Below are 144,179 nucleotides of genomic sequence, written 5' to 3'. Positions count from 1 at the left end.
AAACAAAAGTTTTGTTCCTGGAACTGCAGTCAAGAAACTAGGTAAAACAAATTCTATCAAAGCTGTTTATTACAAATCAAACACTTATATTTAAAAAAAATACTTTTGCATTATTAGTTTTAAAGTGAATTAGTAGAGCCTTATAGTGGCAGCTGGTGGGGGAAAGCCTATGGAAGTTAAGACTATCTTGGCATCTTCAAAACAGATCAGAACGTTGACTATGTAACTATCAGACAACTTGCCTTGTACAACAGTAGCATTGCTGGACACAGCAATGTTTATTGTTGCTTATTCCCTATACATATATATATATATATATATTAGTTTCTAGAGTTCAAAATGAACATAGATAAACAAAAAAAATTAGAAGTTTATTTACCTGGGGTTTTTTCTTTAATTTATAGCAATCATACCAAAACAAAAGTAAAATCGCCTAAACAAAAACATTGATTTTAATATCCACAAAGTGAGGAAAGATTAAGAATAGCCAATCTTATAATTATTAAACACAGAAATCACACTGTTTTATCTATTTATTAGAAGACATTCCAGATGGGCTTAAAATAAATGAAACACTAGCTAATAAATATACACCAATGTGCCATTCTAATCTAGCTTTTTCATAATACTTCACAAAATAATGCTGAGGTACTGGGATGCATTTTCACTTTTCTACAACCTGTCAATTCCATCTTAAACATTTTTTGTTTCTGCTGTGAATTTCATCCACAGCTTCAGTTCAATACCATCTGCTATACACCTTAGGACTCCCAAACAATAGCCTTTCCCTTCAAACTAGCAATCATTTGGAGTCATAAAATCCCCTACTCTGTTGGTATAATTTGGGAGGCATCACACAATCACAAATTTCATTTAATGTTTCTCCATCACATTTTACTTCCTTTTTTTTTCTTTCAATTTTTATTAGCATTTTAAACATTCTAGATAGAATTGGTCTTTTTTTCCTGCTGATTTGATAGTGATAAAACTTGCAGGAGAGACAGCATGTTAACTTTGTGCTGTGGTACTCTCTTGCTCAGATGTTTATGAAGAGTTGTCACCTTTCTGGAAACACTTGTCAGCAGTTCTCCAGTTCTTAAAGACAAGAAAAGAGATAAGGGCAAATTCCAGTGTTGAGGTGGCAACTGGTTTGAAGACAATTAAGTGAAGATAAAGATAGGTAATTTTTTCAATGTCCTTTGAACCAATGTTTCAAATGTTTCAAATACTCAGTCTTGATCTGTCTGAAAGGAAATTACCCCTTTTAGAAATTTCTCTTAAGTTTGAAAAAAGCCTTTGACAACCCTGTAGAATCTTCTAAATTGAAAAAGCAAAGTTTAGTTGCATTTTCAAAATGCTTCCAAGAGCATATCATGGCTTAAGGCAGTACTAAACCTTGTGGAGCCAGAGTCTCAGAAGCTGAGAAGTGTGCGTGGTACAGGTACACAAGTTGTATCTAAACTAGTGAGTTTGCACCAGAAGCATCTAGCAGCTCTTGCACAGGCCTTCGTATGATAAGCAGGGTAAAACAGCCTGTACAGTTAAACCAGACTGTGAAAAGACTGATTCCAGAATCCAAGCTAGCTTCACTAGCTCTTATTTTTAATGTGGTCTGCACTGCAATCCATCCACACACAAAGTGCTTGGGAGATTTGCTTAGTTTTCATTAGTACCCAAAGCATATCCTAGCTTTGTGACTGTGTGCATACTGAGTTTTTCCTGTTCCACAGTCCAGCATGACAGAGCACATGTACTCACAGGACTAGACTGCACTGCTGTATAATTAGGAGTGTTGCCATCACAGGCCACTTCAAATATTCCTCATACCCATAACATTTAGTTTTCTTTAGTTTGCTTATATATGCAAGAAATTATTAAACCAAAAAATAAATGAAAATTTACTCCAGCTATGCTAAAAATGTAAGTAGTTTCTCAACTGTTTAGTCAATTCCTGACTGAAAATACACTGTACTTTCTGGTATTGCAAAAAGAGAAGGACATAACAAGATTATGAATTAAGACATTGTTTGAGTAGATATGAATAGCTAGGCTGACCTTGTCTAATTGAAAATAACCAGAACTGTGGTTATGGTCCAAGAAACTTACTTAATAAGAGCCAACAGTAATCAAGAGTGTTTGGATACAACATACAAAAAATTATGATAGCACAATGTACCTCAGGCTGGGGCTTTTTTTTTTTGTTTGTTTGTTTTGTTTTGTTTTGTTTTTTAGCTATCAGAAGAATGCAGCTTGACCGAAAAAGCCAATTAAATATAATTCCAGGAATCACTGAACACATACCGAAACCTACAATAATGTCCAACAGCTAGTACGAGATGAGAAATAAGATTATCTCTGTGTGATATGATTGCTCTAGATTTCCACAGCTGTCATGGCGCAGAAATAGCAATGATATTTTTCTCTGTTCTTCCATATTTATATGGGTGGGGTTTTTTTGTTTGTTTGTTTTGTGGGGGTTTTTGGTTTGGTTTGGTTTTGGTTGGGTTTTTTTTGGTTTTGGTTTGGTTTGGTTTTTTGGTTGGCTGGTTAGTTTCACTGATATATTGGATGGTTGCTTGATTTGTTGTTATACAAGTTTGCTATAACACAGAATTAAGAGTTCTGTAGTTAATCATGAACTATACCATGTTACATACAGGTTCATAGGTCTGCACAAGAATTCTGCTCTTACTGGATTACAGAATGGTTTGGGTTAGAAAGAACTTTAAAGATCATTTGGTTCAAACCTCCCTGCTATGGGCAGGGACACCTTCCACTAGAACAGGTTGCTCAAAGCTCCATCCAATCTGGCCTTGAACACTTCCAGGAATGTAGGATCCACAATTAGGACAGAAGTGCTGAAAAACTAAACAAGGGTTTAGATACCATGACTTTTTAAAGACAGTTTCCCTTCAGCAGTGAGTTTTTTTACCCAGCTTCAGGACTCAACAGTTCACCATTTAATTTGAACATTTTTGAGAAAGCAAGTTACTACCCCATGCTTTTGAAATTAGCTGCAGCCTGGTCCTCTTGGGCAATTTCATAGTCATCTGTAGCCCATAATATCACTTGCTTTTTATCTTTCACTTCTTGTTCCAAGGCATTAATACATAACTTACGTTGTTTCAATAGTTCTTTCTTTTTGCCTCATGAGTTAATTTTTTTCTGAGAATAAATTCTTCTGGTTTAACCTTCTGATATTTCTGTTAAATGAACACTCAGCAGGAGATAGCAGAGAAATAGGAAACTATATGTTAGAATCCATAGCAAAAAAAAAATTCCTCTTGATAACTGCAATCAAAAACATTCAGAATATGAGTTGGGAAGGCAATTACACAGAAGACATTTTCGTCTTCTTTGTCCAAAGAATGAACTTTGTTAAGCCTCTGTGTTACACTGTCCTAACTTGAATTATTTCATAATCCATTCAGATTTGTCTGGTTCAGTAGAAACCTTATAAAAATTCATCTTACTTTCAGACACAGTGCCAGAAAGAAACATGAGATACCTCAGCTCCATGACTTTGTAACTATATATTTAGACCCTATTTTTTTGTACATGCATTAGATCTCCTAAATAGAGCATAAACAGGGACTATACAATGTGTCACTTTAAAGCAATAGACAAACTTAGTACCTGTATATCTTCTCTGGGAGATATAGGGTTCTCATTCTTCACATCTGAAGGCCACTGTTTAAGCAAAGAACATATTAAATTCACTTTTTATTTGCCTGACTTTGAATAGGAGTTAAGTGTTTCAATCTCCATAAATTCAAATGTTATGTTTCAGATGGTGGTTCTCATTGACAACAGAATTCAAAAGCACACTTGCATGGATGCAAAACAAGTAAAAGAGAATCCTGCACACAATGAGGCAAATCACCACACTGATAAAGCCCCAGTGTCATCATCACATTGACAGAGAACATAGGAGCTGGTGACATGCAATAAAGAAAATAGCCTAGAAAGGTTTGAAGAACAGTTGGAAAAAAAGAAGCAAACAAACAAAACACCAACTGAAACCAAAGCAGAACAATCTAACATAAATTGTGATTATATTTAATACTCAAACCCATAAATTTCCTTCTTTTATTTCTTTTTTACCTATTTAAAAATATGGAACTACCCTTTAAAAAGAGGGCCACCTACAGAGTAATTCATATTATGGATGAATTCTACTGAAAAAGTGATAATTAAAGCAGGAAACCTTTTTTTTGTGTCAGCTTCAGAATATATGTAAACTGTTCTCTTGGTCTTTGGTTAGCTTTTTGAAAGCAGAAAAAGTACAGAAAAAATAATCTTTCTAATTGCAAACAAGTCTCTCTCTCTGCTCAATTAAAATTTAAACTAAGTGGAACAATTGTACATATGGCATGCATAAAAACAGCAACAACATCCTGTTCAATTCACTGCAATGGAAATCTTCTCCTGACATTATTGGTATATTTTGTAACCAAATTTAAAAGATTGAATTAAATAAAAGGCAAAAATTCAGTCTCTTAAGAAATCTTATACAATGAAAATATGAGTACCTGAAAGGATCTCAGTAAATATGTTTATGACTGTAATATGGCCAAAGGCTTAGAAAGAATAGCATTCATTGCATAGACCTGTTTCCTGGTACATGCAATAAATTTCTCCCAACAGAGGGCACGTAAAACGCAATTGCAACTACAGATTTTTAAGCTTCATAAACTCAAGACCCCAACACGTGGCAAATTTTGAGTCATGTAGGATTAAATTGAATGTCATGATCTCTATGATTAAAAGATAAATTATTCAAAAGGCTGGTTAGTGAGACTCTGACACCAAACATTTTTGTGATTTTTGCTGACTGGCTAGCAAAAATTCTGTTATTCTGTCAGAGATTAATATAATATTTTGATTATTTGGAACACTGGCACCAGTATCAGAATCCCACTTCTCAACAAAAGGCTTCAGTTCTTTGCCAATTAGAATGTTATGAAATGATACTACAAAATTCATGAACATCATCAACGGACCCCTTATTCCTCAGTATGGTTAGCTGACTACTGTGCCATTTGCCATTAGGCCTGAGCATTACAATATTTTCTTTCTTGATGTCTATTCTTATTAATTTCTTTAAGCTGTAGGTAATACAGGTTCTAGAAACAGCTGATAATTTTTATCTTTTAAACAAGATTTTTGACTGATTTAAAACTTACCCAATTGCATTTTTAATACAAACAAGACGCTATTCCATCTAAAAAAAGAATGACAAAAATTATCAGAAATTGTTTTTAATCAGTGTTAGATGGACAAAAAATGCCTATCAGTTTAACCATACTTTGATAGATTGGAGGAAAAAATAAACCATTCATGTTGTTGTGGTGGTGCATTTTATTCATGTTTGTATTGTATTCACAATTTGCTTGGTATAATTCTGTGTAACAGTTTGTTCTGTGTAACCCCCTATGTTCCTCCCTATATGGTTTTATCCCAGTTTTGGTTATCTGGCAGTCATCTGTTATATAACCCTCTGGTCCTGTCTGTCACTCTGGGGCCTCTCCCTGTGTCCAGAAGGTTCCAGGAAGAGCGTCGAGTGATTGGACAGGATCCAGGCTTCCCCCTCCCACTGTGCCCTGTATGGTTGTTTCACCTGTCTTTTATGTTAAGAGCCACACCCTTACTGTGCCCCATTGGCCCCTGGTTGAACCCTCCCCTGTGTAACACCCCTCTTTAAAAGTTGGTGTACTGAAGCCCTCGGGGGTCTCTCTGAGGCTGGTGTCCCGAGGTGAGGACTCCACGCCTGGAGCCCAAATAAACTCACTTTGGATTCACCCCTCAGGAGTCCCTCCTTTCATTCTTCCTGCCATAGCTACGCTCTGCTCCTGTCAAGCCAAGACCCACTGTATTGCTGTGGTGCTAGGGCTGGCTGGAATTGGCGATGCAGGCACCTCCGCATGAGGTCTTTTTAATTCAGATTTTTCCAGGAGTTTTTACAATGTGAAACACATTTCTAATCACATCCAAATTGAAGATTTCAGCTCCATAAAAAGATTTTATTACAGGTCATAGATAGTTAGCATCCAAACTACAGTTTGTTGGTTTTACAGAATTCTTTTTTTTTATTGATAGTTTAATTCTAATTCTATATATACAAAAACTGTTGCCCTAAACATGACTTGAAACTGATTTCCATTTATTCTATTTTTTTGTTTGATTTGAGATTTTATGCTTGAGACTTTTGATATACAAACCAGCTGCATTCTTCAAATGCACAGTATGATCCTCTAGATCAGAGAGCTGAAGGAGAGAGAAAGGAAAGGAAGGGCTTACAGAAAAGGACACACTAATTTATCACCCAGCCAGTCTTCATTGATTAGGTTACTGTTACGTTTTTATTTCTTCTACCTCTTCTGAAATAGTGATTTCTTCTTGAAGATAAGTTGCATTTAATTTTCTGAGGCAAAGATAGATATACTAGGCATGGAAACAAAAAAGTTATGTCCTTTGGGGGCATAAGAGTACAATGTCTACAGCAACACGAAAATATCTGATAGACACTTCATGGTTATTCAGAAATAGCAGTCTAATAATTATGCAAATCAAACCTTTCTCAGTCAGAGTGCAGGGATTTACATAATTGAGAAATAAACATACAATTATGGGTCAGTGATGGCACAGCAACAGGGTACTTGAGAGAAAATGTCTCAATATCACTGTATTTAAAGCAAAAATATGGTGTAATTGAAGGGCAATAGATGTAGCATATTAAGCTTAAGTCTACAGAAATATGAAACCCATGAAAAAATCTCATTCTATGCACCAGAATAAAGTACAAATCCTCAGCTGCTAAAAGCCTACACAGCCTCACTGATTGAAATGGAGCTACATCAATTTCAATAGCTAGAAACAGAGCACTAGTAGAATAAGTCAGTGTGCTGTGCAATCAAGATAAAGACATGGAACCGAGATAAAAGTTCTTAGAGAATTATAGTCTTTCCCATCTCCAATTCCCCCCAACCCCATTTCCTCAGAAGAATGAATGTTGTTTGGATTACCCCTAATGTTATGGAGACCTGATCAATGCCCTACAGTACCGAAAGTGCAAGTGGAGCAACAGTCCCACAAGACCTCTGCTTATGCTACACTTCAGCATACACAGACTTAGTGGTGGATGCTTGGGCAAAACTTTTTTACCCAAAGATGGGATTAAATAATGTTTTCTAGTGTAATCTTCCTCCAGTTACAACAGGTGAGTGTCTGGCCTGTTTAGTTTGATTTAAAATTTTGCAAATGCATAAAAGAATGTTTGAGAGTTTAATACTGTTTTTACCTTTTTTTAAATTTCATTTAGAGAAAGTATGAGGGGAAAGCCTATTATAGGAAAAATAAACCTGTCACACTTGTCTCAACATTATTAAAAAGACTAAAGACTTTGTTAGAGGTCTCAGAACAGAGTATGAGCTAGTTTTCAGCTAACAAGATTATGTGATTTTCTATGTATCTCTTCAGACTCTGAAAGTTTGGACTTCTATTCCTGTTTGTGATTTTTGGATTTGTCTTTTCTTTAAGCAAGAACTTCACTACGATTTTTCAGCTCAATTACCCCGCTTTCTGAATTATTTAGCTTCCTGCCCAAACATTGCTTCCACCTCTCTTTCTTGCTCATGCTGGAGCCAATGCCATGATTCCCCTGAGTGTCAGTCAAGAGAAGGGAATTACTGAAGTCACACAAACTTGTCAGATGTTACAGACATTTCTTTAACCATGTAACAAAAAAAGAAAGAAAAGAGTGCTAGACTCAAGATAGAAACCAGATTACAAAACACACATACAGTCTGTATTTGTTCGCTGGGACTGGGAGCTGGAGGAACAGGGAAAGTTTTCCCTGAGTGAAAGATGACTATTAACCTTTGGTGACATCTCATACATTATATCACAGAAGATGTAGGGATTCCCAGTTTGAGAAAAAAAGCTTTGTCCATACCTTTAGCATTTGTTACTTTTCTGTCGAAATGTCTTCCATACACTTGCCAAAAGAGCTCTGTCCTTTAATTTATTTGTTTGCTTGTTTGTTTGTTTGTTGTGCAAAAGTCTGAATAAACCCACTGGATTATTTATGTTTAAGCAGCTGCAATATATCTAAATGGAACTGAAATAACATTATCAATAATGAATGTATTGTCAGGTTCATACTGAGATTTTGCTGTGTGTAGTCTGTGTCCAACCTGTTGGGTTACAAGAAATTTTCTTGAAAATCTTTGTTTTCCAGTGTCCAGTTTCCCTTTCAATTGTTAGTTCACAAGCAGTTAGAAAAACACAACACAAAAGCATCACAGAAACAACATTTGCTTAAAAAATTCAGCCAAAATATGTGTGTTCTCATTTGTCAATATGAAACATATACTTTATAATAATAAACTATGGTTTTAATAAAAATCTGATATATCAAAATACTTCTATAAGGCAGACTCAGAAAATATAAGAGATATAAAACAAAGAAATGACTCAAAGTGCCACATTAAAACAGAGAGTGTGTACTATACAACACATGAGTTAGGCTTTATATCAGCATTGATTTTGAAAGGAAGGTATTTTCTCTTTTTAAATTGAAATGGTTTTCTTTTAATAAACAGAAGAATTTAAGTACAAGAAAGATATTTTAATGTCTGTGATATTCAGTGACTTCACACTGGCCTTATACTAGTGGTTTTTTCCTCATTTTATATGACTTAATCTTACTAAATTGAATGTTTCTGCAGGAAATTTAGCAGAAACTATCATTTATTTTAGCAGAAGCTATAAATTAAATATATTTCCACTCTTATCTGAAAATTCATATAAAACACAGGCACTTGTTTTCCTTTCATTCAAGATGATTTGAAAACAAAATATTATCCAGAACTGAGTCCAAAAAAATCCCTCTTCTCCTTAGATGCACAATTTACATGCAGTGAGCCTGGCAACCTGTAGCTCATGTATTCATAAAATCATCGAATTGTTAAGGTTAAGGTTGGAAAAGGCCTCTAAGACCATTAAGTTCAACTGTTTAACTAACCCATTTTATGGACCTTTTTTTTTTCTCCCGGCTCAATAATCCCAGCTCCTTCAACTGCTCCTCATGTTGCCACGAGAAGGACTGCTTTCCCCTAGTGGGCAAATACAATCATAACTTCACAAAATCATTAGGCTATGGAATTAGGCCATCAAAAGTTACGATAAACATTAACTAAGGAGAGGCATAAGAAACTACCCTTCAATGATCTAAGGACTCACAAAATAATGAACTAGACCAGATATGTAAACTTCTCTTTTAATTTTGAGAAATAGCATCAGTTCATCATGTGGTCAGACATAACTGTGAGGTGGCTGACCACCAGAGATCACCAACATCCCCAAGACAGAGGAACCTATATGCTGATGGAAGTGAATATATTATGTTAATGCTTTGTGGAAATTATTGTCATATATAAGTTTCTTCTGGGAAAACCTATGAATATGAATGTAAAATATAGTATGAAAATGGGAGCTTTTTCCACACTCAGCATGTAAAACCAGTGGAGCTATCCCCTGTGTGTCTGCGTGTCACAATGAAGAATGGCCTGCTCCCAAATACAAAAATTATAAACTTAGGAAGTTTGCTTTTTCTGTTTTTTGGCAACACTCATAGAACTGATACTCTTTACCCTCCCCCAGCTTTGATGACCTTCTCCAAACTTGCTCTAGCACTTCAAACTTGCTCCATCACTTTCTTGTAGTGAGGGGTCAAAAACTGAATAGAGGGTTCAAGGTGCACCAGTGCTGAGTAGAGGGAAAGGATCCCTTCCCAGTCATGCTTGACACACTATTTCTGATACTCACACTAAGAATGGCAATATAGAAATATAAGTTATCTTCTACACTAATTAAAAGTTGTAAATAATTTTCTTATCTTGCTTTTCATATTACTGTAGGTTTTGCACATCTCCTTAATAAGTACACAGCATCAGCAGCAGTACAAGGCTGCTGGACAAAAGGAAAAACCTCCACAGCTCTAACAGTAGCAGCAATCAACACCTTGACAGTAACATATGGCAACGACAGTGAAAGTAGTGGAAATTAACACTAAAAGGGGGTTTTGAATTACACCTTGTAAGTTTTTTAATTAAAAGGGCAAGCTAGTTTTTTAATTCCTGGAGGCTCCTCCTGGCTAAATTTTTTAAGATAAGCAAGATGTGTGGCTAAGGTTTACTGTGCTGAAACAAGCTTACATTATTCAAAGAGGTGGAGTTATAAGGTGAATTAGGAACCCACAGTGTAGTAACAAATTTCCATTTCCTGTTTGGTGACAACTCCCAGCAAAATAATAATACTGATCTTAACAAAACACTTGATTCTCTTGCTCCAAAATACATTTCTGTAACAAACTGAGTAATTTCTGAGAAGTGGAAAGCTTCACTATATGTGCTTTTTATTTTTCTGTTCAAAAGGGAAATATCTAATATTCAACTGACTAATCAAATTCACTCTGAAATGTGAACAGTTCATAAAATTAATGTTTCTAACCAATATTTGTATTTATCATTGTACTGGATTTGGCCAGGATGAAATTTACTTTCTACATAGCAGCCCTTTGGGTGCTGTTCTCTGTGCTCATGGCTAGAGCACTCCTGGTAGCACACCTGTATTTTGTTTATTGCTGGACAGTGCATGTTTGCACAGCATTAAGGCTTTCACACAAAATTAAGATTTTAAACAGAATTATAAGACATTTCATTTTCATGGAAACATAGAGCATGCTAAGTTCCAAGAGACCCATCAGAATCAAGCACAAGTCCCTGACACAGGACACCACAAGAGTCACACCATGTGCCTGAGAGTATCGTCCAAATGGTTCTTGAACTCTGTCAGGCTTGGTGCTGTGACCACTTCCCTGTGAGAGTTCACCCCCGTGTGCAAAACCTTGTGGGTGATAAACCTTCTCCTGATATCTGACCTAAACCTCCTCTGGCTCAGCTTCATGCAATTTCTTTGAGTCCTGCCACTGGTCACAATTCTGAGAGTAAGAGAAGGCACATGTTTAAGGTTTGAGAAATATTTAAGAATACCCATATATATATCCTATCACAATCTTATAAACAAGCACAAGGACTTATCTTTGAACCTAATTCAAAATTTAAAAAAATATAATCTGATTTTGAGGTGGAATATTTCATAATGACAACCTAATAAACATGAAGAATATTTTCAGACATTGCAGAGGTATCCCATGGGCTTTTACACTAAAATTTTCCTGATGCAAAGAGACCTCCTTCAAAATGAAGTACATTCATATTTCTTCATTGTAAATAAGTGAATGAAGTACTTCTGGAGAACTGAAATCAGAATTTTAGGAGACCCCTAATTTTTTTTCAGAGACCCCTAAAAGTTCTGTGCAATAAGTAATTGGTTAAAATGTGAACCATGTGACTTCCCCTCGATCACTTCTAATAAGGAGAATCAAGATTTGTCAATAAGTAACATGAAAAATCACTAGTGTGCGTATTCATAGAAAATCAGCACATTTTTTTGTGCATGCTTGAGTATGTGACAAAACTAATGTTGCTCCACACAGCAACGCTGAAACACATACATAGTTCAGCATGCTGAATATGAATAAAGTGAATACCACTTCATTCACTAACATAAAATTAAAAAAAAGAGAAAAAAACAGCAATTTTATTTTTTTTAAAGAGAGTGGTGTCTGTTACTCAAAACATGAAGACAGAGTAGACATCCTAGAATCAGTGTAAATACCATGGAGAGGGAGCTGCACATCTTACAGAGTAGACGAGAATTGTTTAAGAATAAACATTTCTGATGGTACGTATTATAGAATTATGTATAAGGACAGGGAAAAAAACATATTTAAGGACAACCTTGGTACAGAACAAAATACTGACTAAACAAAAATAAAAAGGGAGAAGAAAGTTTCTAATTGTCAGAATATGAGGCTTGACAACAACATTTGAGAACACCAACAGTATGAACTTGGGGAAAAGGAAAGGATGTTATGACGTTTCTCATTCTGCTTGACAAGGAAAACACACATTCATAGATTACGAAAAAAATATGTCTATCAGAAGGTAGGTTGATGAAGTAATTTTTGCAATAACACATATGAGTTTTCCCACAAGAACAACAAATATAATTTTAAAAATTATACTTAGAAATTAGCATAAGATAATTTTGTAATATAAAACTATAAGGCTGGACAATTTTAAAATAATCATGAGTAGCCAACTTATTTAACATTCAGTTAAGACCAGGTAATCAAGTCAAGAAATACAGTGAAGAATGTGGTGAATCCATTACAAACTTCATCAGCAAGTTCTCTTAATGACTTGTAAGTTCGGTGTGACACCTTAGAGATTTTTTGTTAAGTACAAAAATCACTCAGCATGTGGCATTAACACCTATGCTGGTTTACAAGAACAACAAAAACAAAAATACTTCCAATAGCTAGTTGAAGAGGAAAACAGCAACTGCTGACTTTAGATAAATAGAGCACTGGTTCTGCTACTGTCTATCCATCTATATAAATCTAAATTCTGTGGCTGCTTTCTTTTGATATCTTCAGAATTTTTAACCAAATACATTAGTAATATCAAATTATAACTTCTTTTATGAGAAAGAACTGTATTTTCAACATCAAAAATAGCAAGAAAATAGTAGTTTTCTAAAACAGCTAAAAATGCGCTGATGATATCTGTAAACTTATGTCCTGGGTTGTAGTTTAGGATGTATTCTATCACCATCTTCAGTTAATGGCCCATCAATGCCTTCTGCATGACTCAGAGATAACTCCCAGAGGGAGTTATCTCTCTCTTTAATGGGCCATCAAGGCCCACTTCATCCCATTGTGAGATGCTCCGCCCAAGGGGAGGAGCCAAGCATTCTCACCTGGATATAAGCTGGACTTTGGGACAGTAGAAGGAGCCCTCACCCACTGGATTCCCAGAGGACTGGAGCTACCAGACCTTTCTACAAGGTTTCTGTTTCAGGAAAACCACCTTGTCTGGACTGTTTCCATCACCCTGATCAGGTTGTATTCTGACTCTGTCAGTGGATTTTCTTTTTGTATTTATTTTATTTTATTCTATTTTATTTTCCTTTTCTTCTCATTAAATTTTATTTCTGACTTAGAGCTTCTCACTTAGTTTGTTTTCAAAACCACAACATATTTTTGGCGCCCAACGTGGGGCAGAGGCAATAAGAAAAGTCAGAAATTACAATTTTATTGAAGAAGACACCTGTCTGTTATGATGCCCAACATGCTTACATGTGTCTTATACCTATCTCTCTATATTTTTCCGAACATGGGGCACTATCTGCCGGCCTTAATACTCCTGCGTAGACCAGGATATGGTACTAAAATTGCTTTACTGGTCTATTATGTCCATTGCTTGATAAAATCTGAGGCAATGAACATTATTCAGAATATATACCCAGTTTTGTATTCTTGTTCTAGTCTAGGATGCTACGTCTGGAGCCTCAACAATCTCACCCAGCCCCTGTGGGGAGGAGTAAAGAATGATGTTTCCAGCTTTTCAAGAAGGACACAGCAGTTTTTGAAAATATTGAGTACCCTCTAGATGCCAAGGACAGCATGATGTTCTTGTTAGTCTTGCTTGGTTTTCTCTGTACAGCCCGCACCATGCTTAGAATCAAAACACTGCATGGTGTGTTGGAGCATGTTCTTAAAGAAGTAGAAGAGGTAAAAAGAAGCAAAGCAACAGCATCGACGACTACACAGACTGTTACAGAGGAGAAAGGAACCAAAAGTGCTGTCAGCATCTCCTCACAAACCGTCACTGAACCAGAACAGCCTAAACCAGTAGCAGTTGCCACCACTCAGAAGAAGAAATCAAGGAGCAAATCAGTCCGCATAGTGACTGACGAGGATGGAGCAGGACCTTCGCACTCAGCTGAAGAGACAGAGACAGAGATCATCAGCCGCTCTCTATCTCTGGGTGAGCTGCGTGACCTGCGAAGAGAATTCACCCGCCAGACCAACGAGTCCCTCCTCACCTGGCTGCTCCGCATCTGGGACGCTGCAGCCAATGACACCATTCTGGATGGAACTGAGGCCAGGCAACTGGGATCACTGTCCCGGGATGTGGTCATTGACCAGGGAATTGGAAAAACCCAAGAAACTCTCAGCCTCTGGTAGCGACTGCTAACAAGTGTGAAAGACAGATACCTTTGTAAAGAAGACCTCCTAGTGCACCAAGGAAAATGGAACACAATAGAACAAAGTATCCGATGCCTAAGGGAATTGGCTGTGCTGGAGATCATTTTTGCAGAAGATGAGAGATTTCCTAAGAACCCAGATGATGTCCAGTGCACATCACGGATGTAGTTGAGATTTGTACGGCTTGGACCAGAGATGTACTCACGTTACCTGGCAACACTGCAATGGAGAGAAGGTGAGGACAAGGTGGGTGTCCTGGCTAATAAACTAAGGATTTATGAGGACACTGTCACCACCCCAGTTCGTGCCCATGTCTCATCTGTGGAAACAAGACTGGCTGAGCAAGTCAAGAACTTAATTGAAGAAGGCCATCAGAAACTGAAAAAAGAACTTAAGGAAGAAATTTACGATATCTCACCAGAGCCAACGAGAGTCTCTGCGATTAGGAGCAGGCGTCCCCCAGCCAGGGAGAGAGGATACACACCCCGAAGTAACCTTTGGTCTTTTCTTCGGGAGCATGGAGAAAATATGAAGAAATGGGATGGAAAACCCACCTCCTCCTTAGCAGCCCGGGTATGTGAACTGAAAAGAGAAATGCCTACCACAAAAAGCTCATCTAGAATCAGTGTTGCTCCGGTCTCTCGTGCACAGAACTCCAGACGTTACAGGAATGATGATATGACTGATCCTCTTGAAGGAACCTCGGCAGCTCATTTACAAGAAGAGAACAATGTATGCAATGACCAGGAATAGGGGGGCCCTGCCTCTAGCCAGGAAGAAGAAAGGGACAATCGGATCTACTGGACTGTGTGGATCCGATGGCCTGGCACATCTGACCCACAAAAATATACGGCATTGGTTGACACTGGGGCCCAATGTACCATGATGCCATCAAGGTATGTAGGAACAGAATCCATTTCTATTACAAGAGTAACAGGAGGGTCCCAGGAACTGACTGTATTAGAGGCCGAAGTGAGTTTAACTGGGAACGAGTGGCAGAAACACCCTATCGCAACTGGCCCAGAGGCCCCATGCATCCTCAGCATAGACTATCTCAAGAATGGATATTTCAAAGATCCAAAAGGATATCGTTGGGCTTTTGGGATAGCCGCAGTAGTGAAAGAAGACATCAGACAGTTGAATACTTTGTCTGGTGTCTCAGATGACCCCTCTGCTGTGGGACTGCTGAAAGTAGAAGAACAAGTACCAATTGCCACAGCAACAGTACACCGTCGGCAATACCACACAGACAGAGACTCTGTGATTCCCATACATGAGATAATCCGTAAACTGAAAAGCCAAGGGGTGGTCAGTAAGGCCCGTTCACCTTTCAATAGCCCGATTTGGCCGGTGCGTAAGTCCAGTGGAGAATGGAGGCTGACGGTAGATTACTGTAGTCTGAATGAAGTCACGCCACCACTGAGCGCTGCTGTGCCAGACATGTTAGAGCTTCAGTACGAGCTGGAGTCCAAAGCAGCAAAGTGGTATGCAACCATTAATATCGCCAACGCCTTCTTCTCCATTCCTTTGGCAGCGGAGTGCAGACCTCAGTTTGCCTTCACCTGGAGGGGCGTGCAGTACACCTGGAACTGACTGCCCCAGGGGTGGAAACACAGCCCCACCATCTGCCATAAACTGATTCAATCTGCACTGGAAAAGAGTGAGGCTCCAGAACATCTGCAGTACATTAATGACATCATCATATGGGGGAATACACCAGAGGAGGTCTTCAAGAAAGGAGAGGAAATTATCCAAATTCTGCTGAAAGCTGGTTTTGCCATTAAAAGAAGCAAGGTTAAGGGACCAACTCAAGAAATCCAGTTTTTGGGGGTCAAATGGCAAGATGGTCATCGCCAAATCCCCACAGAGATAATCAACAAGATCACTGCCATGTCCGCACCTACCAACAAAAAGGAAACACAAGCTTTCCTAGATGCCATAGGCTTTTGGAGGATGCATATTCCTGAGTACAGTCAGATCGTGAGCCCTCTCTACTTGGTGACCCGCAAGAAGAACGATTTCCACTGGGGGCCTGAACAGCAGCAAGCTTTTGTTCAGATCAAGCAAGAAATTGCTCATGCAGTAGCCCTGGGCCCAGTCAGGACGGGACCAGATGTGAGGAATGTGCTTTACTCCGCAGCTGGAAACAATGGTTTGTCTTGGAGCCTTTGGCAGAAAGTGCCTGGGGAAACTCGAGGCCGACCATTGGGATTCTGGAGCAGAAGTTACAGAGGCTCCGAGGCCAACTACACTCCCACAGAGAAGATCTTGGCTGCCTATGAAGGAGTTCAAGCCGCCTCAGAAGTGATTAGCACTGAAACACAGCTGCTTTTGGCACCCCGACTACCAGTGCTGGGGTGGATGTTTAAAGGAAAAGTTCCTTCCACACACCATGCCACCGATACCACATGGAGCAAATGGATTGCCCTCAATACACAGTGCACCTGCATTGGAAACCCAAATCGCCCTGGGATTCTGGAAGTTATAACGAACTGGCTGGAAGGTGAAACTTTTAAATTATCGTCTGAAGAAGAAGAAGGAGAAAAGCAAGTAACACGCGCTGAGGAAGCCCCACCATATAATGAGCTACCGGAAACTGAAAGACGATATGCTCTGTTCACTGATGGCTCCTGCCGAATTGTAGGAGCTAACCGGAAATGGAAAGCTGCAGCATGGAGCCCCACACGACAAGTTGCACAAGCTACCGAGGGACAAGGTGGATCGAGTCAAGTTGCAGAGCTTAAAGCTGTCCAGCTGGCTTTAGAAATTGCTGAACGAAAAAAGTGGCCGAGGCTTTATCTCTACACTGACTCATAGATAGTAGCTAATGCTCTGTGGGGATGGCTGAATCGCTGGAAAAAGGCCAATTGGCAGCGCAGAGGAAAACCCATCTGGGCCGCTGACATTTGGCAAGACATTGCCGCCCGAGTAGAGAGGCTGACCGTGAAGGTTCGACATGTAGATGCGCATATACCCAAAAGCCGGGCTAATGAGGAGCATCGCAACAACGAGCAGGTAGACAAAGCTGCTAAGGTGAAAGTATCACAAGTGGATCTAGATTGGCAGCACAAGGGAAAATTATTCCTAGCTCGTTGAGCCCATGATGCCTCTGGTCATGAGGGAAGAGATGCAACATATCGATGGGCCCGTAATCGAGGGGTAGACCTCACTATGGACAGCATCTCACAGGTCATCCACAACTGTGAGACCTGCGCTGCAATCAAACAGGCCAAGCGAATGAAGCCTCTGTGGTATGGTGGACGATGGCTGAAGTACAGGTACGGGAAAGCCTGGCAAATTGACTATATCACCCTTCCCCAAACACGCCAAGGAAAGCGATACGTGCTGACCATGGTGGAAGTCACCACTGGATGGCTGGAAACCCACCCTGTGCCTCATGCCACTGCCCGGAACACCATCCTGGGCCTTAAAAAACAAATCCTGTGGAGACACGGCACCCCTGAAAGAATTGAGTCGGACAATGGGACCCATTTCAAGAACAGCCTTATAAACACTTGGGCTAGAGAACACAGTATTAAATGGATATACCACGTTCCTTATCATGCACCAGCTGCTGGGAAAGTTGAACGGTGCAACGGACTATTAAAGACTGCCCTGAAGGCACTTGGTAGGGGAACCTTCAAGAATTGAGAACTAAACTTAGCCAAAGCCACATGGATGGTTAACACCCGAGGGTCTATCAATCGAGGTGGTCCTGCCCAGTCTGAACCCTTACACACAGTGGATGGAGACAAAGTACCTGTGGTACACATGAAGGGCATTTTAGAAAAGAGTGTTTGGATTAATCCCACTTCAGGCAAAGGCAGACCCGTCCATGGGATTGTCTTTGCTCAAGAACCTGGCTACACTTCGTGGGTAATGCAGAAAGATGAAGAAACCCGTTGTGTACCACAGGGAGACTTAATTTTAAGTGAGAGCAGTGTGTAAGGTTTCATTCTGTATGTATATATGCATTCATCTGTAAAAATGTATTGATTTAGGCATGTTGTAGATGGTAATAGAATAAGGGGTGGATTGTCCTGGGTTGTAGTTTAGGATGTATTCTATCACCGTCTTCAGTTAATGGCCTATCAATGCCTTCTGCATGACTCAGAGATAACTCCCTCTGGGAGTTATCTCTCTCTTTAATGGGCCATCAAGGCCCTCTTCCATGACTCATCATCCCATTGTGAGATGCTCCGCCCATGGGGAAGAGCCAAGCATTCTCACCTGGATATAAGCTGGAATTTGGAACAGTAGAAGGGGCCCTCACCCACTGGATTCCCAGAGAACCAGAGCTACCAGACCTTTCTACAAGATTTCTGTTTCAGGAAAACCACCTCGTCTGGACTGTTTCCATCACCCTGATCAGGTTGTATTCTGACTCTGTCAGTGGTTTTTATTTTTGTATTTATTTTATTTTATTTTATTTTATTTTATTTTATTTTCCTTTTCTTCTCATTAAATTTTATTTCTGACTTAGAGCCTCTCACTTAGCTTGTTTTCAAAACCACAACAACTTAGGGGAGAAAAAAGAAAGAAATTAGATATGGTCCAAAAGGTATGGCTGAAACAAAATATTAATGATTTTTTTAATTGTCAAGAAAAACAATAAAATGACCTTGTGAAATTTATGCATCCATTACATAAGTCAGGCTACGTACTATACGACATTAAAGCTGTGGTAATTATCACACAGTTCTCCTCTGTTTTTTCCTATCATATGATAATTTCTGCAACTCTCCATGTAACTGGTGTGGAAGGGAGAGACAGTAGGGAATTGCTCACATTTCTGAAAACATATCTCAGCTTTCAAGCTGAATCAACAAATTTCCAAAACCTCATAGAAGAAAAGTCACTAAGAATGGTGCTTCAGGTATTCTAATGAAAGTTGGCTTCAGTGAGACAGAGTGACACTACACAAATGAGAAAACACAGAGAGGATTCCCATTTGTGGGACAGCGGGGTCTGCAAGATAATTGGGCTAAACATCAGTCACAGAGTAGTTACATTATGAGTTACAGTCACTACAATCAGAAGTAATATACATAGAACTCGTGGCTTATTCACAGCTTATGAATCTAAAGACATTGCCTCATAGAAATGGAAGAGACAGTAGTAAGAAATGTGCAAGCTAGAGACATAAAGTGAAATATTTGTGCAGCTCCAGAACTATTCAAAAAGTTGCATGCAATATAATGACGATGGTACTGTGAATTCACATTTACTTTTTATTTTTGTCATTTTGTATAAGGATTCTGGATGTTGAGGAAAGGTCTACTTTCAGTTCACTTGACAGTCTTTTCCACAGTAATGGAAGTTTCATCTAGATAACTTAAACTTATTTATTATGCCAAATAATCCCTTTAAATCAATTTCATTGTTACAGTGTACTCACTGCTGTAGTCTTCTCCCTTCAACAGTTCTTTTCAAACACCTGATTAAAACAAAAATCATGTGAACATAAAATTCATTCTATTTTCTTTTACTAAACTGATCTGGAGAGACACTAAAATGCAGGCAAGCGTCTAGCCTAAGACTTGATACAGCCAAATGAATTAATGTATTTGAATGCACGTAATTTCCTGAAAAATTCTACTATGACATCAAAAGTAAAAGCAGATCATGGGAATGCTTTTCCCCTCACAAATGCCATGGATTTCCAAAGTATGAATTATGTGGAATCAATCACTCCAATGCCAGATAGCTTCCCTTCTAATAAACCTTTCTTCATCTAATGAATGGCAAGAATTTATATTAAAATACTAGATACTACAGTAATCTTCAGTAGTACTAAAACCAGGGCCAAAATCTTTGTATTCTAAAGTACACTTATGAAAAGTGATTCCTAATAATTTGATCACAGTCTCTCTAAAGTGGGAAATGGGAGTAACAGAAACATGTAATGCATCTATTTGTGCCTCTATGCCATAGCACCAAAGCACAAGGCAAACAATGAAACATTAAACATTTGTGCTGGAAAAGCCACTTTCAGCAGCTCCAGGCCAATCCTGGGCAAGCATCTTTTCTCAAGCCAAGCAAGGAAAGAACATGAAATGCCAATAACCCAAGATATTCTCCTCATCTTGCCCTACTATCTTGCCCTACATTTTGCAAAACCACAATAAGCAGAGTTAAATAAGGGAATTTCAGATTACTGGATGGGTGGGAGCTGTTCTTTGTAAATGTGGAGATACGTGTGGCTAATGCAAAAGTTAGCCAAATTCCCTCAGGATTAAAAGTAAGATCAAGGTATAGAGTAAGAGTGGGGAGAAGGGGCTGGAGGCTGCTACCTGTCTCCCATATTTGACAGTATCTGTCAGCTCCAGCTACTCCCACCTCTTCTTTGTTCATACCACTTGTATTGCCAAAAATATGTCACATTAAGAATCTCAACCAGCCCAGAAAGCAAATCTCCCCTGCACTTAGCTGCCATTTCCCCAGCACTCTGCTGTCAGACAGAAGACATATGAGTAGGTAGCTTGCTTGTCACCACAAAAATCATCCAGATACACCTCCTGTCTCACTATTTGCCTTTACTATCTACCTTTACAGCCTCCATGGTTCCCCATGTCCCCTACAAACCAGGAGGAGCAGTTTGCATCTGGCTGAGTTGGAAATGTGCTTACCTTTAGAATCCTCACTCTGTGTCTATATGTGTGACTTGGCTACTATTTAGTAAATTGTTTATGCACTTTATGAAAGACAGAAGAATACTAAGCCATGGCAATTTCTACCAACAGGTGTAATTGCTATGCTTTCTATGTACAGTGCAGCCTCTCTAAAATGAAAATGAAAATTTCTTTCCCACAAGCAGGGGACCATGGAGATTCAGGAAAAAATTACCTTTCTGCTTCCCACAGTGTAGTACTCCTTAATATACAGATTTTTTGAAAGAGAGTTGGCTAATTTGTATCTTGAAGTGACACGAATAAGGAGCAGGTAAATCTCCTGGGCTAGGAGTCTTTCTGAAGCTTCAGAAAGCCAAGCTCATACAAGTTTGGAGACATATTTGTTTTTTATAGACCACTAGTAAATAATGAGTTAATAAAAGCCTTTCATGTTGAACACAGAGCTGTGAGGATTAGACCAGACAGTGCATGTGGTTTTTTACATGAAAGAGAATATCTCTGTGAATGTGAAATGCTACACTTTGTTTACCATCTCTCTCAAAACCAAAAAAAAAGTACCAAGGCCTCTACTGTTCTTGCAATACAGAATTTCTACTAGCTAATCAGTCTTTGTGTTTTGCCAACAGATACTGGAATTTTACCTACAGGAATAGACAGATAAAGCTAAATTCTAATTAGCTGTCTGTACACTGCTTTTTGCCCACAGTTTTTGCTGTATCTGGATACAGGCTTGCAGAATGCTCCTTTTGATGAGAACGAAGACAAAAAGTAGGTTCTTAAATACAAATGTGATTTAAAGCTGCACAACACATAAGTAATAAAATATTAAGGGTGAAATATAGGGTGAGAAATGATGAAAAGGTAAAACAAGGAAAAATCATACTGGATAGAGGTGTTAAATAAGTAACCTTGACTGTAATAGTGAATACAATTTCAAAATTTACAGTACTAACCTAGTCTTCATTAATCCATTGATTTTGTTCTGTTATTGTTTGATTCAGTTTTCATTAAAACTACCTCTATTTGCAGTTTAGGTAAAAACAGTACTCACATTTCAAAAGACCTACGTAAGACATGAATCTGGAAAGAATCAACTTCTAAACAGCAATTTGACAAGATAGTCAGAGCAATTATAGGGAGGAAGGAGTGCCTAACCAACATACAAATTCCAGTGCCTTTGAAATTAAAAAGCTTCTTGAGGTATTCTAGTACAGTCTGAAAACCCTTCAGATTTGGAAGAACAGACTTGTTTATATACTGCAACATTAACAGAAAGTGAATAGAAGTCACAATACATTTTGAAATTAAAAGGTATTCCTGGCTGACAGTGTACATTTCTGATGCTTTCCAAAACTCCTCTCTCATATATAGTGCAAGTTTTCTCTCTCTAATATTTACAGCCACCTAAAACAACTGGCAAAAAAAAAAAAAAAAAAACCAAGTGAAAATTTTGAAGTTTCAGATCCATGCAGCAATATAAATTCAAATCTTTCCAAAACTCTGTAGTTTACAATCATGTCTCTCAGACAATAGAAGACTACTCATTTAATTCAGAAACCCCTAGAGAAATCTGGTTTGTAATCTTTTTGGACTTTCCCTTTCCTAAAGCCTCAAGCTTTTACCTCCATTCACACCATTTATCCTGAAAATACCTTATATTGCCTCCCAGAAATTTAGAAAATTAAATAGGAGAAAAATGCCACAAAATAGAAAGGCCTTAAAAAATCTGAGCTTTGCACTTTGGATTCCAGTAGCAAATTGAAGTATATTTCGAAGTGCCTATACATCAGTGTTTCCTTCCAATCAGCTGACCCTTGATGTTCTACAAAAAATTAAAGCCTTAATTTTTTTAATGTTGAGAATACAATAATATTCACAAGTTTTGCCTTTAAACAATCTATATTGCTTGGTTAAATTAAAAATTTCAACAGAAAACTTGTCCAGAAATGTTTACCACCCTCCAAATTAAATATGGAATTCTCAGTCAATGGTTAGTTTGCCAGTGGTTAGTTAGTAGTTAGGGGTTAGTTAGTGATTAGTTAGAGGTTAGTTTTCTTCTCACTTTTTTATGCCTATATGGTTTTCAAATAAAAGATAGAAATAGATCATAAAGAATTCATTGGGAACTTTTGAGGAAGGAAATTGAAACCATCAGCCAGATACAAAAGTTGTTGAAATAAGTAACTGCACAGTGCATGAGGAATGGACTACAATTCCCAGAAGATTGCATGTAAAATGCAATACTTAAGTATCAGGAACATGGCTGATATTTTGTTTTCTAGAGTCCATTCCTATTCCAATATTACAGAGATGTGGCTTACAATTGTTATTCTGATAGTTCACAGTAGCATTTCCCGTGTGTATATGCTACATTGATTTTAAAAAGATCAGAAAATGTCATTGAGCCGACAACTGGATAACCTACAACGGAAAACCTACAACTTCCTCACAAACAGGTTGCACGTGAGGGAAGGCTGTAGCTTGGTGAACATTTATTCCAGAGGAAATATTTTACTAAACCCCTTTGTGATAGTCGAAAGAGTTAAACAGACAGAGGATTTATCAGAATTAAAACACTCAAATAACTTAATCCCCATGAGTTCCCTGAGGGGGCCAAAAACTATATGAAAATCTAATTATGCTAACACAACACTGCAAAAAGAAATTGCTCTCAAACTCTGACCAAGATACCTTACTTGTGACTTCAGAGATTTCATCTGAAACTCTTCTCACCTTCGCTTGGTACTGTATATTCAAAATTATTTTACTTATTGACCTGAGCTTCTCAGAGCTACTTGTGTTTCTGATTTGATTTTAAGCACAGAAAAGAAGCTGCTTTTCCTTCACTTTTTTTTTAATTCTTCTCAACATCAAAACAAAACTCTAACAAAGCTGTAGCATCCAAGGACACCAATCCAATTGTCCACTTATTGAAAAAGTTCCTTGTAGTACTTGAAGTACTAAAGACAAAAAAGGGAGTACTATAAAACACAGGTCCTTTACGGTGCCATTTCCACAATTCTAGGTTAATAGCAAATGAGATTTAGTCCCAAGATCATACTTTTAACAGGAAGTCCTACTAACAAGCTGTACAGGTCTACTGTAAGGGCAATTCCTCCTGCACCTGGGGAAGAACAACCCCAAGTGCCACCACAGACTGGGGGTACAGGCAGAGAGAGCAGCTCTGTGGAGAAGGACCTGGGACTCTTGGTGGATCACAAGTTGTCCATAAGCCATCAGTGCCTGAGAAGGTCAAGGGTATCCTGTGTTACATCAGGGTAAGCATGGCCAGAATGTTGAGGGTGGTGATGCTGTCCCTCTGTTTGACTCTTCTGAGGCTACATCTAGGGTGCTGTGTCTAGTTGGGCTCTGCAGTAAAAGAAAGACAAGGAGCTACTGGAGAGGATCTAGCAGAGGGTCACAAAGATGATTGGGGTCTGGAGCATCTCTCTTATGAGGAGAGACTGCAGGAGCTGGGCCTGTTTAGTCTGGAGTTAACAAAACTGAGAGGGGATCTCATTACCACATAGAAATATCTCAAAGGGTGTGTGTTAGGAGAATGGTACCAGACTCTTTTCAGTGATGCCCAGCAACAGGATGAGGATCCATGGCCAGAAATGAAATACACAAGTCCCACATCAAGTCACACATACAACGTGAGGAAGAACTTCGATACGTTGAGGGTGGCAGAGCACTGGAACAGGCTGCACAGGGAGGTCATGGAGTCTCCCTCTCGGAAGACATTCAAAATCCACCTGGATAGGTTCCTGTGTCACCTGCTCTAGGTGACCATTCGTTTGGCAGTGGGATTGGGCTGGATGAACTCCACAGATCCCTTCTAAGCCTAATGATTCTCATTTTCTCATCATATAGCAGGAGGGGATATGCAACAGAGAAAACTTCCCACAAGTGTGCAAAGTGGCATCATTGCAAACACCGGCTGGATATCATTACCATATTCACATCTATTAGTTCAGACATCTGATGCACAGTGCAGCAATACTCATTCCCTGAGACAGTGAAGCAGTTCTAGAGCTGCACCCACCAAGTTTCTCTGTGTACTGAAGTTGTTTGCAATATCCACAAATGCTGATGAATGTCAGGCAGTATTCACCCATGACTTAGGATATTGCTTCATTTTCTGTCTTCTGAACATTACTGCATTACAGAAATATTCAGATTTTATATTACCAGTCTCAGAGTTGATAACACAGCAATAAATAATAAATCTGCCATAATGAACCTGCACATCAGGCCATGCAAATGAACTTTCTGTAGTGCTGAAACATTACAGCTAGAATTAGCCACAAGAAGCAAAACTGTTTTCAAGACACCCATCCTGTCTTTGGGTTACAGAACAGTGGAAGATGAAAGGGATTTCTAGGCATCACTTTGTCTAACACCCCATGCTCAGGAGCAATCATCTAGAGTAGATAGTCCTGGACTACTTCCAGAAAGCCTTGGTTTGGTTTTGGTTTGCATTCTTTGGTTTGGATTGGGTTTTTTTATTCTCAAAGAATGAAGACTATGACCTCCCTGGAAATCTGAGCTAGTGCTCAGTAAAAATCATAGTAAAACTGTGTTTCCTGATTTCCATGAAATGCTTCTTGGGTTTAAATTTATGCCAACTGTGTCTTGTCCTGTCACTGTGCACCACTGAGGACAGCCTAACTCCATATTCTTTGCATCCTCCCTTCAGGTACTTACATACATTGGTAAGGTCCCTCTGAGCATTCTCTTTTCCAGGTGGAACAGTCTCAACTCTCTCAGCCTTTCCTTGAAGGAGAGATGCTCTAGTCCCTTAATAGTTTTCATGACCCTTCACTGGACTTTTTCTAGCATGTCAATACATCACCTGTAGTGGGACGCACGGACCTGGACACAGACATGACCTCGCCAGTGCTGAGATGTGAATGGTCACTTCCATCAGCCTGTTGGCAAGACTCATCTTTAAGTAGCCCAGGACACCATTAGCCCTTGCCTTCTTGCAGCAAGAGCACATTGCTGACTCATGTACAGTGTGGTGTCTACCAGGACCCCCAAAGCAGTTTCTGCAAAGTCATTTTCCAGCTGGGCAGCCCCCAGCATGCACTGATGCCTGGTATTATTCATCTTCAAGTGCAGAACTTTATATTTCTCCTCACTGAACTTCTTGAGTTTCCTGCCAGCCCATTTCTAGATGTTTCTCCAGGATGAGAGCACAAACCCTGAACAGCAGCACAGCCTTCTAATACATCAACTACTCCTGCTAGTTTTATGTCATCACTACACTTGACAAAGCTACACTCTGCCCCATCATCAGATAATAATTACTTACGAATTAGTTGCTAATGAAGATATTAAACAGGCTCAGACTCAGTATTGTCCTTGGGGATCACCAATTGGAACTGGCCTTGAATTAGACTTTGAGCAACTGACCACATCACTCTGGGCCTGGCCACCCCTCCGCCAGGCCGGGTGTTCCAATGAGGAAACTCATCGAGCTGGTCAAGCATGAACTGCTCCTGATGAAGCCATGCAAACAGCTTCCAGGATAATCTTGTCAGGGTGCCTAGAAATAGTTTCCAGGGACGAAAGTGACATTTGCTTTCTGTCAGTAATCAGGCATTTCTCCCAGACACCATGACCAACCAGGGAAGGGAAGGGAAGGGAAGGGAAGGGAAGGGAAAGGAAGGGAAGGGAAGGGAAGGGAAGGGAAGGGAAGGGAAGGGAAGGGAAGGGAAGGGAAGGGAAGGGAAGGGAAGGGAAGGGAAGGGAAGGGAAGGGAAGGGAAGGGAAGGGAAGGGAAGGGAAGGGAAGGGAAGGGAAGGGAAGGGAAGAGTCCTGAAGTCTTTTCTCAATTACTCTGAAACTGAAAGCTCTGAGTATTTTGGCTTAATAAAATACATCCTTAAACTAGTGTAAAGGGGAAAAAGAACCATGGGATGTCTTGTAAGCAGAAATTTTCCTATAGCAAGACTTGCGAACATATCCAAGGCCTACTTATAGCATAAAAGCAGATATATATATTTATCCATATCAAGGTGTCATCAAAGATCACTTCAGTGCAATTAAGTATGATTTTTTTAAAAACTTTCATTCCTGAATCACAAGCTACTTATAATATGCCAGTGTGTTCTTAGACAGCTTCCTTAGCTACAGAGAGTAAACCTGGCATTATGGACCTCTATTAAATGCAAAAAAAAAAAAAAAAAAAAAAAAAAAAAAAAAAAAAAAAGCACCACATTTACCTTTTTTTTTATTCCAAGGCCTAATCTCCTTTTTCCTGGTTGTATGAAGTGTTGCCAGTAGTGGTTCCTGAAGTTGCCAGTATGTGACCACTGAACTCACCTTCTCTGAATGCCGTCAGAGCAAACAGATGGCCTGCCCTATTCTCTGGAGCCAAAGCAACACCACAAGCTTGCGATCAACTTATTTTCAAATATTTATCTTGACAGAAAGTTGTATAGATACCACAGATGACAGATCATTATAGTTTTGAAATCAGCAGACACAGAATAAGAACCAAGCATTGAATAACATTTTATCAACTTAGAACCCTATAGTACAACAAATTGCTTTTTGCAAATGTATTATTTTATGTCATTACATAATACACAGGCTCAAAGGCTGACTGTGTTTCAAATTGTCTGAACCTATGTAACAAATGAAAAAGAAAATGCAATGTTGTATATGTAAATGTGAACTCAAATATTGCTCTTGTATAGACTAAAACTGATTTTCAGTGCTCTAAGCTGATATTCTTGTTTATAAATCTATTCACCTTTATTTGACAGCTAATTTAATTACTTTAAATGTCACTGTTGATTTTAGGAAAAGACTGGAAGCATTAATGAAAAATAGAAACTCTGAACATAGCCAAGGCAATATATCTAAAATTGCATTTTAGATATAAAAAGCATCTTCACTAAGATTTTGCTGAATCTTCAGTGGTTATGTTGCAGCTGGCAACAAGAAAACAGAAAGTTCCAGGGAGGAGTAAGAGATGGTAATGATCTTTTCATATTAATGACAGCCAGCAGATAATGAAAACACCATGCAAATCTCCTATTTAAACTCAGCAATACCATAGCTGTTAATGGACCAGTGAAGGGAAGAAGAGAATAAGCAGAATGTAGTCACAGCTGGAATCAGACCAAGTAGCAGATTCAGCTATTGAAAAGAGAGGAGACTCCTCCTGAACTGCTCAGTGTATCATAGTTACTCTAGAAGTACAGAACCAGAGTTATGCTGAGTTGTAGTTTTATTTATTAGGACCAGTTCAAATGAGGTCTCAAAATCAGAAAGAAAAAGAAAAAAAAAAAAAAAAAAAAAAAAACGACTTTTTTTCCAACCTCCTCCCATCTATTATGAAGCAGGAGCTCATCTGTGCAAAGAGAGTGACACCAAAAAAGCAAGTTGTTGAAAGTTGTTAGTAATTGCTGACTTCTCACTGAGAGTACCTGAAGCACCCACTTGCCATCTGGACCTCTCTGGAGAGGTTAGCTGTGTGTTGGGGCTCACAATGTCACGGAGAGGTTGCCACACCTGAGGACTATCATGGACTCCTACTCCTCCAACAGGGTTGAATTAGGCTGCAACAAGGAGTTTGCAAAGCATCAAAAGGAGCTTCATATCCTTCAGAAAGATGTTGAAGGGATCAGCACCATGAATAGCATTCTCCTCTATAACCCTGGCTGGAAACTGGGCGCGCAGAAAGGAGATTAATGGATCAAGGGAATGGTTGACTGCATGGCTGGAGCCATGCTTAAGGTTTTGGCTTCTATGATCTAGGATGCACCCTGGAGAAACAGCTGACTGACAATGGGGCCCACTGGGTGAGGTGAGCGTGTTCTTGGCAGAGCTTTAAACCATATTAAGTAAGGGGAAAGGATATATTTCCCAGTGTCAGAGAGGAATGAGGAAACAACAGCACTTCCAGGAAACAGCAAGGAAATACCTGTCATCACCAAGGAATTAGGGAAGTATTCTCCCAAGAGGTGAAGTGATCTCCAGCCCAGGAGGAGCTATATGTATGTAGGTCAGAAAATAAATTCCAAGGAGTATGTACTCCCATCTCTGGTAGTTGAGAAGGAATATCTAGTATCAACAGATACAGAGAAGGATGGAACACTCAAAAAGCTCTTTGTCTCAGTCCTCACTCACCACCAGGCATCCCAAGTCTCTCAAGCCCCTGAACATCTGGGTGGGATGAGGAAATGAATTCTCTCCCACTGTCAATGAAAAGGACATCTATCTAGACCTCTGTATGGCCTCTGACTGTTCCACACAACATCCTTGTCTCAAAAAAGAAGACGAGTTATCTTCAAATTGGACATGAATTTGAAGGGTGAATTGTTTGGTAGGTAAGGAATTGGCTGGACAGACACATCCAGGGAATTGAAGTCAATGTCTGGGTGGAGCTGATGACAAGTGATATTCCTCAGGCCTCCATGTTGGGACCAGTGCTCTTCAATATCTCTCAGTTACACGGAGGGTGAGGTCAAGTTCTCCCTCAGCAAATTTGCAGATGAAACAAGGCTGAGTAGTATTGTTGACACATCCAAAGAATAAGATACTGTCCTGGAGGACCTGGAAAATCTTGAGAAATATGCTGATGAGAACCTCATGAGATTCAACTGGGCCAAGGGCAAGGTGATACACCCAGGTCAGGGCAATCCCAGACATGAACATAGATGGAGAAGTCATTGAGAGCAGTCCTGATGAGGACTTGGGGGTTGTTGTGACTGAAATGCTGGACATGAGTAAATAGTGTGAACTCACAGCTTAGAAAAACAAGCCATGTCCTGAGCTGCATCAAAAGCAGTGTGTCCAACAGCTTGAAGGACGCATTTTCTCCCTCTGGCCTGTCCTTGCAAGGCCCCATAAGGAGTGCTGCATCCAACTCTGGGTTCTTCAGTGCAACAAAGATGCAGACCAGTTGGGAGGGCCATCAACACAAGCAGAGGGTTGTCATGTATAAAGACAGGCTGAGACAGCTGGAGTTGTGCAGCCTGGAGAACAGAAGACTTTGGTGAGATCTTATGGCAGACTGGTACTGCCTTAACAAGGCTTAAAAAAAGAGGGAGAGCTATTTTTTTATGCAATCAGATAGTTTTAGATCAAATGGGGAACCATTTTAAAATTTATGTTAGAATTAAATTACATATCGGAAGAATGTCAAGTGGAAGTTGTCCCTGCCCATGGCAAGGAGAGGTGAAACAAGGTGGTCTACAAGGTCTTTTCTACCCCAAGCCATTCTATGATTCTTTGAAGTCTTCCACAAACCATGACCTAGAGCCTACAACAGGCCTCCATCAGGAAAAGGCTATTTTGCTTGTTGCTTCCTTTGCTTCCATTTTTCATTTTGCTTGGTGCTTTCTTTGCAGAAAGTAAACATATTAAATCAGTTCTGATATTTCATAACTGCTCCAGGGGAGAAAAAAATATTATATTGTACAGTGTTAACCCTAAATTAAGCTGATATCTGATGCAAGGCTGTGTTATTCTTAGACATTTGTTAATTGAACATGAGGTTATTTGCTATCCTTATAAGTTTGTCTTCCTGGTTTATGATATGCTATCCTTAGAAACAGGGTCACAATACAGAATAAGGAGAAGGAACAAAATTAATTGTGATTGTCTGATTTACTTTTGCACATCGAGTCCATGAGTACTCTAGAAAACACCTTTCAATTCCTCCCAGTGCTGCTGCTTTGAAATAGCAGCTACATGTAAAGTAGAAAAAAGTATTGAATTTTAGGAGGTGTTGTATTTATTTGGCAGCTGTAATAAATGCAGTGTGGAAGAACAACCACATTATTTTTCTTAAGGTATCTAATAGCTGACATCAGAAGCTTGTAAATAACATCAATTGCCACTGTACACAAAATTCCTGTCATTCAGAAATTGAAAATGTATGTAACATGCCAATAGCAGAATTCTCTTTGGTAGTGTTGTTTTCTAGTGAAAGATAATAGTTTTAATTATAATTGCTAGTAAAACAGCTGAGGTAGAAAAGCAATAAAATTAGATCTAATTCAAAATGAAGTGGCCCTTGATATGCTTTTTTTTTTTTTTTTTTTTTCTACAGCAGAGGACTCTAATAAAGCTATATTTAACATCATATGATAAATATGCAAAGGACATAGAATTATGACTTCCTCTAAAGGACACAGAAGTATAAAATTATGCTGAAATTAGGTATTTCAGTAATAGCTGGCAGATGTGATTACTCACTGCATGGCTTAGGTGTAATGGAGATCATCTTCCCCTTAAGCAAAGGTACTAAACAAATCCTGTTAACAACAGAAAATCTTCTGTTAACAACAAATTCTTACCTATGGATAACATTTGAGGAAGTAATGTTCTACAAGAGCTAGGAATAAGAACTCTCAGCCCTGTGGAGGACTTGGGGATGATAATGAATGTAAAATAGACCATGAGCTGGTTATGTGCTCTTGCAGCCCAGAAAACCAGTCCTGTCCTGCAACAAAAGGAGAAAGCCAGTAGGAGGAGGGAGATCAGTCTCTACTCTGCTCTCCTGTGACTCTACCTGAAGTACTGTATCATTCTTAGCACAAGAAATATGTATCCCTGTTAGAGTAGATCCAGGGGAGGGCACAAAAATCACTGAAATACCTCTCCTTTGAGGAAACGTTGAGAGAGCTGAGGTTGTTCAGCTTGGACAAAATAAGTTATATTGCAGCTATTCAATACAAATAGGCTTATAAGAACACCGGACAGAGACATTTTTAACAGGATTTTTGGTGACAGAACAAAGGGTAAGATTCAGTAAGAAACTGAAATAGTGTAGATTTAGTTTTAGATTGGAAGAAATCCTTTATGATAAAATTGGTGAGTCAATGGATGTTTTGGATACCCCATCATGGAAAATATTCATGGTCAACGTGGACTGGGCTTTCAAAAAACTGATCTAATGAAAAATGTCCCTGTCTATGAGAGAGGGGTTAGGACAGATGATCTTTGAATGTCCCTTCCAATTGAAATCAATCTGTGATTCCATGAAAATTGGATTGACAGATGTCTGAAGTTGAAGAACTCTATTTGGACCTCCCGGCCTTGCATTTTCCATTACTTCATTGTTACAGATTTGTTTCAAGAAAGTGTTAACCTGAACTTAAAGATTGCTGGTGATTGATAAGTTGTGTTTTAGAAGTTATCCCATAGTTACCTTTTTTCAGAAAAACAGACCTTTTGTTACTAATTCAGATATGTGAACTAAAGTTTTAGACTTCTGCCTTATGTTTGCCTGCTGCATTAAAAAATCTTGCTTCTAGACAGTGATCTTGCTTTTATAAATATTGACAAGCAAATGGACTTGTGAACAGTGCTGTTCAATGAATTAAAAATGCATGGGTTTTACTTATGCTAAGTTGTTGTTTCCAATTTGTCCCTAAATTATTTGTAGCACTTTTATCTGTGAACAGCAAAAAAAATCTTACTTTTTGAGTAAGATTAGCAGCAATTCTAAGGACTAATATGACTTCTCCATTCAGGTACTTTTTGTTTATATATCCAATACTACTGAAAGTGGAATTTGCATTGCAACTTTTGTTTTGTTAACTGTGTTTGCATATCTAGATTTTTCTAGTTACAACTCCATTCTATAAACACAGCCTTTGTGATTTCCATTCCTATAATTTTCAGTGCATTTTATTAGACTGTGACAGAATTCTAGAACTAGAATTTCAAGCAATATCAGAACAGATGTCTTACAGAAGGTCATCATCAATATCACTACTTAATCAACTAAATTTATAACTTAAATAAAAGCAAGTTTGGTAAGATAGTTTCACATAGCTTAATTTCTCAAAGCCCACTTTGACACTTTCATCCTATTTCAATTTCTTCATAATAATACAAAAAATTTTCTTCTGTTATTCTGCTCCAGATCAAGGTCAATTTTTCTTATTTTTTTAAACTTCTCCCTTCATCACAACTTGCTTAAAATCTGCATTCACACCTAGAGATCAATTTGGATGAGTTTCATTTTGACAGTAATATGACTGCAGAAGGCTATGAGTAGAACAAATAACACGCCTATTATTTTTTTTTTCTTTTAAAAGATTGAATGCTAGAATGTTAAAAGAGAAAACATTTTAAGTTCTTTTTTATATGGAAGCCTGAGGAGCATAGCCTTTATTTCTCTGTTTTTTAAATATGGCTACTTAAGCGACATTCTACTGCACAAAACTCAAAATAGCTCATCCATAACAAAAACCAAAGATGTAAATATTTTCTCACCTAACTGCACTCATAAGTTTAGGACCCTTGAAATTCTATATTTTTGAGTCTCATTTGAGTCTCAATTTTCAAAGTCTCAAGTCTTTTTGGATTAAAAAGATTGCTTTATTAAACAAAAAAGTACATGTAAAACTAGGTTTCTGAAATGCTACTCTATATACACTTAATAATCGTATATAAACAGATTATTAAATAACAAGCAAAAAGTTTTACCATCAAACTCATTCTTAAACAACTTGGAAAATTCCAACAGATGTCCACAAATCCTGTGATCTGAAGCCATTAATATAAGACCTCTATCATAATTTTGCTGATAGCATTAGCTGACACTGCTTAGGGCCTTATAATCTTACTTGGTACACTACTACACTATAAGATTGCTTAGCACAAGAGTTTCAATCACAATTGTACTTGAATTTGCAAACAGGTAAAAGTTTAAAATATGCTTGGAAAAAAAAGAAAGAGAGAACTGCTACAGTTTCTATATGTAAAGTTGTTGAAACTTATCTAAACTGAAAATTCCAAGGACAATTTTCTTGCAGAACAGAATGTTAATGCAAACTATGGATGTGTTCTCATTTGCATATTGTAAATACTTAAATATGTGTTTGGTCTTAAGAAAACATCACATTCAATTTCTAAATCAATCGATCCCCTTTTATAAAATCAGACCTCTCCCTAAGATCACTTTTTGTGTTTCACTGTTTCAGCTGCAACATACAATGTTTTCATTCTTCAGCTATGCTTGTGTATACTTAGTACAGTGAATATTTACTTTCAGCAGGTCTACATGCAAATTAGTGGCTGTTGCTGTGAACTTGAAAATAAATATGTTGACTTAAAATGTGAAACAGCATCTTATGAAAATTCTACTGCTGCTTGTTTTGTCTGTAGTTACTTGAAAAGACTACAGAAACAAATAAATAATTCAATATGATTTTGATGTCAGGTGGATAAAAGGAGAGTTATTCAGATATTCAGTAGAGGTCTAGAGATTTTTAATCTTCAGAGCTGGAGACTGAGCATTACTTTTGTAGTGTAAGAAGGAGTAGACTCTGCAAAAAAAGAAAAAATAAATAAATCTCAGACTTAAGTTATGTAATCCAGCACAAATAAATGGAGCCCTTAGCTAGGAACAGCTGGGTTTGGTTGGTCTTGTTTCAAAGATACTCTGCAAATTATCTCTGTGCTATCTTTCAGAAATTCTGCTGGTTCATATTTTATAGAAGATATTCCTTCTACAGTCTTTTTTTCAAAAGTATTGGCATTATCTATAGTACAAAAGTTCAGAAGCAGGAAATACAAAAGTGATTCATGATCCAAACTCTTCATAAAAAGCAGGGAGGTAAGTTCTGGCTGTGAAGGAAGAAAACTGTATCCCTGAGCTGCTTTGGCAAAGAAAATCATAAAGCTGGCCTATTCTAAATAAGGTCAAATGTGAGTTTCAGGGAGCTGAAAGACTTCCACAGTTCCTAAGACTGTAGATACAACTCCATCACTGCATATTTTAGGGCTGTCTCTAAATCCAAATAACGACCTTAGTTTTTCTTCCATTGCTTTCCTCTCTCCATTTTAACTGTTGTTGCTACCATTATCAGATTCCAGCACTTTTATAGCAGGCTTCAATTTAGAAATAGGCAGAATGAGTATTCATATGTACAGTTTATAGATGTTGACAAACAGAAGCCCAGAATGAGAACATAAGTATTATGAAATCACACCCTGAGCCATTTCTTTATATTTCTCTTTTAACAGTTTTTGTAGGACCACTATATAGACCATTTAAATGCAACCAATGAAAATCTACTGTAATATTAATTTCAAAAGTCCTTTCTACACACAAAATATTAAAGGAATTAAAATGAGCTATAGGGTATTCTGTCTCACAGGAAAGTTTCCCTTTTTTTCCTAACAAATCTAATTAAAGAACACTAAAGAGAGCGAGGATTTCTCAATGATGGTAAATATAAAACAGAATAGCAACATGAAGTTATATGCAAAGTTCCAGGTGCTATGCAAAAAAGATAAAAGCAGGTATTTTTCTATAATTGTACTGTGGTGAAATTGTTACTACCTTGAAGCAAATAATAGTCAAATAATAGTCAAAGAATATTCTACTAACAAAATGAGGCTTTCATATATATACTGTGCTTCATTTTGAGGAGAAGCAGTTCTTCAGGAATTCAAAATCACTAATACTAAGAGAACTAAGTAAATCTACAGATTAAGAATATTCTTTGTGTACATCATCAATCAATTAAGGTTAAGGCTTACACAAACACAATGAATTTCATATACATTTGTTCAATATCAAGGGTCTTAATTAGGGTCCAAACTTTTAACAAAGCAGATTTGGCATTTCACTAGTAGTTTTATTAATACCATAAAAGACAGCTAGAGTTAAAGGGTATATTTCTTGTCCTTTTAAAAATGAATGTTCACAATTTATTTCTGCATTTACATCAAAGATAGCAAGGAGCTACTGCAAATTTGCACATACCCCTTTCCCTTAGGTCTTCAAGGTATGCTTTCATAAACTCTTTTTCAACTTGCTCACGTTCACGTTCATTTTCTATAATTTCTTCAGTGTCTTCACATACAATTGTTTCAACTGGACTGTCCTTGAGACTTACAAATCTAGAGAGAGATTAACACACAAATATATGTACAGACAGCTGAACATCCCTGGCCATCATGAATGACATTTTAGAAATTGCTACCAGAGCCAGAAGCAGAAATGTGAAAAACATTATTTCAATTTTGCATTATGGTATAGTTAGGATACATCTATTATTAGAAATTCAGGTTTCAAGTGGAACTTTCTCTATAATTCACTTCCCATATAAAAATTATTGTGGGGTTTTTTTTTTTCCCATCTATTTACATAAATTATTCTTTGCAATAACAGGTATAGTTCTTTGTTATGGAACTACTACACTGTAATTTCCCCATCTGTTAATGAGCAATATGAACTTCATTCTAACAATATTGCCTATCAATCTAGAATTTTGCCAGCATCATTCAGCTGACAGTATGTAACTCCATTTTTTGGTTATTTCATTAGTTGTCTTTTACAATACATGACAGGGCATATATTACTTTGTAATTGCAAATTTCATAAAGCTACACTTTGCGAGTGTAAAACCAGATGGTTACATAAACAACTTATACAATGTCCTAATAAGTGCATAGCATTCTGAAATTCTGAGATTTTCACTCCAAGAAAGAAAAAAAAATAACAGTTGTTACTTTCAGAAGAGCAAATGTTCCAACAAACATATGGCTTTCTAAAGATCTGATGAATTGCTATGAGTTTGTGATCGGCTGACTTGTTTGGCCCACGTGCCCACCAAGCACCTCTTTCTGCTCCTCTCCTCAAATAGACAAGGGAGAGCAGCAGATGAAAAAATTGTAAATAAGCTTGAGAAAAGTAAAACCTATGCATAGAAGAAAAGCAAAGCAAAGCAAAAAATTACTCTTTTTCTCAACAGGTAATGTCTAGTCACTTCCTGGGAAGCAGAGACCCAGTATATGTAGTTGGTTTCTTTGGAAGACAAAAGCTTCAATAACACATGGTCTGCTACCCATCTCCTTTCCTTTAGCTTTATATGCTGAGCATGACACCATATGGTATGAAATATCCCTTCGGTCACTTGGGGTCAATTGTTCTGGCTGTGTCCTTTCCCAAACTCCAGCTCTTCCTCAGCCTACAGTGCTTTCTTAGGGGAGGATTAGAGAGACAGCCTTGATGCTACGACACCACTGTTCAGCAACTGCTTAAAACACTGATGTGTTATTAACATCTTTCTAGCTACTAGTGCAAGGAATAGCGCTAAGAGAGGAAAGGAAATTCCCTCCACAGCTAACTCCACTCTCAGCCAAACCTAGTATAAAGTCTGAAATGGTTCCATAATCAAAAACATGAACATTGCCTGCAGAAATGCAGTAACTCTGTAATTGCAGACTAAAAGTTCTTCTAATCTTATCCTGCATGCAGCAACAAGGTGGTTCAAAGCAAAGAACTACTAAACCCTTCCTCTCCCAGCAAGATGCACTGCGCCTGGCAGCAGCTAGCATCCAGGCTGCTGGTCCCACTCTGAATCAGGGTTTTGCAGCTCCAGAGTTAGAGCTACTATGCCACAGCCTACCCAGAAATAGCAGTTTAGACATACAGATGCACACTGTGGGTAACAGGTAGATGAAAATTATGCAACTGCAGATCATCTGTAATTTCCAGCCTTTTTAGTGTCTCCTTTACCACTGTGATATAAATTGGATAAGAATTTGTAGAAACAGATGCTGGTTGAAAGCATTTCTCCTGGATGTATCTTACCTTATCTTCTTTAGAATATTTGCCTTTCTCTCTCACTTTTACTTACTTTAAACCTGTGGTTGACTCACAGATGGCTGTGGGTATCTCAACCAGATCTTCACCACTGACAACTAGCAGACTGAGCTTTGGCATATTGACAAGAGCTCGTGGAAGATAAGTCAACTTGTTTTTCTGTAGGAGAAGTGTCTGCAATTCATCTAACCTGTAAAGATGTCAAAGATAGAGATGAAGTAAAATATTTATTTCAAACAGTAACATCTATCCAAAATAGTAATACTTACTTAATCTTGTGTGGGAGCAATTGCATGCAACATCATTGTCCTCTTAAAGTCACTCAAACACAACTTTCACAAAATTCCATCAACTTTGATGGAAATCTCCATACTGGTTGAACATTATAGTATTAATAGCATACGTCTGACAAATAATCAGAAGCATGCTTAAGATAAAAGGTTTTACTGTGCTTTCATACAGAAAATGTTGACAGAACATTATATAAAGCCTCATCAAGTGCATCTTGCAACTAAAAAATACAGGCCACCAGCTCACACTTTTGCCCATATGCCGGATTCTATGAATTAGGTTTTTCTGTGGTAGGCAGAACTTACCACAATAGTATCTCTATCTATTGTTTTTCACTAGTAATTAATACTGTGGGGAGCAAGACAAAAACTAGCTCCTCATCAAAAAGCTCTTGCAAGTTGTCCCAATGAAATCAATTTAATGAGAGTGTTTTGTAGAGGAACTTTTATTTTATTTCCTCTGGCTCTTCCTAATGCAATAGAAATTTTTGTCTAACCCTGTATTCCTTGTATTAGGTAGAAGACAAAAAACATGGCAAATTGATGAAAAAAACTTGTCTTATTTGACTGGAAGGGTCCATTCCTAAAACACAGTTGGCAGGCTGTGCTTATCAGGCCCATGTGGTTTGTTTGAATTCAGGTAAAAATATTAAGTAAGGCTTCAGTTTACTGTCAAATCATCTTTATTAATCACAGAGTATTGTAATGGCATTACAGACAGTAATAATTCACTGAGGTTCTTTGACACCACAGGCATTGAAATAATGAGTCTTACTTTATGAGAGTATAAGTTTACTGATGTGAGGGTTATCCTGACATTTTTTATTCTTCTGAATGCACATGAACCCAAAGTCAAACAAATAAAACCCTATTTTTTGGTGTCTGATTATGATATTCTAGCGTCAAATCTGGCAGCTCAGTTCAAAATAGAGAAGATGAAATGTAGAAAGGGAATAATTTGAAGCTAAGGGAATATAGGTTACAGGGGGAAAAGTTATTTGAGAGGGTATCCTTCCCTAAAAGAAAATATCCTCTTAGAAACTCTTTGAAGTTAGTTGATCTCTGGTCAGATCCCTTGGGAAAAAATGGCAAGTTTATGTTGTTTGTTGTGAATTACTTAAACAAGTTAAGACCAGTGCTGCTGTCAGAATAATCTGTGATTACACAATGTCCCAGAAAAGTCTTTTTGCCCATCAAAAAAGGCCTTGTGAAAGTTAGGAGTGAATAAATTTTCTGTGAAGTTTCTTCTGCCTCTTCTTCTGGGATTTCTATTTCCAGATAAATGAATAATCCTGAATATTTTTTTAACAAATTTTAGTTAATATGTTTGGGGTTTTTCACTTTAAGGCTAAGTAAATTTTTATAAACCAAGTCACTGCAGCACTCTAGAGTAAATAGATAAGCTCAGGGACAAGGAAAGTGCTTTCTCAGGCTAGCAAATCCCATTAAAAGGATTGTCATGGTTAAAAAAAAAAAAAAAAAAAAAAAAAAAAAAAAAAAAAAAAAAAAAAAAAAAAAAACTTGTTCAAAGTGGTTATCCAAACTGTGAGAGTGAGTATATGCGCACACATTCATATATACATCAGAGTAGAAGGGGAGCATTGTTAGTAGGGTTTTTGAATCTTACCAATATTTTTATTCTTTACCAAAAAATTTATCAAGCTTTTTAAGTAACTTAAATAAACATCTTCTCCTCCTACACACCCACCCTTCAGAGAGTTATTGCTGCCAATTCCATATGGTGATTCCCTTTTGCTGGAATTGGAGCATAGTATATCCAGTGAACTTCCCAAAAACAATGTCTAGGTATAATAAAAAATTATTATGAAAGCAGCAGAAAATATATTTTGTTAAATGACTGTCATCAGTGAGCTAGTAAAAGTAGTTTTTGCTCTCAAGCCCAATCCATCAATAATAATGGAAATGTTTATGTTCAAAAATAGCTGCTACATTCCCAAATGTGACTTTCCATCTGTAGTGTCCCTTGGAAGCTTGTTACTTTCTAAATTCACTTAAGAGTTCCTATACCTGTCATTGAATTAAAAGATGAGCTACCTGTCTATGTCTTCTGGGAGATCTTTCAGGCTGTTGCTGCTAATATCCAACCACTGCAAATTAGACATCCGGAGTACACAAATTGGAATAGAATGGAACTTGTTTGCTGACACATCCACAAATGTGAGTTGCTTCAGGTTACTTAGCTAGAAAGAAGTGGTGGTTTATTTTAGTTACTTTTTGCAAATACAAGAAGACATTTCATACATCAACAATTTTTATTCCCTTAAAGCACTTAGAAAGATAAGAATTCATTATTTTTTTACTCAACCATTTTGCCAGCCTTGTCTCTTAGTCATCATTTTATTAAAAAAGTAATTCAGAAATACCTACCTCCCAAATTGTTCATCACCTTTCTAACAGCATCAGGGGATTGAATGACATTTTTATTCTTTAAAACCCTACAGGTTTTAGATTACAAGTCTGGAGCCAGAAAATTACTTGGTTCTGAGGTAACAAAAGACAATTTTTGTAACTAATAGATACCAGGTTACTATTCTCAAAATCAGAGATTTGATAACCTTTATAAAAATTAAAAGGTTCCCTTCACAATAACTTTATTCTGCATTGAGAGTGTAATACTAGGACATGATTAGAAAATGAAACTATCAATTTTAGCCAACAGATAATTTGGTCCAATATTTTTAAAAGATCTTTAAAAACACATCTTTTATACTGCAAACTAAATATGTAATAAAGTACAGTAGATATTTTTACTGGAATAATTTTCAAAGGAATTCTATTTTTAAGGAATAAATACTAAAGGCAAGGAAGATTAAGAACAAATATAAAATATACCTGTTAAAAAAATTAATGAGTTGAATAGACCTCTCTGTGTAGTGAATCAATTATGCATTCCACCAGTGTTCATAAAAGCATGCAGCTAGCTAAAGTGAATGTCAAAGGAGTATAAATGTTAATAAAAAAATTTAAATTAAAATTTTATTTCTGAGATTCTAATCATCACTCACCATCACAATCAAACTCTACAGATCATGACACAGAAAAAAAACTAGCAAAAACCTTTCCTTGTCCTTTACCTGAAGGTACCTTAGAATATACAAAAAAATCTCAAACCAAACACATTTTCCACTTCCAAGGAGAGGAGAAGACATGCAATGGATAAAATATGAAAAAATTCTAAAGTAATAAAATACATTCTGAATCTTTTATAATTATTTTGTAATAATTAAGAATTAAGACCTGGGGGTGATTTTATATTATCTACCCAACTCTTTTTTATTGCAATATTGCCAGACTTTCATCTTAATTTGACTCTTGCTATTTAAAGTCCTGACACTCACAACATGGTACTGTGACAAAGCTAGATTCTTTAGAGGCTTTTTGATGGTTGATTTTTGCGGATTGTTTTTGGTTTTGTGCTTGGGTTTTTGTTTCTATTCTTGTGAAGGGTTTTTATTTCATTGTTGTTGTTGTTGTTGTTGTTGTTGTTGTGTTGTTTTGTTTTTGTGAGATGAAGGTTTCTTACTTGGTTTGGGGTTTTATGGGTTTTATTTGCTTGCTGTTTCTCTTTTTTTAGTTATAATCTCATAAGCTGCAAAATCTTGTCATCTTGAGAAATATTTTCAGGGAGATTTACTGAAGCTGTGCTATTACAAATGACTACACAATGAAGTCTATCTTCAGAAATAAACAGAAATAAGGTTTCAGAGTTCCTGAAGTCAAAGGTATAATTTCAAAATCTCCCCTCCACTCTCTTAAAAAGTTCTGGTGAGTCATCACCATGGATATGTCTCACTTCAGATTCAGAGCTGGCAAACACATTTTATTGTGACACTTTTTACTTTCCAACCATTTTGTCATTTTGGGCACTGACTACAAGCAATGAACATTCAGTCATATTCTGTAAATTTTCCAGACACTGAATCTTTTTTCCAGAGAAACAGAATCTCTCTGAACAATAAAGCACTGCAATTCTTCTAGGCTGTAGCAACAAGACCGTATAGACAATAACTGGCACCATCTTTATACTGCGGTAACTTTGTGGTTTCAAATCATCAACAAATTTCAGATCCCAAGGTATTTAAAGTTTCTCTAAACTCAGGCTATCTTGCTAAAACTGCTGATACATGTATTTCAACAAATTCTCCTCCCAAAAGTTTTTCAAGTACAGAATTAAAATACTATCCCACAGATTTAAATGCCACCCAAAATGTTCTCAAACTATCCCCAAAGAAGAAAAGCCATAACCTCTAAATGGAGAGTAGCTGATGTATGTTAAAATACATTTTCTTTACTGTTCACTCAAGTTCCTAAACACTTTGCTTTTACATGCAGTCACCTGTCACACTGAAACAACTTGGTAACATTAAGATTAGATGGCAAATCTATATTTCTTCAAATAGTCTCCCCTGAAAGTGATTTATTGTATTAAATATCACAACGAATCTTAATATAGTAGTATTACCGTTTTAAGAAATATAGATGTTTCTTCCATTTTTCAAATAGTATGGTATATAGATTGGTTTAATACTTTAACACTTCGTTAGATTAAAAGATACATTTTCAGGAGTTTGTATTCTCACAAAAATGTACAAACAAAACCACACCATCTACTCTATCAATACTAATTTTGGTTCAGAACATTGGTAGCCATGGTTATATTGTGTATGCTACAACCCTTCAGTACTTGTACTTTTAGGGTAATATTTAACAAAGCTGTTTATTTTCTAGAGTATGTTGAAATGTAATGGAATTTTTAATTCAATATCTTCATGATATATTACCAAAAAGTTCCTGTGATAGATGATACGTTGGAAATTATGGCAGTTGTGTATTATATTTTCTAAAGAAAACACTGTATTTTATTTCTTCTTAAAGGACTGTTGGAATATTGTACCTCTTACAACATTTCTTATCATGGTTCCCATATAATTTTTAAATTATCATTAATTTCTGTTTGATGCTGATTTTTACTATTTACCTTTATGATGTAACCTTGAATCAATCACTATATAGGCTTTATTCAATTCCCACTAAAAATACAAAAAAAAAAAAAAAGAATAGCCCTATTTAATAGTCTAGCTACCTTGACAGACATATTGTGGTACTTATGTTTAATTATTCTTGTTACTTTTCTTTGACAAATGCACCATTTAGCTAATCTTCATAATTTTGTTCATAGAATTAATCCAGATAACATTGTAGAGGTCCACTGCTTCTTTTTCTCTCTGGCAATTAAACCTTCAGTTGAATGAAAAGGACAACACGTCCTGGACTGAACTATTATTTGATTAATAGGAGTGGTTTTATTTTTTTCTGCTTTTTTGCTGTGAAACGGATTGGCACATAAGGTTGCATGATTATTTACCATGAATTGCCTACTACTTAGCATCAATGCATTTAAAGGTGTAACGTTGTGTTAAAATATCGTGTTTTTCAGCTACAAGTAAATAACAGAAACTACAACCCCTCAAAGTCAATACATGACAAGACATGAAAAGGTTTAACCTAGAAATGTCTATCCATGCATTACAAATGCACTTTTGCCCAGAAACTTCAGCAGTTAAGTAAAAAACAAATTGTACTACTTCAATAGTATAGGCTATCATATATATTTTTCCCATAGATTGACACACATTATTAACCTGCTGAACACAGCAGGATATATATGAAAAAGAAACATCCTAGGAGCACACTGCATAGTTGTCCACTTCTTTCATTGAGCTGTAAGTGTAACCTCTTCTGTGATCTTGTTGACATTCATGGATAAAAGCACCCATTTTAGAAACTTAGTACAAGAGTCTTGAGAGGCAGCAGACACCCTTCATGAAGACATGGTTGTATATTTATAGCCCAGTTCATCATCAGATTGCTAAACTGGACTCTTAAATTTGATAAAGCAAAGGCATTCAACAGTCAAACCAATGGCTTAGAAAGAGTACTAATTTCATGTGTTTTGTGACTACATCCTCTGAAGCCCAAAAATACATGAAATCAATCAGCATTTCATTTGGTTGTATCTTATGCAATGTCTTAAAGAGCACAGTTGTCTGTCTCAAGCACAGTTAAGGCCTCTGTTAAGGAGAAGGCCTCTGCCATGAGATGAGATAAGCACATCATGGAGTGACAGGATGGCACCAACTCCAGACCTGGTGGACGGGAGATCTGGGTAATACCTCCTGGACAACACATCCAGAAAAACACTGTGGTAAACTGTGGTAAACTGTGTAAAGAAGCAACTGCTCATATGTTTATCACCAGCCAAACAAAGCTCACCCCTAGCTATGGGAGGGGTAGCATCCATCATCACCAAAGCCCCTCTGAAGAGGCCTCTGTGAATATCTGGAACCTGGAAAGTAAATTAAGCCACCACATCAAGAGCTTGAGATAAGATAAAGATGGTGCTATTGTCTGAGTGTTATCTCACGGGGGAGGTTAACAAAGCTTGGGGAGAAGAATCTATCACTGATAGTGACCACAAAGAATGCAGAATGTATGGACTTCAAGGAAAGCCAACTCAGCAACTGTGTTGAGTTGGGTAAAAGGTAATTCCTGCAGGGGAAGATCGTGAGCACCAACCCACGGCCCACCAGCCCAAGAAACCTACCAACTCAAAAGAGAAAAATTAAGGATATGGACTTTACATTAGAAGTGAGGTAATCACGTGACTATTCTCATAGAATGAGAGAACAGCGTAGCTAATGAGCGTTAATTCCCTTGTTTGTTAAAATGCATAAATAGCGAGGAGTTTTGAAAGACCTTAGGAACTCCACCACCAAGAAGCCCAGGGTAATTAAGGACCAACAGGACACTGCTGGATTCACAGGTGGCAAATATCTTCTACTTTATATCTCTCTATCCCCTCTGCATTTTCTACTTCTTTCCCTCTACTTCATATTGATTGTTAAATAAAATCTGTGTTGTTGACTTCAGCATATGGTGGTGTTTGCACCTCAGTTAGGGCAGAGGCATTTCTCACTGATTGGATAATGACATCTTGGTAAGATATACCCAAGAAATTTAAGTAAAAACAGCATTCACTGTGATGGCATCATTCTGACTTTGCAATGTTAAAATCCTAAAACTTTTGTAGAGTTAATCCAACAGACACAGTTATCCTTATGCCAAACCATTTACGTGGGAGTTTAACATTGTCCCCTTTCACTGTTCATCATTTCATCATCCAAACAACAAAAGTTTAGTGTCTAATAGAATAAATATAGCTATGATGATCTTAACATTAGAAGTTCATAGACAAAGACATCGCTTATTATTAAAGTAGGTTTTTTTGTATGCACAAATCTTTCATTAGCTCTACAAAAAAATGAGAAAATCAGTTTTATACAATATTCAATATATTTATCCAAATATATGCAATACATGCAACATATGCAACGTTCAGAAAAGTATCAGATACTGATTAATCACAGATGATTGAAGAATCACATAGCAATAAGGGCAGGACTATTGTCATACAGTTAAAATCCCTAAGAATGTGGATTGTGTGTTTAAGTCTAAGTATAGTCTTGTATAGTCTTCACATGTATGAAATTAATTATCCAATTAATGATTTCCTGGGCTAAAGCCAAAACAAGTCTTCTGTCTCAAAAAAGAAATTTATGTTGATTACTTACATTAAATTTTCATAGCTTTGATGTTGCAGCTACACGCAGTCTGCATACATTATTGAGCTTTGTCATAATAAAGTCATCTCATATTCAAATTTCTAAAACTTATAAATTAAGGAAGAAAGGAGAACTAGGCTCTTTCAAAAGTCAATTAAAATTTTTTCATCAATTTAAATAGGTCCAGTGGCTCACTTTGGGAGTGTATTCTTCATATATTTCAATTAAAATCGTTAGAAGAGGAAGAAAAGCAATGCCAGTAGCATATGGACGTTAACTGACCTATTCAGAGTGTCTGGAGACAAAAGGTCTTTGAATTTATCAATAGATTCTTTAAAGACATATTCTGTTCCATTCCATCAAAAAGGGATGATTTATATTGCTTATGCTCACAACAGAATAGAGACAAAGCCAAAAACATTTTTTCATTTCTGCTTCAAGGTGCACAGCAATTGAATAAATACTTCTCAGATGATGCCATCTTAATTATGATTTAAACATATACAATGATTCTGGTTTGCCATGACAACACAATGCACCCTGTGAAATTACCCATCTGGTCCAAAAAACTGAGCATGCTCATTTAGGCTCATTCTGAAACCCAGAATAAATCATTATTTTCCAAAATGGGCTATGGGAAAAACATCCAAAAAACACAGAAATTTTATTGCATAGCAACTTTAAAAATATATTAGAAAAAAGATAACAGCTCAAATAAAGAATTACAAGACATTGGCGATTTTGTTTTACACTGATAAAATAGTAACCATTCACTTCATAGGAAAATATTATCAAGGATGTTTAAAGAGATAATATCAGTAGAAGAGAACCAAGTAATGATGCAATATTGACAGGTGCAAAATAAATAATTAGGAAAATTGTGGGAGAAAATTATAAAAAATAAAACTAAGAATTTGGCTCTTTAGTTCTAATTTGTTACAACCACACCATTTTGATGGTCGATGATGAAATTTTTTCACCTATTGTTATTGCACTGGGACTGTGCAATAACAACAATCTGCATTCTACATCAGGTCAAGCAGAGACAGCCTGATTAGCTTGGAAAAAAGATTCATTAAATGTCAGCCAGAAATCAGCTTGCTAATAAATTAAGTGGAAGACAAAATGTTATGGCAAGAAAACCCACACTTCTATTTCAGCAGCAGAGGTCAGATTTGCAATTTGTGAGCCACCTTTATGATACCAAGAATAAGCACCTCTATATTTTTTTGCTTTGCAAACAGAAATGGTGGAAATTCTTTTTGTCGTGGCACAGAGTAACTTCTCCAAAATGCACCAGATTCCTGCCATTTGTGGTACTGAGAACTACAGAAGTTGTGAATAATTGTCTAACAGTAGGAGAACCCTGCAACTTGGATCTGGATTTGTCTTTTCTTGAAGCAGGAGTTTCAGAAAGAGTGTCCCCAGATTTGTAAAATTCACACTGGCAATAAAACTACTTTGTACACTGTGATATAGCTGGTCTGGAATTGGGTATGTAGTCTAGCATATTGTTGTAAAATATCAATTATATTTTTTTTTTAACTCCACAGACTTTCCATACACACAGACTCCATATACATGTGTATGACACAGATAGTACACAAACCTAAAACTGAGAACACTGTAAACAATTTAGCAAAACAGGTCACTGCTTTGTGGCTTGACAGGATTACAGCAAATTTTCTCTCCCTCCTATTACTTCCTTTCTTATAATGCTGCAAGACACACATGGGTTTTTTATGTACTTTCTTTCAGTTAATGACAAAAACTAACAGGAAAAAAATTTGACTATATCTCCTCCCAAAGGAATCTATTCTCCCTATTTTATAATAGTATTTCTGGGAAGATTTATGTATTGCTTTGACACTAATATGCAAAACAAACAAACTGAAAATCAAGCTAATATTAGTAAAATAATCAGGTATACAAGATGTTTTTTCCTGACTTGGACAAGAAAGCTAAGGAATGGCACACCCATTGTGTGTACAGTGAGCAGTTTTTTGTACAAATAGATATCCAGCTACTTTCTAATAACTTGTTGGTGAAATTAAGAGCATGAGACTGTGAATTCTTGCAGTTCTTAGTGCTTCAGTGCTATTTTGCCATACTCTGTCCAACCTGTGTCCAGGTAACCTTAGGGCATCCATAGAATCATGTTGTTCTTTGTTAGGTGTCTGATCAAAATAAAAATGAATTCTTATCTATTTACATCCTTTAGAAAGCTTGAAATTAAGCTGGACTTTAGAGATGATTTCAGAGGTAGAATTCCGCTAATGTGAAATTTACAGAGATGTGGCACAGGTTCTGGTGAGCAGACTTCTAGTAATACAACTCAGCCATGTAATCTTTGGTAGGGATGATAACATAGCAAGCCTAAAAACATTATCTTCTTTTGACTAGAAAGTCTAGAAATTGTCTTTTCCTTGGGTTTTTTTGTTGGTTGGCTGATTGGTTGATTTTTTTTTTCCCATTATACATTTGCTGAAATCTTCTTTAAAAAAAAAAAAAAAAGCACCTGCCTACATAGAATATATCCAGTCAGATCTTCAGTGTAGCCAAGAGGCTCTTGTATTGCAGGGAATCTGCTAGGTCTAAATTATATCAAGAGCTCTTCCATTGGATCAGAGTACGTCAGGAAGATATAGGCACAAATGCAGCTGAAGGCTTGTTCCATAAGCTCCTTGCATTGCTAAATATTGTCCTGTGTCTCTTAAACAACAAGGAAAAAATGGGTAACAAATTCAGTCATCTAGCCTGTCCCAGCATGGCTGTTCAGAAGATAAATTGTATAGAATCAGGTTTCATGGTACTGAAACAGTATAAGCTCAGATACATTTTACACTTTTATTTCTATGCCCTATATCAATATAAGTAGCTTACTAACAGATATTTTATTACTCAATTCCCTTCAGATTGCTTCCAAGCTACTTATCTTTGTTTAGCTACATATTGCTGCTAGAGGCATATATAGCCCCGGTAATTTTCTAATAATAAAAAAAGCTTTGACATATTTATGTATATCCTATGCAATATCTGATAATATTTTCTGTGATCATGACATTTTACAAATATCTATATAATGCTTTAAGCATATAAGAACATGAATATAACAAAAGAAAGTATGACTGCTGAGCAAACACATAGGAGTAACATTTATTATTAACAGCATGCGTCTGAAACTGTCAAGATTTTTCACAACTGCAAATAAAACCTAATACTGAGAAGTACAAGCTAATGCAAGAACATTTCTTAAACCGACTGAAACCTGGGAAAAGATGGAAAAATGAAAAAAGTCACTCTGTGAAAGTCATGTGCTCACTAGGCATTAGTGGTGAAAAAGCAAATAAAGAATTGGATATATATGTAATTTGATATAAAATAATTAATCCCATATTACTTCCCAGTAACTAAAGCAATACTATACACAAAACGCCATAATTACCAATTTTTCTCTAGGTAAATTATAGTAATATATGGGATTTGGAGATGAACAATAGATAATAAGAGAATGGAAATACTTTGCTATTTTCTTTAAGTTTTTGGTTTGCAGTAGTTCCAAAGGACCTAAATCAAGAGTAGGAAAAGCTGTAAAGATTAGAACAATTGAATGAGAAATTAGTAATTCGTGATGTATTTTTCCTTCACAATGTTTCTCACAAGAGCAACATAACCAAAAACTATTGCGTCTCTTGATAAAATGAAACTTCTACACAATTAGATTCTAGAATTTACAACAACATGTTTTTAATAACTTTGCAGAATTCTGATGAAACTGACATTTACACAAATAATGAAAACCTCTAATTCTATGTCACAGTCCAAAGAACCACAGTTCAAATCTTTTCAACCTCAGAATACAGCGCAAACACCTCACCAGTGTTCTTGTAGAATAATACTGCTTATTGAGATTTCAAATGCCAAAACATTTAATTTTTTGTAAAGCAGATCTGCAATTTAGAGCTTATTACCATACTGATATTATCATTACCAGAGTGCAAAAAACTGTAAATTAATCTCTGTGCTGCAATGCTGTAAAAAAAACATAGTGAGAGTTCTCAGATACACTGTTTCCATACCATTAATAGTCACTACAAGCAAATGGGGAAAAGTGAACAGAAACACAGTGGCAGGAAGTCACTTATTAAGGTGAAAAAGTACATCAGAGAAAGTATGACACAGGTTTCCTGATTTCCAGCCTTGAGCTCCTGAGGACGACCCCAGGTATGAAATATAAGTATATCGAGACCTTAATTATGGCAATGAAATTGAGATTTAAGACGATCTATATTTTTAGAACCTCCTCACTTTCTCTCTCTCTCTCTCTTTTTTTTTTTTTTTTTTTTTTTTTTTTTAATGTAGTCCAACATTCTACAGTTCAGAAGCATCACGTTAGGTCATCCTGACAACTTTTTTGTTGCCTCTAAACACTATTTCAAAGAGCACTTTATATCTGAGAATTAAATATATTTCAGCTATATTAAAGAAAGTTTGAAGTAGCCTGTTGTCTCCTTAAACTACTTCTCTCCACTGAAAGGAGTGTATTCAAAGAGAAATCATAAAAGCAGAAAAGAACAGCAAATCTTGAAATGGTATGCCCACATGTGATCCAGACACTAGAAGCCCCTCTGCACCACTGTCACACCCTTCAGACATAATTTTCAACTGACCAATTCTGTGTTTCAAGATGAAATGAAATAACAGCCTCAAGACCACATGGCATTTGACATGACTAAAGCTAGGAGTCAGCAGCAGCTATCCCCCAGCAGCAGTGTGTGATGCATACACTCCCCAGTCACGCAGCGATATAATCATGTGTCATGTAACCACAGTCAGAGGAAGTCCTTTCACATACTTCTGCACATTCTTCATGCAAACTGCACACAGGCAAGCACTGGTCACACATACCCAACGTCCACACTGCACATGTAAACTGGCATGTGGAATCTCAAAATTTGAGTCATAGAAATTTGGCAAACCAAGATTATCAGTATCACCTCAGATTAGTCCAGAAAAAAACAGTTTGATGTGGCTACAGTAATGCAGGTGATGGGGAATCTAATAAAACACATGTCAATTAAAAATAGATAAGAAGAGGGGGAAAAAAGAAAATGTTGATTTTGAAAAGTAAAAGAGAAAAGAATTCTGGAAATCTCGTTTTTACAAATGACCTTCCCATGACCTCTATAATGTTTGCTTTTATTAGTCATAAAATTACACATTTCCTTTTAAACTCCATAGTAAACAGCTCTATGACAAGTCAAAATAGTGAATTAGATGAATGGTCTAAACAGCAAGTGAAGAGCTGTCTCCATTTTTTGTGTTTGTTCTTTCCAGCCATTATTTCTTAACCTAAACTCATACTGCTTTGTACTGCAGTTTAGAATGACAGAAGTCTAGGCTTGTGAGTTGGCATCTCTTTAATAAGTAAAGAAGGAACCACTGAGACATATCCTTCTTTGAATTCCCTCACAAATTTGACATCTCTTCCCCTTCACATTGAGTATGATTATATGCATTTTTGTCTAGGACAACTAAGGCAGAGATTTGACCTAAGTTCTATATGAGATTAAAAAATCCTGGGATGATAGGTACTTTCAACTCATCAGGGTATCTCAGTCTTCATATCTTTCCAGCTGATCAATGATGATGAATAAAAATTACAGTCAGCCTTACCAAATGTTTTTTACAACTGCAAAGAGTTGATCAATCATGTAACTACCTGTAATTAGTTAACAGCTGATAGAAATATATTCGGTAATAAATTAAACACATTAATTTCAAATATACTCTCCATTCTTCTTAATGAATAAATAATACCTCTAGTTATCTGCTCTTTATGGAAAAATAAATAGCATTCTTTTCTCTCCCTTCCCTCTGTTTTGATTCTCATCAATCCATGTATGTTGGCACCAGAGTAATTTTTTGCAAGACAAAACATGCAAGTCTGATAGTGTTAAGTATTTGTTCTGCTCTCGGTTTCTATTCAGTAGCTATATAAAATCTGACTCATTATCTCACAGATGAATGGAGGATATATTATTAGAATTTTGAAAGCCTATTTTGCTTTCAAACAGATTTGGAACTATTTTGAGAGAAAGCAGAGCTGGAACAGTACCAAATACTCTTTCCTACCACTAAATTCTCTTACAGTTATATTAATGTTTTTTGTAATAATATAGCCATGTTTTAATGTTCACATTACACCCCTTTGGTCATTGTTAAGTCTTCCCTTATTGCTGTAAAACTACTTGTCTGTCATTCCCTATCACAAAAACATTTTAGACTGTGAAAGGTGATATAACTTTTACTGAACTAATGCGAAAGGTAAAGGAAAGGTCACTGGCACCACAGCATGGAGGTAAGATAGGTCAGATCTCCAGTGAAGTGAACTGTTATTATTAGCTGCTGACTTACTCTGATAGTGAAGTGGTTTTAAAATGATGCTATATTAATTAGAAGGCTTTGGAAGCACCATGTCAAGAGTGGGATCAACTAACACATTTTCCCATGCCTAACTGCATAATCCTATCTCCTAACACAGATCTGTGTCCTTCTTTAGCCCCTCAGCTATTAAAACATTTATGAGAATGCCTGCAGCAGTAAGACCTCTGAGAATCTCTTCTGACACCTAACACCTTTGCACCTGCTTTTTTAGGCTTCACACCCCTACTGCTAATGTTTGATATTCCATCTTATACCAGTTCCATAACACAGCTGTTGTTTTTCATAGATTGACACTTTGACCAACTGCATTGGAAAGCAACTCTTCATGAGCTTTAAGCAAATTCGAAGAGAATATAAGCCTGAGCAAAGAAGGACAAGATGAAATCATGTCTAATGGAGATGCAACCAAGCCAAGCAATTGGAAAACCACTTCTGAGACTGAAAAATGTACTTACAGAAATGTTTGCCCAATTACAGTCAACTGGACACTTCCACGTGATTTAAAATGAAAGATTTACCACAAGTTGGCTTCCTAGTACCAAGTTAATCTTTAATCTCTCTGTTTTGTAGTCCTGAAAAACCCCACAAATAAAATGCCAGTTTTAACAAATCTTATACATGACTCCTTTGCAACTTGCAATTCCATTTTTAACAAATATGATGCATGGCTTCTTTGCAACCTATGAAAAAATCTTACAGAAGTAAAGATTTAACATATTCTTTATAGTCCCATCTAATAAGGCAGGAAGGACCTACAGGTGAGCTCTTCCGGTGCCTTGTTGGATAGTGAAACCTCTGGGAAATTAATGTCCTGTACATTTGATTGCATTTTTTTTTCTATAATTGTCACACACATTTAAAAAAAAATCTTAATAATAATGAAGTGAGGCAGGTTTCAAAGAATATAGATTTGTAGAATGACAGTAAAACAACCTCATATTTACATTTCTATAGAGATGGCTGGTGTCCCATCTACCAGGTAATGGCTTTGAGGCATGTCAGTGACTGATCAGAAAGACAAGAAGTTACATGAAGATGCTCCATGGGGACTTATTTGAAGCTTCCTCACACACACAAAGAGCTTGTGCCTCTGTTCTTCCTGCTAAATGTGTGGCTGCGATGAAGAGGACTGGACAGATAAACAGCAAGAGGACAGAAGAGACTGAAAATTCTCCAGCTGTTGAATTTCAGTTTTAAAATAACAATTAGAATCATATTAATATATAAAATGTTATTTATGTCTATTCTGGATACTGTTGTCTTTGAAAACCATTGGTGACTAGTGTTAGTGCCTAATAAATCCCTGATCACATCAGGGGGTTTTTAGGGTCATAGCTGTTAGCATTATTAAACAATTTAAGGGACAACTATTTATAATTATATTTTTCAGGTAACCAAAGCAGAGAAACAGCACTAGTTGTAACTCCTGTGACCACAGAAAGCCTTTCCAGAGGGGATGCATTCCTGGACCTGTAGATCATCAATGCAAGTAAGCTAATTGGTGACATAAAAATTAGAAGCAGTCTGGGGTGCAGTTATCATACACTGATGGAATTCATAGTTCTGAAGGATATGAGTCAGTCGAAGAGTAAAGTCAGGACCCTGAGCTTTAGGAATGCAAACTTCCAGCTCTTCAAGGGCGTAGTTGATAGCAATCCATTGGGAAACTTATTTCAGGGACAAGGGTGAAAAACAAAGCTGGCAGATATCTAAGGATGCCTTCCATAGTGCTCAAGACCTTTCTATCCCCAGGTGTAAATGATCAGTCAAGGATGACAAGGGACTGGAATGACTAAGCAGGAAACTGTTGGTCAAACTAACGTGGAAGAGGCAAATGCATAGCAAAAGCAAGGACAGGTAACCTAAGAGGACTGTAGGAACGCAGTCCATTTGTACAGGGGTGGGGTGAGGAAGGCCAGGGTGAAACTATAAGTGTATCTCTTGCAGCCCTGTGGACTTTCATGGGCTGCAGGGGTGCAGATGCCTCCCCATGGTCTGCACCAGGGGCTGCAGCAGAACCTCAGCTCTGGCGCCTGGAGCATCTCCTCCCCTTCATTCTGCACTGACCTCGGTGTCTGCAGAGCTGTTTCCTCTCACATGTTCTCACTCCACTCTTCTCTGGTTGCAACTACATCTGCACAATAACTTTTATTTCATTCTTAAACATAACTGAAGCATTGCCCCTATTTCTAACCAGCCCAGCCTTGGCACTGACTCTGCCAGCCTTGGAGAAAGTTTTTAGCAGCTTCTGATAGAAGCACCCACACTACCAAAACCTAGCCACGCAACCAAACACAGTATGCTAAGGCACACAGAAGACTGGGAGGTGATTCAGGACAGCCAGCAGATCTTCACCAAGGAAATGTTCTGCCTGCTCAACCTAGTGGCCTTCTACAGTGGAATGGCTCCATCAACAGATAAGGAAAGAGATACACAAGTCATCTGCCTGGATTTATATAAAGGCTTTGACATGATTCCCCACAACATACTTCTCACTGAGGTGGAGAGGCAGGGATTTGATAGCTGGAGTGGTCAGTAAATGAGGAATTGGCTGGATGGTGTCAACCCCAGCATACTGGTCAATGTCTCAATATCTGGGTGGAAGTTGGTGAGAACTGGTGTGCCTCATGGGTCTGTATTGGAACAGTGCTATTCAATTTCATGTAAGTCATCAATAATGTAAGCAGTGAGATCAAATGGACCCTCAACAAACTTGCAGATGACACAGAATGGTGCAGTTGACCTGCTTGAGTGATGTGACATGACATGATGATTCATGTCACGTCATGTCACGTCATGTCATGTCATGTCATGTCATGTCATGTCATGTGTTGTCATCCAGAGGGATGCAATGTCATCCAGAGGGACTTGGACTAACTCAAGAACTAGGTCCACGTAAGCATCATGAGATTAAATAAGATCAAGTGCATGGTGTTCACCTGGGTCAGGACAACCCCAGTACCAGCACAAGCTGGAGAATGAACAGATGGAGAGCAGCCCTGGGGAGAAGGACTTGGTGGTTGAGAGGCTGAACATGACCCAGCCATGGGCACTCCCAGCCCAGAAAGCCAAACGTGTCCTGGGCTGCATCCAAAACAGCGTGGGCAGCAGGGCAGGGAGAGGATTCTGCCCTTCTGCTCTGCTCTGGTGAGACCTCAGCTGAAACCCTGCATCTAGCTCTCTCACAAGAAGGACATGGAACTCTGGGAGTGAGTCCAGAAGAGAGCAGAAATTATCAGAGTAACCAGTAATGGAAAACCTGCTCTGTGAGGACAAGCCGAGACAGCTGGGATTGTATAACCTGGAAGAGAAAAGATTTCAAGGGAGACCTCACTGGGACATTTCAGTTTTTAATAAGAAGAATTTAAAATATTCAGTTTCCAATAAAGGTGGAGACAGTTTTTAGTAGGGGTTATTGTGATTCGACAAGGACCTTTTAAACTACAAGAGTTTAGAATTAGATGATATAAGGAAGGCATTTTTAATAATGACGGTGGTGAAGCACTGGTCCAAATTCCCCAGAGAGATGGTAGATATCCTATTCCTGGAAATATTCTAAGTCAGATTGGATGGGGCATTGAGAAACTTGTTCTAGCTAAAGATGTTCTTTCCCATGGCAGGGGGAGTGCACTAGATGATCTTTAGGGATCCTTTCCAACCCAAAGTATTCTACAGTTCTATGATTTTGAAAGGTCTTCATGTCTGTGCTTGCTTATATTAAGACTTAGCTGAAACTATGCATCATAAATATAAAACAAGACTTAATTTGATCTTTTGAAAACACAGCATGTTAAAGCAGCCATGAAGCTGCTTTTAATTTCTCAGTTTGATCAGTTATACAGGATTGACATGAAAATGAATCAGTCTCTAATTCTTTCACTTTGTGGTACCCAGATGATACAGAAAAAATTCTGATCACTTTCTAGGACTACTCGGATGTAGTATTGAACACTGTTCAAGGCAGAATAATTTTGAAAAAAGACTTTTAAATTTGTTTTCTGTATCAGAATATCTACTGCAAGCATTTCTGTCTTGCTCCTGGTACTGTGGAATGACTTGCGTGCCATGTGACTGACAACATGTGCTGTACCAGATGGTATGGATGGAGGGAGTTGAAGTGACCTTTGGGTCACTCTCCTGGTTTAGGGCAAATTCAGGAGAAAACCTCCAAATGGGGTCCCTCTGGGAAGCAGACTCAAACAGCTCCTGCCCCCCAATAGGTCTGGGGAAAAATTTGGAAGAAAAGTGGAAACAATTATTTATTTAACTAACAAAGTACCCACAACCATAAAAGAATGAACAATATGAAACTGGAAGAAGAAATTTATTGCATAACCTGTACAATGATGATAGTGATAAGAACTCTGTCTAACAGTTAAAGTACAAATACCAGCATCATACTAATTCTTAAATTCACAAGCAAAATATACAAGAAATTTGGAAATAAATCCATCCATCTCCTTATCCCTGTAACTACTAATACATAATATTAGTAATTTATCCAATATAATCATACTATTGTACTAATATATATCCAGTCTATTCACACTATGGAAGAAGGGGGCCTGGATAAGGTACAGGGCATGCCTCTCCTGAGCATCGTAGCTAGAAGAACAAAGTCCTCTCCACCTAAAAATCTTACGAGATATGTGTCATATCAGGGAGGATTGTGCCATAAGCTTCACTGTGTACCTTCCTCCGCTAAACTTGGCTACTGAGGTCTAAAAATATCTGTTACAAGCTGTAATGTCATGAAGGTTGACTTTTCTTTTATGCACATTTATATTTTATTTCAATTTACATTTTCACTCATGTCCAGAGGAAGACATTTTTAATTTGCAAATGTGGCTAATGTGGATTTGAACTCCACTGCAGATCCACAAACTTTCTCTGCCAAATTTTGCTAATGAAATATTGAACTTAACTCTAACTTTTTAATATCTAAACATGTTAGACATCCAACAATAGAATATTTAAAAAAAAAAATTGAAAACTAGACATTGAAAGAGTTTGCCCTTGCTTGGACATAATATGGAATGGTATGAAGGCCTAAGCCTTGAAAAAGGAAAAGATGTGAGCACAGATCCTCCATTTTTTTCATGTAGCATCAGATCACTTCATTTTAAGATGTAGTGAGATGACTTACAGTGTTGAAGGTGGTCTTTACAAGGAGAGAAAGAGCTTTCTGCTAGAAATGAACAGACAAGTGAGGAATGTGTTTTCCTCCTGATGCTATGGCAGAGCTCACACCCCACAAGGAACTGTCCCAAAGCATACCCAAACAGACATACTGAGAAAGTCCAGGCACTTGGACATATGTGTTCCCAATAGGCTGATACAGCTACTCCATGAGGTGCATTTGGACAAGAACAAAGTCATGGTTTTGGATGGGGTGTCTCTCTGCGCATTACTTTATATTAGAAAAAAAAAAAAAATTAGACTTTAGTAATTTCTACCAGGCTGAAGCTGAAGTTGGCCTTTGTTACTTTGACTTGACTAAGTTTACACTGAAGAACACTGATGCTATTCTCACGAACTCCTTTAATCTCGTTAATCTTCCCAGAAGAAACTTTTAAGGATTTCAAAGTCAAATAAAAATTTAACTTCCTGACAGAGGATAAACAGGAAACATTTTTTATCAAATCTATGTTATTTTTTCTATTAGTTGCCAAGTTTTCTCTTTCTTCCTAATGTAAAGGGAAGCCATTCTCCTACCCAAACAGAGCTTGCACATGTTTGCTTGCTTATAACCTCCAATTCCCAGAACTGGCTCCACATGAGAGACATGACTAACCTTTAGGAGCATTTCACTAGATTAATGGATGTTACCAACAATTGTATTAGACAATAAATGATAGAATCTAACTTGTGGTCATAAATACTTGTATGGTTTGTCCATGACAAGGTGCTGGCAGTGTGGGGAGTTCAAGGCAAGACACTCTGCAGGATGACACTAATGGCTACCACAATTGGATGCCAACAATTCCAGATGGCTCCAGTGGACCAAGCATAGGACACAGCAAAGCTCCTTAGCAAGGTGTGTGGTACCACCCTAAAAGCTGATGGAAGAAAGAAGAAAAAGTCCACCAGAGAAATGAGGAAAATAAAAGGAGTGAGAAAGAACAGAGGGAATATCTAGTCAAAGCAGGAGAAAGCTGAGGTGCTGCATGGGGGAGTAGATCTCCACACTACAGCTTATGGGAGAGTCTTGCTGCTGCAGATGGATATTCCTGAAAAAATTCAGCCCATGGGGACCCTACACAAGGGGAGAATAAAAGTGTGAGGATGAAGGAGAAGCAGCTATAAACCATGGTTTACTGCATGATGGCTTTAACTTCCCTTGCCACCCTGCACTACTGAGGGATAGAAGAGGAATCTTGAAGTTGACCTTGGGAGAGAGGGGAGGAAAGATTTTTTAGTGTCTTTGTTTCTTATTAATGAAACATATATTGACAAATATTAAATCAATCTTCCCAAAGTACGGTCTGTTTTGCCTACAAAAGTAAATGAGATATAATCTCCCTGTCTTTTATCTTGAACCATGAGATTTCTCACTGTTTTCTCCCAATCTCATGCTGAAGAGGGAGATGAAGTGATCAGACAGGTAGGCATTTGGTTATTATCCAAAGCTAGCCCAACACTGTGTTTCTGCTTTCCCTTTCTAGACTGTTCAGATAAATTCATTATTTTAATTCATTAAATAATTGCCTACTAATCACTCTAAGCATTTGTCTGAGAGTCAACACTAGACACCTATTATGTTAACAAGGATACTGATGTAATTTGTCTGAACAGCATTAGCCATAGTCTATATGCCAAAGGCCAAACACTTTGGAGCATTTCACACCATTCAACAAAAATGTTCCTTTAATTGTATGTTCAGCTTCCAAAGCTGCCCTTGAAATGCCAATTCTGAGAAACTTAGTTTAAAATCTAAATCAGAAGAGTTTGTGTAGCCTACCTCCCAGATCACTACAAACATAAATTGAGCTTTAGCCTCCAGAGAAACACAATAGATAATGCTAATATTTTTCTTCTTGACTTTTTGTACATACTAACTATGATTTTGCTTGCAGTTCATACTGTTATATAAAGTTATTTGCACAATTCCATTTTTTCTTTCTGTAGGTTTTAAGTGAACCATTAGGCCGTAACCTACACTCAGTTTTATGGCTTTCAATCTCATTGAATAGGAGAGTTTTATAAGGAAACAATATTTTTGAGATCTCCAAAAGAAACATCAGTCTCCCAGGCTTAGCCCTGGAAAGACTTACATGCACAGGTAGGTTTACATGCAAAGGCTACCCATCACACATAAATGTGAGTAAATCGTTTCACTACAAGATCTCTTTAAGCAACTGGAAAAATGTTGCCTCAAGTTTGCCTGCTTTTCACTGTTTGCATTTTGTTTTCACACAGCTTCAAGTAAACTATGTATGTTTTTAGAAAATTGTCTTTGTTTATATTCTTCTCCTCTGGGAGGAGAAATGTGATTGGTGGTGATGCTCACCAATGAGGTCGAAGAGGTGGCTACCTGTGTAGCCAATCTTGGCCTGTTGGTAAAACTGTATATATATGGAGTCAGAAAAATAAAGTAGAGAGCTTTCCTGCTTTACCTCCTGCTGCCTGCTTCATCTTTTCGTGTCACTAACAGTGACAGAAAAACAGTGATTTTAAAATAGCAGTGGCTGGGGTAAATTTCTGACCCACAGGTTTGAATATATTCACTGTTCTAAGATAATTTTATTTAATTCCTTTGCCTATTCAGGACACGTGATTTTCTGATTCAATTATTATTCCTTTTTCAAGTTAAATTCTATCTGTTTCGTTCCCTGGTGTTCCTTTGCAAAGGAGAAGAGGCAGGAGAAAGGAGACCTACAATGCTTATTCTGTTGTTAGCATCTCTTTCTTGTGTCTGTTCATAGTATGAAGGTTCACTCTTTGTTTCTGTTTAATTCACACAATATTTTTAGCAATTCTTTTGCATAAAGTACTTTACTATGAAAAGTCAGCAGAGAAAATTAATTGCTATTATTTTCCTCAGAAGAGAACATAAGCACGGCTAAATCAAATCTTACATAACTTTAATCCACTCCAACACTGACTGTGAATCACCGGTAACAGATGTTTAGAAAAAAAATGTAGGAATCAGTAAAGAAGAGCCTGACACTTTCCTAAAGATTCCTCTACTCACCCCCCAGAAATCGGGATATTAAGAACCTGAGAAATACAGATGACAGCTAAAAGTGTGGTTAGGTACCAGCCAATGATTTTATTTCTCCCTGACAATAAGTCTCAGAGCAGCTGTGGCAGAGAACAGTTATGCAGCCAACAGAAAAAAAATAATGTTGATGCATGCCTGGGAGTCCTTTTCTCAGTCTATTATACATTCATTCCATTCCTCACATGTAATATCCTTTTCAGAGAGATATCAGTGCTTTTAGCAAAATGCTGTTCTGTTTATAGAACTCTCCATACAGTTTTTAAAGGAAAACAGACACTGGGAACAAAGTGTGCATGTGAATTTGACTATCAAGATGCACTTCATTTTTACAGAAAACAGCATTTTGGAGCCTTCTTCTTATTACCAAAGCCAAATCTCCTTTAGTATCCTGTCCTCCTTCGCATATCAGAATATCTACAAATAAAAATTAGTCACTCGAAAACCAAAACAAAGTATCTTGGACTGTATAAGTGCTTCTGAGACATTTTCAATGATATTACTCCAAAGACATTAAAAACTGCAAGGAACGTGATTTAATCTGTTAAGAAAAGATTTGAACACTGTGATAAAATACATTTCAAGCCAAATAAAAAAGATGGAAACAAATATAGATTGTTATCTTACTTCAAATGGGAGCTCTGTTATTTCCATATTTCCAGACAAATCCAGTTTTTCTAGATTTTCACAATCACCCAGTTCTGGAGGAACTGACTTCAAATTATTGAAACTCACATTGAGCACTTTGAGGTTTTTTAAGCAGCCTGTGAGGGTAAGATAATTCAAATCAGTGTGCTTAAAAAAAAATAGAAAAAGCAAAAAATAAAATATACTCAGTTAAGCAAAGAAAAAAGCTCCTTATTGTGATGATGAGTAAGATTAATAAGTATTTTCAGCAGTGAGCACTAACATTTTGTGGGACAATAATGCCCCTTAATCAGCAATGTTTTTGGAGAGAGTTTGAACAAAGACAACAAAGACTTTCAAATATCTTGTTTCTTCTAATGATGAGATCCCTTTTGACCTCAGCTGAAACTAGATAAGTTGGTGTTTGGCTTGGCCACTGTAGAAAATTTGCTGCCAACTGAAACACATCTTAGTAACTTTTATACGGCCTCTTCATTGGGAACAATCACTCCTACTAAATTTATTACATTAAGAATCCTGTCTTTAGTATCCTGCATTGCACACTTTTGATTATATAATGGATGTGTGCATGTGTTTCATTATTTTCTTTATTGTGATTTGTCATATCTGCTGGCTTAATTTAAAGGCCATTATAATATTCTACGCTACATTTAGTAACAAAGATTTTTGTTTCTTCAAATTATAACATTGCATAATTGTCAGCAAAAGGAGGGTTAGAAACATAATTGAAATACAATATCCTGAAAAAAACTGTAAGTTATTCTGTGATAAAATCCAACTGGAAGAAACTTGCATGTGTCAAATAGCTGATGTGTTAGCAGAGGAATCATTAAATACATAACAAGATAGGAATGTTTTATGGAAAGCCTGGTTGTTGTATTACATGAATGATCACAAAATTACAGAATGGTTTCATTTGGAAGGAACTTCAAAAATCATCTAGTACAGAGCCCTGTCCATCTGACTGAATACTTCCCATGATGAGTTATGTACAATTTCTCCAGGCATACTTCACAGCACCTTAATGATAAAAAATTTCTTACTCCAACCTAAACCTACTCTATTTGAGGCCACTGTCCCTTGTCCTGTCAGTACAGGCACTGGTAAAAAGTCTCCCCCTAACTTTCTCATAAATCCACTTTATATGTTGAAAGGTGGCAATATAGTGCCAACAGAACCTTCTTTTCTCCAGTCTAAACATTTCCAGCTGGCTCAGCTTTCCTTCATAGAGGTGTTCCAGACCTCTGAAAATCTTCACAGTCCTTTCCTGAAGCCATTCCAGCAGGCTCATGTCTTTCTTGTAGTGGACTAGTGTCTAGTGGACATCCCAGGACTGGATGAAGTATTCCAGGTGGAGTCTCACAGTGACACCCTCCCTTCAACTGGTCACACTTATTTTTCTGCAACTCAAGATACAGTTGGCTTTTCTGGGCTGCAAATGCACATTGCCAGCTTATATTTAATTCTCATTCACCATTATTCTCAAGTCCTTCTCTGTGGGACTGTTCTCAATCTATTCAACTCCAGTCTGCACTGATATTAGAAATTGTCCCAGCACATGTGCAGGATTTTATACTTTCCCTAGCTGACTTCCATGAAGTTCACATGAATCCACCTCTCAAGCTTGTCAAAGTGGTACTGGATGGCAACCCTTCCTGTAAGGACATCAACAGTATGTACTCAGTTTGTTATCATCTACAATATTTCCCTCCGCTCAGTTATTTTCCTGCAGTATTCTCTTATACCCTATGACAGAATGTAGCATTCAGAAGGAAATGCAGAAGAAACTGCAATTCAGCAGTTGGAAACTGTGAGAGAACAGTATCATCATCAACTGAGTCTCAAAGTAGACTAGATATTTCTAAGCAAGACAAGACAATCAGCAAACAAAAAGTTATTAATCAGAGTCCCAGGTCTGGCCAGGAGAGGGCTAATTTTTCCAGTAGCTGATAAAGGGCATGGCCAGAACCCAGAGGTTACTCTATACCAGCTCATATCATTGTCAGGAGTGGGAGAAAGAGACTTTCTTCCAGGAAGAAGGAGTCCTAGGTCAGTCAAGTAAACATGGTGGAGGAAGCCATCTGATTTATTAATTTTCTATTATCAGAAGTTTTTTCTGTGTGAAGCATGTCTCTCCTTGTAACATCTGTCATTAGTACTGTGATTGTCACTGTATATTTTATTAACTTATTTCTGTTTCTGGAAAATTTTTCTTCTCTCAGTGTTTAGTCTTCACCTTTTGTTCCTCCCTTTCTCCTCTCCAGAGTGCTGCAGAGAGGAGAAGGGGAAAGCCAGGGAGCAAGATGGAGTAGTGCATAGTTTGAAGAGTCTCAGGTGGGCATTGAACTGGGCAGTACCATTCCTAAATCACAACAATCAGCCTTCTATTCATAATTTTCTTTTAAGAATCTGGGGTCTCATTAGATGTGGTTGACATTGCAGAATTCGAAGTGTCCTCAGGTCAGTGTCATAATAGCGACCTTATCCTTAAGACATTAACACTTAGTTAAACTTCTTCCAAAGCAAAGGTGGGCCTAGAGTTGCTCACCTTTTGCAATCTGTGGAAATCCTCACCAGAAGCCACCTGGTGTTTCCACAGAAAAGGACATAGAGGAAGCATAGGGAGTAGTAAGTCCTACATTTTTTCCCTGAGAAATTGCTGTTGTCAGAGCCAGAGACATGCAGTTTGATGGCCAGCACTAGCAGCCACCAGATCACAGTGCATTTTACATAAACCCCATAGTTTCCCTTGTGTCTTCAAATGGAAGACCACCAAATTTGGACCACCCAAATGCTCTCACATGTGGCAGACTAGGCATATATTGTGAGAACTCTGTTATATTAATCTCTACAAGTTGCAGCCAAGAAAAACTTGGGGTCTTCCACCCAGCTTCCTTCTAGTTTTACCTCTGTTAGAAACTGAGATGTTTCAAAATTCAGCTGCCCTTTTAGGAGGATGGTGTTTTCCTTTACTGTAAGTTGCTGGTTTAGTTTAAATAGAAGAAAACATTTCTATAAGACTGTAACAGGCATTGTTTTGCCAGTACTACTATCTGACAAAGGTTGTTGGGGTAATAAAACTCATTTAATTGTGTCAATGTGTGAACTACTTTATTTCCATATTTTTAAGCACCTAAAATAACAGAAGTGATCCTTCCTACTGATCAGGAAGCCTCACCAGATTTAGTATCCTCAGGCAGATGAAGATATTATAACACATACTAAGTGTCATAACCATGAATTTACCATTTCATTGAAACAAAATAACCACTGAAACACAAATGCCTTAAAATTAGAGATTCAGAAAATCACAGTTTACTTCCTCAATCAATTAATCCCTTGTTAAAAGAGAGCAAATCCTATTGGAATGAAAAAAGAACCATTATTCAATAACCCTGGAATGTTTTGCCTGTCCTTTCAGCGTTGGAATATTGTAGTGGTTCTATCTGGAATGTAGTGCTTCTCATAGCAAGTCATATGGAGTTCTGTTTCGGATTTATGACCAAACAATGCAGTAACTTAACAGTGCTAACACAGCAAAAAATTTTGTTTCTCACTCTGCTGCCCCAGTGAGTCAGTAAGAAGTGGACAAGAGACTGAGAGGAGAGAGGACTGAGGCTCTTGATCCAAACTAACCAAAGGAATATGCTATAGCATATAATGTCAGATTCAGCAGTAAAAGCTGGAGACAAGCTGGAGTGAGATTTCCAAGGTCCCCATTGTTTAGGGACTGAATGTGAATCAATTTGTGGTGAGTGAGTGCTTTTGGATCACTGGTTTGCTTATATCTGCTTTTTAAACTGTCCTGATGCATGAGTTTTCTCACTTTTGCCTTTCACTTTTTCTCCCCATCCTGCTGTGGGACACTGGACTGCAGGGGACTGAGCAAGCTGTATGAGACTTAGCTGCCTGTAAGTGTTAACCTACAACAGATGTAGTTGCTAATTTTTCAGTCACCTCATTTCTACTTCTAGAGAAATTTCTACCTCTCAGTTCCATTACCAATTGGAGAACTAACTGCTAACAGACTACTAGGCAAGGCATCTGGTGCTACCAACATGCTAGTCACTGTCATGTCTAACTCTGTTCGTCTCCAATGGTTAGAGGCATAGAGCAGAACCATTTATGAAAAAGAAATCTCAAAAATGTAGCAGCGTATCTGGATAGTGTGATGGACTCAAGCACAGCTTCTCGGTCTGCAGAGCTGACAGCTTTCCCAGCACCTAACATGTATGGCAATGTTCCCAGTATAGTTTTCAGTTATGTGAAAAAAGATAAGTAAAAAAATGCATCACATTTTTTCTTGTGATATATAATCTCTCCCTAACACAACAGAAAGACACTACCAATTCTACAGTCAATTTACAGTAATTGCTGTGACTAAGATTATGAAAATTACTAGGAAAAAGCATGAGTCATGCAACTGAATTTTATTTCCATAACAAACTCAGGAAAACATAGATGAATGGGATGAAGCTTGCGAAGATCTGCCTTCAGGGAGCAATCTCTTGGAATTCTATAGGGGCTATTTTTCACCTCTGGGCTCTTCAGTAGATTAAGTTATGCCACCTGACAAGTGAGCAGTAGTCAAGCATTAACACGACCCCAGGGCAATAAGACATATATAGGACTAACTAATCTCCTGAATAAAATCCTTGCATGACCACATAATCACATTTTTTTTATTTCTCACATTCCATTTCAGAAGTATTTATTTTTTACATCTGCTGCTGTTATGCCATTATAAGAATTTACTGAGTTTCATAATTTTCTTTATTTGGAATAATCTTCAGATTGCTAGCCTAAATTTATTTGTAGAAATTTTATAACCATTCATTATTTTGTCTAGTTCATCTTTAAATAGTTTTTTTTTTCTTCTCTGGTGTTTACTTCTGATGTTTCCATAGGTTACAGACATATCGGAATTTATTTTACTAGCCTGAATAAGACATTTTGCCTAGTCTCTGCTGACAAAATAAAAATTCCCCTCCTTAAATGGAGATGCAAAATAATAGACTTACTTTGCATCTGTTTTCATCTAAAATTACTGCATAGTCCTCCTGTGACTGCTGGATTTGGAATTTCATTTCTTCAGTTTTTTGCATTTAATGATCTCTGACACTCTGCACGAAAACTGAATACATGACCTTGAGTTCTGCAACTGTGAATTTAATCTCTTTATTCTTTCAGAAGCCTATCTGTTCATCAGTCTTACCATATTTCCGCTGGTTTTGCAGGGACAATACACAGACAAACTGTGTCAGGAAATTTCAGTAACCCTGTTCCTGAAAATTACTAAGTGATAAAATCAAGACTGATCCTTGAGAAAATCCACAAATTACCTTCTTCATGACCAACACCTTCTCTTTCCAAATAAACACATTTTTGTTTCTGTTTAAAAAGTCTTTTACAATTCTGGCATCAAAGTCCATTCTGTTAGAGTCAAACATTCATTTTCAATAGCTCTCTGTATCAAATACCTCATGGAATTCCGGCCAGACAAGATCTATTACTTGAAGTTCAATCATTTTCTTGAAAGATAGAAACCGAATTAATTTGGAATAACTTGCTTTTCCTTTATTATTTTTTTTTTTAATTTCAACCTGGTTTCCGTCCAGCGCTACATCTCTAATGACTCTTTCCTCTAAATACCTGCTTAAAATTTTCACAACCAACAATGTATATGAGGATAGAGTTGGGCTATATGAGCTGCCAGAATGGTAACTCAGATTACAGATTGAGAGTTAACTTTGTCAGAGAGAGAGCACAAATATGCAACTATAAAGAACATCCATGAAAACTAAAGAATGCCAAGTCCTGTGTCTTGACTGAAGGAGCACACAATTGTGGAGGGATGAATCCCAAAATAGTCTACAAACACCATAAACATTGTCATTTGGAGGAGGGGGAATAAGAAGAGAGGAAAGGCAGTATATAGGACTTTCACGACCCTGAAATCTGCATCTAGGGGTTTATCTGTGTCCTCTTAATGCAGAAGTTCTCCACCATCTTTGGCATGCTGCCCAGTCGACATCAGGCTTAATAAGCATGAAATACAGCCACTGAGGCAGCTTTAGGAGAGGAGGGAAAAGGTGACATCCTTTCCATGACTGCGCAAATGTAGAGCAGGATTTGACTCTCATGCATGTTACATATACATTTAAATAATATTCAAGCACAACTTCTGAATTAAAAGTAGTAATAGTAAAACCACTGCTGTACAATACTGCTTTAACTATGCCTAATGTCACTGAATTTTCATCCTATAAAATATGTAAATTCTGGAATTAAAGATCTCTGTGGTTTTCATGGAGAGACAGTAAAAGCCAAAGTTAAATCCATGGCCTTCCTGAAAGTTTTCCAATTAAGATTTAGGGGTTTTTAGATGGGAGATCCAGTGTCATAGTTGTTGCATTTATTCTCGGTTTAAATTTTTTATTAATTTTCAAAAACCTGAATTGGTAATTCTCTCATCTCTTATAAGCAGTGCAGCATTGTAATAATGTATTCACCTTTTACACAAGCCTACATTAGTGGTCTTACCCAGGTGTCAGAGACAAAATACAGATGAGATTACAGAATGTCTTTATTACCTAGGGATTTTAATCAATGCAAATGTAGATCCACTTCTCCAAACTGGAGTAAAATGGTGGGCAACTTTTTACACCAATCTGCAATCATAGAATCATTTAATTATGGAATGGCTTTGGTTGAAAGGGACCTTAAACATCATCTAGTTCCAGCCTCACTGGCATGGGTGAGGTCTCCTTTCACTAGACCAGGGCTCTCAAATCCTCATCCAGTCTGGACTTGAGCAGTTCCAGGGTTGGGTCATCCACAGCTTATCTGGATGACCTGTTTAATTGCCTCATCACCCTCAGAAGAAAGAGTATGCAATATCTAAAGTGAACCTACTCTCTTTCAATTTATGGCCAATACTCTTTGTCCTGTTTCTACATGCCCTTGTATTCAGTTTCTACCCTGCTTTTTTATAGGCCTCCTTCAGGTACTGAAGGTCACCCCAGAGCCTTCTTTCCTACAGGCTGAACAAGCCCATTTCTCTCAGCCTGTCATAATAGAAGAGGCTCTCCAACTCTCTAATCACCCTGTGTCTCTTCTGATATCACGCCAAAAAGTCCACAACTTTCCTGCGCTGGGACCCCAGAGCTGGATGCAGGGTTCCAGCTGGGGTCTCACCAGAGCAGAGCAGAGGGGCAGAATCCCCTCCCTCCCCTGCTGCAGCCCAGGACATGTTTGGCTTTCTGGGCTGGGAGTGCCCATGGCTGGGTCATGTCCAGCCTGTCACCCACTCAGCCCTTCCCTACACAGATAAGACCCCTTTTCTTGCCCATGGATAAAGCCACTCCATTCCAGAAGGCCAACAGTTTGATCAGGAAGAACTTTTCCTTAGTGAAGCCATGCTAGTTTCCCCAAACCACATCCCTGGTCTCTGTGTGCCGTAACATAGCTTTCAGTGGGATCTCTTCCATGCTTTTCCCAGGGACAGAGAAGAGGGATCTGGGAGGTCAGCAGATCCCAAGGTCCTTCTTTCCACCTTCTTCTAAAATTGGTACAATGTTTCCCATCTTTTAATCACCTGGGACTTTACCTGACTGCCATGGCTTTTCAAATGTCACAGAGTGGCTTAGAGGCTACATGAGGCCATTCCCTTCAAGCCCCTGAGATGCATCTCATCAGTTCCCATAGACGCACCTCTGTTCAAGTTCCTCAGGTGTCAGGAACCTGATTTTTACTTACAGTGCAAGTGAGTCAACTCCCGCACTCCCTGCCCTCAGTGCCATCCACTCAGAAAGTGTGAGAAGAGGGGGTGCCATGGAAAACTGAGTCAAAACTGTCCTCATAAAAACAGTCAAATTGCAACATCTGTGTTTAATACTGCCTCTTCAAAGGGGGGATGTAAAGAAAATTTTCCTCCATTTCATATAAGACTGAGTTGTTGGACAAATGACACTGAATACTGAATAAATGACAAAGGTAATAGATGAGTTTGCAGTTCCTTAGAATTTAAAATGAGAATATGTATTTTCTTCTTGGAAACTTACAAACACATTGGGAATTTTATTAATAGAAAAAGCTATTTGAGGTATCAAGAAGTCACTTAAAATTCTATTACTAATAGTTTTCCCACTTGAGTTCTAGAAAATTGGATTAATGATACGCACAAAGGAAATTTTATACTGTGCAGTGGAAAAGAAACAAAAATCCCCTATGATTACTTAATAAATTATGTCTCAAAAATAGTTATTTTTAATCCTAAATATTTGGAAAATCAAAAATGAGGACACAGTACAAATATTTTATTAACAGCTCTTTGAAAAGTATAATGGATAATTTGTGGGACAAAAAATCCCAATATAACCTTACAGTTCCATGCCAGCACAAAGCTTTGGGAACATATGAAACCTCAGTTCGCTATTTCCATACATGAATATGAGAATATATTGTTGGATAGTTTCAGTTATAGCAATTACTAATACATCAGCATCACTTTATATACAGCAATGGCACTGCAGCCACATAGCCAAAGCCAGAGCTGTAATCTCACTCAGAAAAGAAAGAAAATCCCCCAGCCACACCCCATTCATGGTTTTTTCTGTATTATTTCTAGACAAACTATTTCAAGACAGACAACTCAATTTTGCAGTTTTATTTTCTTATTTTTTACAATTCTTACTAGAACACTTGCTATTACACCAAACTATCAAAAGTATTCTCAGCTGTCTTCTGTTACAAATTTGCTCTTGTTCATGTACATATGTGACTATGAAAATATGATTTGAAATATCTGATAATGGATTCAGCTCTTTCCTCTCTCTGATTCACAGTGGAGCACTATCTCCTAAATCTGGTAAAACAGGAATAGGAACTTCATTATTCCAGAAGTCCAGAAATTTCTACTGAAGCAATAATTCTTTTCATTGAAAATATTCTTATCACCTCATGTCCTCTCATACCTTTACTTCTTGTGAGAATCAAAAGTTGTCATAATATGGCTTACCACATTACCCTCTGCTGGGTGATCTGTTGATCTAAATTTGACTTCAATTCTGTCTGAAGATTAAAGACTCAACAAGATGCTTACCACTACCAACATCAAATATCTGTCATTGCTCTCAAGTATATTTTTGCTGTGGTATTTACCTAGTTATTGCCGCTTTGTAAGCAGAAGACAAAATCATCAATACCTTACCACTTAACTTTTCCAGACACCTTACCTTCTGATTTAACACTCAGTCCTCACTCTTTGCTTAGATAAAGCTGCCAAACCAAAAATTTTCCTTGTGAAAATTTAGTAAGTTGACATATATAAATATACTTAAAATATGAAAGGTTTCATTTACAAATAGTATTTAAAAACTTCAAAATATCTAAGACCTTTCATAATATTGTCTTATGAAAATAATTAACATATCCAATATGCATTAATATCAATCTCTGTATGCATACATAGTACGTGAAATAGAGGCACAGCTATTTGCAAGGATATCCCCTTACATAAATAAAGAGAGCATTACACAAATTGAGACAAAGTTCCTCTGTAACTTATGCCGTAATAAAAAGGGCAGTTCCACTGCCTTACTAATAAGGGGCCTATCAATACACAACATTCAGTAAGACTGAAAAACATCAGGAAGTTTTGGCAAAAAAGTGCTGAACAGTTCATGTACACAGTCTTGGAGTGTTTTTTTTAATATTATTTCTTTTTACACTACATCAGTAAATATGCATCATTTTCTGGATAAGATAGAATTACTACTACGATGTAGAGTCATATATAAATTACATATATATATAAAAATACATATATATGTGTATAAATAGTATCTATGGCTTAGCAAATTTGTTAATTTGGCTATGTAGTGTCTAATGCTCAAATCTATGTTTCCACAGAAGAGTGCTTAGATTTAATGAATCTTGAAAAATAAAATTTCTGAACAAAAGTACTTGGTTAAGGGGAAGATGACGAGTGCTATAGTACCATGTCTGAGGGAGGCCCTTCACAAGCGTTTTCTAACATTCTCTGTCCCTTCCAGGCAAACATTTACATTTAAAAAAAGCAGCAAAAACATTGAAAGAAAGAAATCATGGGTATAAGCTAGCAGGATAAATGGAGGGAAAGTATACATATGGAAATAACATAAAAGCTACTGAGGAGCAGAAATCCCACCATTGTAATGCAATTGAAAAGATCTGTGCTACTAGAAACAATGAGGCTTCTTTCCTTGTTTCGCAAAAAAGGTCTGATACAGGTTCGACATTACCCTCTACTAGAACAACCTACTTGTTACCTGGCCACCAGTGGAGCTCCCCAGGGCTCAGAGTCGGGGCCAGCCTTCTTTAGAGTCTTTATTGTTGATCTGGATGTGAAGATTGAGTGTCCCCTACATCACTTTGCAAACAACATTAAGTTGGATGGGAGGATTGATTTACTAAAGGGTAGGAAAGATGTTCTGAGTCATCTGGATCACTGGATCAATGGGCCAAGGGCAGTTGTATGAGGTTCAATAACACAAGGAGCCAGGTTCTGTCCTTGGGTCACTACAGCCCCATATAGCACTGCAGGCTTGGGGAAAAAGGGCAGGAAAGTTGCCTGGCAGAAAAAAAGGACCTGGAGACCTTTGAAAGCCAGTCAAACATGGTCCAGCAGTGTGCCCAGCTGGCCTAGAAGGCCCAATACGTCCTGCCTGTATCAAAAATAGTGTGGCCAGCAAGACCAGGGAAGTTATTGTCCTTCTGTACTTGGCATTGGTGAGATCACCCATAAAATCCTGCATTCAGTTTGGGCCCCTGTCCTGTTTTGTCCAGAACAAGGCTAAATTTTACAGCAGCCAGGAGGGAGCATTGCTAATACCCAGAGGTCATCCTATACCACCTCATAGCATTTTTCAGGGTGGGGAGAAGGGGTCCCCTCTGATCAAAATATCACTGGGTAGCACTGCTTTGCTCTGTAAATGATGTTATAGCTGGTTCTAGTAATTTTTTCTTATCTCAACCCATGATCTTTACCTTTTGTGCCGCAAATTTTCCTCTCCACATCGCTGAGCAGGGAGATGGAAATGAGTGTGTGCCACATGGTTTGGAGTGTGTCAGTAGGAACACTGGGAAATTAGGGAATACCATTTCTAATCCACAACAGCTCCAGATACTGGGGTGCTGCAGAGTGTACAGAGAAGAGTAGCAGAGCTTGGGAAGGGTCTGGAGCCCAAATTTTATGAGGAGCAGCTGAGGGAGCAGGTGTTGTTTATCCTGGAGAAAAGGAAGGTGACCTTATTGCTCTATATATCTGCCTGAAAAGGAAGGTGTAGCAAGGTGAGAGTTGGTCTCTTCTCCCACATGAGAAGTGAGAGAAGTGAAAGGATGAAATTGCCTCAAATTGCACACGGGGAGGTCTAGATTGGATACTAGAGAAAAAAATTCTTCACTGAAGGGTTGTCCAGGCATTGGAACTGGCCATCCAAATAACAGGTAAAATTACCATCCTCGAAAATGCTAAAAAAACGTGTCCATGTGTCACTTAGGGACATGGTTTAGAGATTAACACAGTGGGGATAGGTTTATAGTTGGCCTCAATGATCTTAGAGGCCATTTCCAGTCTTAAAAATTCTGTGATTCTGAGATCTGTGTTCATGCCTCTATTGTGAAAATAGATTTTAATAGCCTTATTAGGGATCATTTTCATTAACAGTGCATAATATTATGAGAATAAAGAAAAACTTTTTCTGCCTCCATTGTTAAGCAACAACTCCTTAAAACCTCTGTTTAATGGTTTAGGGTTGCCTCTGGCAGGAAACTTCTAGCCTTTCCCCTTTCTTCCATGTTATTTCCTTTCTTCCAAACTACATCTTTCTTATAAGGTGTTTGTCCATTAAACTCACTGACCTATCTGAGTTATGCAGTCAAAGTGCTGATAAAACAGTGCTCATTTTATGCCCATTATCTCCTTCTTGTGTCTTGTTTATGATCTGTTAGTGTGTTTAGATGCCGGGTTGAAACTGTAAAATAGTTCTCAGTGTCTATATAAAATTTTCTTTCTAAAATGCAGTGCTAGCAAATAAATCAAAAGCATGAGTGTTACTTGACTAATAGAATACTAAAAGGGTAGAAAGTTCTAGCTCAGATGTTTGTGTTTAAGAATGCTCTCCCTCTTTCTGTTTTTCTTAGTTAAACTTATGATATCAAGGGAGGTGGAGGTTTTAGTCTTTAAGTTGTTATCTCTTAGTGTACATAAGGAATGGCACTCATGGGGAAAGCTTAGGACTACTGTATTTAAAATCAAAGGCTGAGGTGTTAGTACACCTGCATGCATGAGCTCAACCGTGGAGAGCCCACAACGGGCCCAGTTTTTTCAGCTCTAAGATGCATGTGTTACAGCTATATTTTTCCTTGTATGAGCAGCAAATCCCTCTCAATACCAACAAAATCTGCCTAACAAGCTTTTCTATTCTAAGATCTGAAAATGTAGGAGAGGCAAACAATAAAATTGTTGTTATGTAACTTAAGATGGCAAGGGCCAAAGCATTCATGAACTAAGAATTTGTTTCTTTAAAACTTATAACACTAGGTTGAGTTGATATTATGAAGAATATTATGAATTAGATAGATATTAGATATTATGAAGAAATTCTTCACTGTAAGGGTGTTGAGACACTGGCACAGATTGCCCAGAAAAGCAGTTGGAAGCACCATCCGTGGAAACATTCAAGGCCAGGTTGGAAAAGGCTCTGAACAACTTGGTCTAATGAAAGGTGTCCCTGCCCACAGCAGTGGGGATAGAACTAGATGACTTCTAAGGTCCCTTCCAATCCAAATTTTTATTTGAATCAATTAGTCTATGATATATCTCTTTAATAAATTAAGATCAATACCGAACTCAAAAAAAAATTAAAATGTATCTTTTTTGCAGGATTCTATTTTTGATTCCTTTTTCCCACAATCCTATGTTTCAATTCATCTTGTTTGGCTTAAAATCCTTTAATACTTCTATTTTTCTTAATCTGTAAGGAATATAAAACACCACCTGTTCCCATAAACCACTCTGCATCTACTTGAATACAAGCAATAACTGCCTTATAATCAGAGATCAAAAATGTGCTAACTTTTTCCCGTAATATATCCATGGTTTTCAATACAATTTGGCAAGTATAATTAATGTCAGAGAGATATAAAAACATAGTGGGTACTGTTCAGTGTAAGCAAGGAAGACAATTTTCCGTAAATTAACAATAATATCCATGGATGCTAATTTCCCTGAAATAGAGTTAAATGGTATGAGTATAAATAACTGAATATCTTGGATCTACTCACCAATCTCTGCTGGAAGATGGTTGATTTGATTTTTTGACAATTCCAGTACTCTCAGATCTTGAAATAGTGGAAGGTAAGCTGGAATGGTTTGTATCAATGTATTGTACACATGCCACTCTTTCAGATAGATCTGTTCTTTCAGAGAATCTGGGAGTTCCTGTATATGAAATTAACAGAAAGCATATAACAGAAGTTAGAATTTTGTTACCCTGTTTCCAAATAGGGAGAAAAATGCATTTTGCCTTAATTATCTTGATGTAGAATAGTAGTTTGCCAAAGCCTTACGGAAACTGTCTGCTTTTGAAGAGCATTGCAGCTGTCTTCATCACATACTCATTTTTTTTAACTCCTAATGCTATTGTTTGCTCTAAAACAGAAACCTCTCCGAAGAACTCAATCTGTTTGGTGTCTCACATATTCTCTCTATTTTCCAGATGGAGGATTTCTTTAAAACACATTTCAGTGCTTTAATTCACACATCAAGATGTAGTAAAATGCAGCACAGAACAGAAGAGTGCATAGAGAATATCTAAATAGGGTTTGCTAAAAAAAAGGAAAAAGGTGTGATTTTGTTCCAAGTACCTGTCAGTGTTTCAGAACTTGTTTTCCAAGAGGGAACAGAAACCTTTTCAAATATTATACACACATATCACCTAGCTTAACTTCTGTTAAAAATTTAGAGGATATCCTCAGAAAGAATAAAATTGATTTTAAAATTAAAAAACAAAATTTATTTTTAAATCAGTCCACATTCACAAGTAATTTTTGATTTATTTATGCAGAATTCTTTGCTTTCAATATCCCAGTAATTTTGAAATTTCCTGTAATTTCTGAGTAATTTTAAGATTATTCTGTTTAACAAGTCTTAAATACATGAATGAAACAAATTCATAAAGCCTTTGATTCTTACAAAATTGCTTTCATTAATTGGTATCACTTCAGATGTACATGTCTTTGTTTGAATTATGTGATCAAATTCTTTGAGCTTAAACAAAAATCAATTCCAAAAGTTGAAGGTCAGATCATTTAGACTCCACTTTCTTGAGCATTGTGTAATTTAGCAGTCTTTCCTAGGTTTTATAACACTGCGCACTGGTAACATGAGGAATAAAAATTCTGGAAGAGGTTCTACCACTAACTTAGCTCTGTAAGAAGAGATGTGAGAGTTTCAGCCTTTGATTCTTTTATAAATTTCAGATTTGTTTCCTGTGCATGAAGAATACGACACAGTAGGAAATACTGTTTTTTATTAAAAGAATATTGCTCTCTTCTTTTTTTCTTCTAGGTTTCATAGATCTCTTAAGACACTTGTAAGAATGATTAATTTTAATTATTTTTTAAATCAGTGCGGAACTTCTGCATTAGCAATAGTGCTACTTATCTCTCAGTTAAATTAAAACATTTAATTGTAATTATAGATATACTGGACTGTTGATCAGAAGCCATTTTTTTGTCATTACTGCCTCTCATTTCAGTTCTTTCCAAATTTACACATGCAGACAAAAAACCTATGTTTTGTTGTTCTGCCTTGCTATTTTCCATTCCATATTTGATACAGATAATTTCTTACTTCATTTTTTGATTAGGGGGGTGTGTGTATTACATTGTGATCTATCTTCCATATTTGTCAGTTTATGACAATTAAAAAATAAAATGCCTCAAATGCCTCAGGACTGGTAGTGACAAATCTCAAGCTTTGTGGAATTAGTTGCTATTTTTCATCTTCAGTGCTGCACATTTTTCTGCAGCAAAATAAAATAATAGAGAACAACAGCAAACTCAATTAGTATTGTTTTCCCTACCTCTAAAGAAAGGAAAATTCAGCACACAAGGGATAGTATTTAGCTGGAGTGTTACAGACATCTCTGTAGGGAAGAACAATGATTCAGAGAGAAAGATGAATAATCCTATGGGAGGGGAAAAGATGTCTGTGTTAACAAACACTATTCTCCACTCTATTTCTCCATACTGCAGGTCAGTCTTTGCCTATTGACCTACCAGGTTTTTGCACTTTATTGTCACCATACATCATCTCCAGCTCTTTGATGACAAATACAACCTGTTCTCCTCTGAAGCCAACAATCATACTGTTCTCCCACACTGAAGGAGGTACTCCACAAAATTCTCCTTGATACACTGAAAACAGTGCACACAAGGAGCACACATATGATCTCTCTACCAGACCGAGATCATATTCATTCACCATTTTAGAAAAATAAAGCCAAAATATGAAAAAATATTTGTTTATTATTAATGTATAAAGATATTTTTTAAAATCTTTCTGTCTACATTAAACTTGTTTAGAGCACCGAGATATTCCTGTGCAGCAACTGGAATACATTTAGACATGACTTCAAAAGAATGGAAGTAGATTCTGTACTCCTACCAAATGTCAACTTGCTTTTCTTTCTTGTAAACATTTCTTTATACCATATGATCATACTTACAAATGCAAGCTACTATGCAACTACTTTGCTACTGTTCCATTTCCATTTAAAAATGCATTTATATTTTTGTTGCTGAAACATAAATTGATGTGATATTTTGCTTCATTACAAACTAGATAGGGATGGGGACTGAAACTTCCACAAGTTTTATGTTTGCTTTACTCTCTGATTCTCTTTTGTTCTTTTGTAATCTGCTGCTACCATGCTAAAGCTGGCAGCCTGCTGATAATTTGCTGCATGAAGACTGACACTTGGAGGATAGCCATTCTTCTGCCTTTAACAGCAAAAACAATACCTCAAACTTGTTTGATTTTTAGAGGAGAAAAAAAGTTTTAAAAGGAAATCAATAACAAACATACAACCACTGCTGATTATAATATTTCTAATTAGGAGAGAATTCACTTGCTAGACCTGAGCCTGAATTAAAACTGTGATCAAAGCTCTAAGAAGTTGCAATTCAGTTTCTTTTCTAGCTCTATGCTTTTATCTGTCATGGGCCAAAATAGAAGTTTGGGTCCAAATCTCCCACTCTTTTAAAATAATTTGTAGCTAATTCCAGTCTCTGCTGCAGGTCCCCAGAACAACACTGGCACTGTCCCCCCTGTTGTCCCAAAACAACTGTGTCTTGTCTTTCACCCAGTGTGTAAATGGCCAATCCGCACACAAGCGTTCTTTGATTAATTTACAGTTCTGCACAGAAAAGGTTGCTTTCTTTAGGGTGGCAGTCCTAAACCTTTACAAGACAAATCTATCAACAAGTAGTTTACCCTTCTGACATGTGGAGATCCAGGACGGTGGCACCCGAAGCAGCTGAAGGCAAACAGGGCTGAGCTCAGCAGGGCCACAAGCACTGGGGAAAGGGATACTTAGGTCAGCTGGAGCCTCTGTATGGAAAAGGCAGGGTCTGCCTTATGCTTAGCATGTTGCTTCCAGCTGGTCCATCCAGTCCCAGCCAGCTCTGCCCCTTTAACCCTGCTGGTATAAGGGTGCTGGAGTGAGGCCCATTGTCACGGCAGCACATTCCAGGGCCCTTTGTGATGCAGAGGTCTCCTGGTGCCTAGAGACCACTGTTACCAAGGGCCATGCCCTGAGGCTGAGGTTATTTAAAGAGCACTGAGACCTGGAGTGCCCAGTCCCAGGAGAACACTTCCCTCAGGAGCTGGCATTTCTCCTGGATGCCTCAGCGGCAGAGGTTGCCAAAGGGGCATAGAGTGAAGGACTGGGGAGATGGGACCACTACCTGCTCTTCATTCTCTTCCTCCTCCTCCTCCTCCTCCTCTTCATCTTTCTCCTCCCATTCATAGGTGGGCCACATGCAGCCATAAGAGGCACTGCAGGTAGGGAGCACTTGGTGCCTCTCACCACTGAAGGTCAAGAGATGGCCAAGGCAGCAACTTCTGACTTCATCATGCAAGTTACAGCAGCAGAGGCAGAGAGCCAGGGAGCTGCTGCAAACAGCCCCTGCTGCCCACCCCCCACCTCCTCACCAAGCCCTCTGGAAACCCACACCCTCGCTGGGCAATGGGCAGGGGAAGTAGCAGAGGCAATCCCAGAAGTACCAGAGAACAAGAAGAAGGTCTTGGTAGAGGAGAGAGAATGCTTGAAACCCTACTACCCCCAAGAGCTGTCTCAAGTGGAACATAGTGAAAAGCAAATCTGGAGTGCTAGAAAAGAGAAGTCTCCCTTGCCTCTCACACATCAGGTATGGTCAGAGTACTGGGGCTTTGACAATGGAGTTCCCCACCTCAGGAGCCCATCTCTAAGCAGTAGAGAAATGGGCTCATTTGACCCTGAAACTTTGACCCTGTTTTATGAGCCCCTCTGTGTGGCTGATATTATGGATATGAGGATGACAGCACCAACCAGAGCAGCAGACAGAGAGAGCAGGAAACTGCAATTCACAGGCCCTGCTGGTCACCTCCCAGGTCTTCCACATCAAGCCAGAAGGAAGCCCATATCCTCAGCAGGCAGCAAGTAGGACTGGCAGCATGGGCACTCCTGTCAGCATTAGCGACTGAGGCAGACACCTTCACAAAGAGGGAGAAAGACTGGGAAGATAACAGAGACCAAGAGCTACCCCAAGAAGAGGACAGCACAGACAAAAATTGGAGTACAGAGGAAGAGAGTTTTCCCATGCCCCTCCTGCATGAGGCATTGGAAGAGGACTGGGACAGTCAACCACACGCACCCACAAGCACCGAATTGGATCTGCCAAGGTGGATCCGTAACAGGCCTTCTTATAACCAGGATCTGCTGTCCCGCTTGGACAAAGACATGGATTGGGAGGACAAATGTTCTTTCAGCCTTGAAGGCGACAACATGTGGGATATGAGAGAAAGAATCACTTTCAAAGAGACCACTTTCTGGGAGGAAGAGTTGGTGGCATGGAATAAGTCATTTGAGCATATCCTATGCAGGTCCACACCTGCAGCTGTCGCCACAAAACAGGCCTCCCTCTTCAGGAGAGCACTTGGTGCTCTGAGCAGGGTGTTCCAATGCCCTTGCATCACAGGACTGCCAGAGATGTAGCATCCCACTGCCAGGGTCAGGTGGATCTCTGGAGATGGCAGCTGGCCCTAAGCCGGTGCAGAATCCCTGTAAAATCCCAGAAGATAAGAGGCTAATGTGTATATCTCAAGCAACAATATACAGATGGATGGCTCTGGATCCAGCCAAGTATTTTGATAATAAAAGACAAGAATTGTTGATAATAACCAAGGATTTTTGATAATAACTTGCCCTGGGAAAGAACAGGATGTGGCTGGAGAAGGCAGCCATGCAGTAGGCTGTGCTGGCCCAGGTAGAGGAGTGCTTTTCCAGGACAAATTGGAAGCTCTTAGAGATAAGCACAGTGCAGTATCATCTCAGCACAGGAACAAGGCCAAGATGTGGCCTTGGACTATAGTGGGATATCAAGGCCACCCCAAACCCCCCAAAGGCTTCCACCCCATTTCCAGAAATGTCTGAAAGAATGGACTGTGCATGATGACAAATTTGCACCACAGATGAGAAACCTGCCTTTGGAACAGGAAAACCACTCTATAATGTGTACCTCCAGTCAAGTCCAGGAGGAAATTCCCATGTGATATTAGACTTGCAAAAAAGGAGATAATTGTTTCCACTCAGTCTCCTTGTAATTATTCTGTTTGGCCAGTAAAAAAGCCAAATAGAAAATGGTGATTGACCATGGATTATGGAAAATTAAATGCTAATACTTCACCTTTAACCGCAGCAGTGCCTAACATTGCTCTGTGTGTTGCCATAATACAGAAGCTCATCCAAGTTTAGCTACCACCAATGTGAAAGATATATACTTCATGGTTCTATTTCAGGAGAGCCACTGAAACTGTTTTGCTTTCACATAGAAGGAGATGCAAAACACTTCCACCAAATACTGCAGGGGTACTAGGATTCCTCCATGCTCACACATTTTACCCTAGCCCAAATATTATCTACAGTTGAGTAGAAGAGGAGATAAGGACCTATCAATACATTGATTATGTATTGATTGGGAGTCCAGACACAGATAAAGTGGGAAATATTCAAAACTCTACTATTGAGTACCTTGAAGGTGTAGGGTTAAAGATCCCAGAGGATAAAGTCAGTGCCCTGCTTCAGAGGAAAAAATCTTAGGAAGGGAGACACTGTTTGTGTCCCTCCTGAGACTTTAACCTCACTGTAGAAAGTAGTTGTGCCACAAATAAAAAAGGAGTAAGGCCACCTGAGAAGCTTTGCCTTTAGCTTGTCGTCTCTGCACTTCTATCCCAACATGGTACCCTTTGACAAAGCACTGAGGGATGTTTCCACCCCCACGCACACACCCCACAGGCCTAATTTGGGACTTTTTCACCCTTTGGCTTGACATTGGGCCCAATTCCTGGAAATCAAGATGCACTGGACCCATATCCAACAGGCAGTATTTGTGGAATACCTTACATGCACTACCTGTTAAAGAGTGTTTTGCTCTCATCGTCTCCCTAAATATATTTGATGGGCTATAATGACTCCTGGATTTGCAAGATAAGGAATTGTCATGTACCATTTGGATTAGCTTTGAGATTTAAGATTCATCATATATAGTTATCAGATCACATCAACAGGCAGTAGAAAGCATCACATGGCAAATGCGTACATCAAGAAATTGAACTAAGTATACCACTGGAGAACTAAAATTTCAAGTCCAATAAGTACTGAAAAAAGGCTTTTAATTACTTACTTAAAATCAATTACTTAAAAAACAAGATGTATGTGGAATGTTAAATTTAACCAACACGTAATATTATATTACCATTCATTATGCCTGTACTTCCATTAAGGAAGCATGAGTTATGATGAAAGAAACTGGTTAAACTGCAGAATTGTTTCAATCCATGAAGCCAAATGACTGGTTTAATGGTTGGAGACACAGCTCCTGGTTGATGTCTACAGTCTCATCACTAGAACTCGTAGGGTGGGACTCATGGTTACTGAAACTTGGAATGGTGTTGTTAACTGGATTTATTCTCTAAATTATTGGGATGTCAATCGTTTCATACATGATATATTGTATTATCTCTTCTGCTTCATCCTCATTTTCTCCTTCTGTTTGGTATGTTTACATCACCACCATGGATGAAGACTACGATCAAAGACTATGACCACCCATCAAAATTTAAGTAACAAGATGGTGTAAGGAAAAGCTTAGTAACATTTACAGCATATACTTTAAACAAGCACTGACTGGTAGCTGTCTTCTGCTTTTCTACCTGCTCTATCTCTTCATCTCTCTTTCCATCTTCCCCACCTGTTCTGGTTTAGGGCAAATTTGGGACAAAACTTCCAAAGGGGTCCCTCTAGAAACCAGATTCCAGCGGCCCCTCCCTCTACTGGCTTGGAAAAAGGTTTCCTTGGAGAAAAGTGGAAAAAAACCTGTTTATTTAACAAGCAAAGTATTCACAAGCATAAAAAGTGAATAATATTAAACAATAAAACCTCTCACAGTTCTGAAGAGATGGAAAATTCAGAAAGTCCTTTTGTGGGATATAGCTTGGCTTGCTGAGTCTCTATCAGTCCCTCCTGCCCTGGAATGAAGCATCCCAGTGGGCCACAGGTGTGAGCTCCTGGTGTCTTTCTGGGTTTTCAGTCCAGAGCAGGGCTGATCAGTTCCAAGAAAAAGAAAAAACATAGTCCAGGAAACTTCTCCACCTCAGCTAGATAAAAACTAGCCAAAAAGCAAAGGAGAACTCTCTCCATACTGTCCATGCTGCAGACAACTACATCTGTGAGAAGTAATGTGCGGGAGCAAGTGTTGTTTCTGAGAACAAACTGCACTTCTTTTTCCCCCTCTTTGCCCTCAGAAGCAGTCTTAAAGGTACAGAACTTAATATCCAGCATAAACAAAACAGATGACTGGGGATACAAGCATCATAAAGTCACCCTTGGACACCACCTCACTTTTTTTCCCCTATACTCTTAATAAAGTTGGTACACAAACTAAGATTGGTGTTCTTGTACCAGCATTTGGTCTCATTTGCACCTTTATTTGGGCAGAGGAATTTAACATTGGATTGTAACAGTAATTTACTGATAAAACTTGATGAGTTTTTTTTTGGACCCTCTGATTTTTGTCATTCTTTTCAACCATGAGCATTTACAAATCTGTTGTGGGACCAAGGGACCAGCTTTGTTGTGGGGATGTCAATAAAACAGGACAATTTGCCAGCCACGCTCACCTGTGCCTGTTGTTTCTTGAGAGAAAGAGGAGTGCAGGCAAGGCCCATGCCTACAGGCAGAGCAGGAGAGCCCCCATCCTCCTCTTCTACGGGTTAAGAAGAAATCCTGCCTTTAGCGTCTTCCATGCTTCTTGCACTCCACCTCCTGATCAGCTGGAGGCCAGAAGCAAAGAGGGATTGTGTTTTGGCAGTGCCACAAGGCTAAACATTCTCCAGGTATTTGGGGTGATGGGTTAATGGCTGGACTCAATGATCATAAACATCTTTTCAAGCCTTACTGATTCTATGATTCTATGAAATGTAGTATGTTGCATAACAACATTTAATAATAAAAGTGGTCATGCTTGAGTCAGAAACTTTTTTTAGAGGGGTGGAGGGGAATCTCTGGGAAGATCTCTGGAATTTACATAAGCACAAGAGAGATTTTCTATGTCCATTCAATGCAGCAATACTTCTTGACCCTTTGTAGGAAATAAATACATCACTGTGAGAAACAGTTGGGAACAGCAAATAGAAATTTTCTATTCTGAGTTTCACTGAGAACATATGTTAGGCAATAAATTATGTTACATATTATGTTAGACAGTAAAACTGTGAGAATAAATACAAATATAGTGATTCGCTGCCTAGTTCTGTGAGGAGATTAAATGGAAGAAAATCATGATTTATGAACAAAGAATTTTACCACCATTCACTTGCTTGCATATCTGATAATAGTTTTTTAAGTAGGGATTCATCCCAATCCTCTACCTAGGTAAAGCAGCATAGCCAAGAACAGTCCTACTCCATATTTGACGAGCACCATCAGCTTTCCTTTGCCAATATTGATATGAAAACATTAAAAATTTGTTTATCTTGAATATTTTGTGTAAAACATTTAAAATTCACTGATTCGCTAAAGAATACACATTCATTAATTAACAGCAGAAAATAAACACTCAGAGGGAAAAAACAGAGTTAAAGTGATTTAATTTAAAAATTCATATGAATATTCATGGCATTATTTTGCCTCAGTTTCTAGTTCTAATGGTGCTGTTTCTCTGAAGAACTAATTTAATTGAGTAGATACATGTTTATGTGCACAGACATTCTCAAGTGTTGCATCAATCCTATTTTTTTCCCTAGGCATCCAATTCAAACACACAATTCAAAGGTACATTTATATATATATATATATTTCACAGTGTATTTTCCTGTAAAACTCTCAAATAAATAATGTTCATTTTCTGAAACATATCTTGGGAACCTGAAATTACTTGTGTCACAAAACACCATTCTCATACTTTCAAAGTCCAAAGTGTTTTGCAAACACAAGATTTAGGGGACTGACTACTCCGGCAATACAACTAGATTCTGTCCCATTTTTATTAAAAAAGAAAAAAAAGAGAAAACCTATCTGGTTTCATTCACAACATCAGATTGTGGTTCTATGATTATAATACCAGCCCTTTTTTACTGTATGCTCTTTTGTTTCCTAATTGCAAATACTGATTCAGTACTGTCCCCAGCTGGAAGAAATGCACACCCATGGGAAGTAAACACTTGAGTCACAGAACCACAGAATTAACTAACTTGGAAAAGACCTCTGAGATCATCAAGGCCAACATATGACCTAACACTACCTTGTCAAACCATGGCACCTAGTGCCACATCCACTCCTTTCATAAACACCTCCAGGACAGTGATTCCACCAACTCCTTAGGCAATCCATTCCAATGCTCAATCAATCTTTCTCTGAAGAACTTTTGTGTAATTTCCAGCCTTAAATATTTGCCTGGTATGTAAAAGGGAGACAGGAACCACTGAACCTTAAGGACGTTGTCAAACAGCCCCAGTCAGATGGAGCTTTGACAGACAAAGGTGAGGCTATCTCATAAATGTAGTTATCAACCAGTGCCACAGGCTGAAGCTAACTGCATGGGGAGGCATGGCTAAACCAGAACTCAAGTTACAAAATGTCTTTCAGATTCAGAAGGCCTTGTTGAGTACTTGCTCTTCAAGCACAAAGACTAATTCTATTTACAGTGCTGTTGATATACAAGGAAATATTGATCTGCATAAACCGAATACAAATTTTTCAGAATTCATATGCTGTAAAATTAACTTCTAGTCTCTTTAGCTACTACTTTGTGCCTACTTGTCTAGCCAAGTATTTTTTGTGTGAGCTTTTTGCTTTCATAGGAGCTACACAGAACACTGTAGTGTGTCATTCACTGCTGCAATCTAACATTTTCTCCTTTTGTTTTTCTGGCATCAAAATAGTTTTCATTTCTGTGTGCTTGCAAGGCATGGCCAGTGCTAGCTGTATCACGTTATTCTTGCTCCTAAGAAAACCTGATTTATACTTGATTCTTCTTATTTCCAGTCTCTTTTCACTGACCTCACTGTCACTCTAGCTTTGTTAAAGCACAAACTGTATTGCTCCCCTGTCTACTTTAACACTGTGTCATAATTCCTTGGCTTTAAATCCATAAATCACTCTCTCTATCCATCTTCTTCACAGAAATACATTCCTGTAAGGAGGCCCACAGTCATGAACATTAAAAGTAGAAATACAACAAAAATTGTTAAAGGCTAATTATTACAAAATTATTACCCTTTTTTCCCCTCACTATTTTGTTGCTGCCAAAGAGCCTTATTTTTTCTCAGATATTTTAAAATAATTACAAGTACAAGGAACAGTGGGTCTCCACTTAATGAAAATATATTATCAAATCGAAGATATTTGAGAGGTGGAAAAAAGTGGCACGAGGTCTCAAAGGAAGGAATTGCTATTAGGAATTAAAAATATGTGATCTGCTCTGATTTTCACCTTTACTAATGTTCTTAGAGGAAGGTCTGACATTATTTTCAAAAAAGCATTACCCAGATAATTTTCAAAATATTTACCCAAGCTATCCCAAACTCTTGTGGCTGGGTGAATGTCATTTCCTATCCACAAGTGCTCTGGTTATGCAGGGTATCCTCAGAGATAAGGACGGACCATGTTCTCTGGGTGCCAGATAGCCTCATGGTGCTTCTGCTGAAGCATGACCAGAGGCATTGAATATATCCCTGAACTACTAGGTTAATGGTTTGTCTCAATGAACTTAAGGGTCTTCTCCAGCCTACACAATTCTATGATCCCATCATAGAATGCTTTACAAAACCCCTTTTTAACCTCCTACTCAACAATGCAGAATCAGTAAGTCAGATGCTATATGAATACGAAGCACAAAGCAGCAGCTTCTTTCTAACAAGGCTACATTTTTACCACCTAGACAGCCTGGGCACTCTGACATTGAGACCTATGAAATCCCCTATGCTGGGGATTACTCCTCTGTGAGACTTAGCTTCCCAGCATCCATAAAAAGAAATGGTATAGCTCAGAAGCAAGCCTTCTTCTCAAAATTAAACCCCTAAGTCACACCAACAACCTACTCAGATTTAGTTATCAACTGTCTAGAGGATATATTACTGCTTCACTGATGAGAGAAAAGGCGAAACATAATAGAAATACTTATCAGCTAAAAGGAAGATAGAAAATTCAGCAGCTCATCCCCAAATGGATACTTTACAGGACTGTGCTGTTTGCTGCTGCCAATGGTAAGTGGCCAGTCAACAGCAAATCCAGCTGGTTATGTGCCCATAAATCTGCACAGGTAATCCCAACTCTGACTTCTCCGAGTCCCTGAGTGCTTAATCATCGAAACTTTCAACACATAGATGTATTTGTGTGCCAAACACATCAAAAAAACCTAAACCACAATTGACACCATAGCGCCCAGCTACATAACATACAGTCTTCTCTGAGAAAACTGTCATATGTCCACAGATTTTATTCATGTGCAGGTTGCCGAACTGTGCAGCATTGGTTTTATAGTCTGAGAATTCATTTTGCTTAAATGTGAGTACTTTCTTTTTGTGAGAAAGTAATTGGAGAAAAGACTGATTCTGTCTGATTCTGTCTTTGGTTCAAAAGCATCAGTTCAGATTTTGAAAAGCAAAATATGTGGTATGATTCGTATAGCAGATAAAAACATTACAAAATTTCTTCAGTGAGTGGATATACACTTCTTTCAGAACTTTGTCAAATGAATTTTCACAATTTTAAAATAATTGTCAGCCGTTAGAAGGTGACATTTCAATTTTGAAGGAGTATTGATCTCTAAATCAGCTGTGATTGTATCTTTATCTGCAGACATCTGAACTATCTCACAGTTTGTTGTTGAAACAGGAAACCCACTTTAGCTAGGCTAGAGCTGGACAATGAGACTTGATGGCTGTTTGATATGGACACACTGAGCATCTGATAAGAAGATATCAAAACCCATGATATGCCCAAGATGGTATAATGTAGGTAACAATACACCAATTTCTCTTAAACAGGAATTTTCAGAACAGCAAATTAAAATTAAATATTCTGGAACACAGAACAAAACATGTTTGATTTTGCCTCCTAATATAAAGCCTAATTTATGCAAAATTTTAATGGATTGGCAAAAGAGAATAAGCAACAGAAAAGTTTAATTATGCAACTCTCTGCACCCTGATGCATTAAGGATATTTGCGGTTGTTACTAAATTAGTGTCAAAGGAGTTGTAATCTCTCTCTCTCTTTTTTTTTTTCCCTAAAGTACCTCTAAACTAAGGTTTACAATCCCCAAAAGAATGCAGTTTTTGACTACACATCTCAAATGTCACTTTCAAAATCTTGAAATGAACAGATGAATGAAGAGATGTGATAGCTCCCCAGCAGGCAGTCCTACCAGATCAATGATTGGTATCAGTTGAAGAGTCTCGTTAATAGAGCTGAATGGGAATTTTCTATAATCCAGAAATTTCAAGTACTGTATATTTATTCAGAAGGAAAATAAAGCACAACAACAACAACAACAACAACAACAACAACAACAACAAACACCTGAACAAGAAAACACCATCAGATTCAAGATCAAATCTAGGATAAAGTTACACTTTAGGTCAATCAAAAAATAATTCTAGCTTTTTTATCAATGTTTTGGCATATTTTTTGATATGCAAATACTACATGAAATTCAAAATTTTAATTTCACATTATCATTAATAAAGTGGTGTTTCTTCAAATACATTTCAATTAAATCTTTTACAACTCCAGAAAGCTTCAGACCAGCTCTAATCCACCACTTGCTCAATTTCAAACCAGCATGAATTCACATCTTACCAGCAAACTGCTATTTCACATCAAATATATCAGTAAGTCAAATCCACTTTTTTTTTCACTAAGACCCTTGTGGATATATGCTAATATTAGTTTTAAACTGTGCAGAGCTTGAGAAAGGGTTATCACACCATTAGAGCAAGAATACAGATCTCTGATTAGTAGAAGACAGCAATAAACCAACAAATATTATTTTCATCTCTTTTTGGCAGTTGGGGAATTTTGGAGAAAGATATCTTATTGCAATATTATTGCCCATACCAAAGCTTCTGAGAGGTATAAATTGCATGCATCAGCAGAGAACTTAAAATATGCATACCTGAAAACTAAATCACTAGTTCAGACTGAGGTAGAAAATACTTGGTCACTTCTAACACTGTGAAAAAGCATCAATTTCACATGCATTTGCCATAGAAAAGGGAGAGATTAAAAGATATGGTCTAAGATACCAAAATTCTTCACTAACAGAAACATATTTTCCATTGTATTTACCGTCCATTGCTCTCCAGAAAGCTGAAAAATAAACTTGTTTTGTTCCTTATTTACTCCATCTGACAAGGCATGACTCTTCTTGAGCTGAGGAGTCTTTCCACAAGTGTCCAGGTTCTTCTCATTGATGTCTACAAAGCCATTCTTGAGGTATTTTGATTGAGGAATACCTTTCTTACGGCACTCCAGTATCAAATTCCATTCCTGCTTTATCCTGAAATAGTGCCAAAAAATGGTTTGTGTGAATCAGCTGAAAAAATATGGCAGGTAAATTCTAAAGCTTAATCTGTGTTTGCAGAAGTACTTAACAAAATATAATTTTTCATCTAAGGTACAGGCTATTTATATTTATATTTATATGTTTATGTTTATATCAAGAAAATATGCATCTCCTGGAGTTATGCTAAGATTTTCTAGACATACTTATATATTTCATTCACTCCCTATAAAACAGCAACACCCAGAGAATAATAGGAAAGTGGGGACTGAGCAAAATGTTACAGAAAAGTGCAAAAATTATGCCTTTTAATTTCATATGATAGGAAATATATTCTTACAGAACATGTTATATGCATAAACAAAATCAAGTACCTGATGATACATGAAAACATTTTCATTGGGAGAAAAAAGGCAAGAAGTGCCCTCTTTCCCTGCCCTTTCTTGTTCAAGTATAATGATTTATTATTTAACCAACAGTGAGGTTGGTTAAAAGGTAGCTCACTGGATAAAATGTTGACAGACTAGATGAAGACAGCACAAACTCAGACTAAGTACATTCTAATGAAAAGACGGTAAGGATTTCTTTATCCCTTATTTTAAAAATTACAGAAATATTTTTAGAAAGATAAAATTGTATTTATCTTCAAATGGAAAGAATTAGAAGGAAACATGAGCTCTGATAAACACTAAAAAAAAAATAAGTTACTGCAGGTATACAAATGAGTAGGAAAAGGATTTATAGCATATCAGATGAAGGAAGCTTCAAAGAGGTGAGAGGAAGAATAACTTCTCAAAATATGAAAGGAGCAATAAAGGAATAGTTATAGAAGTTATTGATAGCTGTATAAATGTTACTCATTTTTGGCTTCAGTTCTCCTTAGAGAGATCAGAATGCACTTCACAAGTCAGCATCTGGAAGAATTCCTGGTATTTAAATTATCAATTAGGGAAGGTGTGAAAATACTAAAACATATTTGAAATTATTCTTCCAGTGGCTCTCAGTGTCTACTGCATTGTGAAATGTTTCATACCACAGCAAGCTGGGATATGTGAGTTAATAAAAAATAGACTGGACAGATAGAAAAGCATTCAGCCCAGGAAGTCCCTTGTGTGGACTAAAGATGTTAGCACAGTCAAAGAAGGGTCCACCAACTGTGCAACATATCTCCACAAATCTTGTCTGAGTTTACTTGATATGACAAAGACGAGAAAATAAGTTAAAGTAGATACAGCTCCTTAGCCCCACACTGTGATAAGTCACCAAGCTGTAGCTAATATTTCTAAATTTTCTATTACAGAGGGAGAGATATCCAAATACCTGATTTCTCTAAGCCCCACTAAGGGTATCCCCACCAGCTGCAGTCTAGAAGTGCTCAGATGACAGAGTTTTCCATATCAGCAGACATGATAGTTCAACAACCTTTCAGATGCTTTGACACATGAACCAATTCAATTTTAGTGTTGATCTTAACTATTCAATCTGTCATTTGCGCCCCAGAAACTGCCAGCACAACACAGTGTTGGTATTGTAATAACAAGAGATTGCTAGGAAAAACTACAAAACAGTATTTTCATATACTAAAAGGAAAAATAAATAGCCCCAAACCATCTACTCATATTTTAAACCAAAACTTACATAGCACTGAGTATAGCTATATATCTATAAAAGCTCTGTACAGCTAAGAAGTGAAGCAGCATGAGGAAGGTGTCAACTGAATTTTAAGGAAGAGAAAAAATTATCTGAACAATTAAGAGGCAGGAGCCGTAAGGACCATAGGATTAAACATCTAGAATTCTTTTTTTCTAAAATATTCCAAATTTTACTTACTACTCTGTACTGCTCTTTCTCAAATTCTCCAGTCCTCCACAGAGAGCTTATTGGTCCTTCTGTGAAGTGTAATTCTGCATTACTACCCCTTCATTTCCATGGAATTCCTTCATTTTCTATCGAAACAATAAATATTTCACTCAGTGCACAATTTAATGCACTGAAAAAAGTTGCCCACAAAATGGGGAGGTTTTGTATTCATGGCTCTTCTTTCAAGTCTAAAAAATGATTGACTCATTCCTCACAGTATAAATTCTAAGAATGTTAAGAATGTAAACAATGGAAAGAAGAGGTCAAAAAGTCTGACTCAATAAAATGTAAGCTGCATTACTACACATCAGCATTGGCTCTGTCAGGTAGACTCCATTAACATTAGAGGACTAATATCTAAAGTTTTACTGTCTCAAAACAAGGAATATAAAAAAATGGTAAAAAGGGAGTTACATTAAAGCTGAAAAAACAAACTGCCCTCTGACAGTCTGCTCTGTCATGTACAAAACACAAAATTAGGAGGTTATTGCCAGCCAAGTAAAATAAAATGTGTACAATAAAAATGACTGTTAAGCAAATCAGTCAGTGAAATATTTACCTCAGAAGAAAGACAGAGGTTAAAAATTAAACCTGAAAGGGAATTCAACATGTGTATTGCACACTGATATGGAAATCCTGTGTCAAATTTCCTCTTTACCCATAACATTAAGTTCTGGCAACGTGCTCTGTTAGGCTTTTTAAGAATGGGTGTGTTGTGTACATTTAGAGCAGATGGAAGGTGAATGAATAATGGAGCAACAAAAGTGCATAATTTTGTATACTATATCTAAGAATGAAAACATTATATTTCCCATGGGTCAAGGGTCTAATAATTTACAACACCTGGCTGTACCCTCAAGTTACACACTACCCAAATTAATCACTACAAGCCTTATTGGCTTGCAATAAGGAGCTGCAAATTGTATCAAACCAGTGTCTATCGTGAAGAAAAGATGACAAAGCTGTAAATTTGCAAGTTCAGTTTAAAACAAATCAGAGGGATCTATTTGGCTACATGGTTGTCATTCTTCTCTGATTGAGATGATGGTACTTTTTAAGGGATCATTTGAAAATAAAGACTTTTTAAAGTAATCTTTGGTGACAATCATCAAATTAAACAGAATTTCCACCATGTTTCTCATATCTGGAGGCTATTACATGAATCTTCAGGAAAAATATCTAAAAGAAAAGGCCTCTAAACTGCTGAGGCAAAGAGAAAAAAATATCCACACAAATAAAATAATAATTTAAATACTAATATACTTCTAGAGAAATTAAATTTCTGGTCTTGACACTTTAAAGACTCTTGATATTCCAGAAACACACCTCAACATATGACAAATAAGTTACAAAAACCCAGCTCTCCTGAAGATCATGTCTTTTTCATACTACTTAACAATAAAATATTTTCATCTTCCTCTTGGCCTTGATCAAAGAGTTGAAGTCAGATTAAAGAAACAATTACTTTCAGTAGTAAGTAAATTGAAGATAGTAAAGTCAAGCCTAATTAAGGAGGGAGTATGAACACAAAAAATATTTTTCTTGGACAGAGGGCCTAGATGAGATCCAACTCAGGTAACTATTAGAGAATTTCCTCTTCAATCATACAAATGGTTCCACTAATTTTAAAAAAGGCTGGTTGCATGCTCCTTAAGTTTGTCAAAAATAAAAAGAAAAGTTAAGTTTCATACCTACATATCTGTAATACAGAAGCACACCTGTCACTAAGGCAGACATATGTGGTATAGAGGAATTTTACTCTGGCAAGTTGTTTTCCAGTATATCGCCTTTTTACAGTAAGCTTTCAGGACAATACTCTACACTTATGAAACAAGATTGGCAGGGAAATAGAAGATTCAAGTATTTTCATTTTTGTTAGTGCTGTATTCCTCTTCAGGTAAACATTTCCCAAATGCTACTTCACTATTGAAGTGTACCTTCAGAAAAAAGATTCATGGCATATATTATTATTGTTGTTGTTGTTATTGTTATTATTATTTCTTTGGACGTGGGACATATTACATGTGTTTCAAGGACATGGAACTTTCCTGCCTGCAATTTTGTTTCCTCCAGCAAAATTATGAATCTACAGACCTGATGCAGTTACTCTATAATAAACTCAGTGACTGGACTTTCAAAGGAGTAACCAGCTTGGAAAAGAAGTCTGCATTGGCAGACATTTCAGAGCCATCAAATCAAATCAGGAGTAATTTGGTTTCTTTCAACTGCTCTTCCTTCAGCAAGTACCCTCTGCTCAACGTCTAATTAGAAGCTCTTGGGGGAAAGCTGTGATTCCCAGGTAAGGAAAGGAAGTTTCGTTAGATGGCACTATTTCCTCTGAAGCAGGACACAGGAATTGACGGGGACACTTCACGGTGGCACTAGTTTTGAACTCCTGAGCAATGTTTAAATCACAATCACTAGCCGTGCAGGATCATTAAATAATCCTATGGAATTTTTAGAAGAGCATCCTAGTAAAACTGGAGCTCAGCCCAGAATAATATTCCTGATGAATGAGCAACATTTGCTTCAAATTCAATTGAATAGATTCAATTTCAGTATCACTGTTCAGCTCTTCCAAGCATTTTAAAGGATTGTGGCTGAACACCAGCTTTTATCTTACAATGCGTTTCTGTGCATTACTTTAGATGCATGGTCTGTATGCACAAGGGTCTACAAACAAAGGCAAATAACTCAGTATATTTATTAGTGCTGCAGATCAAAACCAAAATTGTTGGCTATAATTTGTGTTTGGGGCCAAGGGACTCCCAGCTTCAGTTTTAGACTAGCTTGGAAAAGGTTCTGCATAGGGTATTGAGTAGGAGACCAAAGATAAACAAAACAAATGAAATCTTAGTTCAGGTACAAATAGATTTATAACACTGAAGTTTGGCAGAGAGATAGAGACAAATCTATTTTATTAAACAAACATGTAACCTCTCAGGGAAAAAAGTCGGTCTGCCTGCAAAGTAGGTTTTTTGTTACTTTTTACTTTTGATATTCAGGAAATATATAACTCAAAAAATAATACATGCATGTTTAATTAGACTCTAGAAGAGATTTTTGGAGAAGAGACACTGGAAGAGGTAGCTGAACAAACTTTTATTTTTGCTGCATGTTTATTGGTGGATGGAGGAGGCTGTGCCATTTCACAGCAAAGATTTAGATAGCTGATCTGGACAAACAAGTCTGGCATTTCCTCTCTTGAATGCTTAATTTGTTAGCCTTCAGATTTATCTTACCTGCTTTTATAGCTATAGGAAATCTCATGACAGTCCGCACTTTTTGTAACTGTTTGTATAAGTTCATATCCTATGGGAGATTTGAAATGGACTTGTCTGACAGGACCAAGAATATGACATAAAATGAAAATAACACTTCCTAACACTGTTCCATTTCTTTTTCTTTTATATTCATTGCTGGTTTCCATGTGTTCTTTAAACTGCCATATTTTCATAGTCCCACAAAACCAAAGAGTAAACAGAGGACTGAATTAAATCCACAAAAAATTATCTGATACCAATACCTCAAAAGGCTAGTATTCTCTGTGGTTGGTTAAGAACTGCTTCCACTGGACAGTTGCTTCAACATCTGCCTTGTTAACAAATCTTTACAAATTAACAAATCTCACCATTAATGCATAGTTGAAGCTTTTCATTAGCGAGATTTTCCCCTTAAGAAAATCTTCAGTCAAAAATTATCTTACAAGTTGCAGTTTAAGGAGGCTGCAGGAACTGAATTACCTTGCCCCAAGGCAAATAAAGTTCCCTAGAGGTTAACAGGGAATTTGTCCTCGAGTAATACATAGTACATTTCAATGCATATTATCAGATCATTTACATAATAACGCAGCATATAAAGGAAATGCACAATCTCAAAGGCATTAGCAAATTATAACCTCTTTGAGAAAAACTGGGGTTTGTTAAAAAAAAAAAATACCAGTCACAAACTCCAGATTCCAAACTCTGTTGCACAAGTGTCTTTGCAGAGAAACTCTATTCATTTCAACTCTGCCTAGGAATTCACTCTGGCTTCTGGCAAAAGAAAATATCTAGAATCTTAAAAGTTAGAATGCAGTCCTCATTTCAGGAAAGTGCCCTCTCTATATACCTTTTGGGAATTATCATTTTGGATCAAAGTACTTTTAAAATACTTTCTTATTGTGGCACAGTATGAACTTGCATTGATTTCAGTGGACCTACCTGACAATAGTAAAATTTTAATTACTGAGTATGATATCTGAATTCAGTCAATGCAGAACTCCATCCAATAATGAAATGTATCTATACATGGGAACATTGTTATTTAATTAGAAATACAATTTTACCTATATTATCAAGCTAAAAGCCGGTGAAGTCTTGTCATATTTTTGGTCCAACATTTGAGAGCACTGAAAAGCACTTAAAATAGCTTGTGAGCTGACATTTAGGACTTAAATGCCAGTGGTCACTGCACACCTCATAGAACAAAGATGATTTTTTTTACAGAATTTGGCATTTTATTACTAATATTCTTATTACTTTGACCATTATTCTATCAGCTTTGACCATTCTATAAGGCCTTCACCATGCGAATGAACATGAACTTTGCCATTTGCTTCTGTGGGTGTAATAATGATCTCCCATATTCAGAAAACAAAGTCTAATGTATTTCCTCCTTTTTTTCGAGGAGCTTTACAAGTAAAACTAACTGGAAAGCAATCTGAGTGCATGAAGACACACCTATACGAAGAACAATATGAAAATTGCAATTTAAAGGAAGAAAACAAAAATCCTTTTCACATGCAGCAAGCACATGGGAACTTCTATTTCTGTGCATTATATCTCAAATTTCCTATCTTTGAGTGATACAGGAAGATATGAGAATGCATTTAGACATCATTAATGGAAAAAAACACAGAAAAAGCAGTGAAGCTCCACCCTTTCAGATGGAAGTGTGTCTACAATTAACCACAGGCAGGAAAAACAGGGAGAATGCATTGCTTTCATGGAAAAGACAAGTCACTACAAGAACTTGTTGTTAACATATGCTACTGACAAAAGCCAAGGGAGCACATATAAGCTACCTCAGAGGACATAAGGCTACCCTCTTTCCCTTTTACAGAGGGAAGTTACCATGCATAATTTGCTTTTGTACTAGTGAACCCAAAAGTTATCTTCAGCACCACAGAAAACCAAAACAAATAAACAAAAGTGGCAGGGGGATGTTGACATGTTGTCCACATTAAGACAGAAATAAGGTTTGATCAAGTTTGATCCCAAATCCTTTCACTTGTGTTTTCTACCATAAGGGAAACAGCAAACATCCGTCTCTCAGCTGTCATGACAGAGAGCAACCAAGTAGACATTTACCCCCCCAACCACCTGGCAGGATGGGCAGGAGAATAAGGAAAAAATTAACACTTTTGCATTGAGTTAAGAATAGTTTAATAATAGAAATAAATTAAAATACAATAATGCTAAAAATATTGTTATTAATGACAATAAAAATAACGAAAAAAGAGAACAAAAACCCAAGAGAAACAAATTATGTTGAATACAGCTGCAAACAACCTGCTCACCTCCTCATAGTTGATTCCTGAGAAACAATCACTCACTTCTGCCAATTCTACTAATTTATATAGCAAGAAAAAAGTTCTGTGGTATAGCATATCACATTCAGGTCAGCTGTCCTGGCTGTGCTCCCTGCCAGCTCTTTGTTCAGCCCCTCACTAGCAGAGAATGAGATGCTGGAAAGTCCTTGACTTAGCATAAGCACTACTTAGCAACAGTCCAAACAACAATGTGTTATCAACATTATTCTCATACTAAATAAAAAACACAGCACTCTACCAGATACTAAGACGAATACTGACTCTATCCTAGCTGAAACCGGGACACAGCTTATACCCAAAAGAAAGCTTATCCTTCTTAGAGAATTCAATCAGATTCAATCAGAAGGATGAACTTTTTTTTTTTTTTCTTTTTTTTTCTTTTTTTTTTTTTTTTTTTTTTTTTTTTAGGATTACAGCTTTCAGTGTAAACTGGTGGAAATGGGAAAACCAAGCCTGCTGCTATGGCTGTTTTGAAGAGAATGGACAGTCAGACTTTGTATTACTCTGGTCTCCTCTTAGACCAGCAGCTCTGTTGTCAATGTAGCTGCACTGTGAGTGTCTACTAATGAGGGTATCCTGGGAGTCCTGAAACACCACACAAAATTTTCAATGCAGTTATGTTCTTAAACAAGGGCACTGTTTAACCCTGTGCAATTTATTTTTAAAACAGAGCATGATTTCTACTTTTTTCTCTTCTTAGAAGGAGGAAAATCATAAGTCATATGTTTCCAAACTTGGCAAAACAGTTTAATATTTAACAGTGTCTTATGGAAAGCAAAATACTGCTTAAAGAAAAAATAAATTCAATATAATAAAAACAATAAAATTATCATTGGGTGTAAGAATTATAATTAAGGTGTTCTTTAATACCCCAACTAAAAAAAAAAAACAAACTAAAAATTCTTATTCTCTTTGCTTTTACCTATTCAGAAGCAATTGAATGTGTCCACTAATTTAACTCTTTTTCTTTCTCCTGTCAACACAATAAAAAGACTTAAAGTATTTCTTAGTACTGAAACTTATGAGTATGTATTCACGAATTCTGTAATTATCAATCTATATTGTTATGCAGGATATGAGAAATAGAAAGGTACAAATATATGTTCTTTTTCTCTTCAATTTATGTCTATGGTAAACAATAAAATATATCATTAATATATCACAATCTATGTAGGACAGAGCAGAAAGTAATTAAACATAAGTATTGTTTGTGCAGCATTTCTCTTACTATCATGTCAGGAAAGGAAGAAAGATGTCTTTGAAATCAAACCCAACCCCCAAAATGTTAACAATCAACAATTATTATTAATATTAATCATATTTTAATAAATATTTCTATCTATTATATTTAGCAAATGGCAATGTTAGTGAACAATAAGAACTGATTTAGGTAAAATGAACAATGTACAAAGGTTGTCTTACTTCTCCAATGCACTTTGTTCTAATCTTTCTTTCTCCTTCCTCTGACGTTCTTTGTTCTTCTTAACTCGAGTTTCCCACAGTCCTCTTATGACAGAAAAGTCAAATATTACCACCTGATGCCCCATATTGTTGACATTAAGCTTCTCCTGTAAGAGCAAGTCAACTCTTCAGAAAAGGAATAATGAGAAAAATAAAAATCCAAACTATCATGTTTCATGAAAATAGTCTGGGGAAAAGAGCTGAAGTCAAAAGAAATATTAACATAGTATGTTTTCCATCTTACTCAATTTATTTAGGGTTTTGTGCTGGTAGTAATTAATGCGGCACACAATTGACTTCTACATAAAATCCATAGCAAGAGATACACATTGAAATTTTTTGTATTCCTTACATTTTTTCATTTTCAAGATAGAAACAAAGTTGCAAAAAAATACTGGTTTGATTAAGTAGCGCTGATGAAAATAGCTTTAAAGGCTTTTCATTTTTAATAATTTCTGTGACTAATATTAAAATGAATACTCATAAAGAATTTATTCATTTTAAATCTTGCAAAAGCAATTCATCTGGAGTTGTTGTGTATTGATCTTCATGACCTCAAGTTATCCTATTTCAACGGAAATTGTGAAATTCCAGTGTTCCTGTAAGTATGTGCTTATCTATGAAAGGCATTGAAAGACCAGCCCTGTAACACACAAAAGAATTTACCTAAGACATGGGGAAGCTTTTGTGAGCACGTCATGGTCCCCACATACTAACATACCCTTATTCTAGCCAGTCAACAGGGTTGACTTTGCAGCAGCCAGGAGGGCCATGACCAGAACCCCAGTGTTATTCACCTCAGCACATGCTGAGGTAGCCACATCTGCCTTTTTCAATTTGCTGGAGTGCAGAGTCAGATAATACCAGGTCATAATGAGCAACCACAGGTGAATCATTCACCTGTGCTGTACACTGTTATTAGTATTTTTGTTGTGTTTAATTTTTTTCTTTGCTGTTTCCACTAAATCATTCTTATCTCAACCCATGATCTTTACCTTTTTGTGCCTCCCATTTTTCTCTTGATCCTGCTACAGGGGAAGGCAGACAGTGAGAGAGCAGCACATTGTCTGGTATGTTTTGAGAAGGAACCCTAAATTGGAGAATACCATTTCTAAACCACAAGATGTATAGAAACCTATTTCAACAGTCAAAATCTTTATATCAGTATATCAGGTTCCATGCAGCTAAGAACTGATGTCAGCCAGAAAAGGAAGGTCAAAGAATATGTACCTCTGATATAAAATGCTGGAAAACTGGTAGCAATGGACAAGAAGAAATCTTAGTTACTCATTCTTTAATGGCAACCTTTTTTCCCCACCCTTCCTGACTGGATGGACTGCAGGATGTGGACTGGAAGAGAAAATTCCTCCCACAAGATCAGGTTCATGACCATCTGAGGAACTGAACACACATAAGTTTTTGGGGCCTGATGAGATGCATATCAGAGTTCTGAGGAAATTGACTGATGTAGTTGACAACCAAATCTCCCTGATATCTGGAGTCATAGAAGTCAAGGGAAGTGCCCCTGGTGAGTGGAAAAAGGGAAACACTGCACCCATCTTTAAAAAGGTTAGAATGAACGATCTGGGGCATTACCAAACTGTCAGCCTCACTTCTGTTCCTGGAAAGGTTCTGTAACAGATCTTCCTACAAGCTATGCTAAGGCACAAAGAGAACAGGAAGATGATTTGGGATAGCCAGCACAGTATCACCAAGGGCAAGTCCTGCCTGACACACCCAGTGGCGTTCCGTGATGGAGTGACTACACTGGTGGACAAGGGAAGGGCTACAGATGTCATTTATCTGGACTTGTGTAAAGCCTTTGATACAGTCTGCCACAATGCCTTTCTCTCTAGTTTGGTGGGACATGGATTTGACAGGTGGACTGTAGATGGATAAGGAATTGGCTGGACAGCGACATCCAGAGAGTAGCAGTCAATAGCTCAGAGTCCTGATGGACATCAGTGACAAGTGGTGTCCTGCAGGAATTTGTATTGGCACCAATACTAGTCAATAGCTTTGTGTATGACATTTACATAAGTATCAAGTGCACCCTCAGCAAATTTGTAGAGGATGCCAAGCTGAGTGGTGCTGTTGACATGTCTGAAAGATGGGATGTCATCCAGAGGGACCTGGACAAGCTTGAAAAGCAGGCTTATGGGAATTTCCCACCTATTTTCCCACTTTCCCACTTGGCAAAGTGCCACTTGATGCACTAAGTGCAAGTGCAAGACCAAGGGCAAGGTACTGTACCTGGGTCAGGACAACACTTTAAAACATATTTTGGGGGATGAATAGATGGAGGCCAACGCTGCTGGGAAGGACTTAGTGGTACTGGTGGCTGAGAGGCTGGACAGGACTGGCAATGTTCATTCACAGTCCAGAAAGCCAAATGTGTCCTGGAGTACATCAAAAGGAATGGTCAGAAGGTTGAGGGAACGGATTCTTCCCTTCTCCTCCGCTCTCATGAGGACCCAACCTGAAGTGCTGCATCCTCTTCTATGTTCCTCAGCACAGGAAAGACATGGACCTGTTGGAGCTAGTCTAGAGAAGGACCACCAGGATAATTAGAGGGATGGAAAACCTCTCCTTCAAGAAAAGACCAGGAGAATTGGGGCTGCTGAGCCTAGATGAGAGAAGGCTTTGAGGTAACTGCAACCATCCAGTACCTGAAGGGAGCCTACAAGAAAGATGGAGAGAACATATAATGATAAGACAGAGGGAATGGACTCAAACTGAAAGACATACTTTAGATCAGATATTCTGAAGATATTCTTTATTGTGAGATTGGTGAGACACAGGAAAATGTTGCCCAGAGAAGCTGTGGATTACCTATCCATGCTCAAGACCATGCTGGATGCGGATCTGAGCAACCCGGTTCAGTGAGAGGTATCTCTGTCCTGGAACTGGATGATCTTTAAGGTTCTGTCCAACCCAAGTCATTCTGTGATTCTCTGCATGAAACACAGCATGGTTTACAAGATGCTGTTCCCTACAGGGTTAAGTACCAACATAAAAAACTAATCACCTACTAAATCTCTAATACAAATCTTGATAAAAGAATTGGCAGAAACTATACTTTCTAGCTCAGAGTCACTGGAGTGAGCATAATCATCACAATATACTGGGTCTCATGAAATGTAGCTAGATAATCAACAGAGAAAAGTAAGTTATTTAAACTTTGTGTGAGGTTTTATTAGAGAACACATTTATTATACCATTTATAAGCTTAGAGAAATTTAAAAAAAGAAAAGTAGAATAAAACCCTGCTTGACCATCTACTTATCAGTCAATGATAAATCCTCCCCTTCTTTTCCTGCATGTTTTCAAGCTCATGTCTATAATTTTTTTCTCAGACGCCACTATGATCATTTTTTCCAAGCTTTGTGTCCTTCAGCTGGGGCTATTTATTATCTGTCCTTCTGTTATAATATTGAGGACAAAGCGGAAATTTTTCTCTCCTCTGTATTTTTTTTCCTTGTAACTTTGCAACTGTCCCTTTTGTTTTTCACCCCCTTTCACCTACACACCCCTCTGTAGAACATAACATATAAACGAATAATTATTCTGATCCAGGAAAACACTCTCATGTCCTCTAGTAAATGCACAGCATGGACTAAAAAGAATTATGCATAAGTACATGCAGAGCAAAGGTACCTGCTCACCATGTTAGTCATCTCAGTAAGAAAGGCCCTTTCAAATACCAACAAGTACTGGCTCAGAAATTGGTCAGTGTCCACTATCTTTCTGTTTACATAGCCTTCTGTATTTTAGGGTGTTTATATAGAATGTTATCTTTGTTGTTCATAAAGGTGCACCTATTGCTTGTTTATCTTTGCTAGTGCTAAAAATGAGGCAAAAATAGTTCCTAACCTATCTGGAAATAACAGCTGACAACAGCTGAGTCAAAACCCCATTAAAACAGTGTAATTAAAACAGTGACCTTACTCTCTGTGGTAAGGTTTGTCCTTCTAGAACACATTCACAACTAATTTACAGGAACTGTTTACCTCATAAAATAAAATGTTCACCTCTGTTTACAGGAGGAAGAAACCCACTGACAAGGACTTCACCCCTTCACAGTAACTGCAGACCAGCAGTCACTCTGCAGGGTCTAATTCATTTTAATAGAACAATTCATAGAAGTGTGTTTTGGTAGAAAGGCTGTTGCAGAAGCTGAATTTTTGCAAGACAGTGAAGTTGCAGCTGGACACTTGACCTCTGTTAGAGGCCTTAATGAACTAGATGGCCTTAATCAACAAAGAGCCTGAATATACTGTGAAAGCTCTCCTTTTCGGGTTTCTCACCTTCTTGTCTCACAGGTTAAGTCATCCATTATTTATTGAGACACTGATTTATTAAGCACTAGGTTGGAAGACTTCATTTTATCCACATATTGCTTTTATCTACATATTGCATTTACTCACCTATTACACTAAGGCAATTACATTTGTAATTACATGCAAGGAATTGTGGGGTTTTCTTCCATGGTAAAATCAAAAAGAGGAGGAACTTGGGTGGGAGGGGAGAGCTGTCCATCATAATGCCTCAGAATTAATCTCTTCAAGAGAAGCAAAGCCACAAATCCTGATCAGATTACAGGATGACTAAGGCTTTAGAAATATACATCAGGACAAATGTGAAGTGCTTTTTGACATCTACAACTCTGGAAAGGTAGCAATCTTCACAGGGCTGTTGCTTACCCTATATCCTTGCCTAAAACATGGGCATGAAGTATCAAGCACAATGGCAGAATATGTATTTGCCAAAATTCTGACAACCACCCTTTTCCTGATGATGAGATGTTGCCCAGAAACAAAAACTTGCTAAAGCTAGGCTTAACTGATACTAAGTGGAGGTTCTTCAGGATACTTACTCATGCATGGCAAGAATTTATGTCAGATAACAATGATAACAATGATTTTGATTTCTAGAAATACATGTTTAAATTCACATGCATTAGTTTTTTTCTTCCAAACATCAGATTAGGCCTGTAGAGGAAAACTCAAAGCCATCATCTCTTATTCACAGGTGGTAAGCTACATTTGTATAGAGGAAAGTCTTAATCATACACTTCTTTATAACTTCTTCCCTTCAACTAAGAGCACAGTTATGTTTCCTCCCAGACCTTAGGTTATTCACAGGTAATCACTTATTGTAATTTTGTCCAGTGTCAGAAATGACAATAAAGTTAGAAAGGGTCTCTAGAGGCCACCTCATCCACCTGCTCTGCTCAAAGCAGTCATACAGTTATTGACCCAAGTCTGTACATCCTGCTGCACCTCTCCTCTTCCAATTTCCCCATCATTTTATAATACAGCATTGCTTCTTTCTCATTCTGTATATACACATGACCATTAAGGATAGGCTTTTGTCATACTTCAGGATTACCTGACCCACCCATATGGCAGTAAGTGAAAAACAAAAACTATTTCTTACCAGAAACATGCCACCTTGCTTTCATTAGGGACAAGGCCTGACTAAAAAAGCAATCATGACCTGCATTCGCAAGACCCTCCTTCATAACTACACTGAGTTTGCTGCTTAAATTCATCCCAACTTGAGTAACAACTACATCTAAATTATGCTGTAGATCATCAGCACACCTTTCTTGGATGATGCATGGTTATAATATTCATCAGTCTTTTGAGTTATTAGTGAGAAAGATCACAAAACAAGCTATTCAGTAGCATGTGGTAATTAATATACAGTGTTATCCAGGGAAAAAGGAATTCAGGAACCCAAAAAGGAGGCAATGTCATTCACGAGAGAATCATATATGGAGAAACTAGTTCTCTGTGTGTATCTTTGGAAGCAAACAATCTTATCCCTACCCATTTACACCTCTCAAGAAGTTATCTGCAAGACCTTAATCAACATCCTTAAAAGGCAACATACTGGGAAGTCAACCTCATCTGGTCTGTTTTGAAATGATTGGCCCAGAAACAAAGCTAACCACTCAGAATACTCTTTTTTCCTTTTTTTTTTTTTTTTTTTTTTTTTTTTAGCTCTTCTAAGATTTTTTCCCCTTCATAAGTAGCCACACATTACATTTAAGGAAATGTTTTAGGTAAAATAATAAATAAATAATCTCAAAATTTTAAAAATAGCACCTTTTTTAAATAAGCATTGCATTATTTGACAAGGCAACATAAGAGTTTGTAACCAGAGAAACTTGTAGAAGTGGCAGAGGAAAGAAATTTCCTTTGGCTTCACTCCTTCCCGCTCTTTATGCTTTTTTTAGGAAGAGGGGGAATAAAAACTCCCTTTGAACACTATGGCCTTTGCAACATCTCTTTCTAAACCAGCAGGCCTTGTCAACCTTGTCCCTGTTTTCATCAATCACAGGAAATCACAGGAATCTGTATAAATGGAATTTTCCTTCTACATTGTAAACAGCAGATTCTTTTCCTCCCCACAGGCGTACTTTCACTTCAAGATACAATAGCCTACAAAATATTCTCAATTTCATCATTCCAGAGTCCTGTGCCTTCACTAGAACACATTACCAAGCCCCTCTCCTACTAAGCAAATCTCTCTGGCTCTTCCTTATTCAGACATTCTTATTTCAGACATTCTTTTTTAAATAGTAGAAGTACTCAGAAGCTCTAAAACAGATTCTCTTCAGCAAGGTGTTGAAAATATATAGGATGGAAAAGAAGATAACTACCTTGTAATGTCTATAATCTTTATTACTTTTTATTCATTGTTATCTATGTTGTTGTTTACAAATATATGCATATTTAATATATCAACTCCTCAGTAAAACTGGAGAAAGTTAATATGCTGTGCCTTAAATGCCCTTGCTCCCTTCAGCTACTGATGTCTCCAGCCCTTGTTTAGAGGTCTGCCACAGATACTTCTACAGCCATCTTTGATAGCAGCCAGTTCTATTGATGTGACATGACCACTTGTATTTGTTTCCTCGTGCTTTTTTGCCTGTTTCTTTTTTTTCTTTTTTTCCCCATGGCTTAATATAAAGGGGGGAAATGGCTTTCAATACCTCTGAAAGTGTCACCAACCTGAGTATGCAGGACCACTGGAGGCAACTAGGTTTCAAAATTAGGATGCCTTTTGGTAGGTCCTTGTGTTTAATGTCAAAGGAATTTCACCTCAGCCACCAGCACTTGGACCACGAGGTCCCATGGGCTACCCAATTTTCAAAAAACAGTTTAAGGATACATGAGCTAAAAACAACACTGAATTCTGGATGGAAGGCCTTCCACAGAGAAAAAGTACTTTTCAAAACAGCAACTTCATTGAAAGAACAGTTTTCAGCCTTTTTAGACTTTTCTCAGTATCTGAGATACAAAAAAAAAAAAAAAAACAAAAACAAAAACAAAAACAAAAAAAAAAAAAAAAAAAAAAAAAAACCCAAAGTCTTTTTTGAAAAGAAAAAGTAGTGGAGCACAAGAGAAGTATTCTTAGATATGATGACTCTGCTAAGATTAACTGTACCAAACTGTTCTACAGCTCCTCGCTGTTTATTATCTGTCTTCTCTGCAATAGGTAGAATACAGCCAACGGTAAGTCAAATTTACATTGGCTTTATTATAATAGAGTTTAAAGTCCTCTGAACATAGCTGGTATCAGTGTTAATGCTGGCCAACTTGTGTGTGCACAGTATTCTGTAGAACAAGACCTTTGTCTACTCTTTAGACTGAAAGAGTCCAACATAGTTTTGATACTACAGATACAGCCAGTATTAGTCTCTATTGACAGCTCTCCTGGTTTCACACGGCACCTGGTAGCCCTAAAAAATCACCACTGTGTATACTTTCCTCTGCTGTTCTTTGTGGGTTATTAAATTATTGTTTTTGTTTCCTCAATTTGCTTAACAACCTGGTTCACTTGGGCCCTTTTTCTTTCAGATAATCATTGTGGGAGATCTGCTGCACTCTAATGAATATTACTAGCAGGATTACATGGGGGGAAATGCAAGTGAAATATTTCTTATCAATCCTGCAAATAATTTCTTCGGAAATAAACTCACTCACACTGTGCTTCAGAATCATCAAGTCATTTATCTCTCAAGTCTTTAAATAATTCAGAGGAAACCTGACATTTGGATAGCAACTGAACACATTTTTTATGTTATCAGGAAAAGATTAAATTAGAGAAACATGCTGTGATTGAAAGAGCAATAGAGATTGTGGCAATGTTCACCATATACAACTATATTTTGCTAACTGAGCACAGCTTGTAAATGTGGTAGTGCTTCTCTGTGACACTTGTGGAGCAGGAGAGGACTGCGAAGTGGGAAGTTGCTCTTTCCTACTTTGTTTTACTTCTAGTAACAATCTCTTATTGTTCTACACCAGCAGGGAATTATTCTTCCTGCTAATTTGCTAATCTGTCACTAGTCTCACCAGAAGTGCAGATTTGACAGTGAGGGTTTGAGGTCTGGGATCCAGGTCTGGGATCCATGCATGCCTGCGTGTGATTGCTGGCTCCTGGGGACTACGTGGGCAGGGCAAAGAAATGGATCACAGTGGGTGTCCCCCTGAAGGCCTGGGTGCCCAGAGATCAAATAAATGTAGCTACAGCACAGAATAAATACAAGAGGAAAGAGACAAGCTGCTCCAGGGCTGGAGAAGGCAGTCCTGACACCTGGACATGAGGCCAGATGTTTTGGGAGTTTGAAATGTTCCTTCCTGCTCTCTCAAGAGTACAGTCTCAGCCAGCTGGCTCCTACATAAACAAACACAGACAGACAGTGACACTTTCAAGCTATTAATTAGTCCAACTTTCAGTGAAGTTAATTTCAGAAATTAGTGTCTTTCTGTATCACAGAACTTAATCATGAACACTTTGATGAATTATGGGGTTTTTTCAGTTTTCTTCTTTAGCCATTTCATGAAAGAGATATTTGTGAATAGAATCTGACATTATTCTCTTTCATACACAAATAAATTACTTTTGCATTGTTTACACACCACAATTAAGAGAAAATATATCTTTTTATTACCTACTTATTATATTTCAGGTAAAAATAGCTATGAGCACTGTAAAATTAAAAACAGATAGGCAAGGGCTGAACTTGGTTTCCACACATTTTTATGTGCATATTTCTCTTTGTCCAGTGCTGCAGCATAATGCTTTACTGACAGTTTTCATTAATCAGTTCCTATTCTAGATGTAAATTAACCAGTCTCACAAACAAGTCCTCTTTATCACTGCAGTCTTCACATCTTGATTTTTCACAGGGTTATTCATTAATTAGGTCTTTAATTATGGATTAATTAGCAGCTGAATTACAATATTCCTTATACTTTCTCAACTCTTGTAACACTAATATGTTTGCCATCAAGCATGATAGATGTTACATATGCAAGGGGATTTATTATAGATGTATTCCCCTAGCACTCCAGTGAGCTGACTAATTATTCTTCCACTGACAATGAAGCTAATGAAACAGTGGACTGATGTCTCTGACAAAAATCCATTGTCTTTTTTTTTTTTTTCATTGGATATTTCTGAAGAGAGGTCTAAGTCTCGTAAGACTGAGAGAGGGATGATGTATTAGAAATGGACATGTATTTTCAGGTTGTTTCTTATCAAAGGAAAAACAGCTAAAAATGTATTACACATTGGTAAAGGTGTTGAATCTATTAATCTAGCTGTAGTCAGCAGATGTAAACAATTGTCTCAGGTAGCATACAATAGAGTTCTGGGAAACCAAAAGCATGTTCTAAGGACTGATTAGAGGGATCCCCCTTAACTTCTCATACACAGACTCACGGCAAATAAACTTGCATTCATTGTCACTGAGCAAAACACTGAGGCTTTCATACACAATTAGATTATCTTAATTAAGCATAACATTACACTCTCAAGTTTCTCAAACTTGTTTCAGGTCCACTGTGTTTTTAACATAATATTTCATAGACTTCTTATTTTTCTTAAGGTTCCTGAACAATTCCTGAGAACTGAGGCTACTATTACTTAACTTCCATTTACCCTTTGAGGGTACAGCCTCTGAAGTTATCTCTATGAATGACCACATCATAAATATTATTTTAGACTCTCTGTCCTAACTGATACTAATTAATTACCCTCAAAATTTATCATTTTCTTTTGCTCCCTGGGGGCCACTTTACATGTATTGATCTAAGAATTCAATCCTGTCACCTGCCTCTATTGCAGGAGAATAATAACCTATGTCTGACCTATAGCAGTGCTATTTCCAGCGTCATTACAAGATCATTAGTTGTATAGTGAGGGAAATTGTCATAGCCAACTGCAAAGATATTAAATTCTGTGGTTTAAGATGGCAGAAAATTTAGACAAGCAAGAGATGATGCTGCTTTCCACTACTCCAGTAGTGAAGTTATTTTAGCTCTAATGTCTGAGGAGAGCAAAGTGAATGAAACTCTTTGGTATGATCTACCTCTTTGGTTAATAAGCATTATCATCCACCCCTGTTCCTTGAAACTGTACTCAGTTAACTGCTGTTCAGAGGAGGAGAGCTGGTCACTACCTTTTAACCTACAGAAAGTAACATGTCCATGATAGCACATTAATACTTGAGGTAGCAACAACAACAATAATGTTATATTAACAATAATGGCAATATTTGACTTTAAATGATAGGCTGCGTTCACAAAAGATGTAGCAGGCTATATTTCCTATGCCAGTTAGATTAACTGTAAGTAGTCTTCAGAAACTGAAGTTCTATAACTCTTTTTAAATTCCACTCTAGATTTTGACAGACAGCAAAGATAAATGACTGACCTCTCAAGCCATTTTTTTTATTGAAAATCATCCTCACACCAGCATATGTCCTTGAGATGTAATAGCAGTGGTTTATTATAACTGAGTCAGAGTGGAACTTGAAAGGTTTGCTAAATTATAAAGTTTGGATTTGTCACAAGTGTAAATCTATTTAGAGAACAATGCACAGGGTGAATCTCACTCTCTTTAAAGATATCCACCAAACATACTGCCTTGGACTAAATGCTCTTTGTTTCAGCTATTTTTCCTATATGCATTGGTTTATAAAGACCCACAGCACAATAGCAGCAACCTGATAACTACTTCTCACTTTCCATGCCATTTTCCACCTTGACCCCACACATCTGAAAAAACACAATAATCAGCAAAACTGTCACTTACCTACTACTAAAGAACACAAGTGTCCAGAGCTCCTGAGTGTGCTCTGGAATTACTCAGTGTGGGACACTGAGGTTGTTTATAGCATAGCATAGCTCATGGCCAGCCAGATCTGTTTGAACCCCACAGCGTGACTAGCCTTCCAGATATATTAATATGCTATATTTGTAAAGTGATAACATGATCTGTGGTCTTACAGCAGAGACACAGGCAGGATAAAGTGTCTGCACTGCATGACTCAACACAGGATGGAAACAACAGAACAGCTAGGACAGCATCTCATTTTCTTCAAGGAAAGTGTGACAGAGCTAATGTTACTCATGGTTATGTACATTTATTGGAAAAGAGTAAGGAGAATAAAACAAAAATGCATATACAGTCTAAATTCCTCTAGGCTACCTTTTCCTTCCCACGTCCATTCAATTCTGAAATAAATATACACATATGTACACAGACTATCACCATGCAGTTTGCATGACTAATTGATTTACAGCAAATTCTGCTCTTTCTTGTTGATGGTGGCTCACCTTTTTTATAACTATGCTTGTCACTGATGGCAGTACTCCTGCTTTTTGTTAATGGACCCAGAAGGGCAGGACTGTGGGGAGCCAGAGACCATCTTGCCACAGAATCAGTAATGCCATGGCAGTGGCTCATAAGCTCAAGGGGCTGATGTGAGGTCTTGAGCCCTGGGCAAAAGGGAAGAGTCCTGGGGATACAAGAGAGTAGATGGACATGGACACAGAAGCCCATCAGGACCCTCGTGGCCCTCCCTGATAATTCAGCATGAACAGCTGACATTTTCTGATCATACCTTTGATGAGCTAGGAGGGAGGAAGGCTTATTTTCAAAACACAGTTTTTCACCAGAAATATTTTAAAAAATCTGCTTTTAATTTTCTTTCCTTTAAAATCCAGGTTTTCAATTAAAATAGTTTCTTTTAATTGTATTTTCTCAACAATTTCTACTTATTTTTCATTACTTCCGGTAACAATAAGCATTAATTACTGCAGCTGGCTTTGGCTTAAGCTTCAGATACTAGTTTTACATTGCTGTGTTTTCAGTGACCTTACTGAAATCACATTATATTGGAATGGGAATGTCAGGGAAAGTCATGAGCTGTGACTTTAAACATTCTATTTTGTCTTTAAGTCTGAAGGAGGTAGTATAAGGATTCACTTTGATCTTTTTCAATCCAGTGCATTTCAAGGTATGGTGACATGCCTGAAGGATCCTTCATCACATATCCTTACTGTTCAGTCATCTTAGTCTTCACAAACATCAGTAATAAATAGTGATGACCACATCAAATTTACTAATACATTTTTATTTTCTGATACAACTACACATAAATTTGCATGGATTTTTGCCAAATAGCTATATGGATTTCTGTGAGCATTATCAGACTTCAGCCACAAGAGCTGATGAAGAAATCAGTGAGGTAGACAATACTTTGGAGCAGTGAAAGTGTATCCCTTCTATATTCAAAAGCATGATCTGTAATTCTGGTTTTGTGCATACTGCCTAAGAAAACATGTTGCTATATTTTTATTCAGAATATGACAACATGAAATTATAATTAATTAGCAATTATTTTAAGAAAAAAGTGACCTCCATGTCACTTTTTCCGGATCCATCCATTGCTGTGCAGGTGTTGCTTTTGGAAAAGGAAGGTAAGAGGTCTGGTGTTCTTTAAGTGTTGAAATACTGAAATGTGTTTCAGTAACCAAAAGATGAGCTTGCAGTTAATTCCCTGGCCTTAGCTAACCTTCCAACTCCAATCATAGCTTACCCATGACAAGCAGAGGCTTGGGATTTTGCTGGAAAAGGAATGAGAAAAAAGATCAACTGATAAGGTAGGCATCACCTAAAAAAAAAAAAAAAAGGCTACCCTATTAAAGAAAATGCATTAAGGATGGAAAAGCTATTGAGGAAGGGCATGAAAGATTTAGAGTAGTATTAAAAAGTGACTGACTGGGAAGAGAGGAAGAAAGAGAGGAAAGAGACAGAATATATAATATTGTTTAGCTGTGGATCTCTGTTTACTTGACAAAAAATAGTAAGGGAAAGGAAAACTGTAAGTCAGTCCAAAAAATACTGTAAGTCAGGAAAACTGTAAGTTCTGGCATAGTATGAGAATACCACAAGCAAGGGAGTAGTAGACAGCATACTGCCCAGGCCAGTGAACAGACAGAAGACTTGCGTGCTATCAACGAAACCTATTGGCAAACTTGAATCTATTTAGGGCATAGAGTGACAGAAGCTAGTTTGTTCAAAGGCATTTTCCTACTGCATCCTGTATCCCAGTTCATTATCAGCAGTATTGATCTATCAAGAGCCAACTGACTTTGGCCTATATACAGCCTTGCATGCCTGCCACAGCATTCCCACAGGAATTGCTCCTCGTCCAGATGATCCAGTAGACTGATCAGCATCTATGTACTCATATGACACTGCAGTCTACTGAATCATCCTTCTGGATGGACAAGGACCATTGCCTGGGAACTGGTACAAAAACAGTTATTTCATAAAGAGGCCCAGTCTATTTTGGCTGTTGGAGTTCATGAGTCTCATAAATTGGAGCAGTTGTGAAATAGAGAAGGAGCCAGCACTGGACTCCCTGACATCCAAGTCTTGGAAATAGCTTGCAAATCTGCCCAAGCTGTTGTAGTTTGAAGCTAGCTGCTCCAGAGGCAGCAGCTATATTGCTTCCACTGATAAATTCACTCTGAAACCAAAACAGCCCTGGTTATGAATCAGTGTACTATCCTAAGATAGCAAATCGTCTACCCATGAAACTGACAAGTCCACCACTCAGTTAATTCAACTGACATAAATGAGAACTGACTATAAACAAACAAACCAAGGGATGTTATCTTTTCCCACTTATGCATTAGCTGTAGCAAAATTTGCCTACTTCATTTCTTCTTTATAGAAAACTCACACAGTAAAGGCAACAAAGATATTAACAACATAATCTGCTGTATAAATAATTGCCATATAAGCATATCTATGCTTGTTTTTCTGGTCTATCTTCATTGTTCATTCTAAGGATAACAATATGCAATTAAATTAAGGTCAGCAGAAAACTGTAAACATTAAGGTTAGTGTCTGGGTAACACAGGCTACAGCCAAGACCTAGCATGAGGTAGAAATGGGAACAACATTTCCTGTAGACAAGGCACCTTCACACCAAACCTTCAGGCTTAAGAGACTGACAAAAGAGTGGTTCTTGCATAGCTGTAATCAAAATATCTACTAGAAGGAAACAATTGACAAGTAACAGCTTTTTAGGGACATATTTCCCATGAATATACAACAAAGGAAAATCCATGCAAAGACTTACAAAAAAGTCAGGCTGAAGAAAAAATAGAACTTGTTACAGTAATTTATCCTGTGCTGAACAAAACTGTTCAGCAAAAATAAAACATTTTATTTGTTGCTTGTTTTCATATTACCCCCATGGCTTTCAGTCTTGAGCTGTCAGAGCTGATAAGTAAATGTAATAATACTGCAGAATCCGTAAGTCAAATTAGAAATCACTTTAGCAGTTCAGATTCTTACATCTGTGACCTTTCATTATTAAGGGGTCAGTCCTTTCTGATGCCATCTCTGTATGCACCAAAGAAAGATCCAATTTATCACTCTTGACAAAGCTATAGCCCAGAGATGACTGTTCTGAAATGTGCCTGAAGCATTAGTATGATGAGTTGAGTCTCAGGCAATGTTCATAATTCAGGGCTCTGAGTCACACTATTTTGCTGTCCTACCTGTGCTGTGAGACCCTTTGTGCAGATTTACCTCTGTTATCACACAGGTGCTTCAGCAGGCTTGGCTTGTGGTTCACCTTGTAATTTTTTTCTGAGATTGCACAACTCTCCTGAAAACAAACCCTTACCCTGTCTTCAATGGCTTCAATGACTTCAACCCCTTTTTACCCTGACTTCAGCTTAAACTTCAATAAACCTTAACTTCAACTCAAACTCCAACCTATTTTTGCTCAAGCTTTAACTTAAGGCTCCCTGCTTACTTGTGCATCTCCTCTTTTGAAGTGCTGTCTCTCAGTCATGCATCAGACTTCATTGGAGACTCTGTTGATTTAATACAGAGGTTCTCAAAACTGCAGCTCCCAAGTGATCTGGGAATAAGCAGCTCTCAAAGAACTATAAGACGTCTATATATCTGCCCCCAAAATTTCATAAATGCCTTAAAAATAATTTAAACTCATTAAGACTGTTTGTCCAGAGGTAAGTCAACCTTCAGTAAATGTGCAAGTACATTCTAATCATAACAGGAAGAATGTCTAAGAGTTCATGAAAGATTGTGCAGGCACTGTGAGGAAGAAATGTAGCACTTAAAATCCAAAGCTATACAGGACGTGGGACTTCGAGTAGACAACTGTGGCTAATTGAGATCCTCCCAGAAGGTTGTTAACAAAGTTATGAAGATTCGCAGGATGAAAACATGTCAGAACTTACATTAGAATTAACATATGATGATCAGCCCTCTGTGTGAATGATGCACACATTTGTAAGTGGAAGCACAGTTTTACTCTACCACAGATTCCTTTTAGAGCTACTTACACTTGTACCTGATTTGAACTGAATCACCTCATTTAAGAAACATTTTCTGAACTAAATAATGGCCATGTTATCTATTGATCTCTCTCATTACATTTAATTGTGCAACAAATTAAAGACACAAGAGCCCACCAGGAGCCCACTGTGTGAATGAACAGAAATTAGATGTGTGTTACATTTGATTGATCAGTAATTGTTGAGAACAGGAGGCTTTGGTAGGAGCCAGGCTTAGGAGACAGCCTCATTAGATGTGTAATTAAAGGGAGTCAACCGCAGCTATCCCTCCACCCTGACTAAAATAGTGAAGTAGCACAAGCTCTTTTTGGGGATGCAACAAGGCACTATCAAAGGACAAAACTTATAGCTTTCCAGGGACAATTCAACCTGGAAGAAGGAGGGGAAATATAGGAAAATTCAATTCCATATATATAGTCGCCTTTGCCTGGCAGGATCTCAGGAGAAAATAGACCACTGGGCTACCAAATGCCTAGACAGCTGTAGTTGGTCAATCCTGGCTGGACTCCAGGCACACACCAAAGCTTCTCTATCACTCCCCTTTGTAAATGAACCGAGGAGAGAAAATCCAATAAAGTTTCTTGAGTTGAGATAAGGACTGGGAGAGATCACTCACCAATACCATAATGGGCAAAACAGGCATTAACTGTGGATATTAATTGAATCTACTAGTAACAAATTCCGAGCAGGATAATGAGAAGTAAAATAAATCTTAAAAACACCTTTCCCTTACGCCTCCTCCTTTCCAGCTCTGCCTCTTCCACCCTGGCAGCACAAGGAAACAGGAAACAGGGATTACAGACAGTTCATGACAATTGTTTCTCCCACAGCTCAGGGAGAGTATTCCGCCCCCTTTTCCAGTGTGGGGACCCTACCACAGGAGAGAGTTCTCCACAAAATTTTCCAATCTGAATCCATACCATGGGCAACAGTCCTCCACAAACTGATCCTACCTGTGTTACCCTTCCATGGATGAAGTCCTTCAAGGAGAGGTTTATCTTTTGTGTGTTCCCCACGAGTTTACAAGTTCTATCAGGAAACCTGCTCCAGTCTAGGCTCCTCTTTCCATTAGTCTACAGGTCCCTGCCAGGAGCCTGGTTTAGCACAGACCTCCCATGGCATCACAGCCTCCTCTCAGGCATCCATCTGCTCCAGTCTGGGGCTCCTCCACCAGCTACAGGTGGATCTCTGCATCCCTATGGACCTCCATGCACTGCAGTGGCACACCTGCTTCACTATGGTCTGCACCACCAACTGCAAAGGTATCTCAGCTCCAGTGCTTGCAGTATATCCTGTCCCTCTTTCTCCAGTGACCTTGATATCTGCAGAATTATTCCTCTGACATGTTCCCACCCTGCTCTTCTCTGGCCACAATTACATCAGTGCAATAACCTTCTATTTTCTCTTAAATCTATTATTCCAGAGGCGTTACCACCATTTCTAATTGGCTCAGCCTTGGCCAGTGGCACATCCATCTTTGAGGTTGCCAGGGATGGCTCTCCTGACACAGAGGAAGCTTCCAGCAGCTTCTCACAGAAGCCACCCCTGTAGCCCCCTCACTACCAAAACCTGGCCACACAAACTCAGGTCTGTGAGCAGCTAGGTCACAAACTGGACCTGGCTGCCATAGCACAGCAGCCTATTGGTGTAATGTGTCTGAGAGGACGGAGCGACTCTTCACCCCATGAAACCACAGCAGCACATTGTGGATCAACACAGGTTTATTGCTCTTGCTGCATTGCTTTCCACTGTGGCACAATAAAGGAAACAAAGAAAGGTTCCTCTTCTGAGCTGGCTGGGAACCAGCACACACACTGTTGTCACCTTCCCCCTGCAGATTTGCTACTTTATGAAACCACTGCAGGAGATGGCATTTTTAAGAAAGAAACAAAGGGTGCCATCTATTGTCCAAATTACAGGGACAGCCACTTCCTTTCACTTGAAGCACTGAACCCTGAGGTTCTTCTTCTTCAACTATGCTGCTACTACAGAAGCATGAATACAAATACCTGCTTTTCTCTTTATTCTTGTGTGCCACATGGAGCCTTGGAAATAGATCTGCTTCAGCAGTATATTTTACGGAGTGCAGGTATGTGCAAGAATACATTACACAAAGTAACCCTCTGGCATGACTGCCTCATCCCAGCAGTCCCACTGTAGAGTCATTCATATAAAATATGCAGTTCAAAGAGCTTCCCATGTCTATTACTAGGCTACAGACAGTAATTTTCCTGGATGTAGACATACTAGCTACAGATAGAAAAGACAGAGAGGAGAAGCCGTCTCTGTCTACTAATCCAGAAGTTTTTGTTTTAAATTCATGACCTACTGCTAATAAACTAAATGGTTCACCAATAAACAACACAATAGTTGCTTTTTTGTTGTTGTTGGGTTTGGTTGTTTGTTTGGCTGGATTTTTAGCCCACATGCCTTGCAGGCATTCCTCAACCATCTCATGCTTGGAAATAATTGTCACAAGGCAACAGAAAAGGAAAATAAGAAAAAGTAAGAAAATAAGACTGACCTTTTCAGAGCCCTTAATTTAGGGGGAATTAATTTAAATTGGATTAAATACAGGAAAAGAGGCACCAAAGAATTTTAGGGAAAAAAAAGACACCACCAACAACAAGAAACAAGATCAGTGAGAACTCATGAGGCTGTCACGAGTCAGGCCAGCGAGTGAGGAAAAACTGTAACATCAGAAAACAAATTTGGCCTGCAGTGCCAGGTGCCCACTCCTGTCTTTACAAGGAAGAAAGTGTAATCTGACCTCATATAACCATTCTGACGCATGGTTTAAGAGAGGAGGCTGGGATAAAGGCTTAGAGGGACTTTGGGATTCTGACTCATGACCAAGGATTGCCTGCCAGGATAACAAATGCCCTTACATCGGCCACTGCCTGCTCCCTACCACCTATGTTGAGGAACAAGCAGGCTATAAAGGGCCTCTGAAGCGTGTTTGCCAACAGGATTTCAGCTGGCAGCAGAAATGCCAGGTAGTTTTAATGTTCTGATTACTCAGGGGATACTTCTTGAAGGGCACATGAGCCAGAAGAGTTAATTACAATAAAGGTGTAACCCAGGTGACTAAAAGAAAAAAATTTGCCTTGAGAATTTTTAAAACTTGTTTCTCACTCATGTGCTGCCAGCCACGGCTTCCACCCCTTTTTGCACAATATTTTTGAGCTTTTTCAAAATTCTTATCATAAATTTACAATGGAAGACAGAGCGAGAGGAAAAGAAGTTTTGGTCCATACCCACAAACTTCAAGCAGAGGAAGTGTAAATATGAATATGATCTCCTGCAAGAGAAGCAACTTTCAGATAAACACAGAAAAAAATTGCTAAGTGACTTCTCAACTCAGTGCCATGCTACTGATTAAACACTAAATTTAGATCACACTGGAATGACCTCATAAGTATTAAAAGAGTTCAAGTGAATTTCTTATGCTCAGAGCCCCTAAGAGTTAAGATAATTTCTAGTTTCAAAGTGATACATTAGAATTTAGCCCAAACTAGGGCAATAAAGCTCAATCTGGGGTAGTAATGAAAAGTTTGTGGTCACTGCAGATCTTGTGCCATCACAGTTAAGCTTATTTTGTAGTGCTTCTCTCTGTCATTTATTTCATTCTCTACACTATGAAAAGAGCCAAAAGAAATTACACTAAATGAAAGTTCAGCCTCAAAACACACCATTATAATACTGCAGTTGTAAAGACTGCAGGAAGAGCCCTGAAAGGAAGAGAAATAACTGTGCCAGTCTGATGGGTTGTTAATGGTTTTCATTTATATAGAATACAAGGGTTTTACTTACTGGGAGAGAAATACAAAGAACAAGATTAAGAATGGAGTATTGAAGGTGGATAAGGAGAAGTTTTAATTTTATGAACATTCTTAGCACACATTAATATTGATAAGGTAATTCACCCAGAAACAGTCAGGCATCTCCTTTACACATGACTCATGGGGCTAGTTATCAGAATCAGAGATTTAGCTGGAACATAGTACAGGCTCTTTGCAAAAGAACCTCTCTACTGCAGGGACAAGACATCAAGTTTGCTGACCCCACAACTTATAAATCTTCACATAGCCAAAAGACACAAGATATATATCCTCATGCCATGGAGACCCTGAGGGTCTGGGAAGCTCTGTGAATAGTACATAGGGTGGATGTGGCACCCTGTTCCAGAAGTCTCACCAGCCACCTACAAAAGAACCAAGTCTGGGTTTGGCAGGTGCTTTAGTTCAGGGATGATTACTGACAGTGGTTCTAGCAACCCAGACAGATAAATTAATCATTCCTGTGATCACATAGACCATCAGGTCTTGTGTGTCATTGTCTTCAAATGGAAGACACACTTGAAGACCTTGCCAGCCTTTGCAGATGAAAGGCATCACACCAATTCACTACTGGCAGCACCATAGAGACAGCATTATCCATTACCAGTAGAGCTTTATACAGTTGAGCTTTGTATTGTTGACAACAGCAAATATTAAAGGTGCTACAATCATTAAATATATATTAGCTTTCATTCTGTCAAGCAAATATTACAAAACAGGGCAGTGGCAATTACAGAAGGTAATTACAAGTGGAGACAAAGCAGTTTATCACAGCAGAAGATGAATTTTAGGAAAGGATGAAGGACCCTTGTCCTGTCTGGGCAATTCATACAGATTAAACAATAACTTAAAAAAATTAACCTAGTAGAATGTAATGATTTTAAAAAAACCTGTTTAACTCATGTTAATTTGTTTAAATGAACTATCCCATTAAGACCCAAATTCATCATTTTGATTTGGAAGGGAAGTTTTAATAAACCCAACTTAAGCTTTGGCGCAGCTTTAATAATTGTATTACAGGTTTGTAGATGAATGTCTGAGGTGGAACAGATCCTAGTACAATGAACTCACCAGTAAGACTGGTAATGATTTCTCAGAATGATTGAAATCAGAGACACGGAATAATTTTGATGAAAATACTTTTTTATGTTTTCAACTATTTCCAACAACAGATAGATGTACATTTATACTAGGACACAGGTTTCTAACACAGATTCAAAAAGTCATATGAAGTGCTAAGGCACTACAATGGGTATAACAAAAATATCCTAAAAATAAGAGGTATTACTGAAACAGCATTTTCTAGGGAGTCACTGTGGTGAAAGTATCTTTCTGAAAGGCCCTTTTAACTTCAGAATCTTTTGAACTAAATTTCCTACTACTGCAGGCACCAGTCAGACAGTGTTTTTCACCAGCTGATCAAACTCCTCCAGCGCTATTGAAAAAGAGGTTCCTGCACCTCATTTGTTTGGAGGTGAGTAGCCCTCTCCTTGTGTTCTACTCATAATTACTCACAGCCCATTCGTGGTGGTTGTGCAAAGGCTACCACAGCCTTGACCTGCAAAAGTACAGAAACTGAATAAAGGATACCTCAGTCAGATTTCTTGCCTCTGCAATAATTACAAAACATGCAGAATACCAGGACCAAACGAACTAAGTAAAATACACACTGTGAAAAACAGCACAATTAAAACCTCTGTTTCTCTGCACTGGAGAAGAAAAAAGGGATTTAAGCAGCACTTCGTTGTGTATCCACAAGTAATGGGTGCCAAAAATATGGGAGATGATAAGTTGTTTCCTGACTGTCATTGATTCTGAGGCAGTCAGCGCTTTAAATAGTTTTTCATCTAACCTAATAAAGTTAATTAGGAGACTATATTTCAGAGATTTGAGGTCTGCATTACAAGAAAATGGAGGAGCACCAAAATGAGATTTTCTTTTTTTTTTTTTTTTTTAATGAAAAGACACTTTGTGACTGATTCAAGTTTTTAAATCTCTTGGAGGACTACATGAGGCCCCCGGTAGGAGGCAGAAGAAGCTGGGATAACATCTGCCAGGAAAAAAAAAAAAATAAAAAAACAAAAAAAAAAAAAAAAAAAAAAAAAACCTAGTAGACCTGATTCAGTCATTTTAGCTTGCTTTCTGCCCTGGACAGATCCATCTGCCCTTCTTTTCTTTTGGCACTGGTACCTGCATTGTTCCTGCATGGTTTGGGGAGGTAAAGCATAAGAGGAAAAGCACCCCATTTATTTTGGCAGCGTTAATTTCTGTCTGCTGAAATTCACACGTGGCAGAGCTCAGGTGGGAGACCTGCAGCAGAAGGGAGGAGACCCACACAGCCACAGCTCTACGTAAGCAGGACCATGGCAAGGCCAAATTAGCTCAGCACTTGGGAAACTGAAGTCTCACTCTCGGACAACCAAGAGCAAGTTTTTTGGACTGATGACCAGAGAGTTAATGTCTGTATTGCTACCAAGCAGATTCTAGGAGACTTAAGGGTCTTCAGAAAAGCTCCAGGGATCTCAAAGATCTTTCTGTCTTCTGTGAAGAGATTGTACAAAGATATTTAAAATCTTGAATTTTTAATAGTGAATGATGACTACAAATATTGATAGGGATGGCTAAATTGTGGATGACAATATCTTGAATAAGTTCCAATACAGTGAGAAGCACCTACTGTGCTGTGCTGGTCCTCTGCAGTGACCATCAGCTAAAAGCCAGTCAGTAAACACATCAGACATTTGCATTGCTCTAAATTATTTCTACACTTGTAGACCAGTGTATATTGGTCTCCAAGGCATCTCTTAGGAGCTAGTATTTCCCTGTCTGTGTCTGGTCCATACAGACAGCAGTTTGCTGGTATAAGATTTTAGGAGTCAAATCCAAAATTTCCCAATGTCTTCTATAACCTGTTCTGGAAGTGAACAATAGCAGTTTCTGCCTTCAGACAAAGGTCTGAGTAGCGTATACAGGTGTATACAGGCCTTAGTTCTCAATGGTGGCATGTTCCAAGCCTGAACGTAGTGTTTAAGGCATGATTCCATGAGACAGGGTGAATTGAGCTCAATTTCATCGGAAGGGAGAAGGTTTGTTGTTCTTTTTTGCCTTATGTGCTCAGGTCTGAAGCAAGTGACGAGGAGATGCAAACTTCAACCTGGAGACTCCTTGGTAGAAAAGCATAGCAAGCTATATGAAAATTCCTTGAAAGTCCTAGTTCCTTCTCTGCTCCCAGATGAATACTTCCAACCTTTACCTTTTACCAACTCTGCCAGTAAGCAGTTCCTCTCTGTGGCTTATAATTAACTCAGGAGAAGTTGTTCCAGCAAAATATATTAGCAGCTTTCTGAGAAAGCAATTAGTTTATAAGAGGATTTCTGGATCTAACACATACCAGCACAAGTGGGCTGCTCAGATGAGAGTGGAAAGGGGAAAAAAGCAGAGAGGCAGAGGGAGATTTCACAGTGTAGAATCATAGACTATCCTGAGCTGGAAGGAGCCCACAAGTGTCATCAGAGTTGAACTCCTGGCCCTGTAGAGGACAATCCCAAGAATCACAGCATGTGATTTATCCAGTCAGTGAAATTTTTTTTTATATTAAGTTGACTAGGATATGAAACCAGTTTAAAGTAAGGGGGTAAAAGAAGAAATAGATTTACAGGATCTGTAAGTTACTGGTTATGTTTGATACATTCATACCCTTCTTCCTGGAGAATACAGAAAATGTGCAGAGAAAAACATCGTTTAATAAATTCCAGTTTACACAACTGAGAACTTGATGTATGTAGTTCTAGCAACACCAGCACATAACCCTCTTATGTTGTCTAACCAGTCTGAAGCAAAATAGCAATACATCTTGACAGATACAATCCATAACAAAAACATGCTGCTGGCTACCGGCCAGTCCTGTACCTTGTACCAGCATATTCACATGTAGGTCTTAACAACTCTCATCACACTGCAGATGAGAGAGATTGTGTGTTTCTGATCCAGTTTTTTATTCAACATTTTGTCTTTACACATTTACCTAAATCTATTCCCAAGGCTGATTTTACTGGGATCACTGAATGGCATAAATTGACAGCGAAGGAGATCATAGTTCCCACTTCTTCTCTTACAAGTCCCTTTCCCACTTCCCCTGCTTTTGACCAAGAAACACCCAATCTAATTTCAAATAAGCCAATTCAAGTCACAGACCAAAGAAATAAAAAATACTTTGTTTTGTAATTCAGTGTATTTTCTCTCTGAAGGGGTGAGAAGGTGATCAGCCAATGACAAGGAACAGCTCACTGGATGGGAACAGCTCATATATTCCATATTAAATAGCATGACCTCACCTCTCTAGTCCAGAAAGTGCTGCGTCACATCAATAGTGACAAATACCAATGGAATAAAAAAAAACTCTGCCTTACTCAAACATCAGGAATTTCCAATATTTTCAGCGTGATAGGAATAATCATGTCATAACCAACTCACTGGCTTCCCTGGTTGAAGCACAGCCTCTCCCAGTTCTGGCTGAGCAGTGAAATAATGCAAACTGCTTGTGAAATTGTATGAGCACATCCGATCAAAAATTTTCACTGCTGCTTGTAATCATAGCTCACTCTGGGAAAAGGGGGTACATTCAAATGTAAATCTGCCTGAAGGGTTTTAACTTGCAACCCCACATAAACCGATTCATATATATTTATACATATATGTGTGTGTGTATAAAAGAAAATTAATCCCTTTTTAATCAAATTTGGAAAGGCTCACACAGCTGGAAAACTCAGGACATTTGTGTGGAGAAGCTGATAACTGCTATCACTGGCTCCTCATTGACTCTTCATTGGCAGCTTCACACTTCTTGCTGTTCTGCAAGTATCAATTTAAAATGGCCTGCAACAGTGCCAGCTCAATTTAACGCCAAGAAGCTGAAGCTAGTAAAAAAGTATTGAAAAAACTGTGCAAGTGTTGTAGGGGAGTCCATGACTTTAAGATAGTTCCTAGTACAACTTGGAAAGCACGTTGCTCCTCCATTTCTGCAGATCTCCCTTTTTGCTTTACATGCATATATGTCTTTTATATATAATATATATTTGTATGTGTGTGTGTTTATATGCATAAGCATCCATGGAATGTTGGTATCCCAGAGTTAAATTGTAGTTACCACCTATTTATATGTGGCCTTTAAAGTTCCATTTCCCCAAGTTGCCTAGCAAATCATTACATATTTTTCTCATAGTTGTGCACATGAGAAAGAGAAGATGCATTTTTTCCCAAGAACTGCAGTACAGTCATTCTGTTGTGTACTAAGTAAACTGCACAAGTCCTGTGAGATCCATCCCAAGTAGCTACAGATGATGGTGTACTCAAAGCACAAGCAGTGGTTACCCAAGGGGCCACCACTAATTTCAACAGTAGTGGAACTGACTGTTTATTAGACCCCATTTGAAATTTTCTTTAATGTAACAGAGGCTTCTAGTCCTTTATTCTCTATAGCCTTGACATTGTGTTTTGACCTTGTATTGCAAAATGAGTGCATAAATCCATATTGTCAAACTATTTCTCCCAAAAGGCTAGGCCTTTTGACATAGCAATTCGTGTGTAATTTACAATGCCTACAAAGCCTTGATTACTTATGTTAGGCTTAAAGAGCCTTGGCCACCTGCCTGATGATTTGTTCAAATTTAAACTTTACAGGTGCAAATTTCCTTGAGGCAGGTACCATCTGCATACACGGCAAGGTTAGCATACAAGGCATTCTGTTTGGTATTGACTTGGCAGATCTTTAAGCCTACCTAGAGATCCTGTGATTTCATGAAGCTCTGACAGGACTAAAGGCTTTGTTTGTTACAGCTTTGAGTTCTATGCCCAAATAATGGCCAGGGCTCCTGTTTGGAAAGGAAGGAATTGCATTAAAGTTGCTTGCTACTGCACGACTCAACGCAATTAGACATCCTAGACTTAATATAATTAGGATTCTTTCAAATATTAGAAATCATTCAACTCATTACTGCAGTTTTTAATTAGATATTTTCTTAAATGTGTTACAGATATGTTTTTTCATTCACAAAAATCTTTCTGCGCTACCTGCTGGCTTTTCAAAATGTTCCTGATGTAATTACGTCTGTGTAGGAATAAATAAATCTTCATCCCACGAATATCAGTGAAAATACATCTGCCTCTGACACCTGCTGCAAAATGCGTGCAGTACTGGGGCAGTATGTGCCAGAAACACTGGCAGCCTGTATCTGCTGTGACATATGTTCACTCAGGTGAGCTGTAGTGGAAATATCCATACTGGGAGTCGGAGGTAGACAGGTGAAAATTGCTTATTGACTAACTTGCTAGGCAGGAAAGCAGATGTAGCAGCACTTAAACCTTACAGGATAGAACTTGGAAAACTGCTTCAAGTTCTCACAGTGAGTTGTTCTTGAAAACAGACGTTGGTAAGCAACAGAACTTGACAACAGAATGCCCTGTTATTTCTTCCTTGCTTTTGAAAGTATAGGGAAGGATGATGAGTAAAGAGCCTCCCTACCAGGCTAGAAAGGTCAAGATCCTCTTTACAGCTCTGTTAGTGCGCTTGACTTATTTTTTTTAGCAACTGAAGGGGAAAGATTTCTCTGCTTTTCTAGTGATTAAATTTTGTTTACATGAACTTTTACTAATTTCTCATATATGCAACTTTTGAGGAATTCCTCCACCTTTCTCACCTGTGCTGCAATTTAGACTTGTCTTCTTGCCTCTGCTGAACCTCTTTTTTGTCATGGATTCATTTGTGTTCTGTTTCTGTTCTCTGACACAATGAAGCTGGGACTGGTGTTTGGTAAGGACTTTTCCACTCAGTGCGCTAGGGAAGATTTGAAAATACTTGCTCCTCTTTTTTTTCTTCTTTTAGTGTATTTTTAAGTTTTTAAAATTAAAAGCCCAGAAGAAGGCATCCACACAAATGAACACTTTCACCAGGACACATTTTGGATTCTCTCTAGGGTAGTAATGGAACAAATATATCTTCAAAAGTCTAAGGCCAAGCTACCTCTCCTTGGCCTCACAGACAAAAGCTGCTGTGCCACCCTGTAATTAAAGATATGCACTGGAGCAACTTTCTGCCACAGGAATTGTGGCAACTTGGCTGAATAATTCACACTAATTACCTTAGTGACTTTTGCCTCCCCTTTGTCTTGCCAACTGTGAACAGATTTCTTTACTCTACAACTAGTTATTTAAAAAAGGAGCTCTCCATCTCAATCTAATTTCTAAAATTTTATTTGACCTCTATAATACTCTGCATGTTTCTAGTCCTTAATTAAGGTTATTTGTCTTGTTTTAAGATATTTACAACAAAATATCTCAGATTTTCTGGGATTATTCTTGTAGGAAAGTATTTTTGCAGATAGTAAGCTTTCTCACTTTAGAAAACTTAAAACAAACCAGTTATGACAAATCTGTAACCTTGCTGTGTATCCACCAACCTCTGCTTGAAGCTATTAAAAGTTTTATATGCTGGAAGCCAGCTAGAGCTTGCTGCTTTCAAAGAACTTATTTTCTAATCCCTTGAAGAAAATACTTTTAAAAATGGGATAGTCATTTAAGAAATGAAGTATACATGCTGTGACTGAAAAAGATATTTTTTGTACTAGAAGAGACTGGGTCTTGATAGGCAAAACCACTAACGGGTGAGAGAAACAGCTTTTATGACCATATTTTAAAACTTTGGTGACACCCAAAATTTCTTCACTTAAAATAATATTTTTAAGTTGCACTCTTACTTGACAAAGACTCAAGTTTTCTCTGTTTCCTTGCCGAAGTGTTGCTGGCAATAAATTAATACAGCTCCCCGACCACAGCAGAGAGGTGAATTTTCACTAAACATGGTGTAACAGAACCATTTCCTCCTGTCACCCTGACTTCAATCTGCATTAAGCAATGACTTGAGGAAAATGCAATACTGAAGGACAACCCTGTTTCTCAGATTCTGCTGAAAGAATACCAAGCAATTACAGAGTTATGAAAAAGGGAAGGCAAGACATCAAGAGGTTATCTTATTGTCCTGCCCTGTGGTCCAGGACAGGATAAAAAATATCCAAAAGAAATCTAATCCTTGCACAACAAACATCTGCAATATTTCTATATTTTAAAATATTTATTCCTTTATTTTTTTTCAATACAGTTGAAGGAAGTTCACTCTTTATAACTTTCAAGTGATCAAACACAAAAACACATTTTTAGGTAGGATTTAAGAGAGTATCACTGTTTTTAACAGAATATTGCAAGCAAGTTTTTAAAGTTGTTAAACTTAGCTTCCAAAATTAAGAACTTGTACTGTGGGGACTTGGTTTAGTTTATGTTTTTGGGGGAGAGTTTAATGTCTTAACAGTTCTGTGGCTGCTACTGTGACTGATGGACATAGTCACAATTAAAACATATAAACATTAAGAAAAACATAATGGAAATTTCCAAAAGAAGTCTTTATTCTACATATTCTATTCTATTTACCTAGGCTCGTTTTAAAATAAACAGTTTTCTCTGTGCTTAGCAGAGACTGTGATGCTGTTACCCATGGTAAAAAGGAATTGGTTCTTTCCCATGTAAGTGTGTTTGTAGGACTCTGCAGAGCACAGCACGTATTTCAAGATGACTGTGGTAAGTAAATTAGCTTTGGGGTCTGAGATAGCAGATATATCGTGTGCAATTTCTCACCAAGCAGGACCCTAAGCTGCTAGGTTGCAGTAGGCTGCTGGTATCAACACTACAACTAGGATATCAAACATGCCAAAAAACACTCTTGGAGAAACCTCATACTGCAGGACAACTGTCTAATTAAGTGAGGGGGAAAATGCTAACTCAAAGGTCTGTGTTTTTAAAACAACGAAATAGGGAAAATCTAGGTTTACAAAAAGACTATTTTAGAAAGCAACGCAGAAACCCAAAAATCTGACTTTTGCCTATGTGAGGAACAAATTGCTGCTCTAGCTTTTCTAGCTTCCGCTATCTTCTCTCTCTGAATGCAACTGTTAACAGCTATTCACAGCTCCTTTCAAATTTCCTGTGCTTCTGAGTGCCCGCCAGAAATGCATTCCAATGGCTAGAAAAGGTTTTTGAATAGAAGGAGAAAATGTGTATGTTCACTGCTGAAAGAATTCCTCCTTTTGATTTCAGTTTCTCAAGTAAAGTAAAGATGAAGAGGAGATTCTCAAAATACTTTCCCAGTGTCTTACCAACAGAAAACATCTGTGGTTATGTTCACACTACTTGTACTCTGCTCTCCAGAATGGAAGCAGAACAGAAAGTTCTCGCTTTTCTTTGGACTTGTAAGTGTGAATTCAGGGTCGGCTTTTCTTCTTTTAATGGAAAATTTTAGTAGTACCTAACTAGCAATATTGGCTTCTTCCGGATGTTTTAACAGTCCTGAGAAACTAAATGAGAAATTCCTTCTAAAGCCATGTTTTTCAGTACCTGTAGGGATGTGCCCCTACCACCGTGGAAGGTGTAACACAAAAATCAAGCTGATTGTCAGTATACCTCAAGTAACTATCCGGGGATCTTCACACTCTTTTGTGTGGGGGGAAAAAATAAAGGGAAGGGGGATGGGGAGATTGACAAATAGAGAATTTTTTTACACAGGATGTCATTTTCTACAGTGTGTAGAGAACATAGTTGTTCCCTTAAATATCTACATTTTTTTCATGGACATCTGACGAGACTGCTAATATCTCTCTAACTGCCCAAATTATCTGCCTTGAAAGGAATCGAATTTTTCAAGCAGTGTTTTCTTCCTCATAAGAACTGAAAGGTATTTTCTTTAGGAAATAATTTAGACTTATAATATATTGGTGTCAATGACTGATACAAAAGTTAAATTAGCAAATTAAATATCGCAGTACCCACTTACATAGTTCAAACAACTACTAGTTAAACCTTTCTTTTCCTAAGCAACAAGATTACTTTTCTTATGACACTTCATCAGATTACTGAGGTGACTATTTCTCACACCTTGAAAATTTTGGTTTTCCTGCCTCATCAAGAAGTTTTATTTGAATGCCATGCTTACTTCAGACTTTTATATGTATACACATCTCCTTCTATGGTCAGAAAAAGTTCCTGCCACGCATGTGCCAAGTCGGTGAAATTTTGCAAATCTAATTATATAACCTGCTCCTTTAGATATCTCAAAGTCTGTATTTCAATCATGGCAAAATAAACAAAGCTCATAATACTGTTCCAGGGCCTCCCTTAAATCACTTACCTCTTATTAGAAGCTTATAATTTAACAACAACAACAAAAACAAAAGGCTTTTTGGAGTGTTAAGTTTCGTGTTACTCCTTGAATCGTTTCCAGTTTTCAAACCTCTCATTTGTCCGTAGTTGATACCTACTTTTAGGTATTAGTTTTTAGGATATCTTTGTTCTTTAAGGACATCTTAAAGCTATTTTTACAGCATAACACTTGCTGGACTGTTTGCTGGGTGGCAGATTTTTGAACAAGGTTGATTTCGATCTCAGTATGCCCATTCCCTGATTTGTATAGCCCAAGTGAATCAGAAGAATTTTCCATGTGTGTACACATGCAATCTTCTCTAAGAATGGCTATAATGGGCAATAGCTTGTGCTCACAACTGCAAATAAGCTGTGGTTTTCCATGAAAAACGAATTGCCTCCTGCTGCAGGGCTGTAGAATGGTTAGCCTTTGTTTTAAGCAAAACAGTGACAAAATATAGCTACAATGACCTATTGTGGAAAGCCTCTGATCCCCAGTTTCCAGGACGGTCCCAAACTGATGACCTGAAGGAATTCCCTGAAAATTAGCAACTACAAGTTTTGTAAACCTGATTTGCAATAACATCTCATTTGCTTACAAACAACACCAAAATCTCACAAAGACGGGTCCAGTACAAAGAGAGGGAGAAACAGATCCTACTGTTATGAAGATGACGATTTTATTGGGCAATACGGATAAACTAGGAATTAATAAAAAATCACTGCTACTTTAAAGATGTAAAACCTGGATCCAAAGACAACATAGCTCGGAAAAAAAACGTATCCTTGAGAAATCTTGATTGTCTGAAATCCAGAATGGTGGCTATGCCCTAGTGCAGTGCCTGTCAAATTGGGAGTTTGATGAAAGTTTAATTGCTGAAGCAAGTTTGCACTTAATGTCCTTAGTGAAAGTTTGGAAAGTACAGATTTGTAATCCAGAAAAACTAGTTTTATTGCAGAGTGCTCCCAAGAGCTGAAGTTGGTTTGTGAGATGTCGCTGGGGAGAAATGCATAACATCTTCTAATAATTCTGCGTTATCTTGGCATTAGCCACTTTCAGAATTATAGCTAGTACATGAATGTCTTTAAATGATTACTTCGTATCAACTGCACATACTCACTTGCAGGACAATTTGACCCTTATTTCTGGTGCTTTCACCAAAAAGTACCAAAATTTTAACCTGCTTTTGAATTTCTTAACTTCCCCCCCTCCTAGTTTCCTTTCTCATTTCTAATCTCATTACTACCTTAGATACCATCTAAATAGGTTAATAGACTGCTGCTGTGGACCACTGAAAATCCATCTAGGCAATCAGTCTTCTGTTTAAAGCAGTCAAGTGAAGCTTTAAAGTAAAGATGGGGCCTGAATCAAAATGTTAGGTTCAAGTACCTTCACCCAGTGGGACAAAGTGAATATAGGGTCATGGTTTGTGGCTCTTTTCTGAGCTGTTCAATTATCATGCCCCACATGCAATTAGCAATGGGAGTTTTTAATTTTCTTTTTCAAGTGTTTTGAACAGAAAAACACTCAATATTCAAGTAAGGGTATACTAAACATAAATAATCACTGCTGATTAATTGTCAGACCTAATCTTTTCAGCTGGTGAACTGAAACTTCCAACAGTCCATGCTAACTAGGATAACTAGGTCCTAATTCTCCTTGGTGATTTGGTATTGGTCTCCTTTCAATTCAGGAGAGAAAAGTAAAACATGTCCATGTCTTTGGGTGATCCCACTACTGTAAAGAATACAGTGGGCCAAGAATTTGAAAACAAAAGGGGCTTTGCTGTCGTTGCTGTCCCTAGATAGACCTTTTTTTGTGGTGGACATCCCTGAAAAAGGAGCATACAGACTTGACACCAAGGCATTCAATTATTACTGTAGGTTTAGATTTGGCTTCCAGATGTCCAACGGTAGCAGGTGGAAAACAGCAACACTGTTATCCAAGCAGCTTACACTGCTGAATATTGAGGTACCTGACAGCCTTGTCTGAAATGACCTGATAATTTAATTAATAGCATCCATTATATAAACCAAAACAAAGAGCTTCCTCTGACAAGGTAAGCCTTTCTTGGGCGATTTCTTCGTAGCTTAAGCAGGAGATTCTGACTACAAGGTACTTCAGAAATGTCTTCATTACATTGTAATAAACTAGGGGAAAACCTGGAAGAGCACAAACACTTGACACCAAATCTACCCCTTTGTGAGGGTACGGTACAAAAAAAGCAGTACAAAAGAGGTCTAGAACCCAAAATTCTGGCCAAACCCGAATGATTGTCTTAGTACTTCTCCAAAAAGTATTGCAGTGGCACATAATATAAACACACACCTAGAAGCAGCAAGAAATACAGCACCACCAGCACCGTGAGCATGAATAAGTGACTACAAAGAACCTCAACACTAACAAAAAGCTGATCTTAAAGGGATTTTGGTAGCACAGGTCTCACTGAAGAAACTCTTTCATACATTTCTCATTCTGATCTGTGAGTTTTGTTGCCTGACAGAATTCAGCAGTATCTTCAATAGTATCTATCAACTTTTTCACTGCTACTCTAGCCATGACATGGATTCTCTATTGCTTTATCACCCTCTGAGGTAGCTGAAAAAACAAGTATGGATTTTGCTGATTCTCAAGAGGAAAAAAAAGTGTTTTGCTGATGTGATTATATGTATGGTAGTTTTTTCAGCATTTCTACAGAAGGAAGGAAGGAAGGAAGGACTACAGAACTTTGAATGTTTTGATTGTCCTCACTTACATTACTTGGGCGAATTTTTTTGCTAGCAAAACTCAGGAGTAGCATATTTAATACTGAATCTATGTCTACCTTGTTGTTTATAAATGTTTTTTTCAGTCCAGTTTCAAGATTGATCTATATCCTCTTGACAAAGCCAGAGGTAATATGTTTTCCTCAAGGAGGGATCAGGAAGAATTCTGATCCTCTTTAGTGTCTTGTGAGTATATGCTCTAGTTTGCAGGGGAAATCCCTGCTGTGCACAGCAGGAGCTGGTGCCAGGCTGCAAGCTCACAGGATATTTTGTGACAGTCTGGGGTTTTTTTTCCCATACATTTAAAATTAACTCGCTCCCTGCAAAAATCTTGGCAACTGGCTTCATTATTTTGAATTTTTTATTGTAACTGAATAATATTCTGATGTAATAATATGAATCTTTCTTTCCACTGGGCAGTTCCTGGTTTTTTTATTTGGTTGGGTTGTCTGATTTATTGGGGGAGTTTTAATTATTTTTCAGTCTCGGGGGTTTTTTTGATGAGTGGTACTTTTCCCAAAATCAACATACAGATGATACATCCATCTCATGAGTTTATTGTCTCTTGGAAAAGATTGAGTGATCATCTTGAGCTGCTGATGCTGGTGTAAAGACTTAACATAAATTTTTTGCTTGACCTTTTTAGAACTGAAAATCCTATTTCTTTTCTTTTTAGCTCATAGCAGTGTATTTATTTTGTAAGTGTAGAGAAAGCTTCCTGTCTCATTCACCCTTCATTTCAGAATAAGAAAAACCTATATTTGCTGAGATTTTGCAAGTTATATCACTTAAATACCTGTTGGATTGGTGTTTATGGATTTGTTCAGGCTTTCCAAAAATGAATCCTTCTATGAAAATCATTAGAATTTATCCTCCCATTTTGGGAGAGGTGTCATATTATCAACATTGTTAACATTTATGTGTTGCCTAATCTGGTACACTAAATCTGTACCAATAACATAAAGTAGATTAGGTTACAGCAGTAAAAAAGTGTTTATAATTATTCCTGAACAATCCATAGTTTGAATATCTCTAACTGCACTGTAAGTGAAATGCACATAAGGATTTTAATAAAGTGATCATGCCCTTCACCGAAATTATTGTAACAAGAAAATACTTTAAAGTTTTGATCAGTTTAACTATCTTGCTGAGATATCTCATGCATTTCTTCTCTGCAGCAAGGTTTTCTCAAGGACTGCATAACCCTGCTGGGTAGTTACCTACATAAAGGAATTAGGATTCACCAGGTATTATCCTGTGTAGTGGCAACCCCAGTGTGAAGATGCTACACCCCTCTCACTGAGGCTGGCAAAAGCCGCATTGTTTTTTTCCCGTAAGGTCATTCACAGAGTTTAGGTCTGGGGGAAGGGGAAGGTAGATGCACCTATTGTCTACCTCAACAGCAAAATTTGTACAGAATTAAAGAGCAACACATTTTATGTTGTTTTGCTAGGCCCAGAGTGTGTGTCATAATTCAGTTGGAAAGAACATTCCAGATTTACTGTAATGCCTGACCTGTTCTTAGACTTTCAAAAAAATGTAGTGTAAAGCCATATTACAGTCTTATTGCAGAATTTAATTTCATTCTGGCCACAAATTAAGTTTCAAAGTTTGAAAAGGGACAGATTGAGGGCCAAAGTCTCCTCTTTAAAAAATTAAAAATCCACTCTTAAATACCTGCTTCTACTGGTACTATTATGTCAGTATGATTCAGGCAGTATCTTCAGGGAATGGAAAAAAACATTCTGTATTTATGTCCATGTTGATCATTAGGATAAAAGTATTTTTATACCAGCTGGGTTTTATCAGGTGCATGTGTAACCGAAGAGCCATTCCATGTATTTCTCTCTGCTTGAAGCCAAATCCTTTCTTCAGAAGTTAGTCAAGTGAGGTGAGACCACAAGTGCTAGCCTCTTCAGCTGAAGACAGACTCTTCTCTACAAAGATTTATCTACAATGAAATCGTAAATAAATCTATCCTGGGTATTAGACAGTCATTCTAAAAAATTGAACAGGTGTAAAGAAGAGCTATACTTCAAAATGTACACTACCTATTCTTGACTTCCTTGTCATTACTCATAGGCAAACATTGCCTAGATCAGTGTCAAAATTGGGTTGTCCTTCTCTCTCTACTTCATTGGTGAGCATAGCTAACAAAAATGCACAACATTCTTTAGGGAATCAAGTCATCATACCTCTTCAGCTGATTGCATTTAAATAATTTTATGATTCTGATTCCATCTTTATACAAACAGCTGCTCATCTAGAAATGGAAAATCTGTTTCTTAGCCGAGCAGCTCACATTCATCTCTCGCACTCCCAAGCTGAGGGCTCTGAGCACCATGTTAGAGGTTACCAGATGGGGCATCCTTTCCTGCAGCTCCTGAAGCTGTGCCAGCACACAAGCTCACTGGAAGAGTGAGAAACTAGGGAGTTATACTTTTGATTTACTCTGGTGCTAAGGGTATTCATTTTTGAAGCAGAGGTCTGGGCTGCCTGTATCCACTTACAAATATCTTTCTGATCTACACAGAGATAATTGTGATAAAATACATACATTTGTCACCACAGACTAATCCTTCCAGTTCTTTATAGCTCATAGGGCTTTATGATACATAGGAACACAGCTTCAAAGGATTGATTACAGGTATAATCCACTCTGCTATGAGTTTAGTTAGCTGGTAAGATGATTCTCACCAGATCTAGGAGATATGAGCTTAAATTGCCTTGGGCTAGAATGCATGTCTCCAGCCACCTACTGTCCAAAATTGTGGTATAATTCTTATTAATAAAATATCATGAAGAAGGAACACAAAGGTCCTACAGATTATGTATGTTGAAGCCAGCAGCTCATGAGACATTAGCAGAGTCAAGCTAGGAAAGCACTCTGAACACTCAAGCTGTGTTACTTCAAAGAGCAAATTAAAATGAAGAGTATTAGAAGTCCCTCATCACCCACTATTATTTAAAACACAGATATTTGCCCTTTGGTCTCAGAGTTGTTCAATGTCTCATCCTATTCCTACAGAAATAAAAAGAACCCAATCAGGGACAGAGAGAAAATTTGAAAACAGACATTTCACTTTTCTGCAGCTTTAAATAGTGTTACTACAGCTGCTGCTTCTTCCAGCCCTAGCATATCCCAGTCCCAGTGAGTATTTAGATTTTTTTCTTTTCACTGATAGCACAGAATTTTATTTACACAAAGATTTAAGAGAAATCCATTCAAGTTTTTTATGCACTAAGGAATTTTAAATGTCTCACGAGCCAGGGAAGTAGCTCCAGCTCTGGCAGGAACTACATTGGTAGCCCCAACAGGGGAGCTGCTATGGGAATATTGGCTGCAAGAGACATTCAAGCAGAACCTTTGCCTGTGAAGGGATAAACTGATGTCACAGTACTTGGGCTTTTTGTTGAAAACTTATTAGTTACCTCAGCTGGAGATGTAGTAGCATTGATAGGATTTCATGGGGTATGGAAATCCTGGATATGCACATCCTCAAATCCATTTTCTTTTATCTGTGTGTGATGTAAGGAATTTCCATTCCCTATACTTTCCACTCCTCACACAGATTGATCAGCATGTCCCACACATTTAAACTCATGGTGGTTACATTTTGGACAGTAATTTCCCACTCCAAGATGTCAGAGTCCTGAAAGCCATGAAATAAGTATTCACATGGTAGCTCTTTCACAGTAATTGAACAGATACTTGTTCTGATTATGTAGAGAATATGAAGTCCACTGTCCTCCAATAAAATAAAAAAGAGACATTTTCAATTCCATTAGGTAATATTTTCATGTGACCCTGTCTGTTCCTTACAAAATGTATTAGGATAACCAAGACAATGTGCATTTTATATCTATTTAATTTGAACTCAGTTAGAAAAAGAATAGATTATTAATCAACTCCGAAGTTTTTGGTGCTCCCACTTCAGGGAAACCACTGCTTAGAGCAAAATGCTTTATAAGTCATTGTATTGAGCTTCATGGAGGGAGAATCAGACAACCTGCTGAATTCAGGTTTTTAAACTGAGTGTGAAGATTAGCACTATAACCCAGTCCGTAGATATGACATGGCCTTCATTTGTTTAATTTGTTTGTAATTGCAACACACGGCTTGTGTCAAAGCCATTCACTTCCATCATGAAAACAAACAGGTTGACTTGTTAGTTATCAAAGACATAATACCTTTTGCCTGCATGAGGGAATTCCACTAGAGTAAAATGAGTGAAAAATAATCCTTTTCAAAACCAACAGTTTAGTTGCAGTTAGTTTTTGTGGGAAGAGCTGGCTTTGACTATATCAGAAAAAGAAACTGTGCATTTCTGCCAAACAAATGTCTGTATGACTGCATACGCAGGCATAGAATTTTTTTTTCATGTTGGTCATGCAGGAGAAGCAATCTGCCAAGTTGCTTGACAAAGACAATCTTACCCTTAACCCATTTCAATATGCACAAAGCATACTTAAACAGATGGAATCCAAGGACTATACTGCATATGCCCCGAATGCCAGACATGCTCTTACATCTGAAATGAAGAAGCTCAGAAATGGCCCAGATGCATCCAAGAATTTATATCTGATGTAAACCCACAGTTGGAGTGAGGGTATCTCATCTCCTTTCCAGCCCTGATTTCTGCAGCCATTCAGCAAAGCAGTTAATTCTGTTGTAATATTTGAAAAACAAACCCAAATTCACTATGACAGTCAGTGCAGAGTCCTTTACTGGCCTTTTTTTACTATATTACAATTTCAAAATGGACATAGAACATTTTTTTATTTTTTTGCAGTGTGACATCCCCAGTTTAGGCCATCCCCTCTTTAGGCCATGAAAGACATTTTTAGACACCAGTGTGAATCTGAGAGTAGAGTTAGAACATACTTGCAACTAAGAAAAGGTAGGATTACACTGGAGACTGAAGATTACACTGAAGAGAACAGGGAAGGTTTGGACTTTCACTGAAAAAACATTCTTTCTTTCTCCATGCAGAAAAAATTTAAAAATTAATTGATACCACCTGGTAACTGTTATTTTTTACCTTTTTCTTTGCCAGTATTTACACAGTAACAAGCAGACACAGGTCAATAACAGGATCAATAAAAAGAATTAAAGTTAAGGATATTAAAATTTCCATAATTATATTCCAGACAGAGATGGGCAGAAAATTGATTCCCTGTCCTGCAAATGTTGAGATGTAAAACATATTCCTGTCTTGCATCAGGACAAAGTCAAGGATTTACTTTCTTTTTTTTACTATTATCAAAAAATGAAAAAAAAATCTGAAAAAAAATACAGAGGAAGACAGAAAAAGATGAGCAGAGACAGGTTTTGTAATAGCTGATAGGCTTTTAGATAGGTCACTAAAACTAGATTTTAGGAAAGTCTGAGTCCATTCCTTAGGCTAAATCAGAAAATGTAGGAATTCAAACCTAGGTCTCACAAATCCCAGCTGAGAGCTTCAACTGTCAAGTTATTTTCCTTTTTTTTTGAAGGTGAGTCCTTCCTGAACAATACTCTGTGTCAAAACAACACATTTCCACATCATCTCATTTAGAAAACGAGCCCTTTCCAATTTCTCATATTTCCAAACAACCATAGTTACAGACTGCATGCTTATTGTCAGACTCGTGGAATGGCTGCCTGAAGGTATCTCGATGCAAGCCAAGAAATTCTACCTGTCACAAACACAGAGCATTTTATTTTTTATCTCTCCCTCCAAAGATGAGTCTTCTTTTTGCTAAATGGACACTTGGGAATGGACATAACTCCTGACAAAATGAAAACTTCACAGAGAATAAGCTATATTGATAATAGGACCTTGTTTTTAAAAAACCAAAACCAACCCGTTACTTGAATTTTTGGCAACAGACTCTTTTCAATTTGGTTGTGTTTTTTCTGTTTCATACTCCTTACTCGAGGTTCATTTTCCTTTCGGGAGCAATAACAACGTTGAATATACCCATTTCCTCTCATCCTTCCTCCAATCTCCACAGCATGCTTCACCTTCCTCTCAGGCTACTCAAGTGGTTGGGAAACTGGAAGGGAGAAAGTGATCAGACTAGAAAATAAACTGTTGCAACAACTTTTGTCAATCTGCCTCACTCTTTTCGTTAAAAACTTCACAGAAAGTCACTCTCTACAAGATGTGAAGTTGAGCAGAAACCAGGAAGTTCTTGCTCACTGGTCTCTGGCTTGGAGTCTTTTTGTGCTCAGACTGATCACACACAGGCAACTTAAAACTCACACTGAATCCCTCCTGTTCCAAGATAACATCACACCAGCAAACCTGGCTTCCCAGAACTGCACCAAAGCATGGTGGAATCCTGTGGCAAAAGCAAGCCTGCAGCATTAATGCCACACCCACTGGCTTTGCCTTCTGTAGTCTGAGCATCAAGCATCTCTCACCTAAAACAAAGTAACTATATCTAGTGTATGTAGTAGCATAGCATACAGACTTCAGGTTTCGTCATCTTGGAATATATATTAATTGCCCTTTTCTTTCTATGCATCACTGAAGTAATCCAGTACTCCCTGTGATTTATCTCTTCAATTTTTTTCCCTTTTAAGTGTAATTTCTTCATTAGACAACACTTTTTGTCTAATATTGTCACCCAGTATTAGGAGTTGCTAGACTGAGACATCCTGAAATGGCAACTAATGCACAGGGAGGCTTTTCACAGCTGGAGGAGGAGGAAGATATTCAGCCTTTAAAGGGAACCTTGTAAAACCAAATTTCCCAAAATACTTTTTGAGTATGCTTGGCATTCTGTCTTGTTACCATAAATACATATATAAGTGTCTTGTTAGCAGGAATGTGACAAAGTGGACATAAGGGAACAGAAGTGGCATGGCTCATTGAAAGAGCTGTTTCGTGTAAAATGAGATATTGTTCTGGTCCTTTGATCTGCAGAAGGTTGCAGATGCTCTCCCAAAGCTTCTAATGCTGCAAAACTCTCAGTCACTAATGAAGAGCTAGATTGACTCTGTACAGAGTCACTCAGTGAACTTCTGAGACTTTCTGCTGATCCCTGCTTGGCTGTGCTCTTCTGCACAGCCTGAAAAGCAGCAAGCACAGGCATTCACCCACATCTGCATTCCCATGCACAAGCCTGTGAGGGATACACACCACTACACCAAAATGTTCACCCTGGGGCAAGTTTGGTGGAGAGAGAATAGAGACAACTCAGTCCAAGAGAAAGGAAAACAAGACTGAAGATCAAGAACTGGGATCAGCAAGTAGATCATTATTTTGAAAAGTAGCTATTTATTTCCCTTATTCTCCCATGTTAACTTGCAACCGTGATGCTAGGTGTTGCACTGAGAACCTAGTGATCTTCAAGTACTTATAGAGCAGAGACTTTCTTACTTGTCAACAGTTGGCTGCATCTATTCTAACAGGATCCTAGATAATGACAAGGCCCCGGCTGACAGCAGCCAAACTGAGAAATGGTAATGCCCAGCAGAAACACAAAATGCAAAAATTATATTGACTGGTGAGAGGTTGACCTAAGGACATCCTGATAAATGTCTTAAATACCAAACAGTCTGCCAGAACAGTCAGTGTAGGTAGGCGTTAAAAAAAGTGAAACAACTCACTTCGATACTTAGTGTGTGTAGGAAAGACACGCACTAACCTCCAATCCTAACACAGGGCCAAAGAAGAGGAATGGCCTATCTTTGTGATTCAAACACCTCCCTGAAAACTCCAGCCAGTCCCTAAATAGTTAACATAGCAATGTGGCTTCATCTCAGCAGACATCTGTGTACTCAGCTGTAGCATTTTTAGGGAAAACACAAGCCTAACTGGAGAGAGCTCTCTCAGAACAAAATGACTGTGAAGACAAGACACATAAAAATTATCATGATGTAATCACTCGAGGTCAGGCATGCATATATGGGCATTGGATCAGACCATTATGTGGATGCTAAAATGACCCAGAAAGCAGTGCTAGACTAAATATTCACTAATGTAGCTCTGCATCTAATTTGCTAATTCTCTTGCCAGATGTTTTGCAGTAGTTTATAGAAGGCAGCCATAATTTTGACAACAGCACATTAGACACATGTATGCAAGTACAGATTTTTTCACTGTGGGATTGGTGGGCAGGGGTGCTTCAGTGAGATTAGCTCCAGCTAATACAACATTTCCATATATCAGATGGTGTATCATGATGATATGATTCCTTCATCTGCATCAGGGATTGTGTTTCTCTCCCAAGAGTGCTTGTGAGCACAATCTGTTCCACTGAATTGATTTAATCTATTACAAATACACACATAACCAGAGAAAAGACCAAGGAAGAGATTTTATATCACTAGATAAGCATCAGCACAATTTACTAAGAAAAGAAAGCATTTTTGTCTTGTCAATTTTTATGTGTAGAAATGAAGGACAATTTTCTAAATGATGAACTGGCAACAGCCTCCTAGAAATCTTCCTGTATCTCTATAAATACAGGAAGATTTAACAGAGAAAACTGTAGATTTTAACTTAAAAAGGAAATTCATAACTGTTCCCAGAGCAACCATTATGCAACAGTGGAAATGAATTAAGCCAGACCAAGTTTCACCATAAATGTTAAACACACACTCAACTCTGTATACACACACACATCTGTAAAGTCATCCCAAATTTACAGATATTTTATTGCTGTCATTGCCTTAGATAAAGTTTATTGCTCACTAGAATTCCCCAGCTATTTATTTTTCATTTTTAGATACACAAAACTACATTATCAAAATACACACACACTGAGTTCTCATTTCAGGACTCTATGTCTTTTGGAGATTCAGGACACTGTGGTAATCTATTAAACTGACTCAATTTTTTATATTTTTCTTTTAATCCTAAAGGTGGTTAAGATGAACACTACTGAAAAATTACCATATTTCCAGTAGTTCTGTTTTCTCTTTCAGTCATTCAGGTGTGCCATAGTCAAACTGAGCACATGAATGAAGAATTCCCTTAAATATGGTCATGTCAATTCAAATTTTTTATGATGCTGTCCTCTATGCTTGATATGTAAAAGGACCAAATTTAAATTAAGTAATTGGAAATTTTAATCTTTACTCTGCTGTGAATGATAACCATATTGATCTATCAGGACAGCTGAGGAGACAGGGTTTATGAGAGAAGTCAGAGAGCTCATAAAAATCAGCTTTTCTGGGAGAAAAAAATTTGCACTAAGTAAGGTGTATATCACAGTATGAAACTGCAGCAGGCATCCTGTCTTGTGCCTTTCATAGTGCTCTTCATTAAGAACAGTTGTGTTCCAGAAAAAACTTCCCTTAATTTACCATTCCTGGGTTAAAGAAATACCTCATCAGAATATTTAATGTTACAGCAATCACATCATTAACATAACTGCTCACAATATACCAGTGTTAGGTGACTCAGATTTTTCTACCCTACAGTGTTCAGGGAATCATATTAACAATGTTCATACCAAAACCACTGGCTTCTGTGGTAGAGTGACTGCCTACAAAATGCCAATGTTATGTTCCTAACCCGAAGAGTACCTAGAAAATTGGGTTTTCACAATTCATCTATCCGTTCTCAACCAACAAATGCCATCAGGCAGTTTGTCATAATTAGTTATGTTACTCATAGCTGTTTCCTCTCACCATATAGCTTGAAGAACAGGAGTAAGTTTTACTATTTGTGTTTAGTAACAGATTATGGAACTACACCATTTACTTTTTTTAAAAATCAGTAATTACTCTCCCCAAACCAAAAAGGAAAAGTGATGCCAGAAGACCAACCCTCAAATCAACAGTATGTTGAGATGTGCTCCGTACTTAAGAGCATGACTCTGAGCAGATCCCACCTTTGCATTTGCTTTCTCCCACATTCATCCTGCTGTCAGCATAGAGCCCTCTAGCATGCTGGAGTCAACCATTGCTGAAAGAGAGAGAGGTTTCCTTCTGGAGCTCCATGTATAATCTAATTCCTTAAAATAATCCTTGTATTCCAGATTTCACTCATGGGGTTTATAGCTTTTTCTTTACCATGGGACTTTTTTGTACTCAGAAACAGTTCACAGACTGTGCCTAATAGCCACAAGCCTAGAAACTTTGCAAATTGCACTTTGAGACAGCAACCCATTCTGAATGCCTGGATGAAGATATTAAAATTTGGTTTTGCAGCTTTTTCCAAACGTTATGTATGTACTGTCTGCTGCACAAGAATGGTTTTTAGAGATGTTGACCTCCACAGCTCCAGCTCAATTCCTGCAGTTCCCCAGCTACTTTGGAGCTGAAATGAAGCCATTGTAGTGGCAGAAGTTCAGCTTCAACACACACCTTTCACTCCAAGCATAAGCCATCTGCAAACAGTGTCACATGGAGCACATTTTGGATTGCTGGGCCAAGGCCAAGCTGGAGCCCAGGGCTGGCACAAAGGACAGGATCACTCAAGTGTAGCAAGAGACTGGAGACAAAAGGAAGGGCTGGCCTGCTGACAGCACTACAGATTATGATGCAGTGGTTGTTTCTATTTAAATTGACACTAACATTTAGGTGCTATTACCATAGATTAAAATAATTGCTGAGTCTCTCTTTTTTTGCCTGCTAGCTCTGGTTACAAGGGCTTACAAGGACAAGGCTAAGTCCAGGAAGTGTCACACTTGTTCCTTACACATATCACATCAGCAATAGCCATTTATGCAAGGTGGCTTTGGTATATATGCAATCTATACAATCTGTTTTTTACTTTGGATTTGAATTCAAGTAAGAGGGAAAAAGAAGGATGAAGCAAAGCACTGAGGACTTTTTAGGATAATCTGATAGGTCATCACACCTGAAAAGACATCCCACCTACCTCCTTCCTTCAATGTCTAGGTCTCAGTCACAAATTCCTTCACTCCCTCTTTCCTCACTGGACTTCTTGCTGAGATGCTTCAGTTCATAAGCCAGAAAACTGGCTTAGGAAAAAAAAAAAAAAAAAAAAAAAAAAAAAAAAAAAAAAAAAAACCACACCCCAGATAGGTTTATTCCAGGTAAGCAAATTGATTCATTTCCATAAGATCCCAAAATTCCACTAGTGCCAATGCAAATCTTAGTATATGCTTGACTTGGGAATTAGCTGTCTAACTTTGTTTCAGCTTTTATGTGTAGCTTCATCTTAGAAAAATGCCAGCTTACTTGGCTAGCTTAAAGATCAAATGCAGGATCTATGCAGGGATTTCCATTCATGGCTTCCTGGGGTATGCATCTCCATCCTCGAATTAGGTGTAGTATCGCCACCTCCTCAGGGATTCCTTCAAGGCTGCTATGAAATTCATAGTTTGTATCTTGCCACATAAACCCAGAAAGCTTTCTGGGGTCATATCCTACTGCAGCACTGCTAACAGCAGGCTAAGCCATACAGAAATACTTCCAAATGAAAACAGTGGGGTAAAACTGACATATTCAGCCTTCAAATTCTTTCTGTCTTTACTGCTAGGGTAAATCACTTCACTGGGTAAAAATTTCACTCTTGTTTCAGCTGACAGCTCCAAACAAGAGTGCAGACCCAGCTCAAATATACCATTAAACTTAAGCAATTATATTTTGTCTATGGTAAAGATAGATTTTCAGGTAATTTTGCAAAAGAAATAAAGCCTAAGTGCATGATTGCACTAATACTGTATCCCCACATAGCCCCAGAACAAGATACTACAAGACTTGCAAGTAGTCTTACAAGACAGAAATAGCCCATTCTTAAACTGAAAATTTGAGACAACTTACTGAATGGTTGACAAGACAGAGATACACACCAGACAGCATATGGAAGAGAAGTGTACTCAGCCAGAAATTAGAGCACAACATTATTAATTCAACAAGGAAAACTTCCTGTCTCTCTGCAGAACCTGTGATGGTTAAAAGCATCATCTCATAAACTTTAAAATAAATAATTGTGCAAAATTTCTTTTCCCTCAGTACTTAGTTTTCTTCAATAAAATGCTAAAACTTTTACTTGATAAAGAAGAAGAAGCAAAAAAGTCACAGTCTCCAAGTATCTTGGTGTTGGTTTTTATTCACTTACCAAAGAACTTTTCCCTCAGAGGAGGACAACCTGGATCTTTTAATCACTTCCCATGGGTACTGGCAAACTTCCTTTTTTAAAAAAAACTCCCTACTCAAAAGACATGAACTACATTTATTTTCATTATAAAATCTTTACAAAATCATATTGTATTTTGTTAATGATTAACCACTGGACTCAAAGGAAATAAAAGCAACATAATACCCTTAGACTTGATTTATTTTAAAGTTAGTATCAATCTGTGGCATTGCATTACATCTTTGTCTGACATCTGCATAAGGTTCCCTTTCCAAGGGAGAGCTGTAGACATTTCCTTTCATCTGGTAATATTGCTTCCTTTTCATTTGTGTTAAACTTCATGCATATGTTGTCAGAGAGATGTGGGATGACTGCTCTACTCCTCTGTACATAACGTTACTAGGATGAGAGCATTGAAGGCAGCATGGTATCAGTGGATATTACCTATGGTTTATTACCTAGAGAAATGAAGAACAATTTAAATATAGGAACTGAAATCTATTTACATATTCAATAGTCAATTAAAGCTGCTATAAATCAACTTGGCTACAGAAAAGGGCTGTTTGTCAGACAGCCATGTCTGCTTCTCCCTGCCTTCTGTTTCTGCCAGTCCTAGTGTTCATCTGGCAAATCACATCAGGGAACAAATCCAGCATAAAACTAATTTTTTTTTTCTCCAAAGCTGAGTTTTCATTCAGATAAACTCCCCTCTTCAGCTCATTCATGGCTGCACAAACAGCAGTGACGGCATGAGGGAGGCAGTACAAACAACCCATGGTGTAAGACAAAGCGGGACTCATGCTTTTAGCAGCAGCAGCCCTTTATCCTGCTTAAGTTCATCATGGACCTGTGGCACTAGTTAAGGGGTGTCAGTCACAATATGGATTATCTAACTTTCCTGCACATTACTTTCTCAAGTCAATTAGTGGCCAATTCCAACTAAGCCAATATAGGCCATTCTTAACATGGAGTGAGAAAAGCTGTTTGGAAAATTTATACTGTTCATTCACATTGTGAATGCATACACAGAAATGCAGAGGCAACAGCAGCAAGCTCTAGATGATCATATAAGAAATTCCTGACAGTAATAAGAGCTGGTCTGACCACCCTCTGCTGAGAAAGTTCTGTGATACTGTACGAATCATTCAGTCCAACTGTGTTGAAGTTTTATATAGCCTTTAGAAAGAAAAAAATTTAGGTAGATATCAAAAGCCTTAGTAGCACACCAAAGTTCATAAAAAATAAACAAATAATTTTTAGGCTGGATAGTATTAGGTCTTTCTATCCACTATTCCAAACATTTAATGAGTTAAACACACTCTGAAACATCCCAGTCTAGATTGTGCAGGGTCTGCCCTTTCCTCAGAGAACTGTAAGTCACCCTGACTGAGAGTTTTCTTTACAAAAGTCTATAACTGCAAGATTTCAATAAATGTTCACAGAGTCTAATTGTTTCTCATTATTTTCCATAATATTATGCATAGCTGATTTAACATTGCCCAGTGTGGTTAGAGATCTAGTCCTAACCCGAAGCTGGAATTTTGGAATCCAAATATTTCTGGTCAGCAGATATTTTGGCTGCACTGATCAGAGTTGAGCAAACCCTGTGAACATTTTCAAAGTGCTCCCAGAAGAGCAGAAACACTCACATTTTCTTCATGCTTGCTTCTGATTTTTCCAGTGCTACCTCCAGTCTTTAGGCATCTATTTATCCTGAAGTTTTCAGAAATACAGAGTATCTACAGAATAATACAGTCCGTACGACACACTAATATACCAAAACCTAGCATGTATTAACCACACTTCAGCTCTCAGGGTAGCGGTTCACTTGGATTTTGGGAGAGTGCCAGGAGACGCAGGCCACACACTTCTGGCTCCTGGCATGAGCACAAGAGGAATTTTGTGCATCAATAAAGTAGCACCACATTTTCCTACCACACTTACCCATACAGGCAATCTGATCTGTTGTCAGAACTAACTGTGCTGAACACCCCTAATTAATGGTTAGCCATCTCCTGTGTATGCAAGATTTGACTGAAATGCTCAGGACCCACGCTTTGCTTGGCTCCACTCTTATCTTACTTGAAGCTGATAAAAGGAGTGTGTCTACCCTTACTGCTGTTCCTCACAAAGCCCAGAGCAGAAGCAATCATTCTCTGGCAGATTCTGTCAACAACAAACAGCACCACTTTTGTGCAGTGTCACACCAATCTCACCTCTGGTGCAGGCAGGCAACAGCAGCATCTCAGCAGTTTTCTCTCTCCTCGTTCTTATGCCTGCCTGGATGGTGAGGCTATAGGGAGAAGGAAGAAACAAGGTATCAAAAGCAAGAAATTTACTGACTGCTTTACAGTTCTCTCCGGTTGTTAGCTCTTACAGTTACAGGGATGGTTTCTGATCTTAAGCAAATGGCACAGGGTGTGAAAATTGATCAATATTTCTTCACCGGCAGCTGCATTTTGAATGTTACCTCTAGTATAAAGCTGGGAAATTGGTTCTCAAAATCTCTCCAGGAGAACTAATTTGACATTGCATTTTAATTTAAAAAAAAAAAAAAAAAAAAAAAAAAAAAAAAAAAAAAAAAAAAAAAAAAAAAAAAAAAAAACACCCACCAACTATATGATGTTCCAGTGTTTACTTATCCCTGT

General features: G+C 37.8%; 1 protein-coding gene and 1 long non-coding RNA gene across 3 annotated transcripts; one reads left to right on the top strand and one right to left on the bottom strand.

Moving 5' to 3' along the window:
• Nucleotides 1-34,008: 34,008 nt before the first annotated feature.
• Nucleotides 34,009-108,166, bottom strand: LRRC2 (leucine rich repeat containing 2). Of its 2 annotated transcripts, none has more exons than XM_066338682.1 (9): nucleotides 108,049-108,166; nucleotides 96,895-97,059; nucleotides 87,806-88,016; nucleotides 73,978-74,134; nucleotides 60,631-60,767; nucleotides 39,748-39,893; nucleotides 37,437-37,592; nucleotides 35,558-35,694; nucleotides 34,009-34,112 (listed from the first exon to the last, which is right to left on the bottom strand). In XM_066338682.1, the coding sequence occupies exons 2-9, from the start codon at nucleotides 97,017-97,019 to the stop codon at nucleotides 34,063-34,065; spliced, it is 1,119 nt and encodes a 372-aa protein (XP_066194779.1). In that variant the 5' UTR covers nucleotides 97,020-97,059; nucleotides 108,049-108,166; the 3' UTR covers nucleotides 34,009-34,062. The 2 variants fall into 2 exon arrangements, with proteins under 2 accessions (XP_066194779.1, XP_066194778.1); XM_066338681.1 differs by having other exon boundaries at nucleotides 96,895-97,040.
• A 14,656-nt stretch (nucleotides 108,167-122,822) lies between these two features.
• LOC136373787 (uncharacterized) lies at nucleotides 122,823-125,096 on the top strand. The gene is made up of 3 exons (XR_010745738.1): nucleotides 122,823-122,907; nucleotides 124,219-124,315; nucleotides 124,998-125,096. It is a non-coding gene; the product is annotated as an uncharacterized lncRNA (long non-coding RNA).
• The last annotated feature ends 19,083 nt before the right edge of the window (nucleotides 125,097-144,179 follow it).

Source organism: Sylvia atricapilla, chromosome Z (assembly GCF_009819655.1).
Source record: "Sylvia atricapilla isolate bSylAtr1 chromosome Z, bSylAtr1.pri, whole genome shotgun sequence".
Classification (NCBI taxonomy): Eukaryota; Metazoa; Chordata; class Aves; order Passeriformes; family Sylviidae; genus Sylvia; species Sylvia atricapilla.
This window is presented reverse-complemented; position numbering and strand designations above follow the sequence as displayed.

Excerpts from the sequence above, each read along its gene's own strand:
- LRRC2 (XM_066338682.1), bottom strand. The coding sequence starts at position 97,019 with ATGGGGCATCAGGTGGTAATATTTGACTTTTCTGTCATAAGAGGACTG. Across the intron at positions 74,135-87,805 it reads TTTCTGGAGAGCAATGGACG|GAACTCCCAGATTCTCTGAA; the intron begins GTAAATACAATG and ends TTTCATATACAG. Across the intron at positions 35,695-37,436 it reads GAGTCAACCACAGGTTTAAA|ATTTGTAAGTCTCAAGGACA; the intron begins GTAAGTAAAAGT and ends ATCTCTCTCTAG.